The sequence below is a fragment of the Ascaphus truei genome, chromosome 3, assembly GCF_040206685.1.
Source record: "Ascaphus truei isolate aAscTru1 chromosome 3, aAscTru1.hap1, whole genome shotgun sequence".
NCBI lineage: Eukaryota > Metazoa > Chordata > Amphibia > Anura > Ascaphidae > Ascaphus > Ascaphus truei.
The window spans coordinates 175251028-175395206 of NC_134485.1; positions in this window are offsets into that span (position 1 = coordinate 175251028).

Sequence of the window (144179 nt, forward strand, 5' to 3'; positions counted from 1 at the left end):
CCTCGGGAAGAGTGAAAGACGCGCACGTTCATTTTCAGAGCTCCTAGACCTTCCTATAAGAAGTTAGCCAAAAAGTAGCTTCGAAAAACGCTTAGGTTAAGTTTCAGAGTTGCTTCTAATGTACCGAAGCTGGACTTAGACATAATTTCACTCTCACAACATTATGGCTGGTTGGAGACAGTCCGAACCACAAATACCGGGTCCATGGTTCTGGGCATATACTGGGGGGACGAGGACGACTCCCATTAACCCCTGACTATACCGGGGATACGCTTATCACAATGCCTTTCTGGTCTGTGCTGAAGCAGGGCATTCTGGCAGCCAAGTGGCTTGACCTTTATTAGTGAGCCTGGTTACCCCCTCTCGGAACTACAGACTTAGAAATCGCCAGCTCATATACAGTGCATAAAATATATTTATATACTGTATATACCCTTATACACCATTTTAATAAAAAATATCGCAAAATTCTTCTAAGTCCCTCGGGAAGAGTGAAAGACGCGCACGTTCATTTTCAGAGCTCCTAGACCTTCCTATAAGAAGTTAGCCAAAAAGTAGCTTCGAAAAACGCTTAGGTTAAGTTTCAGAGTTGCTTCTAATGTACCGAAGCTGGACTTAGACATAATTTCACTCTCACAACATTATGGCTGGTTGGAGACAGTCCGAACCACAAATACCGGGTCCATGGTTCTGGGCATATACTGGGGGGACGAGGACGACTCCCATTAACCCCTGACTATACCGGGGATACGCGTATCACAATGCCTTACTGGTCTGTGCTGAAGCAGGGCATTCTGGCAGCCAAGTGGCTTGACCTTTATTAGTGAGCCTGGTTACCCCCTCTCGGAACCACAGACTTAGAAATCGCCAGCTCATATACAGTGCATAAAATATATTTATATATGTACCCTTATACACCATTTTAATAAAAAATATCACAAAATTCTTCTAAGTACCTCGGGAAGAGTGAAAGATGCGCACGTTCATTTTCAGAGCTCCTAGACCTTCCTATAAGAAGTTAGCCAAAAAGTAGCTTCGAAAAACGCTTAGGTTAAGTTTCAGAGTTGCTTCTAATGTACCGAAGCTGGACTTAGACATAATTTCACTCTCACAACATTATGGCTGGTTGGAGACAGTCCGAACCACAAATACCGGGTCCATGGTTCTGGGCATATACTGGGGGGACGGGGACGACTCCCATTAACCCCTGACTATACCGGGGATACGCGTATCACAATGCCTTTCTGGTCTGTGCTGAAGCAGGGCATTCTGGCAGCCAAGTGGCTTGACCTTTATTAGTGAGCCTGGTTACCCCCTCTCGGAACCACAGACTTAGAAATCGCCAGCTCATACAGTATACAGTGCATAAAATATATTTATATACGTACCCTTATACACCATTTTAATAAAAAATATCACAAAATTCTTCTAAGTCCCTCGGGACCAGTGAAAGATGCGCACGTTCATTTTCAGAGCTCCTAGACCTTCCTATAAGAAGTTAGCCAAAAAGTAGCTTCGAAAAACGCTTAGGTTAAGTTTCAGAGTTGCTTCTAATGTACCGAAGCTGGACTTAGACATAATTTCACTCTCACAACATTATGGCTGGTTGGAGACAGTCCGAACCACAAATACCGGGTCCATGGTTCTGGGCATATACTGGGGGGACGAGGACGACTCCCATTAACCCCTGACTATACCGGGGATACGCGTATCACAATGCCTTACTGGTCTGTGCTGAAGCAGGGCATTCTGGCAGCCAAGTGGCTTGACCTTTATTACTGAGCGTGGTTACCCCCTCTCGGAACCACAGACGTAGAAATCGCCAGCTCATATACAGTGCATAAAATATATTTATATATGTACCCTTATACACCATTTTAATAAAAAATATCACATAAATTCTTCCAAGTCCCTCGGAACAAGTGAAAGATGCGCAAGTTCATTTTCAGAGCTCCTAGACCTTCCTATAAGAAGTTAGCCAGAAAGTAGCTTCGAAAAACGCTTAGGTTAAGTTTCAGAGTTGCTTCTAATGTACCGAAGCTGGACTTAGACATAATTTCACTCTCACAACATTATGGCTGGTTGGAGACAGTCCGAACCACACATACCGGGTCCATGGTTCTTGGCATATACTGGGGGGACGAGGACGACTCCCATTAACGCCTGACTATACCGGGGATACGCGTATCACAATGCCTTACTGGTCTGTGCTGAAGCAGGGCATTCTGGCAGCCAAGTGGCTTGACCTTTATTAGTGAGCCTGGTTACCCCCTCTCGGAACCACAGACTTAGAAATCGCCAGCTCATATACAGTGCATAAAATATATTTATATATGTACCCTTATACACCATTTTAATAAAAAATATCACAAAATTCTTCTAAGTCCCTCGGGACCAGTGAAAGATGCGCACGTTCATTTTCAGAGCTCCTAGACCTTCCTATAAGAAGTTAGCCAAAAAGTAGCTTCGAAAAACGCTTAGGTTAAGTTTCATAGTTGCTTCTAATGTACCGAAGCTGGACTTAGACATAATTTCACTCTCACAACATTATGGCTGGTTGGAGACAGTCCGAACCAAAAATACCGGGTCCATGGTTCTGGGCATATACTGGGGGGACGAGGACGACTCCCATTAACCCCTGACTATACCGGGGATACGCGTATCATAATGCCTTTCTGGTCTGTGCTGAAGCAGGGCATTCTGGCAGCCAAGTGACTTGAACTTTATTTGTGAGCCTGGTTACCCCCTCTCGGAACCACAGACTTAGAAATCGCCAGCTCATATACAGTGCATAAAATATATTTATATATGTACACTGGCGACACACTTTATTCGAGCTTGGCTAGTACCACGAATTCGGGTATACCCGGGTGTATTGAGGTTTGTGACTGTTTTCTGCCCGAGTGCATTGAGGTATTTTCCATGCAGGGATTTAAGCATTTTATTCCCACTGGCTGCAATACTGCACAGTATATATATATATACTGCATTACAATTCATGAATTTATGCCATCTGGTAGACACGCGAAGCATTGCAGCCTATTAAATCCTTATCATTATCATTTAACAGATTAGCCGCCCGTCAGCCAGGCATGAACCCAGGCTGGGAAGGCAAACGCAACGGGGCTTGTCAGAGGTGAGGAGCGGCGCATTCCAGGTATCTGCCAGGTACATACCGGGTATTTGCTCGAATAAAGTGTGTCGGTGCAGTACCCTTATACACCATTTTAATAAAAAATATCACAAAATTCTTCTAAGTCCCTCGGGAAGAGTGAAAGATGCGCAAGTTCATTTTCAGAGCTCCTAGACCTTCCTATAAGAAGTTAGCCAGAAAGTAGCTTCGAAAAACGCATAGGTTAAGTTTCAGAGTTGCTTCTAATGTACCGAAGCTGGACTTAGACATAATTTCACTCTCACAACATTATGGCTGGTTGGAGACAGTCCGAACCACAAATACCGGGTCCATGGTTCTGGGCATATACTGGGGGGACGAGGACGACTCCCATTAACCCCTGACTATACCGGGGATATGCGTATCACAATGCCTTACTGGTCTGTGCTGAAGCAGGGCATTCTGGCAGCCAAGTGGCTTGACCTTTATTAGTGAGCCTGGTTACCCCCTCTCGGAACCACAGACTTAGAAATCGCCAGCTCATATACAGTGCATAAAATATATTTATATATGTACTCTTATACACCATTTTAATAAAAAATATCACAAAATTCTTCTAAGTCCCTCGGGACCAGTGAAAGATGCGCACGTTTATTTTCAGAGCTCCTAGACCTTCCTATAAGAAGTTAGCCAAAATGTAGCTTCGAAAAACGCTTGGGTTAAGTTTCAGAGTTGCTTCTAATGTACCGAAGCTGGACTTAGACATAATTTCACTCTCACAACATTATGGCTGGTTGGACACAGTCCGAACCACAAATACCGGGTCCATGGTTCTGGGCATATACTGGGGGGACGGGGACGACTCCCATTAACCCCTGACTATACCGGGGATACGCGTATCACAATGCCTTACTGGTCTGTGCTGAAGCAGGGCATTCTGGCAGCCAAGTGGCTTGACCTTTATTAGTGAGCCTGGTTACCCCCTCTCGGAACCACAGACTTAGAAATCGCCAGCTCATACAGTATACAGTGCATAAAATATATTTATATATGTACCCTTATACACCATTTTAATAAAAAATATCACAAAATTCTTCTAAGTCCCTCGGGACCAGTGAAAGATGCGCACGTTCATTTTCAGAGCTCCTAGACCTTCCTATAAGAAGTTAGCCAAAAAGTAGCTTCGAAAAACGCTTAGGTTAAGTTTCAGAGTTGCTTCTAATGTACCGAAGCTGGACTTAGACATAATTTCACTCTCACAACATTATGGCTGGTTGGAGACAGTCCGAACCACAAATACCGGGTCCATGGTTCTGGGCATATACTGGGGGGACGGGGACGACTCCCATTAACCCCTGACTATACCGGGGATACGCGTATCACAATGCCTTACTGGTCTGTGCTGAAGCAGGGCATTCTGGCAGCCAAGTGGCTTGACCTTTATTAGTGAGCCTGGTTACCCCCTCTCGGAACCACAGACTTAGAAATCGCCAGCTCATACAGTATACAGTGCATAAAATATATTTATATATGTACCCTTATACACCATTTTAATAAAAAATATCACAAAATTCTTCTAAGTCCCTCGAGACCAGTGAAAGATGCGCACGTTCATTTTCAGAGCTCCTAGACCTTCCTATAAGAAGTTAGCCAAAAAGTAGCTTCGAAAAACGCTTAGGTAAAGTTTCAGAGTTGCTTCTAATGTACCGAAGCTGGACTTAGACATAATTTCACTCTCACAACATTATGGCTGGTTGGAGACAGTCCGAACCACAAATACCGGGTCCATGGTTCTGGGCATATACTGGGGGGACGGGGACGACTCCCATTAACCCCTGACTATACCGGGGATACGCGTATCACAATGCCTTTCTGGTCTGTGCTGAAGCAGGGCATTCTGGAAGCCAAGTGGCTTGACCTTTATTAGTGAGCCTGGTTACCCCCTCTCGGAACCACAGACTTAGAAATCGCCAGCTCATATACAGTGCATAAAATATATTTATATATGTACCCTTATACTGTACACCATTTTAATAAAAAATATCACAAAATTCTTCTAAGTCCCTCGGAACAAGTGAAAGATGCGCACGTTCATTTTCAGAGCTCCTAGACCTTCCTATAAGAAGTTAGCTAAAAAGTAGCTTCGAAAAACGCTTAGGTTAAGTTTCAGAGTTGCTTCTAATGTACCGAAGCTGGACTTAGACATAATTTCACTCTCACAACATTATGGCTGGTTGGAGACAGTCCGAACCACAAATACCGGGTCCATGGTTTTGGGCGTATACTGGGGGGACGAGGACGACTCCCATTAACCCCTGACTATACCGGGGATACGCGTATCACAATGCCTTACTGGTCTGTGCTGAAGCAGGGCATTCTGGCAGCCAAGTGGCTTGACCTTTATTAGTGAGCCTGGTTACCCCCTCTCGGAACCACAGACGTAGAAATCGCCAGCTCATATACAGTGCATAAAATATATTTATATATGTACCCTTATACACCATTTTAATAAAAAATATCACATAAATTCTTCCAAGTCCCTAAGAAAGAGTGAAAGATGCGCAAGTTCATTTTCAGAGCTCCTAGACCTTCCTATAAGAAGTTAGCCAGAAAGTATCTTCGAAAAACGCTTAGGTTAAGTTTCAGAGTTGCTTCTAATGTACCGAAGCTGGACTTAGACATAATTTCACTCTCACAACATTATGGCTGGTTGGAGACAGTCCGAACCACAAATACCGGGTCCATGGTTCTGGGCATATACTGGGGGGACGAGGACGACTCCCATTAACCCCTGACTATACCGGGGATATGCGTATCACAATGCCTTACTGGTCTGTGCTGAAGCAGGGCATTCTGGCAGCCAAGTGGCTTGACCTTTATTAGTGAGCCTGGTTACCCCCTCTCGGAACCACAGACTTAGAAATCGCCAGCTCATATACAGTGCATAAAATCTATTTATATATGTACCCTTATACACCATTTTAATAAAAAATATCACAAAATTCTTCTAAGTCCCTCGGGAAGAGTGAAAGATGCGCACGTTCATTTTCAGAGCTCCTAGACCTTCCTATAAGAAGTTAGCCAAAAAGTAGCTTCGAAAAACGCTTGGGTTAAGTTTCAGAGTTGCTTCTAATGTACCGAAGCTGGACTTAGACATAATTTCACTCTCACAACATTATGGCTGGTTGGAGACAGTCCGAACCACAAATACCGGGTCCATGGTTCTGGGCATATACTGGGGGGACGGGGACGACTCCCATTAACCCCTGACTATACCGGGGATACGTGTATCACAATGCCTTACTGGTCTGTGCTGAAGCAGGGCATTCTGGCAGCCAAGTGGCTTGACCTTTATTAGTGAGCCTGGTTACCCCCTCTCGGAACCACAGACGTAGAAATCGCCAGCTCATATACAGTGCATAAAATATATTTATATATGTACCCTTATACACCATTTTAATAAAAAATATCACAAAATTCTTCTAAGTCCCTCGGGAAGAGTGAAAGATGCGCACGTTCATTTTCAGAGCTCCTAGACCTTCCTATAAGAAGTTAGCCAAAAAGTAGCTTCGAAAAACGCTTGGGTTAAGTTTCAGAGTTGCTTCTAATGTACCGAAGCTGGACTTAGACATAATTTCACTCTCACAACATTATGGCTGGTTGGAGACAGTCCGAACCACAAATACCGGGTCCATGGTTCTGGGCATATACTGGGGGGACGGGGACGACTCCCATTAACCCCTGACTATACCGGGGATACGCGTATCACAATGCCTTACTGGTCTGTGCTGAAGCAGGGCATTCTGGCAGCCAAGTGGCTTGACCTTTATTAGTGAGCCTGGTTACCCCCTCTCGGAACCACAGACGTAGAAATCGCCAGCTCATATACAGTGCATAAAATATATTTATATATGTACCCTTATACACCATTTTAATAAAAAATATCACAAAATTCTTCTAAGTCCCTCGGGAAGAGTGAAAGATGCGCACGTTCATTTTCAGAGCTCCTAGACCTTCCTATAAGAAGTTAGCCAAAAAGTAGCTTCGAAAAACGATTGGGTTAAGTTTCAGAGTTGCTTCTAATGTACCGAAGCTGGACTTAGACATAATTTCACTCTCACAACATTATGGCTGGTTGGAGACAGTCCGAACCACAAATACCGGGTCCATGGTTCTGGGCATATACTGGGGGGACGGGGACGACTCCCATTAACCCCTGACTATACCGGGGATACGCGTATCACAATGCCTTACTGGTCTGTGCTGAAGCAGGGCATTCTGGCAGCCAAGTGGCTTGACCTTTATTAGTGAGCCTGGTTACCCCCTCTCGGAACCACAGACTTAGAAATCGCCAGCTCATACAGTATACAGTGCATAAAATATATTTATATATGTACCCTTATACACCATTTTAATAAAAAATATCACAAAATTCTTCTAAGTCCCTCGGGACCAGTGAAAGATGCGCACGTTCATTTTCAGAGCTCCTAGACCTTCCTATAAGAAGTTAGCCAAAAAGTAGCTTCGAAAAACGCTTAGGTTAAGTTTCAGAGTTGCTTCTAATGTACCGAAGCTGGACTTAGACATAATTTCACTCTCACAACATTATGGCTGGTTGGAGACAGTCCGAACCACAAATACCGGGTCCATGGTTCTGGGCATATACTGGGGGGACGGGGACGACTCCCATTAACCCCTGACTATACCGGGGATACGCGTATCACAATGCCTTACTGGTCTGTGCTGAAGCAGGGCATTCTGGCAGCCAAGTGGCTTGACCTTTATTAGTGAGCCTGGTTACCCCCTCTCGGAACCACAGACTTAGAAATCGCCAGCTCATACAGTATACAGTGCATAAAATATATTTATATATGTACCCTTATACACCATTTTAATAAAAAATATCACAAAATTCTTCTAAGTCCCTCGAGACCAGTGAAAGATGCGCACGTTCATTTTCAGAGCTCCTAGACCTTCCTATAAGAAGTTAGCCAAAAAGTAGCTTCGAAAAACGCTTAGGTAAAGTTTCAGAGTTGCTTCTAATGTACCGAAGCTGGACTTAGACATAATTTCACTCTCACAACATTATGGCTGGTTGGAGACAGTCCGAACCACAAATACCGGGTCCATGGTTCTGGGCATATACTGGGGGGACGGGGACGACTCCCATTAACCCCTGACTATACCGGGGATACGCGTATCACAATGCCTTTCTGGTCTGTGCTGAAGCAGGGCATTCTGGAAGCCAAGTGGCTTGACCTTTATTAGTGAGCCTGGTTACCCCCTCTCGGAACCACAGACTTAGAAATCGCCAGCTCATATACAGTGCATAAAATATATTTATATATGTACCCTTATACTGTACACCATTTTAATAAAAAATATCACAAAATTCTTCTAAGTCCCTCGGAACAAGTGAAAGATGCGCACGTTCATTTTCAGAGCTCCTAGACCTTCCTATAAGAAGTTAGCCAAAAAGTAGCTTCGAAAAACGCTTAGGTTAAGTTTCAGAGTTGCTTCTAATGTACCGAAGCTGGACTTAGACATAATTTCACTCTCACAACATTATGGCTGGTTGGAGACAGTCCGAACCACAAATACCGGGTCCATGGTTTTGGGCGTATACTGGGGGGACGAGGACGACTCCCATTAACCCCTGACTATACCGGGGATACGCGTATCACAATGCCTTACTGGTCTGTGCTGAAGCAGGGCATTCTGGCAGCCAAGTGGCTTGACCTTTATTAGTGAGCCTGGTTACCCCCTCTCGGAACCACAGACGTAGAAATCGCCAGCTCATATACAGTGCATAAAATATATTTATATATGTACCCTTATACACCATTTTAATAAAAAATATCACATAAATTCTTCCAAGTCCCTAAGAAAGAGTGAAAGATGCGCAAGTTCATTTTCAGAGCTCCTAGACCTTCCTATAAGAAGTTAGCCAGAAAGTATCTTCGAAAAACGCTTAGGTTAAGTTTCAGAGTTGCTTCTAATGTACCGAAGCTGGACTTAGACATAATTTCACTCTCACAACATTATGGCTGGTTGGAGACAGTCCGAACCACAAATACCGGGTCCATGGTTCTGGGCATATACTGGGGGGACGAGGACGACTCCCATTAACCCCTGACTATACCGGGGATATGCGTATCACAATGCCTTACTGGTCTGTGCTGAAGCAGGGCATTCTGGCAGCCAAGTGGCTTGACCTTTATTAGTGAGCCTGGTTACCCCCTCTCGGAACCACAGACTTAGAAATCGCCAGCTCATATACAGTGCATAAAATATATTTATATATGTACCCTTATACACCATTTTAATAAAAAATATCACAAAATTCTTCTAAGTCCCTCGGGAAGAGTGAAAGATGCGCACGTTCATTTTCAGAGCTCCTAGACCTTCCTATAAGAAGTTAGCCAAAAAGTAGCTTCGAAAAACGCTTGGGTTAAGTTTCAGAGTTGCTTCTAATGTACCGAAGCTGGACTTAGACATAATTTCACTCTCACAACATTATGGCTGGTTGGAGACAGTCCGAACCACAAATACCGGGTCCATGGTTCTGGGCGTATACTGGGGGGACGGGGACGACTCCCATTAACCCCTGACTATACCGGGGATACGCGTATCACAATGCCTTACTGGTCTGTGCTGAAGCAGGGCATTCTGGCAGCCAAGTGGCTTGACCTTTATTAGTGAGCCTGGTTACCCCCTCTCGGAACCACAGACGTAGAAATCGCCAGCTCATATACAGTGCATAAAATATATTTATATATGTACCCTTATACACCATTTTAATAAAAAATATCACAAAATTCTTCTAAGTCCCTCGGGAAGAGTGAAAGATGCGCACGTTCATTTTCAGAGCTCCTAGACCTTCCTATAAGAAGTTAGCCAAAAAGTAGCTTCGAAAAACGCTTGGGTTAAGTTTCAGAGTTGCTTCTAATGTACCGAAGCTGGACTTAGACATAATTTCACTCTCACAACATTATGGCTGGTTGGAGACAGTCCGAACCACAAATACCGGGTCCATGGTTTGGGCATATACTGGGGGGACGGGGACGACTCCCATTAACCCCTGACTATACCGGGGATACGCGTATCACAATGCCTTACTGGTCTGTGCTGAAGCAGGGCATTCTGGCAGCCAAGTGGCTTGACCTTTATTAGTGAGCCTGGTTACCCCCTCTCGGAACCACAGACTTAGAAATCGCCAGCTCATATACAGTGCATAAAATATATTTATATATGTACCCTTATACACCATTTTAATAAAAAATATCACAAAATTCTTCTAAGTCCCTCGGGAAGAGTGAAAGATGCGCACGTTCATTTTCAGAGCTCCTAGACCTTCCTATAAGAAGTTAGCCAAAAAGTAGCTTCGAAAAACGCTTGGGTTAAGTTTCAGAGTTGCTTCTAATGTACCGAAGCTGGACTTAGACATAATTTCACTCTCACAACATTATGGCTGGTTGGAGACAGTCCGAACCACAAATACCGGGTCCATGGTTCTGGGCATATACTGGGGGGACGGGGACGACTCCCATTAACCCCTGACTATACCGGGGATACGCGTATCACAATGCCTTACTGGTCTGTGCTGAAGCAGGGCATTCTGGCAGCCAAGTGGCTTGACCTTTATTAGTGAGCCTGGTTACCCCCTCTCGGAACCACAGACGTAGAAATCGCCAGCTCATATACAGTGCATAAAATATATTTATATATGTACCCTTATACACCATTTTAATAAAAAATATCACAAAATTCTTCTAAGTCCCTCGGGAAGAGTGAAAGATGCGCACGTTCATTTTCAGAGCTCCTAGACCTTCCTATAAGAAGTTAGCCAAAAAGTAGCTTCGAAAAACGCTTGGGTTAAGTTTCAGAGTTGCTTCTAATGTACCGAAGCTGGACTTAGACATAATTTCACTCTCACAACATTATGGCTGGTTGGAGACAGTCCGAACCACAAATACCGGGTCCATGGTTCTGGGCATATACTGGGGGGACGGGGACGACTCCCATTAACCCCTGACTATACCGGGGATACGCGTATCACAATGCCTTACTGGTCTGTGCTGAAGCAGGGCATTCTGGCAGCCAAGTGGCTTGACCTTTATTAGTGAGCCTGGTTACCCCCTCTCGGAACCACAGACTTAGAAATCGCCAGCTCATACAGTATACAGTGCATAAAATATATTTATATATGTACCCTTATACACCATTTTAATAAAAAATATCACAAAATTCTTCTAAGTCCCTCGGGACCAGTGAAAGATGCGCACGTTCATTTTCAGAGCTCCTAGACCTTCCTATAAGAAGTTAGCCAAAAAGTAGCTTCGAAAAACGCTTAGGTTAAGTTTCAGAGTTGCTTCTAATGTACCGAAGCTGGACTTAGACATAATTTCACTCTCACAACATTATGGCTGGTTGGAGACAGTCCGAACCACAAATACCGGGTCCATGGTTCTGGGCATATACTGGGGGGACGGGGACGACTCCCATTAACCCCTGACTATACCGGGGATACGCGTATCACAATGCCTTACTGGTCTGTGCTGAAGCAGGGCATTCTGGCAGCCAAGTGGCTTGACCTTTATTAGTGAGCCTGGTTACCCCCTCTCGGAACCACAGACTTAGAAATCGCCAGCTCATACAGTATACAGTGCATAAAATATATTTATATATGTACCCTTATACACCATTTTAATAAAAAATATCACAAAATTCTTCTAAGTCCCTCGAGACCAGTGAAAGATGCGCACGTTCATTTTCAGAGCTCCTAGACCTTCCTATAAGAAGTTAGCCAAAAAGTAGCTTCGAAAAACGCTTAGGTAAAGTTTCAGAGTTGCTTCTAATGTACCGAAGCTGGACTTAGACATAATTTCACTCTCACAACATTATGGCTGGTTGGAGACAGTCCGAACCACAAATACCGGGTCCATGGTTCTGGGCATATACTGGGGGGACGGGGACGACTCCCATTAACCCCTGACTATACCGGGGATACGCGTATCACAATGCCTATCTGGTCTGTGCTGAAGCAGGGCATTCTGGAAGCCAAGTGGCTTGACCTTTATTAGTGAGCCTGGTTACCCCCTCTCGGAACCACAGACTTAGAAATCGCCAGCTCATATACAGTGCATAAAATATATTTATATATGTACCCTTATACTGTACACCATTTTAATAAAAAATATCACAAAATTCTTCTAAGTCCCTCGGAACAAGTGAAAGATGCGCACGTTCATTTTCAGAGCTCCTAGACCTTCCTATAAGAAGTTAGCCAAAAAGTAGCTTCGAAAAACGCTTAGGTTAAGTTTCAGAGTTGCTTCTAATGTACCGAAGCTGGACTTAGACATAATTTCACTCTCACAACATTATGGCTGGTTGGAGACAGTCCGAACCACAAATACCGGGTCCATGGTTTTGGGCGTATACTGGGGGGACGAGGACGACTCCCATTAACCCCTGACTATACCGGGGATACGCGTATCACAATGCCTTACTGGTCTGTGCTGAAGCAGGGCATTCTGGCAGCCAAGTGGCTTGACCTTTATTAGTGAGCCTGGTTACCCCCTCTCGGAACCACAGACGTAGAAATCGCCAGCTCATATACAGTGCATAAAATATATTTATATATGTACCCTTATACACCATTTTAATAAAAAATATCACAAAATTCTTCTAAGTCCCTCGGGAAGAGTGAAAGATGCGCACGTTCATTTTCAGAGCTCCTAGACCTTCCTATAAGAAGTTAGCCAAAAAGTAGCTTCGAAAAACGCTTGGGTTAAGTTTCAGAGTTGCTTCTAATGTACCGAAGCTGGACTTAGACATAATTTCACTCTCACAACATTATGGCTGGTTGGAGACAGTCCGAACCACAAATACCGGGTCCATGGTTCTGGGCATATACTGGGGGGACGGGGACGACTCCCATTAACCCCTGACTATACCGGGGATACGCATATCACAATGCCTTACTGGTCTGTGCTGAAGCAGGGCATTCTGGCAGCCAAGTGGCTTGACCTTTATTAGTGAGCCTGGTTACCCCCTCTCGGAACCACAGACTTAGAAATCGCCAGCTCATACAGTATACAGTGCATAAAATATATTTATATATGTACCCTTATACACCATTTTAATAAAAAATATCACAAAATTCTTCTAAGTCCCTCGGGACCAGTGAAAGATGCGCACGTTCATTTTCAGAGCTCCTAGACCTTCCTAAAAGAAGTTAGCCAAAAAGTAGCTTCGAAAAACGCTTAGGTTAAGTTTCAGAGTTGCTTCTAATGTACCGAAGCTGGACTTAGACATAATTTCACTCTCACAACATTATGGCTGGTTGGAGACAGTCCGAACCACAAATACCGGGTCCATGGTTTTATGCGTATACTGGGGGGACGAGGACGACTCCCATTAACCCCTGACTATACCGGGGATATGCGTATCACAATGCCTTACTGGTCTGTGCTGAAGCAGGGCATTCTGGCAGCCAAGTGGCTTGACCTTTATTAGTGAGCCTGGTTACCCCCTCTCGGAACCACAGACTTAGAAATCGCCAGCTCATATACAGTGCATAAAATATATTTATATATGTACCCTTATACACCATTTTAATAAAAAATATCACAAAATTCTTCCAAGTCCCTCGGAAAGAGTGAAAGATGCGCACGTTCATTTTCAGAGCTCCTAGACCTTCCTATAAGAAGTTAGCCAAAAAGTAGCTTCGAAAAACGCTTAGGTTAAGTTTCAGAGTTGCTTCTAATGTACCGAAGCTGGACTTAGACATAATTTCACTCTCACAACATTATGGCTGGTTGGAGACAGTCCGAACCACAAATACCGGGTCCATGGTTTTGGGCGTATACTGGGGGGACGAGGACGACTCCCATTAACCCCTGACTATACCCGGGATATGCGTATCACAATGCCTTACTGGTCTGTGCTGAAGCAGGGCATTCTGGCAGCCAAGTGGCTTGACCTTTATTAGTGAGCCTGGTTACCCCCTCTCGGAACCACAGACTTAGAAATCGCCAGCTCATATACAGTGCATAAAATATATTTATATATGTACCCTTATACACAATTTTAATAAAAAATATCACAAAATTCTTCTAAGTCCCTCGGGAAGAGTGAAAGATGCGCACGTTCATTTTCAGCGCTCCTAGACCTTCCTATAAGAAGTTAGCCAAAAAGTAGCTTCGAAAAACGCTTAGGTTAAGTTTCAGAGTTGCTTCTAATGTACCGAAGCTGGACTTAGACATAATTTCACTCTCACAACATTATGGCTGGTTGGAGACAGTCCGAACCACAAATACCGGGTCCATGGTTCTGGGCATATACTGGGGGGACGAGGACGACTCCCATTAACCCCTGACTATACCGGGTATACGCGTATCACAATGCCTTTCTGGTCTGTGCTGAAGCAGGGCATTCTGGCAGCCATGTGACTTGAACTTTATTTGTGAGCCTGGTTACCCCCTCTCGGAACCACAGACTTAGAAATCGCCAGCTCATATACAGTGCATAAAATATATTTATATATGTACCCTTATACACCATTTTAATAAAAAATATCACAAAATTCTTCTAAGTCCCTCGGGAAGAGTGAAAGATGCGCACGTTCATTTTCAGAGCTCCTAGACAGTCCTATAAGAAGTTAGCCAAAAAGTAGCTTCGAAAAACGCTTAGGTTAAGTTTCAGAGTTGCTTCTAATGTACCGAAGCTGGACTTAGACATAATTTTACCTGGAATGCGCCACTCCTCACCTCTGACAAGCCCCGTTGCATTTGCCTTCCCAGCCTGGGTTCATACCTGGCTGATGGGCGGCTGATCTGTTAAATGATAATGATTAGGATTTAATAGGCTGCAATGCTTCGCGTGTCTACCAGATGGCATAAATTCATGAATTGTAATAAATGCTTCAATCCCTGCTTGGAAAATAACTCAATGCACTCGGGCAGAAAACAGTCACAAACCTCAATACACCCGGGTATACCCGAATTCGTGGGACTAGCCAAGCTCGAATAAAGTGTGTCGCCAGTGTAATTTCACTCTCACAACATTATGGCTGGTTGGAGACAGTCCGAACCACAAATACCGGGTCCATGGTTCTGGGCATATACTGGGGGGACGAGGACGACTCCCATTAACCCCTGACTATACCGGGGATACGCGTATCACAATGCCTTACTGGTCTGTGCTGAAGCAGGGCATTCTGGCAGCCAAGTGGCTTGACCTTTATTAGTGAGCCTGGTTACCCCCTCTCGGAACCACAGACTTAGAAATCGCCAGCTCATATACAGTGCATAAAATATATTTATATATGTACCCTTATACACCATTTTAATAAAAAATATCACAAAATTCTTCTAAGTCCCTCGGAATGAGTGAAAGATGCGCAAGTTCATTTTCAGAGCTCCTAGACCTTCCTATAAGAAGTTAGCCAAAAAGTAGCTTCGAAAAACGCTTGGGTTAAGTTTCAGAGTTGCTTCTAATGTACCGAAGCTGGACTTAGACATACTGCACCGACACACTTTATTCGAGCAAATACCCGGTATGTACCTGGCAGATACCTGGAATGCGCCACTCCTCACCTCTGACAAGCCCCGTTGCATTTGCCTTCCCAGCCTGGGTTCATACCTGGCTGATGGGCGGCTGATCTGTTAAATGATAATGATTAGGATTTAATAGGCTGCAATGCTTCGCGTGTCTACCAGATGGCATAAATTCATGAATTGTAATAAATGCTTCAATCCCTGCTTGGAATATAACTCAATGCACTCGGGCAGAAAACAGTCACAAACCTCAATACACCCGGGTATACCCGAATTCGTGGGACTAGCCAAGCTCGAATAAAGTGTGTCGCCAGTGTAATTTCACTCTCACAACATTATGGCTGGTTGGAGACAGTCCGAACCACAAATACCGGGTCCATGGTTCTGGGCATATACTGGGGGGACGAGGACGACTCCCATTAACGCCTGACTATACCGGGGATACGCGTATCACAATGCCTTACTGGTCTGTGCTGAAGCAGGGCATTCTGGAAGCCAAGTGGCTTGACCTTTATTAGTGAGCCTGGTTACCCCCTCTCGGAACCACAGACTTAGAAATCGCCAGCTCATATACAGTGCATAAAATATATTTATATATGTACCCTTATACACCATTTTAATAAAAAATATCACAAAATTCTTCTAAGTCCCTCGGAATGAGTGAAAGATGCGCAAGTTCATTTTCAGAGCTCCTAGACCTTCCTATAAGAAGTTAGCCAAAAAGTAGCTTCGAAAAACGCTTGGGTTAAGTTTCAGAGTTGCTTCTAATGTACCGAAACTGGACTTAGACATACTGCACCGACACACTTTATTCGAGCAAATACCCGGTATGTACCTGGCAGATACCTGGAATGCGCCACTCCTCACCTCTGACAAGCCCCGTTGCATTTGCCTTCCCAGCCTGGGTTCATACCTGGCTGATGGGCGGCTGATCTGTTAAATGATAATGATTAGGATTTAATAGGCTGCAATGCTTCGCGTGTCTACCAGATGGCATAAATTCATGAATTGTAATAAATGCTTCAATCCCTGCTTGGAAAATAACTCAATGCACTCGGGCAGAAAACAGTCACAAACCTCAATACACCCGGGTATACCCGAATTCGTGGGACTAGCCAAGCTCGAATAAAGTGTGTCGCCAGTGTAATTTCACTCTCACAACATTATGGCTGGTTGGAGACAGTCCGAACCACAAATACCGGGTCCATGGTTCTGGGCATATACTGGGGGGACGAGGACGACTCCCATTAATGCCTGACTATACCGGGGATACGCGTATCACAATGCCTTACTGGTCTGTGCTGAAGCAGGGCATTCTGGAAGCCAAGTGGCTTGACCTTTATTAGTGAGCCTGGTTACCCCCTCTCGGAACCACAGACTTAGAAATCGCCAGCTCATATACAGTGCATAAAATATATTTATATATGTACCCTTATACACCATTTTAATATAAAATATCACAAAATTCTTCCAAGTCCCTCGGAAAGAGTGAAAGATGCGCACGTTCATTTTCAGAGCTCCTAGACCTTCCTATAAGAAGTTAGCCAAAAAGTAGCTTCGAAAAACGCTTAGGTTAAGTTTCAGAGTTGCTTCTAATGTACCGAAGCTGGACTTAGACATCATTTCACTCTCACAACATTATGGCTGGTTGGAGACAGTCCGAACCACAAATACCGGGTCCATGGTTCTGGGCATATACTGGGGGGACAAGGACGACTCCCATTAACCCCTGACTATACCGGGGATACGCGTATCACAATGCCTTACTGGTCTGTGCTGAAGCAGGGCATTCTGGCAGCCAAGTGGCTTGACCTTTATTAGTGAGCCTGGTTACCCCCTCTCGGAACCACAGACTTAGAAATCGCCAGCTCATATACAGTGCATAAAATATATTTATATATGTACCCTTATACACCATTTTAATAAAAAATATCACAAAATTCTTCTAAGTCCCTCGGGAAGAGTGAAAGATGCGCACGTTCATTTTCAGAGCTCCTAGACCTTCCTATAAGAAGTTAGCCAAAAAGTAGCTTCGAAAAACGCTTGGGTTAAGTTTCAGAGTTGCTTCTAATGTACCGAAGCTGGACTTAGACATAATTTCACTCTCACAACATTATGGCTGGTTGGAGACAGTCCGAACCACAAATACCGGGTCCATGGTTCTGGGCATATACTGGGGGGACGGGGACGACTCCCATTAACCCCTGACTATACCGGGGATACGCGTATCACAATGCCTTACTGGTCTGTGCTGAAGCAGGGCATTCTGGCAGCCAAGTGGCTTGACCTTTATTAGTGAGCCTGGTTACCCCCTCTCGGAACCACAGACTTAGAAATCGCCAGCTCATACAGTATACAGTGCATAAAATATATTTATATATGTACCCTTATACACCATTTTAATAAAAAATATCACAAAATTCTTCTAAGTCCCTCGGGACCAGTGAAAGATGCGCACGTTCATTTTCAGAGCTCCTAGACCTTCCTAAAAGAAGTTAGCCAAAAAGTAGCTTCGAAAAACGCTTAGGTTAAGTTTCAGAGTTGCTTCTAATGTACCGAAGCTGGACTTAGACATAATTTCACTCTCACAACATTATGGCTGGTTGGAGACAGTCCGAACCACAAATACCGGGTCCATGGTTTTATGCGTATACTGGGGGGACGAGGACGACTCCCATTAACCCCTGACTATACCGGGGATATGCGTATCACAATGCCTTACTGGTCTGTGCTGAAGCAGGGCATTCTGGCAGCCAAGTGGCTTGACCTTTATTAGTGAGCCTGGTTACCCCCTCTCGGAACCACAGACTTAGAAATCGCCAGCTCATATACAGTGCATAAAATATATTTATATATGTACCCTTATACACAATTTTAATAAAAAATATCACAAAATTCTTCCAAGTCCCTCGGAAAGAGTGAAAGATGCGCACATTCATTTTCAGAGCTCCTAGACCTTCCTATAAGAAGTTAGCCAAAAAGTAGCTTCGAAAAACGCTTAGGTTAAGTTTCAGAGTTGCTTCTAATGTACCGAAGCTGGACTTAGACATAATTTCACTCTCACAACATTATGGCTGGTTGGAGACAGTCCGAACCACAAATACCGGGTCCATGGTTCTGGGCATATACTGGGGGGATGGGGACGACTCCCATTAACCCCTGACTATACCGGGGATACGCGTATCACAATGCCTTACTGGTCTGTGCTGAAGCAGGGCATTCTGGCAGCCAAGTGGCTTGACCTTTATTAGTGAGCCTGGTTACCCCCTCTCGGAACCACAGACTTAGAAATCGCCAGCTCATACAGTATACAGTGCATAAAATATATTTATATATGTACCCTTATACACCATTTTAATAAAAAATATCACAAAATTCTTCTAAGTCCCTCGGGACCAGTGAAAGATGCGCACGTTCATTTTCAGAGCTCCTAGACCTTCCTAAAAGAAGTTAGCCAAAAAGTAGCTTCGAAAAACGCTTAGGTTAAGTTTCAGAGTTGCTTCTAATGTACCGAAGCTGGACTTAGACATAATTTCACTCTCACAACATTATGGCTGGTTGGAGACAGTCCGAACCACACATACCGGGTCCATGGTTCTTGGCATATACTGGGGGGACGAGGACGACTCCCATTAACGCCTGACTATACCGGGGATACGCGTATCACAATGCCTTACTGGTCTGTGCTGAAGCAGGGCATTCTGGAAGCCAAGTGGCTTGACCTTTATTAGTGAGCCTGGTTACCCCCTCTCGGAACCACCGACTTAGAAATCGCCAGCTCATATACAGTGCATAAAATATATTTATATATGTACCCTTATACACCATTTTAATAAAATATATCACAAAATTCTTCTAAGTCCCTCGGAAAGAGTGAAAGATGCGCACGTTCATTTTCAGAGCTCCTAGACCTTCCTATAAGAAGTTAGCCAAAAAGTAGCTTCGAAAAACGCTTAGGTTAAGTTTCAGAGTTGCTTCTAATGTACCGAAGCTGGACTTAGACATAATTTCACTCTCACAACATTATGGCTGGTTGGAGACAGTCCGAACCACAAATACCGGGTCCATGGTTTTATGCGTATACTGGGGGGACGAGGACGACTCCCATTAACCCCTGACTATACCGGGGATATGCGTATCACAATGCCTTACTGGTCTGTGCTGAAGCAGGGCATTCTGGCAGCCAAGTGGCTTGACCTTTATTAGTGAGCCTGGTTACCCCCTCTCGGAACCACAGACTTAGAAATCGCCAGCTCATATACAGTGCATAAAATATATTTATATATGTACCCTTATACACAATTTTAATAAAAAATATCACAAAATTCTTCCAAGTCCCTCGGAAAGAGTGAAAGATGCGCACATTCATTTTCAGAGCTCCTAGACCTTCCTATAAGAAGTTAGCCAAAAAGTAGCTTCGAAAAACGCTTAGGTTAAGTTTCAGAGTTGCTTCTAATGTACCGAAGCTGGACTTAGACATAATTTCACTCTCACAACATTATGGCTGGTTGGAGACAGTCCGAACAACAAATACCGGGTCCATGGTTTTGGGCGTATACTGGGGGGACGAGGACGATTCCCATTAACCCCTGACTATACCGTGGATATGCGTATCACAATGCCTTACTGGTCTGTGCTGAAGCAGGGCATTCTGGCAGCCAAGTGGCTTGACCTTTATTAGTGAGCCTGGTTACCCCCTCTCGGAACCACAGACTTAGAAATCGCCAGCTCATATACAGTGCATAAAATATATTTATATATGTACCCTTATACACAATTTTAATAAAAAATATCACAAAATTCTTCTAAGTCCCTCGGGACCAGTGAAAGATGCGCACGTTCATTTTCAGAGCTCCTAGACCTTCCTATAAGAAGTTAGCCAAAAAGTAGCTTCGAAAAACGCTTAGGTTAAGTTTCAGAGTTGCTTCTAATGTACCGAAGCTGGACTTAGACATAATTTCACTCTCACAACATTATGGCTGGTTGGAGACAGTCCGAACCACAAATACCGGGTCCATGGTTTTATGCGTATACTGGGGGGACGAGGACGACTCCCATTAACCCCTGACTATACCGGGGATATGCGTATCACAATGCCTTACTGGTCTGTGCTGAAGCAGGGCATTCTGGCAGCCAAGTGGCTTGACCTTTATTAGTGAGCCTGGTTACCCCCTCTCGGAACCACAGACTTAGAAATCGCCAGCTCATATACAGTGCATAAAATATATTTATATATGTACCCTTATACACAATTTTAATAAAAAATATCACAAAATTCTTCCAAGTCCCTCGGAAAGAGTGAAAGATGCGCACATTCATTTTCAGAGCTCCTAGACCTTCCTATAAGAAGTTAGCCAAAAAGTAGCTTCGAAAAACGCTTAGGTTAAGTTTCAGAGTTGCTTCTAATGTACCGAAGCTGGACTTAGACATAATTTCACTCTCACAACATTATGGCTGGTTGGAGACAGTCCGAACCACAAATACCGGGTCCATGGTTCTGGGCATATACTGGGGGGATGGGGACGACTCCCATTAACCCCTGACTATACCGGGGATACGCGTATCACAATGCCTTACTGGTCTGTGCTGAAGCAGGGCATTCTGGCAGCCAAGTGGCTTGACCTTTATTAGTGAGCCTGGTTACCCCCTCTCGGAACCACAGACTTAGAAATCGCCAGCTCATACAGTATACAGTGCATAAAATATATTTATATATGTACCCTTATACACCATTTTAATAAAAAATATCACAAAATTCTTCTAAGTCCCTCGGGACCAGTGAAAGATGCGCACGTTCATTTTCAGAGCTCCTAGACCTTCCTAAAAGAAGTTAGCCAAAAAGTAGCTTCGAAAAACGCTTAGGTTAAGTTTCAGAGTTGCTTCTAATGTACCGAAGCTGGACTTAGACATAATTTCACTCTCACAACATTATGGCTGGTTGGAGACAGTCCGAACCACACATACCGGGTCCATGGTTCTTGGCATATACTGGGGGGACGAGGACGACTCCCATTAACGCCTGACTATACCGGGGATACGCGTATCACAATGCCTTACTGGTCTGTGCTGAAGCAGGGCATTCTGGAAGCCAAGTGGCTTGACCTTTATTAGTGAGCCTGGTTACCCCCTCTCGGAACCACCGACTTAGAAATCGCCAGCTCATATACAGTGCATAAAATATATTTATATATGTACCCTTATACACCATTTTAATAAAATATATCACAAAATTCTTCTAAGTCCCTCGGAAAGAGAGAAAGATGCGCACGTTCATTTTCAGAGCTCCTAGACCTTCCTATAAGAAGTTAGCCAAAAAGTAGCTTCGAAAAACGCTTAGGTTAAGTTTCAGAGTTGCTTCTAATGTACCGAAGCTGGACTTAGACATAATTTCACTCTCACAACATTATGGCTGGTTGGAGACAGTCCGAACCACAAATACCGGGTCCATGGTTTTATGCGTATACTGGGGGGACGAGGACGACTCCCATTAACCCCTGACTATACCGGGGATATGCGTATCACAATGCCTTACTGGTCTGTGCTGAAGCAGGGCATTCTGGCAGCCAAGTGGCTTGACCTTTATTAGTGAGCCTGGTTACCCCCTCTCGGAACCACAGACTTAGAAATCGCCAGCTCATATACAGTGCATAAAATATATTTATATATGTACCCTTATACACAATTTTAATAAAAAATATCACAAAATTCTTCCAAGTCCCTCGGAAAGAGTGAAAGATGCGCACATTCATTTTCAGAGCTCCTAGACCATCCTATAAGAAGTTAGCCAAAAAGTAGCTTCGAAAAACGCTTAGGTTAAGTTTCAGAGTTGCTTCTAATGTACCGAAGCTGGACTTAGACATAATTTCACTCTCACAACATTATGGCTGGTTGGAGACAGTCCGAACAACAAATACCGGGTCCATGGTTTTGGGCGTATACTGGGGGGACGAGGACGACTCCCATTAACCCCTGACTATACCGTGGATATGCGTATCACAATGCCTTACTGGTCTGTGCTGAAGCAGGGCATTCTGGCAGCCAAGTGGCTTGACCTTTATTAGTGAGCCTGGTTACCCCCTCTCGGAACCACAGACTTAGAAATCGCCAGCTCATATACAGTGCATAAAATATATTTATATATGTACCCTTATACACAATTTTAATAAAAAATATCACAAAATTCTTCTAAGTCCCTCGGGACCAGTGAAAGATGCGCACGTTCATTTTCAGAGCTCCTAGACCTTCCTAAAAGAAGTTAGCCAAAAAGTAGCTTCGAAAAACGCTTAGGTTAAGTTTCAGAGTTGCTTCTAATGTACCGAAGCTGGACTTAGACATAATTTCACTCTCACAACATTATGGCTGGTTGGAGACAGTCCGAACCACACATACCGGGTCCATGGTTCTTGGCATATACTAGGGGGACGAGGACGACTCCCATTAACGCCTGACTATACCGGGGATACGCGTATCACAATGCCTTACTGGTCTGTGCTGAAGCAGGGCATTCTGGAAGCCAAGTGGCTTGACCTTTATTAGTGAGCCTGGTTACCCCCTCTCGGAACCACAGACTTAGAAATCGCCAGCTCATATACAGTGCATAAAATATATTTATATATGTACCCTTATACACCATTTTAATAAAATATATCACAAAATTCTTCCAAGTCCCTCGGAAAGAGTGAAAGATGCGCACGTTCATTTTCAGAGCTCCTAGACCTTCCTATAAGAAGTTAGCCAAAAAATAGCTTCGAAAAACGCTTAGGTTAAGTTTCAGAGTTGCTTCTAATGTACCGAAGCTGGACTTAGACATAATTTCACTCTCACAACATTATGGCTGGTTGGAGACAGTCCGAACCACAAATACCGGGTCCATGGTTTTATGCGTATACTGGGGGGACGAGGACGACTCCCATTAACCCCTGACTATACCGGGGATATGCGTATCACAATGCCTTACTGGTCTGTGCTGAAGCAGGGCATTCTGGCAGCCAAGTGGCTTGACCTTTATTAGTGAGCCATGTTACCCCCTCTCGGAACCACAGACTTAGAAATCGCCAGCTCATATACAGTGCATAAAATATATTTATATATGTACCCTTATACACAATTTTAATAAAAAATATCACAAAATTCTTCCAAGTCCCTCGGAAAGAGTGAAAGATGCGCACGTTCATTTTCAGAGCTCCTAGACCTTCCTATAAGAAGTTAGCCAAAAAGTAGCTTCGAAAAACGCTTAGGTTAAGTTTCAGAGTTGCTTCTAATGTACCGAAGCTGGACTTAGACATAATTTCACTCTCACAACATTATGGCTGGTTGGAGACAGTCCGAACCACAAATACCGGGTCCATGGTTCTGGGCATATACTGGGGGGACGAGGACGACTCCCATTAACCCCTGACTATACCGGGGATATGCGTATCACAATGCCTTACTGGTCTGTGCTGAAGCAGGGCATTCTGGCAGCCAAGTGGCTTGACCTTTATTAGTGAGCCTGGTTACCCCCTCTCGGAACCACAGACTTAGAAATCGCCAGCTCATATACAGTGCATAAAATATATTTATATATGTACCCTTATACACAATTTTAATAAAAAATATCACAAAATTCTTCTAAGTCCCTCGGGAAGAGTGAAAGATGCGCACGTTCATTTTCAGCGCTCCTAGACCTTCCTATAAGAAGTTAGCCAAAAAGTAGCTTCGAAAAACGCTTAGGTTAAGTTTCAGAGTTGCTTCTAATGTACCGAAGCTGGACTTAGACATAATTTCACTCTCACAACATTATGGCTGGTTGGAGACAGTCCGAACCACAAATACCGGGTCCATGGTTCTGGGCATATACTGGGGGGACGAGGACGACTCCCATTAACCCCTGACTATACCGGGTATACGCGTATCACAATGCCTTTCTGGTCTGTGCTGAAGCAGGGCATTCTGGCAGCCAAGTGACTTGAACTTTATTTGTGAGCCTGGTTACCCCCTCTCGGAACCACAGACTTAGAAATCGCCAGCTCATATACAGTGCAAAAAATATATTTATATATGTACCCTTATACACCATTTTAATAAAAAATATCACAAAATTCTTCTAAGTCCCTCGGGAAGAGTGAAAGATGCGCACGTTCATTTTCAGAGCTCCTAGACCTTCCTATAAGAAGTTAGCCAAAAAGTAGCTTCGAAAAACGCTTAGGTTAAGTTTCAGAGTTGCTTCTAATGTACCGAAGCTGGACTTAGACATAATTTCACTCTCACAACATTATGGCTGGTTGGAGACAGTCCGAACCACACATACCGGGTCCATGGTTCTTGGCATATACTGGTTGGACGAGGACGACTCCCATTAATGCCTGACTATACCGGGGATACGCGTATCACAATGCCTTACTGGTCTGTGCTGAAGCAGGGCATTCTGGAAGCCAAGTGGCTTGACCTTTATTAGTGAGCCTGGTTACCCCCTCTCGGAACCACAGACTTAGAAATCGCCAGCTCATATACAGTGCATAAAATATATTTATATATGTACCCTTATACACCATTTTAATAAAAAATATCACAAAATTCTTCCAAGTCCCTCGGAAAGAGTGAAAGATGCGCACGTTCATTTTCAGAGCTCCTAGACCTTCCTATAAGAAGTTAGCCAAAAAGTAGCTTCGAAAAACACTTAGGTTAAGTTGCAGAGTTGCTTCTAATGTACCGAAGCTGGACTTAGACATAATTTCACTCTCACAACATTATGGCTGGTTGGAGACAGTCCGAACCACAAATACCGGGTCCATGGTTCTGGGCATATACTGGGGGGACGAGGACGACTCCCATTAACCCCTGACTATACCGGGGATACGCGTATCACAATGCCTTACTGGTCTGTGCTGAAGCAGGGCATTCTGGCAGCCAAGTGGCTTGACCTTTATTAGTGAGCCTGGTTACCCCCTCTCGGAACCACAGACTTAGAAATCGCCAGCTCATATACAGTGCATAAAATATATTTATATATGTACCCTTATACACCATTTTAATAAAAAATATCACAAAATTCTTCTAAGTCCCTCGGAATGAGTGAAAGATGCGCAAGTTCATTTTCAGAGCTCCTAGACCTTCCTATAAAAAGTTAGCCAAAAAGTAGCTTCGAAAAACGCTTGGGTTAAGTTTCAGAGTTGCTTCTAATGTACCGAAGCTGGACTTAGACATACTGTAATTTCACTCTCACAACATTATGGCTGGTTGGAGACAGTCCGAACCACAAATACCGGGTCCATGGTTCTGGGCATATACTGGGGGGACGAGGACGACTCCCATTAACCCCTGACTATACCGGGGATACGCGTATCACAATGCCTTTCTGGTCTGTGCTGAAGCAGGGCATTCTGGCAGCCAAGTGACTTGAACTTTATTTGTGAGCCTGGTTACCCCCTCTCGGAACCACAGACTTAGAAATCGCCAGCTCATATACAGTGCATAAAATATATTTATATATGTACCCTTATACACCATTTTAATAAAAAATATCACAAAATTCTTCTAAGTCCCTCGGGAAGAGTGAAAGACGCGTACGTTCATTTTCAGAGCTCCTAGACCTTCCTATAAGAAGTTAGCCAAAAAGTAGCTTCGAAAAACGCTTAGGTTAAGTTTCAGAGTTGCTTCTAATGTACCGAAGCTGGACTTAGACATAATTTCACTCTCACAACATTATGGCTGGTTGGAGACAGTCCGAACCACACATACCGGGTCCATGGTTCTTGGCATATACTGGGGGGACGAGGACGACTCCCATTAACGCCTGACTATACCGGGGATACGCGTATCACAATGCCTTACTGGTCTGTGCTGAAGCAGGGCATTCTGGAAGCCAAGTGGCTTGACCTTTATTAGTGAGCCTGGTTACCCCCTCTCGGAACCACAGACTTAGAAATCGCCAGCTCATATACAGTGCATAAAATATATTTATATATGTACCCTTATACACCATTTTAATAAAAAATATCACAAAATTCTTCTAAGTCCCTCGGGAAGAGTGAAAGACGCGTACGTTCATTTTCAGAGCTCCTAGACCTTCCTATAAGAAGTTAGCCAAAAAGTAGCTTCGAAAAACGCTTAGGTTAAGTTTCAGAGTTGCTTCTAATGTACCGAAGCTGGACTTAGACATAATTTCACTCTCACAACATTATGGCTGGTTGGAGACAGTCCGAACCACACATACCGGGTCCATGGTTCTTGGCATATACTGGGGGGACGAGGACGACTCCCATTAACGCCTGACTATACCGGGGATACGCGTATCACAATGCCTTACTGGTCTGTGCTGAAGCAGGGCATTCTGGAAGCCAAGTGGCTTGACCTTTATTAGTGAGCCTGGTTACCCCCTCTCGGAACCACAGACTTAGAAATCGCCAGCTCATATACAGTGCATAAAATATATTTATATATGTACCCTTATACACCATTTTAATAAAAAATATCACAAAATTCTTCCAAGTCCCTCGGAAAGAGTGAAAGATGCGCACGTTCATTTTCAGAGCTCCTAGACCTTCCTATAAGAAGTTAGCCAAAAAGTAGCTTCGAAAAACGCTTAGGTTAAGTTTCAGAGTTGCTTCTAATGTACCGAAGCTGGACTTAGACATCATTTCACTCTCACAACATTATGGCTGGTTGGAGACAGTCCGAACCACAAATACCGGGTCCATGGTTCTGGGCATATACTGGGGGGACAAGGACGACTCCCATTAACCCCTGACTATACCGGGGATACGCGTATCACAATGCCTTACTGGTCTGTGCTGAAGCAGGGCATTCTGGCAGCCAAGTGGCTTGACCTTTATTAGTGAGCCTGGTTACCCCCTCTCGGAACCACAGACTTAGAAATCGCCAGCTCATATACAGTGCATAAAATATATTTATATATGTACCCTTATACACCATTTTAATAAAAAATATCACAAAATTCTTCTAAGTCCCTCGGGAAGAGTGAAAGATGCGCACGTTCATTTTCAGAGCTCCTAGACCTTCCTATAAGAAGTTAGCCAAAAAGTAGCTTCGAAAAACGCTTGGGTTAAGTTTCAGAGTTGCTTCTAATGTACCGAAGCTGGACTTAGACATAATTTCACTCTCACAACATTATGGCTGGTTGGAGACAGTCCGAACCACAAATACCGGGTCCATGGTTCTGGGCATATACTGGGGGGACGGGGACGACTCCCATTAACCCCTGACTATACCGGGGATACGCGTATCACAATGCCTTACTGGTCTGTGCTGAAGCAGGGCATTCTGGCAGCCAAGTGGCTTGACCTTTATTAGTGAGCCTGGTTACCCCCTCTCGGAACCACAGACTTAGAAATCGCCAGCTCATACAGTATACAGTGCATAAAATATATTTATATATGTACCCTTATACACCATTTTAATAAAAAATATCACAAAATTCTTCTAAGTCCCTCGGGACCAGTGAAAGATGCGCACGTTCATTTTCAGAGCTCCTAGACCTTCCTAAAAGAAGTTAGCCAAAAAGTAGCTTCGAAAAACGCTTAGGTTAAGTTTCAGAGTTGCTTCTAATGTACCGAAGCTGGACTTAGACATAATTTCACTCTCACAACATTATGGCTGGTTGGAGACAGTCCGAACCACACATACCGGGTCCATGGTTCTTGGCATATACTGGGGGGACGAGGACGACTCCCATTAACGCCTGACTATACCGGGGATACGCGTATCACAATGCCTTACTGGTCTGTGCTGAAGCAGGGCATTCTGGAAGTCAAGTGGCTTGACCTTTATTAGTGAGCCTGGTTACCCCCTCTCGGAACCACAGACTTAGAAATCGCCAGCTCATATACAGTGCATAAAATATATTTATATATGTACCCTTATACACCATTTTAATAAAATATATCACAAAATTCTTCCAAGTCCCTCGGAAAGAGTGAAAGATGCGCACGTTCATTTTCAGAGCTCCTAGACCTTCCTATAAGAAGTTAGCCAAAAAGTAGCTTCGAAAAACGCTTAGGTTAAGTTTCAGAGTTGCTTCTAATGTACCGAAGCTGGACTTAGACATAATTTCACTCTCACAACATTATGGCTGGTTGGAGACAGTCCGAACCACAAATACCGGGTCCATGGTTTTGGGCGTATACTGGGGGGACGAGGACGACTCCCATTAACCCCTGACTATACCGGGGATATGCGTATCACAATGCCTTACTGGTCTGTGCTGAAGCAGGGCATTCTGGCAGCCAAGTGGCTTGACCTTTATTAGTGAGCCTGGTTACCCCCTCTCGGAACCACAGACTTAGAAATCGCCAGCTCATATACAGTGCATAAAATATATTTATATATGTACCCTTATACACAATTTTAATATAAAATATCACAAAATTCTTCCAAGTCCCTCGGAAAGAGTGAAAGATGCGCACGTTCATTTTCAGAGCTCCTAGACCTTCCTATAAGAAGTTAGCCAAAAAGTAGCTTCGAAAAACGCTTAGGTTAAGTTTCAGAGTTGCTTCTAATGTACCGAAGCTGGACTTAGACATAATTTCACTCTCACAACATTATGGCTGGTTGGAGACAGTCCGAACCACAAATACCGGGTCCATGGTTTTGGGCGTATACTGGGGGGACGAGGACGACTCCCATTAACCCCTGACTATACCGGGGATATGCATATCACAATGCCTTACTGGTCTGTGCTGAAGCAGGGCATTCTGGCAGCCAAGTGGCTTGACCTTTATTAGTGAGCCTGGTTACCCCCTCTCGGAACCACAGACTTAGAAATCGCCAGCTCATATACAGTGCATAAAATATATTTATATATGTACCCTTATACACAATTTTAATAAAAAATATCACAAAATTCTTCTAAGTCCCTCGGGAAGAGTGAGAGATGCGCACGTTCATTTTCAGCGCTCCTAGACCTTCCTATAAGAAGTTAGCCAAAAAGTAGCTTCGAAAAACGCTTAGGTTAAGTTTCAGAGTTGCTTCTAATGTACCGAAGCTGGACTTAGACATAATTTCACTCTCACAACATTATGGCTGGTTGGAGACAGTCCGAACCACAAATACCGGGTCCATAGTTCTGGGCATATACTGGGGGGACGAGGACGACTCCCATTAACCCCTGACTATACCGGGGATACGCGTATCACAATGCCTTTCTGGTCTGTGCTGAAGCAGGGCATTCTGGCAGCCAAGTGACTTGAACTTTATTTGTGAGCCTGGTTACCCCCTCTCGGAACCACAGACTTAGAAATCGCCAGCTCATATACAGTGCATAAAATATATTTATATATGTACCCTTATACACCATTTTAATAAAAAATATCACAAAATTCTTCTAAGTCCCTCGGGAAGAGTGAAAGATGCGCACGTTCATTTTCAGAGCTCCTAGACCTTCCTATAAGAAGTTAGCCAAAAAGTAGCTTCGAAAAACGCTTAGGTTAAGTTTCAGAGTTGCTTCTAATGTACCGAAGCTGGACTTAGACATAATTTCACTCTCACAACATTATGGCTGGTTGGAGACAGTCCGAACCACACATACCGGGTTCATGGTTCTTGGCATATACTGGGGGGACGAGGACGACTCCCATTAACGCCTGACTATACCGGGGATACGCGTATCACAATGCCTTACTGGTCTGTGCTGAAGCAGGGCATTCTGGAAGCCAAGTGGCTTGACCTTTATTAGTGAGCCTGGTTACCCCCTCTCGGAACCACAGACTTAGAAATCGCCAGCTCATATACAGTGCATAAAATATATTTATATATGTACCCTTATACACCATTTTAATAAAAAATATCACAAAATTCTTCCAAGTCCCTCGGAAAGAGTGAAAGATGCGCACGTTCATTTTCAGAGCTCCTAGACCTTCCTATAAGAAGTTAGCCAAAAAGTAGCTTCGAAAAACGCTTAGGTTAAGTTTCAGAGTTGCTTCTAATGTACCGAAGCTGGACTTAGACATAATTTCACTCTCACAACATTATGGCTGGTTGGAGACAGTCCGAACCACAAATACCGGGTCCATGGTTCTGGGCATATACTGGGGGGACGAGGACGACTCCCATTAACCCCTGACTATACCGGGGATACGCGTATCACAATGCCTTACTGGTCTGTGCTGAAGCAGGGCATTCTGGCAGCCAAGTGGCTTGACCTTTATTAGTGAGCCTGGTTACCCCCTCTCGGAACCACAGACTTAGAAATCGCCAGCTCATATACAGTGCATAAAATATATTTATATATGTACCCTTATACACCATTTTAATAAAAAATATCACAAAATTCTTCTAAGTCCCTCGGGAAGAGTGAAAGATGCGCACGTTCATTTTCAGAGCTCCTAGACCTTCCTATAAGAAGTTAGCCAAAAAGTAGCTTCGAAAAACGCTTAGGTTAAGTTTCAGAGTTGCTTCTAATGTACCGAAGCTGGACTTAGACATAATTTCACTCTCACAACATTATGGCTGGTTGGAGACAGTCCGAACCACACATACCGGGTCCATGGTTCTTGGCATATACTGGGGGGACGAGGACGACTCCCATTAACGCCTGACTATACCGGGGATACGCGTATCACAATGCCTTACTGGTGTGTGCTGAAGCAGGGCATTCTGGAAGCCAAGTGGCTTGACCTTTATTAGTGAGCCTGGTTACCCCCTCTCGGAACCACAGACTTAGAAATCGCCAGCTCACATACAGTGCATAAAATATATTTATATACAGTATGTACCCTTATACACCATTTTAATAAAAAAATATCACAAAATTCTTCCAAGTCCCTCGGAAAGAGTGAAAGACGCGCACGTTCATTTTCAGAGCTCCTAGACCTTCCTATAAGAAGTTAGCCAAAAAGTAGCTTCGAAAAACGCTTGGGTTAAGTTTCAGAGTTGCTTCTAATGTACCGAAGCTGGACTTAGACATAATTTCACTCTCACAACATTATGGCTGGTTGGAGACAGTCCGAACCACAAATACCGGGTCCATGGTTCTGGGCATATACTGGGGGGACGAGGACGACTCCCATTAACCCCTGACTATACCGGGGATACGCGTATCACAATGCCTTTCTGGTCTGTGCTGAAGCAGGGCATTCTGGCAGCCAAGTGACTTGAACTTTATTTGTGAGCCTGGTTACCCCCTCTCGGAACCACAGACTTAGAAATCGCCAGCTCAAATACAAGGCATAAAATATATTTATATATGTACCCTTATACACCATTTTAATAAAAAATATCACAAAATTCTTCTAAGTCCCTCGGGAAGAGTGAAAGATGCGCACGTTCATTTTCAGAGCTCCTAGACCTTCCTATAAGAAGTTAGCCAAAAAGTAGCTTCGAAAAACGCTTAGGTTAAGTTTCAGAGTTGCTTCTAATGTACCGAAGCTGGACTTAGACATAATTTCACTCTCACAACATTATGGCTGGTTGGAGACAGTCCGAACCACACATACCGGGTCCATGGTTCTTGGCATATACTGGGGGGACGAGGACGACTCCCATTAACGCCTGACTATACCGGGGATACGCGTATCACAATGCCTTACTGGTCTGTGCTGAAGCAGGGCATTCTGGAAGCCAAGTGGCTTGACCTTTATTAGTGAGCCTGGTTACCCCCTCTCGGAACCACAGACTTAGAAATCGCCAGCTCATATACAGTGCATAAAATATATTTATATATGTACCCTTATACACCATTTTAATAAAAAAAATCACAAAATTCTTCTAAGTCCCTCGGGAAGAGTGAAAGACGCGCACGTTCATTTTCAGAGCTCCTAGACCTTCCTATAAGAAGTTAGCCAAAAAGTAGCTTCGAAAAACGCTTAGGTTAAGTTTCAGAGTTGCTTCTAATGTACCAAAGCTGGACTTAGACATAATTTCACTCTCGCAACATTATGGCTGGTTGGAGACAGTCCGAACCACAAGTACCGGGTCCATGGTTCTGGGCATATACTGGGGGGACAAGGACGACTCCCATTAACCCCTGACTATACCGGGGATACGCTTATCACAATGCCTTTCTGGTCTGTGCTGAAGCAGGGCATTCTGGCAGCCAAGTGGCTTGACCTTTATTAGTGAGCCTGGTTACCCCCTCTCGGAACTACAGACTTAGAAAACGCCAGCTCATATACAGTGCATAAAATATATTTATATATATACCCTTATACACCATTTTAATAAAAAATATCACAAAATTCTTCTAAGTCCCTCGGGAAGAGTGAAAGACGCGCACGTTCATTTTCAGAGCTCCTAGACCTTCCTATAAGAAGTTAGCCAAAAAGTAGCTTCGAAAAACGCTTAGGTTAAGTTTCAGAGTTGCTTCTAATGTACCAAAGCTGGACTTAGACATAATTTCACTCTCACAACATTATGGCTGGTTGGAGACAGTCCGAACCACAAGTACCGGGTCCATGGTTCTGGGCGTTTACTGGGGGGACGGGGACGACTCCCATTAACCCCTGACTATACCGGGGATACGCTTATCACAATGCATTTCTGGTCTGTGCTGAAGCAGGGCATTCTGGCAGCCAAGTGGCTTGACCTTTATTAGTGAGCCTGGTTACCCCCTCTCGGAACTACAGACTTAGAAAACGCCAGCTCATATACAGTGCATAAAATATATTTATATATATACCCTTATACACCATTTTAATAAAAAATATCACAAAATTCTTCTAAGTCCCTCGGGAAGAGTAAAAGACGCGCACGTTCATTTTCAGAGCTCCTAGACCTTCCTATAAGAAGTCAGCCAAAAAGTAGCTTCGAAAAACGCTTAGGTTAAGTTTCAGAGTTGCTTCTAATATACCGAAGCTGGACTTAGACATAATTTCACTCTCACAACATTATGGCTGGTTGGAGACAGTCCGAACCACAAGTACCGGGTCCATGGTTCTGGGCATTACCTGGGGGGACGGGGACGACTCCCATTAACCCCTGACTATACCGGGGATACGCTTATCACAATGCTTTTCTGGTCAGTGCTGAAGCAGGGCATTCTGGCAGCAAAGTGGCTTGACCTTTATTAGTGAGCCTGGTTACCCCCTCTAGGAACCACAGACTTAGAAATCGCCAGCTCATATACAGTGTATAAAATATATTTATATATATACCCTTATACACCATTTTAATAAAAAATATCACAAAATTCCTCTAAGTCCCTCGAGAAGAGTGAAAGACGCGCACGTTCATTTTCAGAGCTCCTAGACCTTCCTATAAGAAGTTAGCCAAAAAGTAGCTTCGAAAAACGCTTAGGTTAAGTTTCAGAGTTGCTTCTAATGTACCAAAGCTGGACTTAGACATCATTTCACTCTCACAAAATTATGGCTGGTTGGAGACAGTCCGAACCACAAGTACCGGGTCCATGGTTCTGGGCGTATACTGGGGGGACGGGGACGACTCCCATTAACCCCTGACTATACCGGGGATACGCTTATCACAATGCCTTTCTGGTCTGTGCTGAAGCAGGGCATTCTGGCAGCAAAGTGGCTTGACCTTTATTAGTGAGCCTGGTTACCCCCTCTCGGAACCACAGACTTAGAAATCGCCAGCTCATATACAGTGTATAAAATATATTTATATATATACCCTTATACACCATTTTAATAAAAAATATCACAAAATTCTTCTAAGTCCCTCGGGAATAGTGAAAGACGCGCACGTTCATTTTCAGAGCTCCTAGACCTTCCTATAAGAAGTTAGCCAAAAAGTAGCTTCGAAAAACGCTTAGGTTAAGTTTCAGAGTTGCTTCTAATGTACCAAAGCTGGACTTAGACATAATTTCACTCTCACAACATTATGGCTGGTTGGAGACAGTCCGAACCACAAATACCGGGTCCATGGTTCTGGGCATATACTGGGGGGACAAGGACGACTCCCATTAACCCCTGACTATACCGGGGATACGCTTATCACAATGCCTTTCTGGTCTGTGCTGAAGCAGGGCATTCTGGCAGCAAAGTGGCTTGACCTTTATTAGTGAGCCTGGTTACCCCCTCTCGGAACCACAGACTTAGAAATCGCCAGCTCATATACAGTGCATAAAATATATTTATATATGTACCCTTATACACAATTTTAATAAAAAATATCACAAAATTCTTCCAAGTCCCTCGGAAAGAGTGAAAGATGCGCACGTTCATTTTCAGAGCTCCTAGACCTTCCTATAAGAAGTTAGCCAAAAAGTAGCTTCGAAAAACGCTTAGGTTAAGTTTCAGAGTTGCTTCTAATGTACCGAAGCTGGACTTAGACATAATTTCACTCTCACAACATTATGGCTGGTTGGAGACAGTCCGAACCACAAATACCGGGTCCATGGTTTTGGGCGTATACTGGGGGGACGAGGACGACTCCCATTAACCCCTGACTATACCGGGGATATGCGTATCACAATGCCTTACTGGTCTGTGCTGAAGCAGGGCATTCTGGCAGCCAAGTGGCTTGACCTTTATTAGTGAGCCTGGTTACCCCCTCTCGGAACCACAGACTTAGAAATCGCCAGCTCATATACAGTGCATAAAATATATTTATATATGTACCCTTATACACAATTTTAATAAAAAATATCACAAAATTCTTCTAAGTCCCTCGGGAAGAGTGAAAGATGCGCACGTTCATTTTCAGCGCTCCTAGACCTTCCTATAAGAAGTTAGCCAAAAAGTAGCTTCGAAAAACGCTTAGGTTAAGTTTCAGAGTTGCTTCTAATGTACCGAAGCTGGACTTAGACATAATTTCACTCTCACAACATTATGGCTGGTTGGAGACAGTCCGAACCACAAATACCGGGTCCATGGTTCTGGGCATATACTGGGGGGACGAGGACGACTCCCATTAACCCCTGACTATACCGGGTATACGCGTATCACAATGCCTTTCTGGTCTGTGCTGAAGCAGGGCATTCTGGCAGCCAAGTGACTTGAACTTTATTTGTGAGCCTGGTTACCCCCTCTCGGAACCACAGACTTAGAAATCGCCAGCTCATATACAGTGCATAAAATATATTTATATATGTACCCTTATACACCATTTTAATAAAAAATATCACAAAATTCTTCTAAGTCCCTCGGGAAGAGTGAAAGATGCGCACGTTCATTTTCAGAGCTCCTAGACCTTCCTATAAGAAGTTAGCCAAAAAGTAGCTTCGAAAAACGCTTAGGTTAAGTTTCAGAGTTGCTTCTAATGTACCGAAGCTGGACTTAGACATAATTTCACTCTCACAACATTATGGCTGGTTGGAGACAGTCCGAACCACACATACCGGGTCCATGGTTCTTGGCATATACTGGTTGGACGAGGACGACTCCCATTAACCCCTGACTATACCGGGGATACGCGTATCACAATGCCTTACTGGTCTGTGCTGAAGCAGGGCATTCTGGCAGCCAAGTGGCTTGACCTTTATTAGTGAGCCTGGTTACCCCCTCTCGGAACCACAGACTTAGAAATCGCCAGCTCATATACAGTGCATAAAATATATTTATATATGTACCCTTATACACCATTTTAATAAAAAATATCACAAAATTCTTCCAAGTCCCTCGGAAAGAGTGAAAGATGCGCACGTTCATTTTCAGAGCTCCTAGACCTTCCTATAAGAAGTTAGCCAAAAAGTAGCTTCGAAAAACACTTAGGTTAAGTTGCAGAGTTGCTTCTAATGTACCGAAGCTGGACTTAGACATAATTTCACTCTCACAACATTATGGCTGGTTGGAGACAGTCCGAACCACAAATACCGGGTCCATGGTTCTGGGCATATACTGGGGGGACGAGGACGACTCCCATTAACCCCTGACTATACCGGGGATACGCGTATCACAATGCCTTACTGGTCTGTGCTGAAGCAGGGCATTCTGGCAGCCAAGTGGCTTGACCTTTATTAGTGAGCCTGGTTACCCCCTCTCGGAACCACAGACTTAGAAATCGCCAGCTCATATACAGTGCATAAAATATATTTATATATGTACCCTTATACACCATTTTAATAAAAAATATCACAAAATTCTTCTAAGTCCCTCGGAATGAGTGAAAGATGCGCAAGTTCATTTTCAGAGCTCCTAGACCTTCCTATAAGAAGTTAGCCAAAAAGTAGCTTCGAAAAACGCTTGGGTTAAGTTTCAGAGTTGCTTCTAATGTACCGAAGCTGGACTTAGACATACTGCACCGACACACTTTATTCGAGCAAATACCCGGTATGTACCTGGCAGATACCTGGAATGCGCCACTCCTCACCTCTGACAAGCCCCGTTGCATTTGCCTTCCCAGCCTGGGTTCACACCTGGCTGATGGGCGGCTGATCTGTTAAATGATAATGATTAGGATTTAATAGGCTGCAATGCTTCGCGTGTCTACCAGATGGCATAAATTCATGAATTGTAATGCAGTATATATATATATATATACTGTGCAGTTTTGCAGCCAGCGGGAATAAAATGCTTCAATCCCTGCTTGGAAAATAACTCAATGCACTCGGGCAGAAAACAGTCACAAACCTCAATACACCCGGGTATACCCGAATTCGTGGGACTAGCCATGCTCGAATAAAGTGTGTCGCCAGTGTAATTTCACTCTCACAACATTATGGCTGGTTGGAGACAGTCCGAACCACAAATACCGGGTCCATGGTTCTGGGCATATACTGGGGGGACGAGGACGACTCCCATTAACCCCTGACTATACCGGGGATACGCGTATCACAATGCCTTTCTGGTCTGTGCTGAAGCAGGGCATTCTGGCAGCCAAGTGACTTGAACTTTATTTGTGAGCCTGGTTACCCCCTCTCGGAACCACAGACTTAGAAATCGCCAGCTCATATACAGTGCATAAAATATATTTATATATGTACCCTTATACACCATTTTAATAAAAAATATCACAAAATTCTTCTAAGTCCCTCGGGAAGAGTGAAAGACGCGTACGTTCATTTTCAGAGCTCCTAGACCTTCCTATAAGAAGTTAGCCAAAAAGTAGCTTCGAAAAACGCTTAGGTTAAGTTTCAGAGTTGCTTCTAATGTACCGAAGCTGGACTTAGACATAATTTCACTCTCACAACATTATGGCTGGTTGGAGACAGTCCGAACCACACATACCGGGTCCATGGTTCTTGGCATATACTGGGGGGACGAGGACGACTCCCATTAACGCCTGACTATACCGGGGATACGCGTATCACAATGCCTTACTGGTCTGTGCTGAAGCAGGGCATTCTGGAAGCCAAGTGGCTTGACCTTTATTAGTGAGCCTGGTTACCCCCTCTCGGAACCACAGACTTAGAAATCGCCAGCTCATATACAGTGCATAAAATATATTTATATATGTACCCTTATACACCATTTTAATAAAAAATATCACAAAATTCTTCTAAGTCCCTCGGGAAGAGTGAAAGACGCGTACGTTCATTTTCAGAGCTCCTAGACCTTCCTATAAGAAGTTAGCCAAAAAGTAGCTTCGAAAAACGCTTAGGTTAAGTTTCAGAGTTGCTTCTAATGTACCGAAGCTGGACTTAGACATAATTTCACTCTCACAACATTATGGCTGGTTGGAGACAGTCCGAACCACACATACCGGGTCCATGGTTCTTGGCATATACTGGGGGGACGAGGACGACTCCCATTAACGCCTGACTATACCGGGGATACGCGTATCACAATGCCTTACTGGTCTGTGCTGAAGCAGGGCATTCTGGAAGCCAAGTGGCTTGACCTTTATTAGTGAGCCTGGTTACCCCCTCTCGGAACCACAGACTTAGAAATCGCCAGCTCATATACAGTGCATAAAATATATTTATATATGTACCCTTATACACCATTTTAATAAAAAATATCACAAAATTCTTCTAAGTCCCTCGGGAAGAGTGAAAGACGCGTACGTTCATTTTCAGAGCTCCTAGACCTTCCTATAAGAAGTTAGCCAAAAAGTAGCTTCGAAAAACGCTTAGGTTAAGTTTCAGAGTTGCTTCTAATGTACCGAAGCTGGACTTAGACATAATTTCACTCTCACAACATTATGGCTGGTTGGAGACAGTCCGAACCACACATACCGGGTCCATGGTTCTTGGCATATACTGGGGGGACGAGGACGACTCCCATTAACGCCTGACTATACCGGGGATACGCGTATCACAATGCCTTACTGGTCTGTGCTGAAGCAGGGCATTCTGGAAGCCAAGTGGCTTGACCTTTATTAGTGAGCCTGGTTACCCCCTCTCGGAACCACAGACTTAGAAATCGCCAGCTCATATACAGTGCATAAAATATATTTATATATGTACCCTTATACACCATTTTAATAAAAAATATCACAAAATTCTTCTAAGTCCCTCGGGAAGAGTGAAAGACGCGTACGTTCATTTTCAGAGCTCCTAGACCTTCCTATAAGAAGTTAGCCAAAAAGTAGCTTCGAAAAACGCTTAGGTTAAGTTTCAGAGTTGCTTCTAATGTACCGAAGCTGGACTTAGACATAATTTCACTCTCACAACATTATGGCTGGTTGGAGACAGTCCGAACCACACATACCGGGTCCATGGTTCTTGGCATATACTGGGGGGACGAGGACGACTCCCATTAACGCCTGACTATACCGGGGATACGCGTATCACAATGCCTTACTGGTCTGTGCTGAAGCAGGGCATTCTGGAAGCCAAGTGGCTTGACCTTTATTAGTGAGCCTGGTTACCCCCTCTCGGAACCACAGACTTAGAAATCGCCAGCTCATATACAGTGCATAAAATATATTTATATATGTACCCTTATACACCATTTTAATAAAAAATATCACAAAATTCTTCTAAGTCCCTCGGGAAGAGTGAAAGACGCGTACGTTCATTTTCAGAGCTCCTAGACCTTCCTATAAGAAGTTAGCCAAAAAGTAGCTTCGAAAAACGCTTAGGTTAAGTTTCAGAGTTGCTTCTAATGTACCGAAGCTGGACTTAGACATAATTTCACTCTCACAACATTATGGCTGGTTGGAGACAGTCCGAACCACACATACCGGGTCCATGGTTCTTGGCATATACTGGGGGGACGAGGACGACTCCCATTAACGCCTGACTATACCGGGGATACGCGTATCACAATGCCTTACTGGTCTGTGCTGAAGCAGGGCATTCTGGAAGCCAAGTGGCTTGACCTTTATTAGTGAGCCTGGTTACCCCCTCTCGGAACCACAGACTTAGAAATCGCCAGCTCATATACAGTGCATAAAATATATTTATATATGTACCCTTATACACCATTTTAATAAAAAATATCACAAAATTCTTCCAAGTCCCTCGGAAAGAGTGAAAGATGCGCACGTTCATTTTCAGAGCTCCTAGACCTTCCTATAAGAAGTTAGCCAAAAAGTAGCTTCGAAAAACGCTTAGGTTAAGTTTCAGAGTTGCTTCTAATGTACCGAAGCTGGACTTAGACATCATTTCACTCTCACAACATTATGGCTGGTTGGAGACAGTCCGAACCACAAATACCGGGTCCATGGTTCTGGGCATATACTGGGGGGACAAGGACGACTCCCATTAACCCCTGACTATACCGGGGATACGCGTATCACAATGCCTTACTGGTCTGTGCTGAAGCAGGGCATTCTGGCAGCCAAGTGGCTTGACCTTTATTAGTGAGCCTGGTTACCCCCTCTCGGAACCACAGACTTAGAAATCGCCAGCTCATATACAGTGCATAAAATATATTTATATATGTACCCTTATACACCATTTTAATAAAAAATATCACAAAATTCTTCTAAGTCCCTCGGGAAGAGTGAAAGATGCGCACGTTCATTTTCAGAGCTCCTAGACCTTCCTATAAGAAGTTAGCCAAAAAGTAGCTTCGAAAAACGCTTGGGTTAAGTTTCAGAGTTGCTTCTAATGTACCGAAGCTGGACTTAGACATAATTTCACTCTCACAACATTATGGCTGGTTGGAGACAGTCCGAACCACAAATACCGGGTCCATGGTTCTGGGCATATACTGGGGGGACGGGGACGACTCCCATTAACCCCTGACTATACCGGGGATACGCGTATCACAATGCCTTACTGGTCTGTGCTGAAGCAGGGCATTCTGGCAGCCAAGTGGCTTGACCTTTATTAGTGAGCCTGGTTACCCCCTCTCGGAACCACAGACTTAGAAATCGCCAGCTCATACAGTATACAGTGCATAAAATATATTTATATATGTACCCTTATACACCATTTTAATAAAAAATATCACAAAATTCTTCTAAGTCCCTCGGGACCAGTGAAAGATGCGCACGTTCATTTTCAGAGCTCCTAGACCTTCCTAAAAGAAGTTAGCCAAAAAGTAGCTTCGAAAAACGCTTAGGTTAAGTTTCAGAGTTGCTTCTAATGTACCGAAGCTGGACTTAGACATAATTTCACTCTCACAACATTATGGCTGGTTGGAGACAGTCCGAACCACACATACCGGGTCCATGGTTCTTGGCATATACTGGGGGGACGAGGACGACTCCCATTAACGCCTGACTATACCGGGGATACGCGTATCACAATGCCTTACTGGTCTGTGCTGAAGCAGGGCATTCTGGAAGTCAAGTGGCTTGACCTTTATTAGTGAGCCTGGTTACCCCCTCTCGGAACCACAGACTTAGAAATCGCCAGCTCATATACAGTGCATAAAATATATTTATATATGTACCCTTATACACCATTTTAATAAAAAATATCACAAAATTCTTCCAAGTCCCTCGGAAAGAGTGAAAGATGCGCACGTTCATTTTCAGAGCTCCTAGACCTTCCTATAAGAAGTTAGCCAAAAAGTAGCTTCGAAAAACGCTTAGGTTAAGTTTCAGAGTTGCTTCTAATGTACCGAAGCTGGACTTAGACATCATTTCACTCTCACAACATTATGGCTGGTTGGAGACAGTCCGAACCACAAATACCAGGTCCATGGTTCTGGGCATATACTGGGGGGACAAGGACGACTCCCATTAACCCCTGACTATACCGGGGATACGCGTATCACAATGCCTTACTGGTCTGTGCTGAAGCAGGGCATTCTGGCAGCCAAGTGGCTTGACCTTTATTAGTGAGCCTGGTTACCCCCTCTCGGAACCACAGACTTAGAAATCGCCAGCTCATATACAGTGCATAAAATATATTTATATATGTACCCTTATACACCATTTTAATAAAAAATATCACAAAATTCTTCTAAGTCCCTCGGGAAGAGTGAAAGATGCGCACGTTCATTTTCAGAGCTCCTAGACCTTCCTATAAGAAGTTAGCCAAAAAGTAGCTTCGAAAAACGCTTGGGTTAAGTTTCAGAGTTGCTTCTAATGTACCGAAGCTGGACTTAGACATAATTTCACTCTCACAACATTATGGCTGGTTGGAGACAGTCCGAACCACAAATACCGGGTCCATGGTTCTGGGCATATACTGGGGGGACGGGGACGACTCCCATTAACCCCTGACTATACCGGGGATACGCGTATCACAATGCCTTACTGGTCTGTGCTGAAGCAGGGCATTCTGGCAGCCAAGTGGCTTGACCTTTATTAGTGAGCCTGGTTACCCCCTCTCGGAACCACAGACTTAGAAATCGCCAGCTCATACAGTATACAGTGCATAAAATATATTTATATATGTACCCTTATACACCATTTTAATAAAAAATATCACAAAATTCTTCTAAGTCCCTCGGGACCAGTGAAAGATGCGCACGTTCATTTTCAGAGCTCCTAGACCTTCCTAAAAGAAGTTAGCCAAAAAGTAGCTTCGAAAAACGCTTAGGTTAAGTTTCAGAGTTGCTTCTAATGTACCGAAGCTGGACTTAGACATAATTTCACTCTCACAACATTATGGCTGGTTGGAGACAGTCCGAACCACACATACCGGGTCCATGGTTCTTGGCATATACTGGGGGGACGAGGACGACTCCCATTAACGCCTGACTATACCGGGGATACGCGTATCACAATGCCTTACTGGTCTGTGCTGAAGCAGGGCATTCTGGAAGTCAAGTGGCTTGACCTTTATTAGTGAGCCTGGTTACCCCCTCTCGGAACCACAGACTTAGAAATCGCCAGCTCATATACAGTGCATAAAATATATTTATATATGTACCCTTATACACCATTTTAATAAAAAATATCACAAAATTCTTCCAAGTCCCTCGGAAAGAGTGAAAGATGCGCACGTTCATTTTCAGAGCTCCTAGACCTTCCTATAAGAAGTTAGCCAAAAAGTAGCTTCGAAAAACGCTTAGGTTAAGTTTCAGAGTTGCTTCTAATGTACCGAAGCTGGACTTAGACATCATTTCACTCTCACAACATTATGGCTGGTTGGAGACAGTCCGAACCACAAATACCGGGTCCATGGTTCTGGGCATATACTGGGGGGACAAGGACGACTCCCATTAACCCCTGACTATACCGGGGATACGCGTATCACAATGCCTTACTGGTCTGTGCTGAAGCAGGGCATTCTGGCAGCCAAGTGGCTTGACCTTTATTAGTGAGCCTGGTTACCCCCTCTCGGAACCACAGACTTAGAAATCGCCAGCTCATATACAGTGCATAAAATATATTTATATATGTACCCTTATACACCATTTTAATAAAAAATATCACAAAATTCTTCTAAGTCCCTCGGGAAGAGTGAAAGATGCGCACGTTCATTTTCAGAGCTCCTAGACCTTCCTATAAGAAGTTAGCCAAAAAGTAGCTTCGAAAAACGCTTGGGTTAAGTTTCAGAGTTGCTTCTAATGTACCGAAGCTGGACTTAGACATAATTTCACTCTCACAACATTATGGCTGGTTGGAGACAGTCCGAACCACAAATACCGGGTCCATGGTTCTGGGCATATACTGGGGGGACGGGGACGACTCCCATTAACCCCTGACTATACCGGGGATACGCGTATCACAATGCCTTACTGGTCTGTGCTGAAGCAGGGCATTCTGGCAGCCAAGTGGCTTGACCTTTATTAGTGAGCCTGGTTACCCCCTCTCGGAACCACAGACTTAGAAATCGCCAGCTCATACAGTATACAGTGCATAAAATATATTTATATATGTACCCTTATACACCATTTTAATAAAAAATATCACAAAATTCTTCTAAGTCCCTCGGGACCAGTGAAAGATGCGCACGTTCATTTTCAGAGCTCCTAGACCTTCCTAAAAGAAGTTAGCCAAAAAGTAGCTTCGAAAAACGCTTAGGTTAAGTTTCAGAGTTGCTTCTAATGTACCGAAGCTGGACTTAGACATAATTTCACTCTCACAACATTATGGCTGGTTGGAGACAGTCCGAACCACAAATACCGGGTCCATGGTTTTGGGCGTATACTGGGGGGACGAGGACGACTCCCATTAACCCCTGACTATACCGGGGATATGCATATCACAATGCCTTACTGGTCTGTGCTGAAGCAGGGCATTCTGGCAGCCAAGTGGCTTGACCTTTATTAGTGAGCCTGGTTACCCCCTCTCGGAACCACAGACTTAGAAATCGCCAGCTCATATACAGTGCATAAAATATATTTATATATGTACCCTTATACACAATTTTAATAAAAAATATCACAAAATTCTTCTAAGTCCCTCGGGAAGAGTGAGAGATGCGCACGTTCATTTTCAGCGCTCCTAGACCTTCCTATAAGAAGTTAGCCAAAAAGTAGCTTCGAAAAACGCTTAGGTTAAGTTTCAGAGTTGCTTCTAATGTACCGAAGCTGGACTTAGACATAATTTCACTCTCACAACATTATGGCTGGTTGGAGACAGTCCGAACCACAAATACCGGGTCCATAGTTCTGGGCATATACTGGGGGGACGAGGACGACTCCCATTAACCCCTGACTATACCGGGGATACGCGTATCACAATGCCTTTCTGGTCTGTGCTGAAGCAGGGCATTCTGGCAGCCAAGTGACTTGAACTTTATTTGTGAGCCTGGTTACCCCCTCTCGGAACCACAGACTTAGAAATCGCCAGCTCATATACAGTGCATAAAATATATTTATATATGTACCCTTATACACCATTTTAATAAAAAATATCACAAAATTCTTCTAAGTCCCTCGGGAAGAGTGAAAGATGCGCACGTTCATTTTCAGAGCTCCTAGACCTTCCTATAAGAAGTTAGCCAAAAAGTAGCTTCGAAAAACGCTTAGGTTAAGTTTCAGAGTTGCTTCTAATGTACCGAAGCTGGACTTAGACATAATTTCACTCTCACAACATTATGGCTGGTTGGAGACAGTCCGAACCACACATACCGGGTTCATGGTTCTTGGCATATACTGGGGGGACGAGGACGACTCCCATTAACGCCTGACTATACCGGGGATACGCGTATCACAATGCCTTACTGGTCTGTGCTGAAGCAGGGCATTCTGGAAGCCAAGTGGCTTGACCTTTATTAGTGAGCCTGGTTACCCCCTCTCGGAACCACAGACTTAGAAATCGCCAGCTCATATACAGTGCATAAAATATATTTATATATGTACCCTTATACACCATTTTAATAAAAAATATCACAAAATTCTTCCAAGTCCCTCGGAAAGAGTGAAAGATGCGCACGTTCATTTTCAGAGCTCCTAGACCTTCCTATAAGAAGTTAGCCAAAAAGTAGCTTCGAAAAACGCTTAGGTTAAGTTTCAGAGTTGCTTCTAATGTACCGAAGCTGGACTTAGACATAATTTCACTCTCACAACATTATGGCTGGTTGGAGACAGTCCGAACCACAAATACCGGGTCCATGGTTCTGGGCATATACTGGGGGGACGAGGACGACTCCCATTAACCCCTGACTATACCGGGGATACGCGTATCACAATGCCTTACTGGTCTGTGCTGAAGCAGGGCATTCTGGCAGCCAAGTGGCTTGACCTTTATTAGTGAGCCTGGTTACCCCCTCTCGGAACCACAGACTTAGAAATCGCCAGCTCATATACAGTGCATAAAATATATTTATATATGTACCCTTATACACCATTTTAATAAAAAATATCACAAAATTCTTCTAAGTCCCTCGGGAAGAGTGAAAGATGCGCACGTTCATTTTCAGAGCTCCTAGACCTTCCTATAAGAAGTTAGCCAAAAAGTAGCTTCGAAAAACGCTTAGGTTAAGTTTCAGAGTTGCTTCTAATGTACCGAAGCTGGACTTAGACATAATTTCACTCTCACAACATTATGGCTGGTTGGAGACAGTCCGAACCACACATACCGGGTCCATGGTTCTTGGCATATACTGGGGGGACGAGGACGACTCCCATTAACGCCTGACTATACCGGGGATACGCGTATCACAATGCCTTACTGGTGTGTGCTGAAGCAGGGCATTCTGGAAGCCAAGTGGCTTGACCTTTATTAGTGAGCCTGGTTACCCCCTCTCGGAACCACAGACTTAGAAATCGCCAGCTCACATACAGTGCATAAAATATATTTATATACAGTATGTACCCTTATACACCATTTTAATAAAAAAATATCACAAAATTCTTCCAAGTCCCTCGGAAAGAGTGAAAGACGCGCACGTTCATTTTCAGAGCTCCTAGACCTTCCTATAAGAAGTTAGCCAAAAAGTAGCTTCGAAAAACGCTTGGGTTAAGTTTCAGAGTTGCTTCTAATGTACCGAAGCTGGACTTAGACATAATTTCACTCTCACAACATTATGGCTGGTTGGAGACAGTCCGAACCACAAATACCGGGTCCATGGTTCTGGGCATATACTGGGGGGACGAGGACGACTCCCATTAACCCCTGACTATACCGGGGATACGCGTATCACAATGCCTTTCTGGTCTGTGCTGAAGCAGGGCATTCTGGCAGCCAAGTGACTTGAACTTTATTTGTGAGCCTGGTTACCCCCTCTCGGAACCACAGACTTAGAAATCGCCAGCTCAAATACAAGGCATAAAATATATTTATATATGTACCCTTATACACCATTTTAATAAAAAATATCACAAAATTCTTCTAAGTCCCTCGGGAAGAGTGAAAGATGCGCACGTTCATTTTCAGAGCTCCTAGACCTTCCTATAAGAAGTTAGCCAAAAAGTAGCTTCGAAAAACGCTTAGGTTAAGTTTCAGAGTTGCTTCTAATGTACCGAAGCTGGACTTAGACATAATTTCACTCTCACAACATTATGGCTGGTTGGAGACAGTCCGAACCACACATACCGGGTCCATGGTTCTTGGCATATACTGGGGGGACGAGGACGACTCCCATTAACGCCTGACTATACCGGGGATACGCGTATCACAATGCCTTACTGGTCTGTGCTGAAGCAGGGCATTCTGGAAGCCAAGTGGCTTGACCTTTATTAGTGAGCCTGGTTACCCCCTCTCGGAACCACAGACTTAGAAATCGCCAGCTCATATACAGTGCATAAAATATATTTATATATGTACCCTTATACACCATTTTAATAAAAAAAATCACAAAATTCTTCTAAGTCCCTCGGGAAGAGTGAAAGACGCGCACGTTCATTTTCAGAGCTCCTAGACCTTCCTATAAGAAGTTAGCCAAAAAGTAGCTTCGAAAAACGCTTAGGTTAAGTTTCAGAGTTGCTTCTAATGTACCAAAGCTGGACTTAGACATAATTTCACTCTCGCAACATTATGGCTGGTTGGAGACAGTCCGAACCACAAGTACCGGGTCCATGGTTCTGGGCATATACTGGGGGGACAAGGACGACTCCCATTAACCCCTGACTATACCGGGGATACGCTTATCACAATGCCTTTCTGGTCTGTGCTGAAGCAGGGCATTCTGGCAGCCAAGTGGCTTGACCTTTATTAGTGAGCCTGGTTACCCCCTCTCGGAACCACAGACTTAGAAATCGCCAGCTCATATACAGTGCATAAAATATATTTATATATATACCCTTATACACCATTTTAATAAAAAATATCACAAAATTCTTCTAAGTCCCTCGGGAAGAGTGAAAGACGCGCACGTTCATTTTCAGAGCTCCTAGACCTTCCTATAAGAAGTTAGCCAAAAAGTAGCTTCGAAAAACGCTTAGGTTAAGTTTCAGAGTTGCTTCTAATGTACCAAAGCTGGACTTAGACATAATTTCACTCTCACAACATTATGGCTGGTTGGAGACAGTCCGAACCACAAGTACCGGGTCCATGGTTCTGGGCGTTTACTGGGGGGACGGGGACGACTCCCATTAACCCCTGACTATACCGGGGATACGCTTATCACAATGCATTTCTGGTCTGTGCTGAAGCAGGGCATTCTGGCAGCCAAGTGGCTTGACCTTTATTAGTGAGCCTGGTTACCCCCTCTCGGAACTACAGACTTAGAAAACGCCAGCTCATATACAGTGCATAAAATATATTTATATATATACCCTTATACACCATTTTAATAAAAAATATCACAAAATTCTTCTAAGTCCCTCGGGAAGAGTAAAAGACGCGCACGTTCATTTTCAGAGCTCCTAGACCTTCCTATAAGAAGTCAGCCAAAAAGTAGCTTCGAAAAACGCTTAGGTTAAGTTTCAGAGTTGCTTCTAATATACCGAAGCTGGACTTAGACATAATTTCACTCTCACAACATTATGGCTGGTTGGAGACAGTCCGAACCACAAGTACCGGGTCCATGGTTCTGGGCATTACCTGGGGGGACGGGGACGACTCCCATTAACCCCTGACTATACCGGGGATACGCTTATCACAATGCTTTTCTGGTCAGTGCTGAAGCAGGGCATTCTGGCAGCAAAGTGGCTTGACCTTTATTAGTGAGCCTGGTTACCCCCTCTAGGAACCACAGACTTAGAAATCGCCAGCTCATATACAGTGTATAAAATATATTTATATATATACCCTTATACACCATTTTAATAAAAAATATCACAAAATTCCTCTAAGTCCCTCGAGAAGAGTGAAAGACGCGCACGTTCATTTTCAGAGCTCCTAGACCTTCCTATAAGAAGTTAGCCAAAAAGTAGCTTCGAAAAACGCTTAGGTTAAGTTTCAGAGTTGCTTCTAATGTACCAAAGCTGGACTTAGACATAATTTCACTCTCACAAAATTATGGCTGGTTGGAGACAGTCCGAACCACAAGTACCGGGTCCATGGTTCTGGGCGTATACTGGGGGGACGGGGGGGACTCCCATTAACCCCTGACTATACCGGGGATACGCTTATCACAATGCCTTTCTGGTCTGTGCTGAAGCAGGGCATTCTGGCAGCAAAGTGGCTTGACCTTTATTAGTGAGCCTGGTTACCCCCTCTCGGAACCACAGACTTAGAAATCGCCAGCTCATATACAGTGTATAAAATATATTTATATATATACCCTTATACACCATTTTAATAAAAAATATCACAAAATTCTTCTAAGTCCCTCGGGAATAGTGAAAGACGCGCACGTTCATTTTCAGAGCTCCTAGACCTTCCTATAAGAAGTTAGCCAAAAAGTAGCTTCGAAAAACGCTTAGGTTAAGTTTCAGAGTTGCTTCTAATGTACCAAAGCTGGACTTAGACATAATTTCACTCTCACAACATTATGGCTGGTTGGAGACAGTCCGAACCACAAGTACCGGGTCCATGGTTCTGGGCGTATACTGGGGGGACGGGGACGACTCCCATTAACCCCTGACTATACCGGGGATACGCTTATCACAATGCCTTTCTGGTCTGTGCTGAAGCAGGGCATTCTGGCAGCCAATTGGCTTGACCTTTATTAGTGAGCCTGGTTACCCCCTCTCGGAACCACAGACTTAGAAATCGCCAGCTCATATACAGTGCATAAAATATATTTATATATATACCCTTATACACCATTTTAATAAAAAATATCACAAAATTCTTCTAAGTCCCTCGGGAAGAGTGAAAGACGCGCACGTTCATTTTCAGAGCTCCTAGACCTTCCTATAAGAAGTTAGCCAAAAAGTAGCTTCGAAAAACGCTTAGGTTAAGTTTCAGAGTTGCTTCTAATGTACCAAAGCTGGACTTAGACATAATTTCACTCTCACAACATTATGGCTGGTTGGAGACAGTCCGAACCACAAGTACCGGGTCCATGGTTCTGGGCGTTTACTGGGGGGACGGGGACGACTCCCATTAACCCCTGACTATACCGGGGATACGCTTATCACAATGCATTTCTGGTCTGTGCTGAAGCAGGGCATTCTGGCAGCCAAGTGGCTTGACCTTTATTAGTGAGCCTGGTTACCCCCTCTCGGAACTACAGACTTAGAAAACGCCAGCTCATATACAGTGCATAAAATATATTTATATATATACCCTTATACACCATTTTAATAAAAAATATCACAAAATTCTTCTAAGTCCCTCGGGAAGAGTAAAAGACGCGCACGTTCATTTTCAGAGCTCCTAGACCTTCCTATAAAAAGTCAGCCAAAAAGTAGCTTCGAAAAACGCTTAGGTTAAGTTTCAGAGTTGCTTCTAATATACCGAAGCTGGACTTAGACATAATTTCACTCTCACAACATTATGGCTGGTTGGAGACAGTCCGAACCACAAGTACCGGGTCCATGGTTCTGGGCATTACCTGGGGGGACGGGGACGACTCCCATTAACCCCTGACTATACCGGGGATACGCTTATCACAATGCTTTTCTGGTCAGTGCTGAAGCAGGGCATTCTGGCAGCAAAGTGGCTTGACCTTTATTAGTGAGCCTGGTTACCCCCTCTAGGAACCACAGACTTAGAAATCGCCAGCTCATATACAGTGTATAAAATATATTTATATATATACCCTTATACACCATTTTAATAAAAAATATCACAAAATTCCTCTAAGTCCCTCGAGAAGAGTGAAAGACGCGCACGTTCATTTTCAGAGCTCCTAGACCTTCCTATAAGAAGTTAGCCAAAAAGTAGCTTCGAAAAACGCTTAGGTTAAGTTTCAGAGTTGCTTCTAATGTACCAAAGCTGGACTTAGACATAATTTCACTCTCACAAAATTATGGCTGGTTGGAGACAGTCCGAACCACAAGTACCGGGTCCATGGTTCTGGGCGTATACTGGGGGGACGGGGACGACTCCCATTAACCCCTGACTATACCGTGGATACGCTTATCACAATGTCTTTCTGGTCTGTGCTGAAGCAGGGCATTCTGGCAGCAAAGTGGCTTGACCTTTATTAGTGAGCCTGGTTACCCCCTCTCGGAACCACAGACTTAGAAATCGCCAGCTCATATACAGTGTATAAAATATATTTATATATATACCCTTATACACCATTTTAATAAAAAATATCACAAAATTCTTCTAAGTCCCTAGGGAATAGTGAAAGACGCGCACGTTCATTTTCAGAGCTCCTAGACCTTCCTATAAGAAGTTAGCCAAAAAGTAGCTTCGAAAAACGCTTAGGTTAAGTTTCAGAGTTGCTTCTAATGTACCAAAGCTGGACTTAGACATAATTTCACTCTCACAACATTATGGCTGGTTGGAGACAGTCCGAACCACACATACCGGGTCCATGGTTCTTGGCATATACTGGGGGGACGAGGACGACTCCCATTAACGCCTGACTATACCGGGGATACGCGTATCACAATGCCTTACTGGTCTGTGCTGAAGCAGGGCATTCTGGAAGCCAAGTGGCTTGACCTTTATTAGTGAGCCTGGTTACCCCCTCTCGGAACCACAGACTTAGAAATCGCCAGCTCATATACAGTGCATAAAATATATTTATATATGTACCCTTATACACCATTTTAATAAAAAAAATCACAAAATTCTTCTAAGTCCCTCGGGAAGAGTGAAAGACGCGCACGTTCATTTTCAGAGCTCCTAGACCTTCCTATAAGAAGTTAGCCAAAAAGTAGCTTCGAAAAACGCTTAGGTTAAGTTTCAGAGTTGCTTCTAATGTACCAAAGCTGGACTTAGACATAATTTCACTCTCGCAACATTATGGCTGGTTGGAGACAGTCCGAACCACAAGTACCGGGTCCATGGTTCTGGGCATATACTGGGGGGACAAGGACGACTCCCATTAACCCCTGACTATACCGGGGATACGCTTATCACAATGCCTTTCTGGTCTGTGCTGAAGCAGGGCATTCTGGCAGCCAAGTGGCTTGACCTTTATTAGTGAGCCTGGTTACCCCCTCTCGGAACTACAGACTTAGAAAACGCCAGCTCATATACAGTGCATAAAATATATTTATATATATACCCTTATACACCATTTTAATAAAAAATATCACAAAATTCTAATAAGTCCCTCGGGAAGAGTGAAAGACGCGCACGTTCATTTTCAGAGCTCCTAGACCTTCCTATAAGAAGTTAGCCAAAAAGTAGCTTCGAAAAACGCTTAGGTTAAGTTTCAGAGTTGCTTCTAATGTACCAAAGCTGGACTTAGACATAATTTCATTCTCACAACATTATGGCTGGTTGGAGACAGTCCGAACCACAAGTACCGGGTCCATGGTTCTGGGCGTTTACTGGGGGGACGGGGACGACTCCCATTAACCCCTGACTATACCGGGGATACGCTTATCACAATGCATTTCTGGTCTGTGCTGAAGCAGGGCATTCTGGCAGCCAAGTGGCTTGACCTTTATTAGTGAGCCTGGTTACCCCCTCTCGGAACTACAGACTTAGAAAACGCCAGCTCATATACAGTGCATAAAATATATTTATATATATACCCTTATACACCATTTTAATAAAAAATATCACAAAATTCTTCTAAGTCCCTCGGGAAGAGTAAAAGACGCGCACGTTCATTTTCAGAGCTCCTAGACCTTCCTATAAGAAGTCAGCCAAAAAGTAGCTTCGAAAAACGCTTAGGTTAAGTTTCAGAGTTGCTTCTAATATACCGAAGCTGGACTTAGACATAATTTCACTCTCACAACATTATGGCTGGTTGGAGACAGTCCGAACCACAAGTACCGGGTCCATGGTTCTGGGCATTACCTGGGGGGACGGGGACGACTCCCATTAACCCCTGACTATACCGGGGATACGCTTATCACAATGCTTTTCTGGTCAGTGCTGAAGCAGGGCATTCTGGCAGCAAAGTGGCTTGACCTTTATTAGTGAGCCTGGTTACCCCCTCTAGGAACCACAGACTTAGAAATCGCCAGCTCATATACAGTGTATAAAATATATTTATATATATACCCTTATACACCATTTTAATAAAAAATATCACAAAATTCCTCTAAGTCCCTCGAGAAGAGTGAAAGACGCGCACGTTCATTTTCAGAGCTCCTAGACCTTCCTATAAGAAGTTAGCCAAAAAGTAGCTTCGAAAAACGCTTAGGTTAAGTTTCAGAGTTGCTTCTAATGTACCAAAGCTGGACTTAGACATAATTTCACTCTCACAAAATTATGGCTGGTTGGAGACAGTCCGAACCACAAGTACCGGGTCCATGGTTCTGGGCGTATACTGGGGGGACGGGGACGACTCCCATTAACCCCTGACTATACCGGGGATACGCTTATCACAATGCCTTTCTGGTCTGTGCTGAAGCAGGGCATTCTGGCAGCAAAGTGGCTTGACCTTTATTAGTGAGCCTGGTTACCCCCTCTCGGAACCACAGACTTAGAAATCGCCAGCTCATATACAGTGTATAAAATATATTTATATATATACCCTTATACACCATTTTAATAAAAAATATCACAAAATTCTTCTAAGTCCCTCGGGAATAGTGAAAGACGCGCACGTTCATTTTCAGAGCTCCTAGACCTTCCTATAAGAAGTTAGCCAAAAAGTAGCTTCGAAAAACGCTTAGGTTAAGTTTCAGAGTTGCTTCTAATGTACCAAAGCTGGACTTAGACATAATTTCACTCTCACAACATTATGGCTGGTTGGAGACAGTCCGAACCACAAGTACCGGGTCCATGGTTCTGGGCGTATACTGGGGGGACGGGGACGACTCCCATTAACCCCTGACTATACCGGGGATACGCTTATCACAATGCCTTTCTGGTCTGTGCTGAAGCAGGGCATTCTGGCAGCCAATTGGCTTGACCTTTATTAGTGAGCCTGGTTACCCCCTCTCGGAACCACAGACTTAGAAATCGCCAGCTCATATACAGTGCATAAAATATATTTATATATATACCCTTATACACCATTTTAATAAAAAATATCACAAAATTCTTCTAAGTCCCTCGGGAAGAGTGAAAGACGCGCACGTTCATTTTCAGAGCTCCTAGACCTTCCTATAAGAAGTTAGCCAAAAAGTAGCTTCGAAAAACGCTTAGGTTAAGTTTCAGAGTTGCTTCTAATGTACCAAAGCTGGACTTAGACATAATTTCACTCTCACAACATTATGGCTGGTTGGAGACAGTCCGAACCACAAGTACCGGGTCCATGGTTCTGGGCGTTTACTGGGGGGACGGGGACGACTCCCATTAACCCCTGACTATACCGGGGATACGCTTATCACAATGCATTTCTGGTCTGTGCTGAAGCAGGGCATTCTGGCAGCCAAGTGGCTTGACCTTTATTAGTGAGCCTGGTTACCCCCTCTCGGAACTACAGACTTAGAAAACGCCAGCTCATATACAGTGCATAAAATATATTTATATATATACCCTTATACACCATTTTAATAAAAAATATCACAAAATTCTTCTAAGTCCCTCGGGAAGAGTAAAAGACGCGCACGTTCATTTTCAGAGCTCCTAGACCTTCCTATAAGAAGTCAGCCAAAAAGTAGCTTCGAAAAACGCTTAGGTTAAGTTTCAGAGTTGCTTCTAATATACCGAAGCTGGACTTAGACATAATTTCACTCTCACAACATTATGGCTGGTTGGAGACAGTCCGAACCACAAGTACCGGGTCCATGGTTCTGGGCATTACCTGGGGGGACGGGGACGACTCCCATTAACCCCTGACTATACCGGGGATACGCTTATCACAATGCTTTTCTGGTCAGTGCTGAAGCAGGGCATTCTGGCAGCAAAGTGGCTTGACCTTTATTAGTGAGCCTGGTTACCCCCTCTAGGAACCACAGACTTAGAAATCGCCAGCTCATATACAGTGTATAAAATATATTTATATATATACCCTTATACACCATTTTAATAAAAAATATCACAAAATTCCTCTAAGTCCCTCGAGAAGAGTGAAAGACGCGCACGTTCATTTTCAGAGCTCCTAGACCTTCCTATAAGAAGTTAGCCAAAAAGTAGCTTCGAAAAACGCTTAGGTTAAGTTTCAGAGTTGCTTCTAATGTACCAAAGCTGGACTTAGACATAATTTCACTCTCACAAAATTATGGCTGGTTGGAGACAGTCCGAACCACAAGTACCGGGTCCATGGTTCTGGGCGTATACTGGGGGGACGGGGACGACTCCCATTAACCCCTGACTATACCGTGGATACGCTTATCACAATGTCTTTCTGGTCTGTGCTGAAGCAGGGCATTCTGGCAGCAAAGTGGCTTGACCTTTATTAGTGAGCCTGGTTACCCCCTCTCGGAACCACAGACTTAGAAATCGCCAGCTCATATACAGTGTATAAAATATATTTATATATATACCCTTATACACCATTTTAATAAAAAATATCACAAAATTCTTCTAAGTCCCTAGGGAATAGTGAAAGACGCGCACGTTCATTTTCAGAGCTCCTAGACCTTCCTATAAGAAGTTAGCCAAAAAGTAGCTTCGAAAAACGCTTAGGTTAAGTTTCAGAGTTGCTTCTAATGTACCAAAGCTGGACTTAGACATAATTTCACTCTCACAACATTATGGCTGGTTGGAGACAGTCCGAACCACACATACCGGGTCCATGGTTCTTGGCATATACTGGGGGGACGAGGACGACTCCCATTAACGCCTGACTATACCGGGGATACGCGTATCACAATGCCTTACTGGTCTGTGCTGAAGCAGGGCATTCTGGAAGCCAAGTGGCTTGACCTTTATTAGTGAGCCTGGTTACCCCCTCTCGGAACCACAGACTTAGAAATCGCCAGCTCATATACAGTGCATAAAATATATTTATATATGTACCCTTATACACCATTTTAATAAAAAAAATCACAAAATTCTTCTAAGTCCCTCGGGAAGAGTGAAAGACGCGCACGTTCATTTTCAGAGCTCCTAGACCTTCCTATAAGAAGTTAGCCAAAAAGTAGCTTCGAAAAACGCTTAGGTTAAGTTTCAGAGTTGCTTCTAATGTACCAAAGCTGGACTTAGACATAATTTCACTCTCACAACATTATGGCTGGTTGGAGACAGTCCGAACCACAAGTACCGGGTCCATGGTTCTGGGCGTTTACTGGGGGGACGGGGACGACTCCCATTAACCCCTGACTATACCGGGGATACGCTTATCACAATGCTTTTCTGGTCAGTGCTGAAGCAGGGCATTCTGGCAGCAAAGTGGCTTGACCTTTATTAGTGAGCCTGGTTACCCCCTCTAGGAACCACAGACTTAGAAATCGCCAGCTCATATACAGTGTATAAAATATATTTATATATATACCCTTATACACCATTTTAATAAAAAATATCACAAAATTCCTCTAAGTCCCTCGAGAAGAGTGAAAGACGCGCACGTTCATTTTCAGAGCTCCTAGACCTTCCTATAAGAAGTTAGCCAAAAAGTAGCTTCGAAAAACGCTTAGGTTAAGTTTCAGAGTTGCTTCTAATGTACCAAAGCTGGACTTAGACATAATTTCACTCTCACAAAATTATGGCTGGTTGGAGACAGTCCGAACCACAAGTACCGGGTCCATGGTTCTGGGCGTATACTGGGGGGACGGGGACGACTCCCATTAACCCCTGACTATACCGTGGATACGCTTATCACAATGTCTTTCTGGTCTGTGCTGAAGCAGGGCATTCTGGCAGCAAAGTGGCTTGACCTTTATTAGTGAGCCTGGTTACCCCCTCTCGGAACCACAGACTTAGAAATCGCCAGCTCATATACAGTGTATAAAATATATTTATATATATACCCTTATACACCATTTTAATAAAAAATATCACAAAATTCTTCTAAGTCCCTAGGGAATAGTGAAAGACGCGCACGTTCATTTTCAGAGCTCCTAGACCTTCCTATAAGAAGTTAGCCAAAAAGTAGCTTCGAAAAACGCTTAGGTTAAGTTTCAGAGTTGCTTCTAATGTACCAAAGCTGGACTTAGACATAATTTCACTCTCACAACATTATGGCTGGTTGGAGACAGTCCGAACCACACATACCGGGTCCATGGTTCTTGGCATATACTGGGGGGACGAGGACGACTCCCATTAACGCCTGACTATACCGGGGATACGCGTATCACAATGCCTTACTGGTCTGTGCTGAAGCAGGGCATTCTGGAAGCCAAGTGGCTTGACCTTTATTAGTGAGCCTGGTTACCCCCTCTCGGAACCACAGACTTAGAAATCGCCAGCTCATATACAGTGCATAAAATATATTTATATATGTACCCTTATACACCATTTTAATAAAAAAAATCACAAAATTCTTCTAAGTCCCTCGGGAAGAGTGAAAGACGCGCACGTTCATTTTCAGAGCTCCTAGACCTTCCTATAAGAAGTTAGCCAAAAAGTAGCTTCGAAAAACGCTTAGGTTAAGTTTCAGAGTTGCTTCTAATGTACCAAAGCTGGACTTAGACATAATTTCACTCTCACAACATTATGGCTGGTTGGAGACAGTCCGAACCACAAGTACCGGGTCCATGGTTCTGGGCGTTTACTGGGGGGACGGGGACGACTCCCATTAACCCCTGACTATACCGGGGATACGCTTATCACAATGCATTTCTGGTCTGTGCTGAAGCAGGGCATTCTGGCAGCCAAGTGGCTTGACCTTTATTAGTGAGCCTGGTTACCCCCTCTCGGAACTACAGACTTAGAAAACGCCAGCTCATATACAGTGCATAAAATATATTTATATATATACCCTTATACACCATTTTAATAAAAAATATCACAAAATTCTTCTAAGTCCCTCGGGAAGAGTAAAAGACGCGCACGTTCATTTTCAGAGCTCCTAGACCTTCCTATAAGAAGTCAGCCAAAAAGTAGCTTCGAAAAACGCTTAGGTTAAGTTTCAGAGTTGCTTCTAATATACCGAAGCTGGACTTAGACATAATTTCACTCTCACAACATTATGGCTGGTTGGAGACAGTCCGAACCACAAGTACCGGGTCCATGGTTCTGGGCATTACCTGGGGGGACGGGGACGACTCCCATTAACCCCTGACTATACCGGGGATACGCTTATCACAATGCTTTTCTGGTCAGTGCTGAAGCAGGGCATTCTGGCAGCAAAGTGGCTTGACCTTTATTAGTGAGCCTGGTTACCCCCTCTAGGAACCACAGACTTAGAAATCGCCAGCTCATATACAGTGTATAAAATATATTTATATATATACCCTTATACACCATTTTAATAAAAAATATCACAAAATTCCTCTAAGTCCCTCGAGAAGAGTGAAAGACGCGCACGTTCATTTTCAGAGCTCCTAGACCTTCCTATAAGAAGTTAGCCAAAAAGTAGCTTCGAAAAACGCTTAGGTTAAGTTTCAGAGTTGCTTCTAATGTACCAAAGCTGGACTTAGACATAATTTCACTCTCACAAAATTATGGCTGGTTGGAGACAGTCCGAACCACAAGTACCGGGTCCATGGTTCTGGGCGTATACTGGGGGGACGGGGACGACTCCCATTAACCCCTGACTATACCGTGGATACGCTTATCACAATGTCTTTCTGGTCTGTGCTGAAGCAGGGCATTCTGGCAGCAAAGTGGCTTGACCTTTATTAGTGAGCCTGGTTACCCCCTCTCGGAACCACAGACTTAGAAATCGCCAGCTCATATACAGTGTATAAAATATATTTATATATATACCCTTATACACCATTTTAATAAAAAATATCACAAAATTCTTCTAAGTCCCTAGGGAATAGTGAAAGACGCGCACGTTCATTTTCAGAGCTCCTAGACCTTCCTATAAGAAGTTAGCCAAAAAGTAGCTTCGAAAAACGCTTAGGTTAAGTTTCAGAGTTGCTTCTAATGTACCAAAGCTGGACTTAGACATAATTTCACTCTCACAACATTATGGCTGGTTGGAGACAGTCCGAACCACAAGTACCGGGTCCATGGTTCTGGGCGTTTACTGGGGGGACGGGGACGACTCCCATTAACCCCTGACTATACCGGGGATACGCTTATCACAATGCATTTCTGGTCTGTGCTGAAGCAGGGCATTCTGGCAGCCAAGTGGCTTGACCTTTATTAGTGAGCCTGGTTACCCCCTCTCGGAACTACAGACTTAGAAAACGCCAGCTCATATACAGTGCATAAAATATATTTATATATATACCCTTATACACCATTTTAATAAAAAATATCACAAAATTCTTCTAAGTCCCTCGGGAAGAGTAAAAGACGCGCACGTTCATTTTCAGAGCTCCTAGACCTTCCTATAAGAAGTCAGCCAAAAAGTAGCTTCGAAAAACGCTTAGGTTAAGTTTCAGAGTTGCTTCTAATATACCGAAGCTGGACTTAGACATAATTTCACTCTCACAACATTATGGCTGGTTGGAGACAGTCCGAACCACAAGTACCGGGTCCATGGTTCTGGGCATTACCTGGGGGGACGGGGACGACTCCCATTAACCCCTGACTATACCGGGGATACGCTTATCACAATGCTTTTCTGGTCAGTGCTGAAGCAGGGCATTCTGGCAGCAAAGTGGCTTGACCTTTATTAGTGAGCCTGGTTACCCCCTCTAGGAACCACAGACTTAGAAATCGCCAGCTCATATACAGTGTATAAAATATATTTATATATATACCCTTATACACCATTTTAATAAAAAATATCACAAAATTCCTCTAAGTCCCTCGAGAAGAGTGAAAGACGCGCACGTTCATTTTCAGAGCTCCTAGACCTTCCTATAAGAAGTTAGCCAAAAAGTAGCTTCGAAAAACGCTTAGGTTAAGTTTCAGAGTTGCTTCTAATGTACCAAAGCTGGACTTAGACATAATTTCACTCTCACAAAATTATGGCTGGTTGGAGACAGTCCGAACCACAAGTACCGGGTCCATGGTTCTGGGCGTATACTGGGGGGACGGGGACGACTCCCATTAACCCCTGACTATACCGTGGATACGCTTATCACAATGTCTTTCTGGTCTGTGCTGAAGCAGGGCATTCTGGCAGCAAAGTGGCTTGACCTTTATTAGTGAGCCTGGTTACCCCCTCTCGGAACCACAGACTTAGAAATCGCCAGCTCATATACAGTGTATAAAATATATTTATATATATACCCTTATACACCATTTTAATAAAAAATATCACAAAATTCTTCTAAGTCCCTAGGGAATAGTGAAAGACGCGCACGTTCATTTTCAGAGCTCCTAGACCTTCCTATAAGAAGTTAGCCAAAAAGTAGCTTCGAAAAACGCTTAGGTTAAGTTTCAGAGTTGCTTCTAATGTACCAAAGCTGGACTTAGACATAATTTCACTCTCACAACATTATGGCTGGTTGGAGACAGTCCGAACCACACATACCGGGTCCATGGTTCTTGGCATATACTGGGGGGACGAGGACGACTCCCATTAACGCCTGACTATACCGGGGATACGCGTATCACAATGCCTTACTGGTCTGTGCTGAAGCAGGGCATTCTGGAAGCCAAGTGGCTTGACCTTTATTAGTGAGCCTGGTTACCCCCTCTCGGAACCACAGACTTAGAAATCGCCAGCTCATATACAGTGCATAAAATATATTTATATATGTACCCTTATACACCATTTTAATAAAAAAAATCACAAAATTCTTCTAAGTCCCTCGGGAAGAGTGAAAGACGCGCACGTTCATTTTCAGAGCTCCTAGACCTTCCTATAAGAAGTTAGCCAAAAAGTAGCTTCGAAAAACGCTTAGGTTAAGTTTCAGAGTTGCTTCTAATGTACCAAAGCTGGACTTAGACATAATTTCACTCTCGCAACATTATGGCTGGTTGGAGACAGTCCGAACCACAAGTACCGGGTCCATGGTTCTGGGCATATACTGGGGGGACAAGGACGACTCCCATTAACCCCTGACTATACCGGGGATACGCTTATCACAATGCCTTTCTGGTCTGTGCTGAAGCAGGGCATTCTGGCAGCCAAGTGGCTTGACCTTTATTAGTGAGCCTGGTTACCCCCTCTCGGAACTACAGACTTAGAAAACGCCAGCTCATATACAGTGCATAAAATATATTTATATATATACCCTTATACACCATTTTAATAAAAAATATCACAAAATTCTTCTAAGTCCCTCGGGAAGAGTGAAAGACGCGCACGTTCATTTTCAGAGCTCCTAGACCTTCCTATAAGAAGTTAGCCAAAAAGTAGCTTCGAAAAACGCTTAGGTTAAGTTTCAGAGTTGCTTCTAATGTACCAAAGCTGGACTTAGACATAATTTCACTCTCACAACATTATGGCTGGTTGGAGACAGTCCGAACCACAAGTACCGGGTCCATGGTTCTGGGCGTTTACTGGGGGGACGGGGACGACTCCCATTAACCCCTGACTATACCGGGGATACGCTTATCACAATGCATTTCTGGTCTGTGCTGAAGCAGGGCATTCTGGCAGCCAAGTGGCTTGACCTTTATTAGTGAGCCTGGTTACCCCCTCTCGGAACTACAGACTTAGAAAACGCCAGCTCATATACAGTGCATAAAATATATTTATATATATACCCTTATACACCATTTTAATAAAAAATATCACAAAATTCTTCTAAGTCCCTCGGGAAGAGTAAAAGACGCGCACGTTCATTTTCAGAGCTCCTAGACCTTCCTATAAGAAGTCAGCCAAAAAGTAGCTTCGAAAAACGCTTAGGTTAAGTTTCAGAGTTGCTTCTAATATACCGAAGCTGGACTTAGACATAATTTCACTCTCACAACATTATGGCTGGTTGGAGACAGTCCGAACCACAAGTACCGGGTCCATGGTTCTGGGCATTACCTGGGGGGACGGGGACGACTCCCATTAACCCCTGACTATACCGGGGATACGCTTATCACAATGCTTTTCTGGTCAGTGCTGAAGCAGGGCATTCTGGCAGCAAAGTGGCTTGACCTTTATTAGTGAGCCTGGTTACCCCCTCTAGGAACCACAGACTTAGAAATCGCCAGCTCATATACAGTGTATAAAATATATTTATATATATACCCTTATACACCATTTTAATAAAAAATATCACAAAATTCCTCTAAGTCCCTCGAGAAGAGTGAAAGACGCGCACGTTCATTTTCAGAGCTCCTAGACCTTCCTATAAGAAGTTAGCCAAAAAGTAGCTTCGAAAAACGCTTAGGTTAAGTTTCAGAGTTGCTTCTAATGTACCAAAGCTGGACTTAGACATAATTTCACTCTCACAAAATTATGGCTGGTTGGAGACAGTCCGAACCACAAGTACCGGGTCCATGGTTCTGGGCGTATACTGGGGGGACGGGGACGACTCCCATTAACCCCTGACTATACCGGGGATACGCTTATCACAATGCCTTTCTGGTCTGTGCTGAAGCAGGGCATTCTGGCAGCAAAGTGGCTTGACCTTTATTAGTGAGCCTGGTTACCCCCTCTCGGAACCACAGACTTAGAAATCGCCAGCTCATATACAGTGTATAAAATATATTTATATATATACCCTTATACACCATTTTAATAAAAAATATCACAAAATTCTTCTAAGTCCCTCGGGAATAGTGAAAGACGCGCACGTTCATTTTCAGAGCTCCTAGACCTTCCTATAAGAAGTTAGCCAAAAAGTAGCTTCGAAAAACGCTTAGGTTAAGTTTCAGAGTTGCTTCTAATGTACCAAAGCTGGACTTAGACATAATTTCACTCTCACAACATTATGGCTGGTTGGAGACAGTCCGAACCACAAGTACCGGGTCCATGGTTCTGGGCGTATACTGGGGGGACGGGGACGACTCCCATTAACCCCTGACTATACCGGGGATACGCTTATCACAATGCCTTTCTGGTCTGTGCTGAAGCAGGGCATTCTGGCAGCCAATTGGCTTGACCTTTATTAGTGAGCCTGGTTACCCCCTCTCGGAACCACAGACTTAGAAATCGCCAGCTCATATACAGTGCATAAAATATATTTATATATATACCCTTATACACCATTTTAATAAAAAATATCACAAAATTCTTCTAAGTCCCTCGGGAAGAGTGAAAGACACGCACGTTCATTTTCAGAGCTCCTAGACCTTCCTATAAGAAGTTAGCCAAAAAGTAGCTTCGAAAAACGCTTAGGTTAAGTTTCAGAGTTGCTTCTAATGTACCAAAGCTGGACTTAGACATAATTTCACTCTCACAACATTATGGCTGGTTGGAGACAGTCCGAACCACAAGTACCGGGTCCATGGTTCTGGGCGTATACTGGGGGGACGGGGACGACTCCCATTAACCCCTGACTATACCGGGGATACGCTTATCACAATGCATTTCTGGTCTGTGCTGAAGCAGGGCATTCTGGCAGCCAAGTGGCTTGACCTTTATTAGTGAGCCTGGTTACCCCCTCTCGGAACTACAGACTTAGAAAACGCCAGCTCATATACAGTGCATAAAATATATTTATATATATACCCTTATACACCATTTTAATAAAAAATATCACAAAATTCTTCTAAGTCCCTCGGGAAGAGTAAAAGACGCGCACGTTCATTTTCAGAGCTCCTAGACCTTCCTATAAGAAGTCAGCCAAAAAGTAGCTTCGAAAAACGCTTAGGTTAAGTTTCAGAGTTGCTTCTAATATACCGAAGCTGGACTTAGACATAATTTCACTCTCACAACATTATGGCTGGTTGGAGACAGTCCGAACCACAAGTACCGGGTCCATGGTTCTGGGCATTACCTGGGGGGACGGGGACGACTCCCATTAACCCCTGACTATACCGGGGATACGCTTATCACAATGCTTTTCTGGTCAGTGCTGAAGCAGGGCATTCTGGCAGCAAAGTGGCTTGACCTTTATTAGTGAGCCTGGTTACCCCCTCTAGGAACCACAGACTTAGAAATCGCCAGCTCATATACAGTGTATAAAATATATTTATATATATACCCTTATACACCATTTTAATAAAAAATATCACAAAATTCCTCTAAGTCCCTCGAGAAGAGTGAAAGACGCGCACGTTCATTTTCAGAGCTCCTAGACCTTCCTATAAGAAGTTAGCCAAAAAGTAGCTTCGAAAAACGCTTAGGTTAAGTTTCAGAGTTGCTTCTAATGTACCAAAGCTGGACTTAGACATAATTTCACTCTCACAAAATTATGGCTGGTTGGAGACAGTCCGAACCACAAGTACCGGGTCCATGGTTCTGGGCGTATACTGGGGGGACGGGGACGACTCCCATTAACCCCTGACTATACCGGGGATACGCTTATCACAATGCCTTTCTGGTCTGTGCTGAAGCAGGGCATTCTGGCAGCAAAGTGGCTTGACCTTTATTAGTGAGCCTGGTTACCCCCTCTCGGAACCACAGACTTAGAAATCGCCAGCTCATATACAGTGTATAAAATATATTTATATATATACCCTTATACACCATTTTAATAAAAAATATCACAAAATTCTTCTAAGTCCCTAGGGAATAGTGAAAGACGCGCACGTTCATTTTCAGAGCTCCTAGACCTTCCTATAAGAAGTTAGCCAAAAAGTAGCTTCGAAAAACGCTTAGGTTAAGTTTCAGAGTTGCTTCTAATGTACCAAAGCTGGACTTAGACATAATTTCACTCTCACAACATTATGGCTGGTTGGAGACAGTCCGAACCACAAGTACCGGGTCCATGGTTCTGGGCGTATACTGGGGGGACGGGGACGACTCCCATTAACCCCTGACTATACCGGGGATACGCTTATCACAATGCCTTTCTGGTCTGTGCTGAAGCAGGGCATTCTGGCAGCCAATTGGCTTGACCTTTATTAGTGAGCCTGGTTACCCCCTCTCGGAACCACAGACTTAGAAATCGCCAGCTCATATACAGTGCATAAAATATATTTATATATATACCCTTATACACCATTTTAATAAAAAATATCACAAAATTCTTCAAAGTACCTCGGGAAGAGTGAAAGACGCGCACGTTCATTTTCAGAGCTACTAGACCTTCCTATAAGAAGTTAGCCAAAAAGTAGCTTCGAAAAACGCTTAGGTTAAGTTTCAGAGTTGCTTCTAATGTACCAAAGCTGGACTTAGACATAATTTCACTCTCACAACATTATGGCTGGTTGGAGACAGTCCGAACCACAAGTACCGGGTCCATGGTTCTGGGCGTATACTGGGGGGACGGGGACGACTCCCATTAACCCCTGACTATACCGGGGATACGCTTATCACAATGCCTTTCTGGTCTGTGCTGAAGCAGGGCATTCTGGCAGCCAAGTGGCTTGACCTTTATTAGTGAGCCTGGTTACCCCCTCTCGGAACTACAGACTTAGAAAACGCCAGCTCATATACAGTGCATAAAATATATTTATATATAATGTATACCCTTATACACCATTTTAATAAAAAATATCACAAAATTCTTCTAAGTCCCTCGGGAAGAGTGAAAGACGCGCACGTTCATTTTCAGAGCTCCTAGACCTTCCTATAAGAAGTTAGCCAAAAAGTAGCTTTGAAAAACGCTTAGGTTAAGTTTCAGAGTTGCTTCTAATGTACCAAAGCTGGACTTACTGTAGACATAATTTCACTCTCACAACAGTATGGCTGGATGGAGACAGTAAGAACCACAAGTACCGAGTCCATGGTTCTGGGCGTATACTGGGGGGACGGGGACGACTCCCATTAACCCCTGACTATACCGGGGATACGCTTATCACAATGCCTTTCTGGTCTGTGCTGAAGCAGGGCATTCTGGCAGCCAAGTGGCTTGACCTTTATTAGTGAGCCTGGTTACCCCCTCTCGGAATTACAGACTTAGAAATCGCCAGCTCATATACAGTGCATAAAATATATTTATATATATACCCTTATACACCATTTTAATAAAAAATATAACAAAATTCTTCTAAGTCCCTCGAGAAGAGTGAAAGACGCGCACGTTCATTTTCAGAGCTCCTAGACCTTCCTATAAGAAGTTAGCCAAAAAGTAGCTTTGAAAAACGCTTAGGTTAAGTTTCAGAGTTGCTTCTAATGTACCAAAGCTGGACTTAGACATAATTTCACTCTCACAACATTATGGCTGGTTGGAGACAGTCCGAACCACAAGTACCGGGTCCATGGTTCTGGGCGTAAATAGTTGGGACGGGGACGACTCCCATTAACCCCTGACTATACCAGGGATACGCTTATCACAATGTCTTTCTGGTCTGTGCTGAAGCAGGGCATTCTGGCAGCCAAGTGGCTTGACCTTTATTAGTGAGCCTGGTTACCCCCTCTCGGAACTACATACTTAGAAATCGCCAGCTCATATACAGTGCATAAAATATATTTATATATATACCCTTATACACCATTTTAATAAAAAATATCACAAAATTCTTCAAAGTCCCTCGGGAAGAGTGAAAGACGCGCACGTTCATTTTCAGAGCTACTAGACCTTCCTATAAGAAGTTAGCCAAAAAGTAGCTTCGAAAAACGCTTAGGTTAAGTTTCAGAGTTGCTTCTAATGTACCAAAGCTGGACTTAGACATAATTTCACTCTCACAACATTATGGCTGGTTGGAGACAGTCCGAACCACAAGTACCGGGTCCATGGTTCTGGGCGTATACTGGGGGGACGGGGACGACTCCCATTAACCCCTGACTATACCGGGGATACGCTTATCACAATGCCTTTCTGGTCTGTGCTGAAGCAGGGCATTCTGGCAGCCAAGTGGCTTGACCTTTATTAGTGAGCCTGGTTACCCCCTCTCGGAACTACAGACTTAGAAAACGCCAGCTCATATACAGTGCATAAAATATATTTATATATAATGTATACCCTTATACACCATTTTAATAAAAAATATCACAAAATTCTTCTAAGTCCCTCGGGAAGAGTGAAAGACGCGCACGTTCATTTTCAGAGCTCCTAGACCTTCCTATAAGAAGTTAGCCAAAAAGTAGCTTTGAAAAACGCTTAGGTTAAGTTTCAGAGTTGCTTCTAATGTACCAAAGCTGGACTTACTGTAGACATAATTTCACTCTCACAACAGTATGGCTGGATGGAGACAGTAAGAACCACAAGTACCGAGTCCATGGTTCTGGGCGTATACTGGGGGGACGGGGACGACTCCCATTAACCCCTGACTATACCGGGGATACGCTTATCACAATGCCTTTCTGGTCTGTGCTGAAGCAGGGCATTCTGGCAGCCAAGTGGCTTGACCTTTATTAGTGAGCCTGGTTACCCCCTCTCGGAATTACAGACTTAGAAATCGCCAGCTCATATACAGTGCATAAAATATATTTATATATATACCCTTATACACCATTTTAATAAAAAATATAACAAAATTCTTCTAAGTCCCTCGAGAAGAGTGAAAGACGCGCACGTTCATTTTCAGAGCTCCTAGACCTTCCTATAAGAAGTTAGCCAAAAAGTAGCTTTGAAAAACGCTTAGGTTAAGTTTCAGAGTTGCTTCTAATGTACCAAAGCTGGACTTAGACATAATTTCACTCTCACAACATTATGGCTGGTTGGAGACAGTCCGAACCACAAGTACCGGGTCCATGGTTCTGGGCGTAAATAGTTGGGACGGGGACGACTCCCATTAACCCCTGACTATACCAGGGATACGCTTATCACAATGTCTTTCTGGTCTGTGCTGAAGCAGGGCATTCTGGCAGCCAAGTGGCTTGACCTTTATTAGTGAGCCTGGTTACCCCCTCTCGGAACTACATACTTAGAAATCGCCAGCTCATATACAGTGCATAAAATATATTTATATATATACCCTTATACACCATTTTAATAAAAAATATCACAAAATTCTTCTAAGTCCCTCGGGAAGAGTGAAAGACGCGCACGTTCATTTTCAGAGCTCCTAGACCTTCCTATAAGAAGTTAGCCAAAAAGTAGCTTCGAAAAACGCTTAGGTTAAGTTTCAGAGTTGGTTCTAATGTACCAATGCTGGACTTAGACATAATTTCACTCTCACAACATTATGGCTGGTTGGAGACAGTCCGAACCACAAGTACCGGGTCCATGGTTCTGGGCGTATACTGGGGGGACGGGGGGGACTCCAATTAACTCCTGACTATACCGGGGATACGCTTATCACAATGCCTTTCTGGTCTGTGCTGAAGCAGGGCATTCTGGCAGCCAAGTGGCTTGACCTTTATAAGTGAGCCTGGTTACCCCCTCTCGGAACCACAGACTTAGAAATCGCCAGCTCATATACAGTGCATAAAATATATTTATATATATACCCTTATACACCATTTTAATAAAAAATATCACAAAATTCTTCTAAGTCCCTCGGGAAGAGTGAAAGACGTGCACGTTCATTTTCAGAGCTCCTAGACCTTCCTATAAGAAGTTAGCCAAAACGTAGCTTTGAAAAACGCTTAGGTTAAGTTTCAGAGTTGCTTCTAATGTTCCAAAGCTGGACTTAGACATAATTTCACTCTCACAACAGTATGGCTGGTTGGAGACAGTCCGAACCACAAGTACCGGGTCCATGGTTCTGGGCGTATACTGGGGGGACGGGGACGACTCCCATTAACCCCTGACTATACCGGGGATACGCTTATCACAATGCCTTTCTGGTCTGTGCTGAAGCAGGGCATTCTGGCAGCCAAGTGGCTTGACCTTTATTAGTGAGCCTGGTTACCCCCTCTCGGAACTACAGACTTAGAAATCGCCAGCTTATATACAGTGCATAAAATATATTTATATATATACCCTTATACACCATTTTAATAAAAAATATCACAAAATTCTTCTAAGTCCCTCGGGAAGAGTGAAAGACGCGCACGTTCATTTTCAGAGCTCCTAGACCTTCCTATAAGAAGTTAGCCAAAAAGTAGCTTCGAAAAACGCTTAGGTTAAGTTTCAGAGTTGCTTCTAATGTACCAAAGCTGGACTTAGACATAATTTCACTCTCACAAAATTATGGCTGGTTGGAGACAGTCCGAACCACAAGTACCGGGTCCATGGTTCTGGGCGTATACTGGGGGGACGGGGACGACTCCCATTAACCCCTGACTATACCGGGGATACGCTTATCACAATGCCTTTCTGGTCTGTGCTGAAGCAGGGCATTCTGGCAGCCAAGTGGCTTGACCTTTTTTAGTGAGCCTGGTTACCACCTCTCGGAACTACAGACTTAGAAATCGCCAGCTCATATACAGTGCATAAAATATATTTATATATATACCCTTATACACCATTTTAATAAAAAATATCACAAAATTCTTCTAAGTCCCTCGGGAAGAGTGAAAGACGCGCACGTTCATTTTCAGAGCTCCTAGACCTTCCTATAAGAAGTTAGCCAAAAAGTAGCTTTGAAAAACGCTTAGGTTAAGTTTCAGAGTTGCTTCTAATGTACCAAAGCTGGACTTAGACATAATTTTACTCTCACAACATTATGGCTGGTTGGAGACAGTCCGAACCACAAGTACCGGGTCCATGGTTCTGGGCGTATACAGGGGGGACGGGGACGACTCCCATTAACCCCTGACTATACCAGGGATACGCTTATCACAATGTCTTTCTGGTCTGTGCTGAAGCAGGGCATTCTGGCAGCCAAGTGGCTTGACCTTTATTAGTGAGCCTGGTTACCCCCTCTCGGAACTACATACTTAGAAATCGCCAGCTCATATACAGTGCATAAAATATATTTATATATATACCCTTATACACCATTTTAATAAAAAATATCACAAAATTCTTCTAAGTCCCTCGGGAAGAGTGAAAGACGCGCACGTTCATTTTCAGAGCTCCTAGACCTTCCTATAAGAAGTTAGCCAAAAAGTAGCTTCGAAAAACGCTTAGGTTAAGTTTCAGAGTTGCTTCTAATGTACCAAAGCTGGACTTAGACATAATTTCACTCTCACAACAGTATGGCTGGTTGGAGACAGTCCGAACCACAAGTACCGGGTCCATGGTTCTGGGCGTATACTGGGGGGACGGGGACGACTCCCATTAACCCCTGACTATACCGGGGATACGCTTATCACAATGCCTTTCTGGTCTGTGCTGAAGCAGGGCATTCTGGCAGCCAAGTGGCTTGACCTTTATTAGTGAGCCTGGTTACCCCCTCTCGGAACTACAGACTTAGAAATCGCCAGCTTATATACAGTGCATAAAATATATTTATATATATACCCTTATACACCATTTTAATAAAAAATATCACAAAATTCTTCTAAGTCCCTCGGGAAGAGTGAAAGACGCGCACGTTCATTTTCAGAGCTCCTAGACCTTCCTATAAGAAGTTAGCCAAAAAGTAGCTTTGAAAAACGCTTAGGTTAAGTTTCAGAGTTGCTTCTAATGTACCAAAGCTGGACTTAGACATAATTTCACTCTCACAACAGTATGGCTGGTTGGAGACAGAAAGAACCACAAGTACCGGGTCCATCGTTCTGGGCGTATACTGGGGGGACGGGGACGACTCCCATTAACCCCTGACTATACCGGGGATACGCTTATCACAATGCCTTTCTGGTCTGTGCTGAAGCAGGGCATTCTGGCAGCCAAGTGGCTTGACCTTTTTTAGTGAGCCTGGTTACCACCTCTCGGAACTACAGACTTAGAAATCGCCAGCTCATATACAGTGCATAAAATATATTTATATATATACCCTTATACACCATTTTAATAAAAAATATCACAAAATTCTTCTAAGTCCCTCGGGAAGAGTGAAAGACGCGCAGGTTCATTTTCAGAGCTCCTAGACCTTCCTATAAGAAGTTAGCCAAAAAGTAGCTTTGAAAAACGCTTAGGTTAAGTTTCAGAGTTGCTTCTAATGTACCAAAGCTGGACTTAGACATCATTTCACTCTCACAACATTATGGCTGGTTGGAGACAGTCCGAACCACAAGTACCGGGTCCATGGTTCTGGGCGTATACAGGGGGGACGGGGACGACTCCCATTAACCCCTGACTATACCAGGGATACGCTTATCACAATGTCTTTCTGGTCTGTGCTGAAGCAGGGCATTCTGGCAGCCAAGTGGCTTGACCTTTATTAGTGAGCCTGGTTACCCCCTCTCGGAACTACATACTTAGAAATCGCCAGCTCATATACAGTGCATAAAATATATTTATATATATACCCTTATACACCATTTTAATAAAAAATATCACAAAATTCTTCTAAGTCCCTCGGGAAGAGAGAAAGACGCGCACGTTCATTTTCAGAGCTCCTAGACCTTCCTATAAGAAGTTAGCCAAAAAGTAGCTTCGAAAAACGCTTAGGTTAAGTTTCAGAGTTGGTTCTAATGTACCAATGCTGGACTTAGACATAATTTCACTCTCACAACATTATGGCTGGTTGGAGACAGTCCGAACCACAAGTACCGGGTCCATGGTTCTGGGCGTATACTGGGGGGACGGGGGGGACTCCAATTAACTCCTGACTATACCGGGGATACGCTTATCACAATGCCTTTCTGGTCTGTGCTGAAGCAGGGCATTCTGGCAGCCAAGTGGCTTGACCTTTATAAGTGAGCCTGGTTACCCCCTCTCGGAACCACAGACTTAGAAATCGCCAGCTCATATACAGTGCATAAAATATATTTATATATATACCCTTATACACCATTTTAATAAAAAATATCACAAAATTCTTCTAAGTCCCTCGGGAAGAGTGAAAGACGTGCACGTTCATTTTCAGAGCTCCTAGACCTTCCTATAAGAAGTTAGCCAAAACGTAGCTTTGAAAAACGCTTAGGTTAAGTTTCAGAGTTGCTTCTAATGTTCCAAAGCTGGACTTAGACATAATTTCACTCTCACAACAGTATGGCTGGTTGGAGACAGTCCGAACCACAAGTACCGGGTCCATGGTTCTGGGCGTATACTGGGGGGACGGGGACGACTCCCATTAACCCCTGACTATACCGGGGATACGCTTATCACAATGCCTTTCTGGTCTGTGCTGAAGCAGGGCATTCTGGCAGCCAAGTGGCTTGACCTTTATTAGTGAGCCTGGTTACCCCCTCTCGGAACTACAGACTTAGAAATCGCCAGCTTATATACAGTGCATAAAATATATTTATATATATACCCTTATACACCATTTTAATAAAAAATATCACAAAATTCTTCTAAGTCCCTCGGGAAGAGTGAAAGACGCGCACGTTCATTTTCAGAGCTCCTAGACCTTCCTATAAGAAGTTAGCCAAAAAGTAGCTTCGAAAAACGCTTAGGTTAAGTTTCAGAGTTGCTTCTAATGTACCAAAGCTGGACTTAGACATAATTTCACTCTCACAACATTATGGCTGGTTGGAGACAGTCCGAACCACAAGTACCGGGTCCATGGTTCTGGGCGTATACTGGGGGGACGGGGACGACTCCCATTAACCCCTGACTATACCGGGGATACGCTTATCACAATGCCTTTCTGGTCTGTGCTGAAGCAGGGCATTCTGGCAGCCAAGTGGCTTGACCTTTATTAGTGAGCCTGGTTACCCCCTCTCGGAACTACAGACTTAGAAAACGCCAGCTCATATACAGTGCATAAAATATATTTATATATATACCCTTATACACCATTTTAATAAAAAATATCACAAAATTCTTCTAAGTCCCTCGGGAAGAGTGAAAGACGCGCACGTTCATTTTCAGAGCTCCTAGACCTTCCTATAAGAAGTTAGCCAAAAAGTAGCTTTGAAAAACGCTTAGGTTAAGTTTCAGAGTTGCTTCTAATGTACCAAAGCTGGACTTAGACATAATTTCACTCTCACAACAGTATGGCTGGTTGGAGACAGAAAGAACCACAAGTACCGGGTCCATCGTTCTGGGCGTATACTGGGGGGACGGGGACGACTCCCATTAACCCCTGACTATACCGGGGATACGCTTATCACAATGCCTTTCTGGTCTGTGCTGAAGCAGGGCATTCTGGCAGCCAAGTGGCTTGACCTTTTTTAGTGAGCCTGGTTACCACCTCTCGGAACTACAGACTTAGAAATCGCCAGCTCATATACAGTGCATAAAATATATTTATATATATACCCTTATACACCATTTTAATAAAAAATATCACAAAATTCTTCTAAGTCCCTCGGGAAGAGTGAAAGACGCGCAGGTTCATTTTCAGAGCTCCTAGACCTTCCTATAAGAAGTTAGCCAAAAAGTAGCTTTGAAAAACGCTTAGGTTAAGTTTCAGAGTTGCTTCTAATGTACCAAAGCTGGACTTAGACATCATTTCACTCTCACAACATTATGGCTGGTTGGAGACAGTCCGAACCACAAGTACCGGGTCCATGGTTCTGGGCGTATACAGGGGGGACGGGGACGACTCCCATTAACCCCTGACTATACCAGGGATACGCTTATCACAATGTCTTTCTGGTCTGTGCTGAAGCAGGGCATTCTGGCAGCCAAGTGGCTTGACCTTTATTAGTGAGCCTGGTTACCCCCTCTCGGAACTACATACTTAGAAATCGCCAGCTCATATACAGTGCATAAAATATATTTATATATATACCCTTATACACCATTTTAATAAAAAATATCACAAAATTCTTCTAAGTCCCTCGGGAAGAGTGAAAGACGCGCACGTTCATTTTCAGAGCTCCTAGACCTTCCTATAAGAAGTTAGCCAAAAAGTAGCTTCGAAAAACGCTTAGGTTAAGTTTCAGAGTTGGTTCTAATGTACCAATGCTGGACTTAGACATAATTTCACTCTCACAACATTATGGCTGGTTGGAGACAGTCCGAACCACAAGTACCGGGTCCATGGTTCTGGGCGTATACTGGGGGGACGGGGACGACTCCCATTAACCCCTGACTATACCGGGGATACGCTTATCACAATGCCTTTCTGGTCTGTGCTGAAGCAGGGCATTCTGGCAGCCAAGTGGCTTGACCTTTATTAGTGAGCCTGGTTACCCCCTCTCGGAACTACAGACTTAGAAATCGCCAGCTTATATACAGTGCATAAAATATATTTATATATATACCCTTATACACCATTTTAATAAAAAATATCACAAAATTCTTCTAAGTCCCTCGGGAAGAGTGAAAGACGCGCACGTTCATTTTCAGAGCTCCTAGACCTTCCTATAAGAAGTTAGCCAAAAAGTAGCTTCGAAAAACGCTTAGGTTAAGTTTCAGAGTTGCTTCTAATGTACCAAAGCTGGACTTAGACATAATTTCACTCTCACAACATTATGGCTGGTTGGAGACAGTCCGAACCACAAGTACCGGGTCCATGGTTCTGGGCGTATACTGGGGGGACGGGGACGACTCCCATTAACCCCTGACTATACCGGGGATACGCTTATCACAATGCCTTTCTGGTCTGTGCTGAAGCAGGGCATTCTGGCAGCCAAGTGGCTTGACCTTTATTAGTGAGCCTGGTTACCCCCTCTCGGAACTACAGACTTAGAAAACGCCAGCTCATATACAGTGCATAAAATATATTTATATATACTGTATACCCTTATACACCATTTTAATAAAAAATATCACAAAATTCTTCTAAGTCCCTCGGGAAGAGTGAAAGACGCGCACGTTCATTTTCAGAGCTCCTAGACCTTCCTACAAGAAGTTAGCCAAAAAGTAGCTTTGAAAAACGCTTAGGTTAAGTTTCAGAGTTGCTTCTATTGTACCAAAGCAGGACTTAGACATAATTTCACTCTCACAACAGTATGGCTGGTTGGAGACAGTAAGAACCACAAGTACCGGGTCCATGGTTCTGGGCGTATACTGGGGGGACGGGGACGACTCCCATTAACCCCTGACTATACCGGGGATACGCTTATCACAATGTCTTTCTGGTCTGTGCTGAAGCAGGGCATTCTGGCAGCCAAGTGGCTTGACCTTTATTAGTGAGCCTGGTTACCCCCTCTCGGAACCACAGACTTAGAAATCGCCAGCTCATATACAGTGCATAAAATATATTTATATATATACCCTTATACACCATTTTAATAAAAAATATCACAAAATTCTTCTAAGTCCCTCGGGAAGAGTGAAAGACGTGCACGTTCATTTTCAGAGCTCCTAGACCTTCCTATAAGAAGTTAGCCAAAACGTAGCTTTGAAAAACGCTTAGGTTAAGTTTCAGAGTTGCTTCTAATGTTCCAAAGCTGGACTTAGACATAATTTCACTCTCACAACAGTATGGCTGGTTGGAGACAGTCCGAACCACAAGTACCGGGTCCATGGTTCTGGGCGTATACTGGGGGACGGGGACGACTCCCATTAACCCCTGACTAACCGGGGATACGCTTATCACAATGCCTTTCTGGTCTGTGCTGAAGCAGGGCATTCTGGCAGCCAAGTGGCTTGACCTTTATTAGTGAGCCTGGTTACCCCCTCTCGGAACCACAGACTTAGAAATCGCCAGCTCATATACAGTGCATAAAATATATTTATATATATACCCTTATACACCATTTTAATAAAAAATATCACAAAATTCTTCTAAGTCCCTCGGGAAGAATGAAAGACACGCACGTTCATTTTCAGAGCTCCTAGACCTTCCTATAAGAAGTTAGCCAAAAAGTAGCTTTGAAAAACGCTTAGGTTAAGTTTCAGAGTTGCTTCTAATGTACCAAAGCTGGACTTAGACATAATTTCACTCTCACAACATTATGGCTGGTTGGAGACAGTCCGAACCACAAGTACCGGGTCCATGGTTCTGGGCGTATACAGGGGGGACGGGGACGACCCCCATTAACCCCTGACTATACCAGGGATACGCTTATCACAATGTCTTTCTGGTCTGTGCTGAAGCAGGGCATTCTGGCAGCCAAGTGGCTTGACCTTTATTAGTGAGCCTGGTTACCCCCTCTCGGAACTACAGACTTAGAAATCGCAAGCTCATATACAGTGCATAAAATATATTTATATATATACCCTTATACACCATTTTAATAAAAAATATCACAAAATTCTTCTAAGTCCCTCGGGAAGAGTGAAAGACGTGCACGTTCATTTTCAGAGCTCCTAGACCTTCCTATAAGAAGTTAGCCAAAACGTAGCTTTGAAAAACGCTTAGGTTAAGTTTCAGAGTTGCTTCTAATGTTCCAAAGCTGGACTTAGACATAATTTCACTCTCACAACAGTATGGCTGGTTGGAGACAGTCCGAACCACAAGTACCGGGTCCATGGTTCTGGGCGTATACTGGGGGGACAGGGACGACTCCCATTAACCCCTGACTAACCGGGGATACGCTTATCACAATGCCTTTCTGGTCTGTGCTGAAGCAGGGCATTCTGGCAGCCAAGTGGCTTGACCTTTATTAGTGAGCCTGGTTACCCACTCTCGGAACCACAGACTTAGAAATCGCCAGCTCATATACAGTGCATAAAATATATTTATATATATATATACCCTTATACACCATTTTAATAAAAAATATCACAAAATTATTTTAAGGACCTCGGGAAGAGTGAAAGTCGCGCACGTTCTTTTTCAGAGCTCCTAGAACTTCCTATAAGAAGTTAGCCAAAAAGTATCTTCGAAAAACGCTTAGGTTAAGTTTCAGAGTTGCTACTAATGTACCAAAGCTGGACTTAGACATAATTTCACTCTCACAACATTATGGCTGGTTGGAGACAGTCCGAACCACAAGTACCGGGTCCATGGTTCTGGGCGTATACTGGGGGGACGGGGGGGACTCCCATTAACTCCTGACTATACCGGGGATACGCTTATCACAATGCCTTTCTGGTCTGTGCTGAAGCAGGGCATTCTGGCAGCCAAGTGGCTTGACCTTTATTAGTGAGCCTGGTTACCCCCTCTCGGAACCACAGACTTAGAAATCGCCAGCTCATATACAGTGCATAAAATATATTTATATATATACCCTTATACACCATTTTAATAAAAAATATCAAAAAATTCTTCTAAGTCCCTCGGGAAGAGTGAAAGACGTGCACGTTCATTTTCAGAGCTCCTAGACCTTCATATAAGAAGTTAGCCAAAACGTAGCTTTGAAAAACGCTTAGGTTAAGTTTCAGAGTTGCTTCTAATGTACCAAAGCTGGACTTAGACATAATTTCACTCTCACAACAGTATGGCTGGTTGGAGACAGTCCGAACCACAAGTACCGGGTCCATGGTTCTGGGCGTATACTGGGGGGACGGGGACGACTCCCATTAACCCCTGACTATACCGGGGATACGCTTATCACAATGCCTTTCTGGTCTGTGCTGAAGCAGGGCATTCTGGCAGCCAAGTGGCTTGACCTTTATTAGTGAGTCTGGTTACCCCCTCTCGGAACTACAGACTTAGAAATCGCCAGCTCATATACAGTGCATAAAATATATTTATATATATACCCTTATACACCATTTTAATAAAAAATATCACAAAATTCTTCTAAGTCCCTCGGGAAGAATGAAAGACGCGCACGTTCATTTTCAGAGCTCCTAGACCTTCCTATAAGAAGTTAGCCAAAAAGTAGCTTTGAAAAACGCTTAGGTTAAGTTTCAGAGTTGCTTCTAATGTACCAAAGCTGGACTTAGACATAATTTCACTCTCACAACATTATGGCTGGTTGGAGACAGTCCGAACCACAAGTACCGGGTCCATGGTTCTGGGCGTATACAGGGGGGACGGGGACGACTCCCATTAACCCCTGACTATACCAGGGATACGCTTATCACAATGTCTTTCTGGTCTGTGCTGAAGCAGGGCATTCTGGCAGCCAAGTGGCTTGACCTTTATTAGTGAGCCTGGTTACCCCCTCTCGGAACTACAGACTTAGAAATCGCAAGCTCATATACAGTGCATAAAATATATTTATATATATACCCTTATACACCATTTTAATAAAAAATATCACAAAATTCTTCTAAGTCCCTCGGGAAGAGTGAAAGACGCGCACGTTCATTTTCAGAGCTCCTAGACCTTCCTATAAGAAGTTAGCCAAAAAGTAGCTTCGAAAAACGCTTAGGTTAAGTTTCAGAGTTGCTTCTAATGTACCAATGCTGGACTTAGACATAATTTCACTCTCACAACATTATGGCTGGTTGGAGACAGTCCGAACCACAAGTACCGGGTCCATGGTTCTGGGCGTATACTGGGGGGACGGGGGGGACTCCCATTAACTCCTGACTATACCGGGGATACGCTTATAACAATGCCTTTCTGGTCTGTGCTGAAGCAGGGCATTCTGGCAGCCAAGTGGCTTGACCTTTATTAGTGAGCCTGGTTACCCCCTCTCGGAACCACAGACTTAGAAATCGCCAGCTCATATACAGTGCATAAAATATATTTATATATATACCCTTATACACCATTTTAATAAAAAATATCACAAAATTCTTCTAAGTCCCTCGGGAAGAGTGAAAGACGTGCACGTTCATTTTCAGAGCTCCTAGACCTTCCTATAAGAAGTTAGCCAAAACGTAGCTTTGAAAAACGCTTAGGTTAAGTTTCAGAGTTGCTTCTAATGTTCCAAAGCTGGACTTAGACATAATTTCACTCTCACAACAGTATGGCTGGTTGGAGACAGTCCGAACCACAAGTACCGGGTCCATGGTTCTGGGCGTATACTGGGGGGACGGGGACGACTCCCATTAACCCGTGACTAACCGGGGATACGCTTATCACAATGCCTTTCTGGTCTGTGCTGAAGCAGGGCATTCTGGCAGCCAAGTGGCTTGACCTTTATTAGTGAGCCTGGTTACCCCCTCTCGGAACCACAGACTTAGAAATCGCCAGCTCATATACAGTGCATAAAATATATTTATATATATATACCCTTATACACCATTTTAATAAAAAATATCACAAAATTATTTTAAGGACCTCGGGAAGAGTGAAAGTCGCGCACGTTCATTTTCAGAGCTCCTAGAACTTCCTATAAGAAGTTAGCCAAAAAGTATCTTCGAAAAACGCTTAGGTTAAGTTTCAGAGTTGCTACTAATGTACCAAAGCTGGACTTAGACATAATTTCACTCTCACAACATTATGGCTGGTTGGAGACAGTCCGAACCACAAGTACCGGGTCCATGGTTCTGGGCGTATACTGGGGGGACGGGGACGACTCCCATTAACCCCTGACTATACCAGGGATACGCTTATCACAATGTCTTTCTGGTCTGTGCTGAAGCAGGGCATTCTGGCAGCCAAGTGGCTTGACCTTTATTAGTGAGCCTGGTTACCCCCTCTCGGAACTACAGACTTAGAAATCGCAAGCTCATATACAGTGCATAAAATATATTTATATATATACCCTTATACACCATTTTAATAAAAAATATCACAAAATTCTTCTAAGTCCCTCGGGAAGAGTGAAAGACGCGCACGTTCATTTTCAGAGCTCCTAGACCTTCCTATAAGAAGTTAGCCAAAAAGTAGCTTCGAAAAACGCTTAGGTTAAGTTTCAGAGTTGCTTCTAATGTACCAATGCTGGACTTAGACATAATTTCACTCTCACAACATTATGGCTGGTTGGAGACAGTCCGAACCACAAGTACCGGGTCCATGGTTCTGGGCGTATACTGGGGGGACGGGGGGGACTCCCATTAACTCCTGACTATACCGGGGATACGCTTATAACAATGCCTTTCTGGTCTGTGCTGAAGCAGGGCATTCTGGCAGCCAAGTGGCTTGACCTTTATTAGTGAGCCTGGTTACCCCCTCTCGGAACCACAGACTTAGAAATCGCCAGCTCATATACAGTGCATAAAATATATTTATATATATACCCTTATACACCATTTTAATAAAAAATATCACAAAATTCTTCTAAGTCCCTCGGGAAGAGTGAAAGACGTGCACGTTCATTTTCAGAGCTCCTAGACCTTCCTATAAGAAGTTAGCCAAAACGTAGCTTTGAAAAACGCTTAGGTTAAGTTTCAGAGTTGCTTCTAATGTTCCAAAGCTGGACTTAGACATAATTTCACTCTCACAACAGTATGGCTGGTTGGAGACAGTCCGAACCACAAGTACCGGGTCCATGGTTCTGGGCGTATACTGGGGGGACGGGGACGACTCCCATTAACCCCTGACTAACCGGGGATACGCTTATCACAATGCCTTTCTGGTCTGTGCTGAAGCAGGGCATTCTGGCAGCCAAGTGGCTTGACCTTTATTAGTGAGCCTGGTTACCCCCTCTCGGAACCACAGACTTAGAAATCGCCAGCTCATATACAGTGCATAAAATATATTTATATATATATACCCTTATACACCATTTTAATAAAAAATATCACAAAATTATTTTAAGGACCTCGGGAAGAGTGAAAGTCGCGCACGTTCATTTTCAGAGCTCCTAGAACTTCCTATAAGAAGTTAGCCAAAAAGTATCTTCGAAAAACGCTTAGGTTAAGTTTCAGAGTTGCTACTAATGTACCAAAGCTGGACTTAGACATAATTTCACTCTCACAACATTATGGCTGGTTGGAGACAGTCCGAACCACAAGTACCGGGTCCATGGTTCTGGGCGTATACTGGGGGGACGGGGACGACTCCCATTAACCCCTGACTATACCGGGGATACGCTTATCACAATGCCTTTCTGGTCTGTGCTGAAGCAGGGCATTCTGGCAGCCAAGTGGCTTGACCTTTATTAGTGAGCCTGGTTACCCCCTCTCGGAACCACAGACTTAGAAATCGCCAGCTCATATACAGTGCATAAAATATATTTATATATATACCCTTATACAGTACACCATTTTAATAAAAAATATCACAAAATTCTTCTAAGTCCCTCGGGAAGAATGAAAGACACGCACGTTCATTTTCAGAGCTCCTAGACCTTCCTATAAGAAGTTAGCCAAAAAGTAGCTTCGAAAAACGCTTAGGTTAAGTTTCAGAGTTGCTTCTAATGTACCAAAGCTGGACTTAGACATAATTTCACTCTCACAACATTATGGCTGGTTGGAGACAGTCCGAACCACAAGTACCGGGTCCATGGTTCTGGGCGTATACAGGGGGGACGGGGACGACTCCCATTAACCCCTGACTATACCAGGGATACGCTTATCACAATGTCTTTCTGGTCTGTGCTGAAGCAGGGCATTCTGGCAGCCAAGTGGCTTGACCTTTATTAGTGAGCCTGGTTACCCCCTCTCGGAACCACAGACTTAGAAATCGCCAGCTCATATACAGTGCATAAAATATATTTATATATATACCCTTATACACCATTTTAATAAAAAATATCAAAAAATTCTTCTAAGTCCCTCGGGAAGAGTGAAAGACGTGCACGTTCATTTTCAGAGCTCCTAGACCTTCATATAAGAAGTTAGCCAAAACGTAGCTTTGAAAAACGCTTAGGTTAAGTTTCAGAGTTGCTTCTAATGTACCAAAGCTGGACTTAGACATAATTTCACTCTCACAACAGTATGGCTGGTTGGAGACAGTCCGAACCACAAGTACCGGGTCCATGGTTCTGGGCGTATACTGGGGGGACGGGGACGACTCCCATTAACCCCTGACTATACCGGGGATACGCTTATCACAATGCCTTTCTGGTCTGTGCTGAAGCAGGGCATTCTGGCAGCCAAGTGGCTTGACCTTTATTAGTGAGCCTGGTTACCCCCTCTCGGAACCACAGACTTAGAAATCGCCAGCTCATATACAGTGCATAAAATATATTTATATATATATACCCTATATACACCATTTTAATAAAAAATATCACAAAATTATTTTAAGGACCTCGGGAAGAGAGAAAGTCGCGCACGTTCATTTTCAGAGCTCCTAGAACTTCCTATAAGAAGTTAGCCAAAAAGTATCTTCGAAAAACGCTTAGGTTAAGTTTCAGAGTTGCTACTAATGTACCAAAGCTGGACTTAGACATAATTTCACTCTCACAACATTATGGCTGGTTGGAGACAGTCCGAACCACAAGTACCGGGTCCATGGTTCTGGGCGTATACTGGGGGGACGGGGGGGACTCCCATTAACTCCTGACTATACCGGGGATACGCTTATCACAATGCCTTTCTGGTCTGTGCTGAAGCAGGGCATTCTGGCAGCCAAGTGGCTTGACCTTTATTAGTGAGCCTGGTTACCCCCTCTCGGAACCACAGACTTAGAAATCGCCAGCTCATATACAGTGCATAAAATATATTTATATATATACCCTTATACACCATTTTAATAAAAAATATCACAAAATTCTTCTAAGTCCCTCGGGAAGAATGAAAGACACGCACGTTCATTTTCAGAGCTCCTAGACCTTCCTATAAGAAGTTAGCCAAAAAGTAGCTTTGAAAAACGCTTAGGTTAAGTTTCAGAGTTGCTTCTAATGTACCAAAGCTGGAATTAGACATAATTTCACTCTCACAACATTATGGCTGGTTGGAGACAGTCCGAACCACAAGTACCGGGTCCATGGTTCTGGGCGTATACAGGGGGGACGGGGACGACCCCCATTAACCCCTGACTATACCAGGTATACGCTTATCACAATGTCTTTCTGGTCTGTCCTGAAGCAGGGCATTCTGGCAGCCAAGTGGCTTGACCTTTATTAGTGAGCCTGGTTACCCCCTCTCGGAACTACAGACTTAGAAATCGCAAGCTCATATACAGTGCATAAAATATATTTATATATATACCCTTATACACCATTTTAATAAAAAATATCACAAAATTCTTCTAAGTCCCTCGGGAAGAGTGAAAGACGTGCACGTTCATTTTCAGAGCTCCTAGACCTTCCTATAAGAAGTTAGCCAAAACGTAGCTTTGAAAAACGCTTAGGTTAAGTTTCAGAGTTGCTTCTAATGTTCCAAAGCTGGACTTAGACATAATTTCACTCTCACAACAGTATGGCTGGTTGGAGACAGTCCGAACCACAAGTACCGGGTCCATGGTTCTGGGCGTATACTGGGGGGACAGGGACGACTCCCATTAACCCCTGACTAACCGGGGATACGCTTATCACAATGCCTTTCTGGTCTGTGCTGAAGCAGGGCATTCTGGCAGCCAAGTGGCTTGACCTTTATTAGTGAGCCTGGTTACCCCCTCTCGGAACCACAGACTTAGAAATCGCCAGCTCATATACAGTGCATAAAATATATTTATATATATATATACCCTTATACACCATTTTAATAAAAAATATCACAAAATTATTTTAAGGACCTCGGGAAGAGTGAAAGTCGCGCACGTTCATTTTCAGAGCTCCTAGAACTTCCTATAAGAAGTTAGCCAAAAAGTATCTTCGAAAAACGCTTAGGTTAAGTTTCAGAGTTGCTACTAATGTACCAAAGCTGGACTTAGACATAATTTCACTCTCACAACATTATGGCTGGTTGGAGACAGTCCGAACCACAAGTACCGGGTCCATGGTTCTGGGCGTATACTGGGGGGACGGGGGGGACTCCCATTAACTCCTGACTATACCGGGGATACGCTTATCACAATGCCTTTCTGGTCTGTGCTGAAGCAGGGCATTCTGGCAGCCAAGTGGCTTGACCTTTATTAGTGAGCCTGGTTACCCCCTCTCGGAACCACAGACTTAGAAATCGCCAGCTCATATACAGTGCATAAAATATATTTATATATATACCCTTATACACCATTTTAATAAAAAATATCAAAAAATTCTTCTAAGTCCCTCGGGAAGAGTGAAAGACGTGCACGTTCATTTTCAGAGCTCCTAGACCTTCATATAAGAAGTTAGCCAAAACGTAGCTTTGAAAAACGCTTAGGTTAAGTTTCAGAGTTGCTTCTAATGTACCAAAGCTGGACTTAGACATAATTTCACTCTCACAACAGTATGGCTGGTTGGAGACAGTCCGAACCACAAGTACCGGGTCCATGGTTCTGGGCGTATACTGGGGGGACGGGGACGACTCCCATTAACCCCTGACTATACCGGGGATACGCTTATCACAATGCCTTTCTGGTCTGTGCTGAAGCAGGGCATTCTGGCAGCCAAGTGGCTTGACCTTTATTAGTGAGCCTGGTTACCCCCTCTCGGAACCACAGACTTAGAAATCGCAAGCTCATATACAGTGCATAAAATATATTTATATATATACCCTTATACACCATTTTAATAAAAAATATCACAAAATTCTTCTAAGTCCCTCGGGAAGAGTGAAAGACGCGCACGTTCATTTTCAGAGCTCCTAGACCTTCCTATAAGAAGTTAGCCAAAAAGTAGCTTCGAAAAACGCTTAGGTTAAGTTTCAGAGTTGCTTCTAATGTACCAATGCTGGACTTAGACATAATTTCACTCTCACAACATTATGGCTGGTTGGAGACAGTCCGAACCACAAGTACCGGGTCCATGGTTCTGGGCGTATACTGGGGGGACGGGGGGGACTCCCATTAACTCCTGACTATACCGGGGATACGCTTATAACAATGCCTTTCTGGTCTGTGCTGAAGCAGGGCATTCTGGCAGCCAAGTGGCTTGACCTTTATTAGTGAGCCTGGTTACCCCCTCTCGGAACCACAGACTTAGAAATCGCCAGCTCATATACAGTGCATAAAATATATTTATATATATATACCCTTATACACCATTTTAATAAAAAATATCACAAAATTATTTTAAGGACCTCGGGAAGAGTGAAAGTCGCGCACGTTCATTTTCAGAGCTCCTAGAACTTCCTATAAGAAGTTAGCCAAAAAGTATCTTCGAAAAACGCTTAGGTTAAGTTTCAGAGTTGCTACTAATGTACCAAAGCTGGACTTAGACATAATTTCACTCTCACAACATTATGGCTGGTTGGAGACAGTCCGAACCACAAGTACCGGGTCCATGGTTCTGGGCGTATACTGGGGGGACGGGGACGACTCCCATTAACCCCTGACTATACCGGGGATACGCTTATCACAATGCCTTTCTGGTCTGTGCTGAAGCAGGGCATTCTGGCAGCCAAGTGGCTTGACCTTTATTAGTGAGCCTGGTTACCCCCTCTCGGAACCACAGACTTAGAAATCGCCAGCTCATATACAGTGCATAAAATATATTTATATATATACCCTTATACAGTACACCATTTTAATAAAAAATATCACAAAATTCTTCTAAGTCCCTCGGGAAGAATGAAAGACGCGCACGTTCATTTTCAGAGCTCCTAGACCTTCCTATAAGAAGTTAGCCAAAAAGTAGCTTCGAAAAACGCTTAGGTTAAGTTTCAGAGTTGCTTCTAATGTACCAAAGCTGGACTTAGACATAATTTCACTCTCACAACATTATGGCTGGTTGGAGACAGTCCGAACCACAAGTACCGGGTCCATGGTTCTGGGCGTATACAGGGGGGACGGGGACGACTCCCATTAACCCCTGACTATACCAGGGATACGCTTATCACAATGTCTTTCTGGTCTGTGCTGAAGCAGGGCATTCTGGCAGCCAAGTGGCTTGACCTTTATTAGTGAGCCTGGTTACCCCCTCTCGGAACCACAGACTTAGAAATCGCCAGCTCATATACAGTGCATAAAATATATTTATATATATACCCTTATACACCATTTTAATAAAAAATATCAAAAAATTCTTCTAAGTCCCTCGGGAAGAGTGAAAGACGTGCACGTTCATTTTCAGAGCTCCTAGACCTTCATATAAGAAGTTAGCCAAAACGTAGCTTTGAAAAACGCTTAGGTTAAGTTTCAGAGTTGCTTCTAATGTACCAAAGCTGGACTTAGACATAATTTCACTCTCACAACAGTATGGCTGGTTGGAGACAGTCCGAACCACAAGTACCGGGTCCATGGTTCTGGGCGTATACTGGGGGGACGGGGACGACTCCCATTAACCCCTGACTATACCGGGGATACGCTTATCACAATGCCTTTCTGGTCTGTGCTGAAGCAGGGCATTCTGGCAGCCAAGTTGCTTGACCTTTATTAGTGAGCCTGGTTACCCCCTCTCGGAACCACAGACTTAGAAATCGCCAGCTCATATACAGTGCATAAAATATATTTATATATATATACCCTTATACACCATTTTAATAAAAAATATCACAAAATTATTTTAAGGACCTCGGGAAGAGAGAAAGTCGCGCACGTTCATTTTCAGAGCTCCTAGAACTTCCTATAAGAAGTTAGCCAAAAAGTATCTTCGAAAAACGCTTAGGTTAAGTTTCAGAGTTGCTACTAATGTACCAAAGCTGGACTTAGACATAATTTCACTCTCACAACATTATGGCTGGTTGGAGACAGTCCGAACCACAAGTACCGGGTCCATGGTTCTGGGCGTATACTGGGGGGACGGGGGGGACTCCCATTAACTCCTGACTATACCGGGGATACGCTTATCACAATGCCTTTCTGGTCTGTGCTGAAGCAGGGCATTCTGGCAGCCAAGTGGCTTGACCTTTATTAGTGAGCCTGGTTACCCCCTCTCGGAACCACAGACTTAGAAATCGCCAGCTCATATACAGTGCATAAAATATATTTATATATATACCCTTATACACCATTTTAATAAAAAATATCACAAAATTCTTCTAAGTCCCTCGGGAAGAATGAAAGACACGCACGTTCATTTTCAGAGCTCCTAGACCTTCCTATAAGAAGTTAGCCAAAAAGTAGCTTTGAAATACGCTTAGGTTAAGTTTCAGAGTTGCTTCTAATGTACCAAAGCTGGAATTAGACATAATTTCACTCTCACAACATTATGGCTGGTTGGAGACAGTCCGAACCACAAGTACCGGGTCCATGGTTCTGGGCGTATACAGGGGGGACGGGGACGACCCCCATTAACCCCTGACTATACCAGGGATACGCTTATCACAATGTCTTTCTGGTCTGTCCTGAAGCAGGGCATTCTGGCAGCCAAGTGGCTTGACCTTTATTAGTGAGCCTGGTTACCCCCTCTCGGAACTACAGACTTAGAAATCGCAAGCTCATATACAGTGCATAAAATATATTTATATATATACCCTTATACACCATTTTAATAAAAAATATCACAAAATTCTTCTAAGTCCCTCGGGAAGAGTGAAAGACGTGCACGTTCATTTTCAGAGCTCCTAGACCTTCCTATAAGAAGTTAGCCAAAACGTAGCTTTGAAAAACGCTTAGGTTAAGTTTCAGAGTTGCTTCTAATGTTCCAAAGCTGGACTTAGACATAATTTCACTCTCACAACAGTATGGCTGGTTGGAGACAGTCCGAACCACAAGTACCGGGTCCATGGTTCTGGGCGTATACTGGGGGGACAGGGACGACTCCCATTAACCCCTGACTAACCGAGGATACGCTTATCACAATGCCTTTCTGGTCTGTGCTGAAGCAGGGCATTCTGGCAGCCAAGTGGCTTGACCTTTATTAGTGAGCCTGGTTACCCCCTCTCGGAACCACAGACTTAGAAATCGCCAGCTCATATACAGTGCATAAAATATATTTATATATATATATACCCTTATACACCATTTTAATAAAAAATATCACAAAATTATTTTAAGGACCTCGGGAAGAGTGAAAGTCGCGCACGTTCATTTTCAGAGGTCCTAGAACTTCCTATAAGAAGTTAGCCAAAAAGTATCTTCGAAAAACGCTTAGGTTAAGTTTCAGAGTTGCTACTAATGTACCAAAGCTGGACTTAGACATAATTTCACTCTCACAACATTATGGCTGGTTGGAGACAGTCCGAACCACAAGTACCGGGTCCATGGTTCTGGGCGTATACTGGGGGGACGGGGGGGACTCCCATTAACTCCTGACTATACCGGGGATACGCTTATCACAATGCCTTTCTGGTCTGTGCTGAAGCAGGGCATTCTGGCAGCCAAGTGGCTTGACCTTTATTAGTGAGCCTGGTTACCCCCTCTCGGAACCACAGACTTAGAAATCGCCAGCTCATATACAGTGCATAAAATATATTTATATATATACCCTTATACACCATTTTAATAAAAAATATCAAAAAATTCTTCTAAGTCCCTCGGGAAGAGTGAAAGACGTGCACGTTCATTTTCAGAGCTCCTAGACCTTCATATAAGAAGTTAGCCAAAACGTAGCTTTGAAAAACGCTTAGGTTAAGTTTCAGAGTTGCTTCTAATGTACCAAAGCTGGACTTAGACATAATTTCACTCTCACAACAGTATGGCTGGTTGGAGACAGTCCGAACCACAAGTACCGGGTCCATGGTTCTGGGCGTATACTGGGGGGACGGGGACGACTCCCATTAACCCCTGACTATACCGGGGATACGCTTATCACAATGCCTTTCTGGTCTGTGCTGAAGCAGGGCATTCTGGCAGCCAAGTGGCTTGACCTTTATTAGTGAGCCTGGTTACCCCCTCTCGGAACTACAGACTTAGAAATCGCCAGCTCATATACAGTGCATAAAATATATTTATATATATACCCTTATACACCATTTTAATAAAAAATATCACAAAATTCTTCTAAGTCCCTCGGGAAGAATGAAAGACGCGCACGTTCATTTTCAGAGCTCCTAGACCTTCCTATAAGAAGTTAGCCAAAAAGTAGCTTTGAAAAACGCTTAGGTTAAGTTTCAGAGTTGCTTCTAATGTACCGAAGCTGGACTTAGACATAATTTCACTCTCACAACATTATGGCTGGTTGGAGACAGTCCGAACCACAAGTACCGGGTCCATGGTTCTGGGCGTATACAGGGGGGACGGGGACGACCCCCATTAACCCCTGACTATACCAGGGATACGCTTATCACAATGTCTTTCTGGTCTGTGCTGAAGCAGGGCATTCTGGCAGCCAAGTGGCTTGACCTTTATTAGTGAGCCTGGTTACCCCCTCTCGGAACTACAGACTTAGAAATCGCAAGCTCATATACAGTGCATAAAATATATTTATATATATACCCTTATACACCATTTTAATAAAAAATATCACAAAATTCTTCTAAGTCCCTCGGGAAGAGTGAAAGACGTGCACGTTCATTTTCAGAGCTCCTAGACCTTCCTATAAGAAGTTAGCCAAAACGTAGCTTTGAAAAACGCTTAGGTTAAGTTTCAGAGTTGCTTCTAATGTTCCAAAGCTGGACTTAGACATAATTTCACTCTCACAACAGTATGGCTGGTTGGAGACAGTCCGAACCACAAGTACCGGGTCCATGGTTCTGGGCGTATACTGGGGGGACAGGGACGACTCCCATTAACCCCTGACTAACCGGGGATACGCTTATCACAATGCCTTTCTGGTCTGTGCTGAAGCAGGGCATTCTGGCAGCCAAGTGGCTTGACCTTTATTAGTGAGCCTGGTTACCCCCTCTCGGAACCACAGACTTAGAAATCGCCAGCTCATATACAGTGCATAAAATATATTTATATATATATATACCCTTATACACCATTTTAATAAAAAATATCACAAAATTATTTTAAGGACCTCGGGAAGAGTGAAAGTCGCGCACGTTCATTTTCAGAGCTCCTAGAACTTCCTATAAGAAGTTAGCCAAAAAGTATCTTCGAAAAACGCTTAGGTTAAGTTTCAGAGTTGCTACTAATGTACCAAGGCTGGACTTAGACATAATTTCACTCTCACAACATTATGGCTGGTTGGAGACAGTCCGAACCACAAGTACCGGGTCCATGGTTCTGGGCGTATACTGGGGGGACGGGGGGGACTCCCATTAACTCCTGACTATACCGGGGATACGCTTATCACAATGCCTTTCTGGTCTGTGCTGAAGCAGGGCATTCTGGCAGCCAAGTGGCTTGACCTTTATTAGTGAGCCTGGTTACCCCCTCTCGGAACCACAGACTTAGAAATCGCCAGCTCATATACAGTGCATAAAATATATTTATATATATATACCCTTATACACCATTTTAATAAAAAATATCAAAAAATTCTTCTAAGTCCCTCGGGAAGAGTGAAAGACGTGCACGTTCATTTTCAGAGCTCCTAGACCTTCATATAAGAAGTTAGCCAAAACGTAGCTTTGAAAAACGCTTAGGTTAAGTTTCAGAGTTGCTTCTAATGTACCAAAGCTGGACTTAGACATAATTTCACTCTCACAACAGTATGGCTGGTTGGAGACAGTCCGAACCACAAGTACCGGGTCCATGGTTCTGGGCGTATACTGGGGGGACGGGGACGACTCCCATTAACCCCTGACTATACCGGGGATACGCTTATCACAATGCCTTTCTGGTCTGTGCTGAAGCAGGGCATTCTGGCAGCCAAGTGGCTTGACCTTTATTAGTGAGCCTGGTTACCCCCTCTCGGAACTACAGACTTAGAAATCGCCAGCTCATATACAGTGCATAAAATATATTTATATATATACCCTTATACACCATTTTAATAAAAAATATCACAAAATTCTTCTAAGTCCCTCGGGAAGAATGAAAGACGCGCACGTTCATTTTCAGAGCTCCTAGACCTTCCTATAAGAAGTTAGCCAAAACGTAGCTTTGAAAAACGCTTAGGTTAAGTTTCAGAGTTGCTTCTAATGTACCAAAGCTGGACTTAGACATAATTTCACTCTCACAACAGTATGGCTGGTTGGAGACAGTCCGAACCACAAGTACCGGGTCCATGGTTCTGGGCGTATACTGGGGGGACAGGGACGACTCCCATTAACCCCTGACTAACCGGGGATACGCTTATCACAATGCCTTTCTGGTCTGTGCTGAAGCAGGGCATTCTGGCAGCCAAGTGGCTTGACCTTTATTAGTGAGCCTGGTTACCCCCTCTCGGAACCACAGACTTAGAAATCGCCAGCTCATATACAGTGCATAAAATATATTTATATATATATATACCCTTATACACCATTTTAATAAAAAATATCACAAAATTATTTTAAGGACCTCGGGAAGAGTGAAAGTCGCGCACGTTCATTTTCAGAGCTCCTAGAACTTCCTATAAGAAGTTAGCCAAAAAGTATCTTCGAAAAACGCTTAGGTTAAGTTTCAGAGTTGCTACTAATGTACCAAGGCTGGACTTAGACATAATTTCACTCTCACAACATTATGGCTGGTTGGAGACAGTCCGAACCACAAGTACCGGGTCCATGGTTCTGGGCGTATACTGGGGGGACGGGGGGGACTCCCATTAACTCCTGACTATACCGGGGATACGCTTATCACAATGCCTTTCTGGTCTGTGCTGAAGCAGGGCATTCTGGCAGCCAAGTGGCTTGACCTTTATTAGTGAGCCTGGTTACCCCCTCTCGGAACCACAGACTTAGAAATCGCCAGCTCATATACAGTGCATAAAATATATTTATATATATATACCCTTATACACCATTTTAATAAAAAATATCAAAAAATTCTTCTAAGTCCCTCGGGAAGAGTGAAAGACGTGCACGTTCATTTTCAGAGCTCCTAGACCTTCATATAAGAAGTTAGCCAAAACGTAGCTTTGAAAAACGCTTAGGTTAAGTTTCAGAGTTGCTTCTAATGTACCAAAGCTGGACTTAGACATAATTTCACTCTCACAACAGTATGGCTGGTTGGAGACAGTCCGAACCACAAGTACCGGGTCCATGGTTCTGGGCGTATACTGGGGGGACGGGGACGACTCCCATTAACCCCTGACTATACCGGGGATACGCTTATCACAATGCCTTTCTGGTCTGTGCTGAAGCAGGGCATTCTGGCAGCCAAGTGGCTTGACCTTTATTAGTGAGCCTGGTTACCCCCTCTCGGAACTACAGACTTAGAAATCGCCAGCTCATATACAGTGCATAAAATATATTTATATATACACTGTATACCCTTATACACCATTTTAATAAAAAATATCACAAAATTCTTCTAAGTCCCTCGGGAAGAGTGAAAGATGCGCACGTTCATTTTCAGAGCTCCTAGGCCTTCCTATAAGAAGTTAGCCAAAAAGTAGCTTCGAATAACGCTTAGGTTAAGTTTCAGAGTTGCTTCTAATGTACCAAAGCTGGACTTAGACATAATTTCACTCTCACAACATTATGACTGGTTGGAGACAGTCCGAACCACAAGTACCGGGTCCATGGTTCTGGGCGTATACTGGGGGGACGGGGACGACTCCCATTAACCCCTGACTATACCGGGGATACGCTTATCACAATGACTTTCTGGTCTGTGCTGAAGCAGGGCATTCTGGCAGCCAAGTGGCTTGACCTTTATTAGTGAGCTTGGTTACCCCCTCTCGGAACAACAGACTTAGAAAACGCCAGCTCATATACAGTGCATAAAATATATTTATATATACTGTATACCCTTATACACCATTTTAATAAAAAATATCACAAAATTCTTCTAAGTCCCTCGGGAAGAGTGAAAGACGCGCACGTTCATTTTCAGAGCTCCTAGACCTTCCTATAAGAAGTTAGCCAAAAAGTAGCTTTGAAAAACGCTTAGGTTAAGTTTCAGAGTTGCTTCTAATGTACCAAAGCTGGACTTAGACATAATTTCACTCTCACAACATTATGGCTGGTTGGAGACAGTCCGAACCACAAGTACCGGGTCCATGGTTCTGGGCGTATACTGGGGGGACGGGGGGGACTCCCATTAACTCCTGACTATACCGGGGATACGCTTATCACAATGCCTTTCTGGTCTGTGCTGAAGCAGGGCATTCTGGCAGCAAGTGGCTTGACCTTTATTAGTGAGCCTGGTTACCCCCTCTCGGAACTACAGACTTAGAAATCGCCAGCTCATATACAGTGCATAAAATATATTTATATATATACCCTTATACACCATTTTAATAAAAAATATCAAAAAATTCTTCTAAGTCCCTCGGGAAGAGTGAAAGACGTGCACGTTCATTTTCAGAGCTCCTAGACCTTCATATAAGAAGTTAGCCAAAACGTAGCTTTGAAAAACGCTTAGGTTAAGTTTCAGAGTTGCTTCTAATGTACCAAAGCTGGACTTAGACATAATTTCACTCTCACAACAGTATGGCTGGTTGGAGACAGTCCGAACCACAAGTACCGGGTCCATGGTTCTGGGCGTATACTGGTGGGACGGGGACGACTCCCATTAACCCCTGACTAACCGGGGATACGCTTATCACAATGCCTTTCTGGTCTGTGCTGAAGCAGGGCATTCTGGCAGCCAAGTGGCTTGACCTTTATTAGTGAGCCTGGTTACCCCCTCTCGGAACCACAGACTTAGAAATCGCCAGCTCATATACACTGCATAAAATATATTTATATATATATACCCTTATACACCATTTTAATAAAAAATATCACAAAATTATTTTAAGGACCTCGGGAAGAGTGAAAGTCGCGCACGTTCATTTTCAGAGCTCCTAGAACTTCCTATAAGAAGTTAGCCAAAAAGTATCTTCGAAAAACGCTTAGGTTAAGTTTCAGAGTTGCTACTAATGTACCAAAGCTGGACTTAGACATAATTTCACTCTCACAACATTATGGCTGGTTGGAGACAGTCCGAACCACAAGTACCGGGTCCATGGTTCTGGGCGTATACTGGGGGAACGGGGGGGACTCCCATTAACTCCTGACTATACCGGGGATACGCTTATCACAATGCCTTTCTGGTCTGTGCTGAAGCAGGGCATTCTGGCAGCCAAGTGGCTTGACCTTTATTAGTGAGCCTGGTTACCCCCTCTCGGAACCACAGACTTAGAAATCGCCAGCTCATATACAGTGCATAAAATATATTTATATATATACCCTTATACACCATTTTAATAAAAAATATCAAAAAATTCTTCTAAGTCCCTCGGGAAGAGTGAAAGACGTGCACGTTCATTTTCAGAGCTCCTAGACCTTCCTATAAGAAGTTAGCCAAAACGTAGCTTTGAAAAACGCTTAGGTTAAGTTTCAGAGTTGCTTCTAATGTTCCAAAGCTGGACTTAGACATAATTTCACTCTCACAACATTATGGCTGGTTGGAGACAGTCCGAACCACAAGTACCGGGTCCATGGTTCTGGGCGTATACTGGGGGGACGGGGACGACTCCCATTAACCCCTGACTATACCGGGGATACGCTTATCACAATGCCTTTCTGGTCTGTGCTGAAGCAGGGCATTCTGGCAGCCAAGTGGCTTGACCTTTATTAGTGAGCCTGGTTACCCCCTCTCGGAACCGCAGACTTAGAAATCGCCAGCTCATATACAGTGCATAAAATATATTTATATATATACCCTTATACACCATTTTAATAAAAAATATCACAAAATTCTTCTAAGTCCCTCGGGAAGAATGAAAGACGCGCACGTTCATTTTTAGAGCTCCTAGACCTTCCTATAAGAAGTTAGCCAAAAAGTAGCTTTGAAAAACGCTTAGGTTAAGTTTCAGAGTTGCTTCTAATGTACCAAAGCTGGACTTAGACATAATTTCACTCTCACAACATTATGGCTGGTTGGAGACAGTCCGAACCACAAGTACCGGGTCCATGGTTCTGGGCGTATACAGGGGGGACGGGGACGACTCCCATTAACCCCTGACTATACCAGGGATACGCTTATCACAATGTCTTTCTGGTCTGTGCTGAAGCAGGGCATTCTGGCAGCCAAGTGGCTTGACCTTTATTAGTGAGCCTGGTTACCCCCTCTCGGAACTACAGACTTAGAAATCGCAAGCTCATATACAGTGCATAAAATATATTTATATATATACCCTTATACACCATTTTAATAAAAAATATCACAAAATTCTTCTAAGTCCCTCGGGAAGAGTGAAAGACGTGCACGTTCATTTTCAGAGCTCCTAGACCTTCCTATAAGAAGTTAGCCAAAACGTAGCTTTGAAAAACGCTTAGGTTAAGTTTCAGAGTTGCTTCTAATGTTCCAAAGCTGGACTTAGACATAATTTCACTCTCACAACAGTATGGCTGGTTGGAGACAGTCCGAACCACAAGTACCGGGTCCATGGTTCTGGGCGTATACTGGGGGGACGGGGACGACTCCCATTAACCTCTGACTAACCAGGGATACGCTTATCACAATGCCTTTCTGGTCTGTGCTGAAGCAGGGCATTCTGGCAGCCAAGTGGCTTGACCTTTATTAGTGAGCCTGGTTACCCCCTCTCGGAACCACAGACTTAGAAATCGCCAGCTCATATACAGTGCATAAAATATATTTATATATATACCCTTATACACCATTTTAATAAAAAATATCAAAAAATTCTTCTAAGTCCCTCGGGAAGAGTGAAAGACGTGCACGTTCATTTTCAGAGCTCCTAGACCTTCATATAAGAAGTTAGCCAAAACGTAGCTTTGAAAAACGCTTAGGTTAAGTTTCAGAGTTGCTTCTAATGTACCAAAGCTGGACTTAGACATAATTTCACTCTCACAACAGTATGGCTGGTTGGAGACAGTCCGAACCACAAGTACCGGGTCCATGGTTCTGGGCGTATACTGGGGGGACGGGGACGACTCCCATTAACCCCTGACTATACCGGGGATACGCTTATCACAATGCCTTTCTGGTCTGTGCTGAAGCAGGGCATTCTGGCAGCCAAGTGGCTTGACCTTTATTAGTGAGCCTGGTTACCCCCTCTCGGAACCACAGACTTAGAAATCGCCAGCTCATATACAGTGCATAAAATATATTTATATATATACCCTTATACACCATTTTAATAAAAAATATCAAAAAATTCTTCTAAGTCCCTCGGGAAGAGTGAAAGACGTGCACGTTCATTTTCAGAGCTCCTAGACCTTCATATAAGAAGTTAGCCAAAACGTAGCTTTGAAAAACGCTTAGGTTAAGTTTCAGAGTTGCTTCTAATGTACCAAAGCTGGACTTAGACATAATTTCACTCTCACAACATTATGGCTGGTTGGAGACAGTCCGAACCACAAGTACCGGGTCCATGGTTCTGGGCGTATACTGGGGGAACGGGGGGGACTCCCATTAACTCCTGACTATACCGGGGATACGCTTATCACAATGCCTTTCTGGTCTGTGCTGAAGCAGGGCATTCTGGCAGCCAAGTGGCTTGACCTTTATTAGTGAGCCTGGTTACCCCCTCTCGGAACCACAGACTTAGAAATCGCCAGCTCATATACAGTGTATAAAATATATTTATATATATACCCTTATACACCATTTTAATAAAAAATATCAAAAAATTCTTCTAAGTCCCTCGGGAAGAGTGAAAGACGTGCACGTTCATTTTCAGAGCTCCTAGACCTTCATATAAGAAGTTAGCCAAAACGTAGCTTTGAAAAACGCTTAGGTTAAGTTTCAGAGTTGCTTCTAATGTTCCAAAGCTGGACTTAGACATAATTTCACTCTCACAACGTTATGGCTGGTTGGAGACAGTCCGAACCACAAGTACCGGGTCCATGGTTCTGGGCGTATACTGGGGGGACGGGGACGACTCCCATTAACCCCTGACTATACCGGGGATACGCTTATCACAATGCCTTTCTGGTCTGTGCTGAAGCAGGGCATTCTGGCAGCCAAGTGGCTTGACCTTTATTAGTGAGCCTGGTTACCCCCTCTCGGAACCGCAGACTTAGAAATCGCCAGCTCATATACAGTGCATAAAATATATTTATATATATACCCTTATACACCATTTTAATAAAAAATATCACAAAATTCTTCTAAGTCCCTCGGGAAGAATGAAAGACGCGCACGTTCATTTTTAGAGCTCCTAGACCTTCCTATAAGAAGTTAGCCAAAAAGTAGCTTTGAAAAACGCTTAGGTTAAGTTTCAGAGTTGCTTCTAATGTACCAAAGCTGGACTTAGACATAATTTCACTCTCACAACATTATGGCTGGTTGGAGACAGTCCGAACCACAAGTACCGGGTCCATGGTTCTGGGCGTATACAGGGGGGACGGGGACGACTCCCATTAACCCCTGACTATACCAGGGATACGCTTATCACAATGTCTTTCTGGTCTGTGCTGAAGCAGGGCATTCTGGCAGCCAAGTGGCTTGACCTTTATTAGTGAGCCTGGTTACCCCCTCTCGGAACTACAGACTTAGAAATCGCAAGCTCATATACAGTGCATAAAATATATTTATATATATACCCTTATACACCATTTTAATAAAAAATATCACAAAATTCTTCTAAGTCCCTCGGGAAGAGTGAAAGACGTGCACGTTCATTTTCAGAGCTCCTAGACCTTCCTATAAGAAGTTAGCCAAAACGTAGCTTTGAAAAACGCTTAGGTTAAGTTTCAGAGTTGCTTCTAATGTTCCAAAGCTGGACTTAGACATAATTTCACTCTCACAACAGTATGGCTGGTTGGAGACAGTCCGAACCACAAGTACCGGGTCCATGGTTCTGGGCGTATACTGGGGGGACGGGGACGACTCCCATTAACCTCTGACTAACCAGGGATACGCTTATCACAATGCCTTTCTGGTCTGTGCTGAAGCAGGGCATTCTGGCAGCCAAGTGGCTTGACCTTTATTAGTGAGCCTGGTTACCCCCTCTCGGAACCACAGACTTAGAAATCGCCAGCTCATATACAGTGCATAAAATATATTTATATATATACCCTTATACACCATTTTAATAAAAAATATCAAAAAATTCTTCTAAGTCCCTCGGGAAGAGTGAAAGACGTGCACGTTCATTTTCAGAGCTCCTAGACCTTCATATAAGAAGTTAGCCAAAACGTAGCTTTGAAAAACGCTTAGGTTAAGTTTCAGAGTTGCTTCTAATGTACCAAAGCTGGACTTAGACATAATTTCACTCTCACAACAGTATGGCTGGTTGGAGACAGTCCGAACCACAAGTACCGGGTCCATGGTTCTGGGCGTATACTGGGGGGACGGGGACGACTCCCATTAACCCCTGACTATACCGGGGATACGCTTATCACAATGCCTTTCTGGTCTGTGCTGAAGCAGGGCATTCTGGCAGCCAAGTGGCTTGACCTTTATTAGTGAGCCTGGTTACCCCCTCTCGGAACCACAGACTTAGAAATCGCCAGCTCATATACAGTGCATAAAATATATTTATATATATACCCTTATACACCATTTTAATAAAAAATATCAAAAAATTCTTCTAAGTCCCTCGGGAAGAGTGAAAGACGTGCACGTTCATTTTCAGAGCTCCTAGACCTTCATATAAGAAGTTAGCCAAAAAGTAGCTTCGAAAAATGCTTAGGTTAAGTTTCAGAGTTGCTTCTAATGTACCAATGCTGGACTTAGACATAATTTCACTCTCACAACATTATGGCTGGTTGGAGACAGTCCAAACCACAAGTACCGGGTCCATGGTTCTGGGCGTATACTGGGGGGACGGGGGGGACTCCCATTAACTCCTGACTATACCGGGGATACGCTTATCACAATGCCTTTCTGGTCTGTGCTGAAGCAGGGCATTCTGGCAGCCAAGTGGCTTGACCTTTATTAGTGAGCCTGGTTACCCCCTCTCGGAACCACAGACTTAGAAATCGCCAGCTCATATACAGTGCATAAAATATATTTATATATATACCCTTATACACCATTTTAATAAAAAATATCACAAAATTCTTCTAACTCCCTCGGGAAGAGTGAAAGACGTGCACGTTCATTTTCAGAGCTCCTAGACCTTCCTATAAGAAGTTAGCCAAAACGTAGCTTTGAAAAACGCTTAGGTTAAGTTTCAGAGTTGCTTCTAATGTTCCAAAGCTGGACTTAGACATAATTTCACTCTCACAACATTATGGCTGGTTGGAGACAGTCCGAACCACAAGTACCGGGTCCATGGTTCTGGGCGTATACTGGGGGGACGGGGGGGACTCCCATTAACCCCTGACTATACCGGGGATACGCTTATCACAATGCCTTTCTGGTCTGTGCTGAAGCAGGGCATTCTGGCAGCCAAGTGGCTTGACCTTTATTAGTGAGCCTGGTTACCCCCTCTCGGAACCACAGACTTAGAAATCGCCAGCTCATATACAGTGCATAAAATATATTTATATATATACCCTTATACACCATTTTAATAAAAAATATCACAAAATTCTTCTAAGTCCCTCGGCAAGAGTGAAAGACGCGCACGTTCATTTTCAGAGCTCCTAGACCTTCCTATAAGAAGTTAGCCAAAAAGTAGCTTCGAAAAACGCTTAGGTTAAGTTTCAGAGTTGCTTCTAATGTACTGTACCAATGCTGGACTTAGACATAATTTCACTCTCACAACATTATGGCTGGTTGGAGACAGTCCGAACCACAAGTACCGGGTCCATGGTTCTGGGCGTATACTGGGGGGACGGTGGGGACTCCCATTAACCCCTGACTATACCGGGGATACGCTTATCACAATGCCTTTCTGGTCTGTGCTGAAGCAGGGCATTCTGGCAGCCAAGTGGCTTGACCTTTATTAGTGAGCCTGGTTACCCCCTCTCGGAACCACAGACTTAGAAATCGCCAGCTCATATACAGTGCATAAAATATATTTATATATATATACCCTTATACACCATTTTAATAAAAAATATCACAAAATTATTTTAAGGACCTCGGGAAGAGTGAAATTCGCGCACGTTCATTTTCAGAGCTCCTAGAACTTCCTATAAGAAGTTAGCCAAAAAGTATCTTCGAAAAACGCTTAGGTTAAGTTTCAGAGTTGCTACTAATGTATCAAAGCTGGACTTAGACATAATTTCACTCTCACAACATTATGGCTGGTTGGAGACAGTCCGAACCACAAGTACCGGGTCCATGGTTCTCGGCGTATACTGGGGGGACGGGGGGGACGCCCATTAACTCCTGACTATACCGGGGATACGCTTATCACAATGCCTTTCTGGTCTGTGCTGAAGCAGGGCATTCTGGCAGCCAAGTGGCTTGACCTTTATTAGTGAGCCTGGTTACCCCCTCTCGGAACCACAGACTTATAAATCGCCAGCTCATATACAGTGCATAAAATATATTTATATATATACCCTTATACACCATTTTAATAAAAAATATCAAAAAATTCTTCTAAGTCCCTCGGGAAGAGTGAAAGACGTGCACGTTCATTTTCAGAGCTCCTAGACCTTCATATAAGAAGTTAGCCAAAACGTAGCTTTGAAAAACGCTTAGGTTAAGTTTCAGAGTTGCTTCTAATGTACCAAAGCTGGACTTAGACATAATTTCACTCTCACAACAGTATGGCTGGTTGGAGACAGTCCGAACCACAAGTACCGGGTCCATGGTTCTGGGCGTATACTGGGGGGACGGGGACGACTCCCATTAACCCCTGACTATACCAGGGATACGCTTATCACAATGCCTTTCTGGTCTGTGCTGAAGCAGGGCATTCTGGCAGCCAAGTGGCTTGACCTTTATTAGTGAGCCTGGTTACCCCCTCTCGGAACCACAGACTTAGAAATCGCCAGCTCATATACAGTGCATAAAATATATTTATATATATACCCTTATACACCATTTTAATAAAAAATATCACAAAATTCTTCTAAGTCCCTCGGGAAGAGTGAAAGACGCGCACGTTCATTTTCAGAGCTCCTAGACCTTCCTATAAGAAGTTAGCCAAAAAGTAGCTTCGAAAAACGCTTAGGTTAAGTTTCAGAGTTGCTTCTAATGTACCAAAGCTGGACTTAGACATAATTTCACTCTCACAACATTATGGCTGGTTGGAGACAGTCCGAACCACAAGTACCGGGTCCATGGTTCTGGGCGTATACAGGGGGGACGGGGACGACTCCCATTAACCCCTGACTATACCAGGGATACGCTTATCACAATGTCTTTCTGGTCTGTGCTGAAGCAGGGCATTCTGGCAGCCAAGTGGCTTGACCTTTATTAGTGAGCCTGGTTACCCCCTCTCGGAACTACAGACTTAGAAATCGCAAGCTCATATACAGTGCATAAAATATATTTATATATATACCCTTATACACCATTTTAATAAAAAATATCACAAAATTCTTCTAAGTCCCTCGGGAAGAGTGAAAGACGCGCACGTTCATTTTCAGAGCTCCTAGACCTTCCTATAAGAAGTTAGCCAAAAAGTAGCTTCGAAAAACGCTTAGGTTAAGTTTCAGAGTTGCTTCTAATGTACCAATGCTGGACTTAGACATAATTTCACTCTCACAACATTATGGCTGGTTGGAGACAGTCCGAACCACAAGTACCGGGTCCATGGTTCTGGGCGTATACTGGGGGGACGGGGGGGACTCCCATTAACTCCTGACTATACCGGGGATACGCTTATCACAATGCCTTTCTGGTCTGTGCTGAAGCAGGGCATTCTGGCAGCCAAGTGGCTTGACCTTTATTAGTGAGCCTGGTTACCCCCTCTCGGAACCACAGACTTAGAAATCGCCAGCTCATATACAGTGCATAAAATATATTTATATATATACCCTTATACACCATTTTAATAAAAAATATCACAAAATTCTTCTAAGTCCCTCGGGAAGAATTAAAGACGCGCACGTTCATTTTCAGAGCTCCTAGACCTTCCTATAAGAAGTTAGCCAAAAAGTAGCTTTGAAAAACGCTTAGGTTAAGTTTCAGAGTTGCTTCTAATGTACCAAAGCTGGACTTAGACATAATTTCACTCTCACAACATTATGGCTGGTTGGAGACAGTCCGAACCACAAGTACCAGGTCCATGGTTCTGGGCGTATACAGGGGGGACGGGGACGACTCCCATTAACCCCTGACTATACCAGGGATACGCTTATCACAATGTCTTTCTGGTCTGTGCTGAAGCAGGGCATTCTGGCAGCCAAGTGGCTTGACCTTTATTAGTGAGCCTGGTTACCCCCTCTCGGAACTACAGACTTAGAAATCGCAAGCTCATATACAGTGCATAAAATATATTTATATATATACCCTTATACACCATTTTAATAAAAAATATCACAAAATTCTTCTAAGTCCCTCGGGAAGAGTGAAAGACGCGCACGTTCATTTTCAGAGCTCCTAGACCTTCCTATAAGAAGTTAGCCAAAAAGTAGCTTCGAAAAACGCTTAGGTTAAGTTTCAGAGTTGCTTCTAATGTACCAATGCTGGACTTAGACATAATTTCACTCTCACAACATTATGGCTGGTTGGAGACAGTCCGAACCACAAGTACCGGGTCCATGGTTCTGGGCGTATACTGGGGGGACGGGGGGGACTCCCTTTAACTCCTGACTATACCGGGGATACGCTTATCACAATGCCTTTCTGGTCTGTGCTGAAGCAGGGCATTCTGGCAGCCAAGTGGCTTGACCTTTATTAGTGAGCCTGGTTACCCCCTCTCGGAACCACAGACTTAGAAATCGCCAGCTCATATACAGTGCATAAAATATATTTATATATATACCCTTATACACCATTTTAATAAAAAATATCACAAAATTCTTCTAAGTCCCTCGGGAAGAATTAAAGACGCGCACGTTCATTTTCTGAGCTCCTAGACCTTCCTATAAGAAGTTAGCCAAAAAGTAGCTTTGAAAAACGCTTAGGTTAAGTTTCAGAGTTGCTTCTAATGTACCAAAGCTGGACTTAGACATAATTTCACTCTCACAACATTATGGCTGGTTGGAGACAGTCCGAACCACAAGTACCGGGTCCATGGTTCTGGGCGTATACAGGGGGGACGGGGACGACTCCCATTAACCCCTGACTAACCGGGGATACGCTTATCACAATGCCTTTCTGGTCTGTGCTGAAGCAGGGCATTCTGGCAGCCAAGTGGCTTGACATTTATTAGTGAGCCTGGAACCCCCTCTCGGAAACACAGACATAGAAATCGCCAGCTCATATACAGTGCATAAAATATATTTATATATATATACCCTTATACACCATTTTAATAAAAAATATCACAAAATTATTTTAAGGACCTCGGGAAGAGTGAAAGTCGCGCACGTTCATTTTCAGAGCTCCTAGAACTTCCTATAAGAAGTTAGCCAAAAAGTATCTTCGAAAAACGCTTACTGTAGGTTAAGTTTCAGAGTTGCTACTAATGTACCAAAGCTGGACTTAGACATAATTTCACTCTCACAACATTATGGCTGGTTGGAGACAGTCCGAACCACAAGTACCGGGTCCATGGTTCTGGGCGTATACTGGGGGGACGGGGGGGACTCCCATTAACTCCTGACTATACCGGGGATACGCTTATGACAATGCCTTTCTGGTCTGTGCTGAAGCAGGGCATTCTGGCAGCCAAGTGGCTTGACCTTTATTAGTGAGCCTGGTTACCCCCTCTCGGAACCACAGACTTAGAAATCGCCAGCTCATATACAGTGCATAAAATATATTTATATATATACCCTTATACACCATTTTAATAAAAAATATCACAAAATTCTTCTAAGTCCCTCGGGAAGAGTGAAAGACGTGCACGTTCATTTTCAGAGCTCCTAGACCTTCATATAAGAAGTTAGCCAAAACGTAGCTTTGAAAAACGCTTAGGTTAAGTTTCAGAGTTGCTTCTAATGTTCCAAAGCTGGACTTAGACATAATTTCACTCACTCAACACAGTATGGCTGGTTGGAGACAGTCCGAACCACAAGTACCGGGTCCATGGTTCTGGGCGTATACTGGGGGGACGGGGACGACTCCCATTAACCCCTGACTAACCGGGGATACGCTTATCACAATGCCTTTCTGGTCTGTGCTGAAGCAGGGCATTCTGGCAGCCAAGTGGCTTGTCCTTTATTAGTGAGCCTGGTTACCCCCTCTCGGAACTACAGACTTAGAAATCGCCAGCTCATATACAGTGCATAAAATATATTTATATATACTGCACCGACACACTTTATTCGAGCAAATACCCAGTATGTACCTGGCAGATACCTGGAATGCGCCGCTCCTCACCTCTGACAAGCCCCGTTGCATTTGCCTTCCCAGCCTGGGTTCATGCCTGGCTGACGGGCGGCTGATCTGTTAAATGATAATGATTAGGATTTAATAGGCTGCAATGCTTCGCGTGTCTACCAGATGGCATAAATTCATGAATTGTAATGCAGTATATATATATATACTGTGCAGTATTGCAGCCAGCGGGAATAAAATGCTTCAATCCCTGCTTGGAAAATACCTCAATGCACTCGGGCAGAAAACAGTCACAAACCTCAATACACCCGGGTATACCCGAATTCGTGGGACTAGCCGAGCTCGAATAAAGTGTGTCACCAGTGTATACCCTTATACACTATTTTAATAAAAAATATCACAAAATTCTTCTAAGTCCCTCGAGAAGAGTGAAAGACGCGCACGTTCATTTTCAGAGCTCCTAGACCTTCCTATAAGAAGTTAGCCAAAAAGTAGCTTTGAAAAACGCTTAGGTTAAGTTTCAGAGTTGCTTCTAATGTACCAAAGCTGGACTTAGACATAATTTCACTCTCACAACAGTATGGCTGGTTGGAGACAGTCCGAACCACAAGTACCGGGTCCATGGTTCTGGGCGTATACTGGGGGGACGGGGACGACTCCCATTAACCCCTGACTATACCGGGGATACGCTTATCACAATGCCTTTCTGGTCTGTGCTGAAGCAGGGCATTCTGGCAGCCAAGTGGCTTGACCTTTATTAGTGAGCCTGGTTACCCCCTCTCGGAACTACAGACTTAGAAATCGCCAGCTTATATACAGTGCATAAAATATATTTATATATATACCCTTATACACCATTTTAATAAAAAATATCACAAAATTCTTCTAAGTCCCTCAGGAAGAGTGAAAGATGCGCACGTTCATTTTCAGAGCTCCTAGACCTTCCTATAAGAAGTTAGCCAAAAAGTAGCTTCGAAAAACGCTTAGGTTAAGTTTCAGAGTTGCTTCTAATGTACCAAAGCTGGACTTAGACATAATTTCACTCTCACAACATTATGACTGGTTGGAGACAGTCCGAACCACAAGTACCGGGTCCATGGTTCTGGGCGTATACTGGGGGGACGGGGGGGACTCCCATTAACCCCTGACTATACCGGGGATACGCTTATCACAATGCCTTTCTGGTCTGTGCTGAAGCAGGGCATTCTGGCAGCCAAGTGGCTTGACCTTTATTAGTGAGCTTGGTTACCCCCTCTCGGAACAACAGACTTAGAAAACGCCAGCTCATATACAGTGCATAAAATATATTTATATATACTGTATACCCTTATACACCATTTTAATAAAAAATATCACAAAATTCTTCTAAGTCCCTCGGGAAGAGTGAAAGACGCGCACGTTCATTTTCAGAGCTCCTAGACCTTCCTATAAGAAGTTAGCCAAAAACTAGCTTTGAAAAACGCTTAGGTTAAGTTTCAGAGTTGCTTCTAATGTACCAAAGCTGGACTTAGACATAATTTCACTCTCACAACATTATGGCTGGTTGGAGACAGTCCGAACCACAAGTACCGGGTCCATGGTTCTGGGCGTATACTGGGGGGACGGGGGGGACTCCCATTAACTCCTGACTATACCGGGGATACGCTTATCACAATGCCTTTCTGGTCTGTACTGAAGCAGGGCATTCTGGCAGCCAAGTGGATTGACCTTTATTAGTGAGCCTGGTTACCCCCTCTCGGAACCACAGACTTATAAATCGCCAGCTCATATACAGTGCATAAAATATATTTATATATATACCCTTATACACCATTTTAATAAAAAATATCACAAAATTCTTCTAAGTCCCTCGAGAAGAGTGAAAGACGCGCACGTTCATTTTCAGAGCTCCTAGACCTTCCTATAAGAAGTTAGCCAAAAAGTAGCTTTGAAAAACGCTTAGGTTAAATTTCAGAGTTGCTTCTAATGTACCAAAGCTGGACTTAGACATAATTTCACTCTCACAACAGTATGGCTGGTTGGAGACAGTCCGAACCACAAGTACCGGGTCCATGGTTCTGGGCGTATACTGGGGGGACGGGGACGACTCCCATTAACCCCTGACTATACCGGGGATACGCTTATCACAATGCCTTTCTGGTCTGTGCTGAAGCAGGGCATTCTGGCAGCAAGTGGCTTGACCTTTATTAGTGAGCCTGGTTACCCCCTCTTGGAACTACAGACTTAGAAATCGCCAGCTTATATACAGTGCATAAAATATATTTATATATATACCCTTATACACCATTTTAATAAAAAATATCACAAAATTCTTCTAAGTCCCTCGGGAAGAGTGAAAGATGCGCACGTTCATTTTCAGAGCTCCTAGGCCTTCCTATAAGAAGTTAGCCAAAAAGTAGCTTCGAAAAACGCTTAGGTTAAGTTTCAGAGTTGCTTCTAATGTACCAAAGCTGGACTTAGACATAATTTCACTCTCACAACATTATGACTGGTTGGAGACAGTCCGAACCACAAGTACCGGGTCCATGGTTCTGGGCGTATACTGGGGGGACGGGGACGACTCCCATTAACCCCTGACTATACCGGGGATACGCTTATAACAATGCCTTTCTGGTCTGTGCTGAAGCAGGGCATTCTGGCAGCCAAGTGGCTTGACCTTTATTAGTGAGCCTGGTTACCCCCTCTCGGAACCACAGACTTAGAAATCGCCAGCTCATATACAGTGCATAAAATATATTTATATATATACCCTTATACACCATTTTAATAAAAAATATCACAAAATTCTTCTAAGTCCCTCGGGAAGAGTGAAAGACGTGCACGTTCATTTTCAGAGCTCCTAGACCTTCCTATAAGAAGTTAGCCAAAAAGTAGCTTTGAAAAACGCTTAGGTTAAATTTCAGAGTTGCTTCTAATGTACCAAAGCTGGACTTAGACATAATTTCACTCTCACAACAGTATGGCTGGTTGGAGACAGTCCGAACCACAAGTACCGGGTCCATGGTTCTGGGCGTATACTGGGGGGACGGGGACGACTCCCATTAACCCCTGACTATACCGGGGATACGCTTATCACAATGCCTTTCTGGTCTGTGCTGAAGCAGGGCATTCTGGCAGCAAGTGGCTTGACCTTTATTAGTGAGCCTGGTTACCCCCTCTTGGAACTACAGACTTAGAAATCGCCAGCTTATATACAGTGCATAAAATATATTTATATATATACCCTTATACACCATTTTAATAAAAAATATCACAAAATTCTTCTAAGTCCCTCGGGAAGAGTGAAAGATGCGCACGTTCATTTTCAGAGCTCCTAGGCCTTCCTATAAGAAGTTAGCCAAAAAGTAGCTTCGAAAAACGCTTAGGTTAAGTTTCAGAGTTGCTTCTAATGTACCAAAGCTGGACTTAGACATAATTTCACTCTCACAACATTTTGACTGGTTGGAGACAGTCCGAACCACAAGTACCGGGTCCATGGTTCTGGGCGTATACTGGGGGGACGGGGACGACTCCCATTAACCCCTGACTATACCGGGGATACGCTTATCACAATGCCTTTCTGGTCTGTGCTGAAGCAGGGCATTCTGGCAGCCAAGTTGCTTGACCTTTATTAGTGAGGCTGGTTACCCCCTCTCGGAACTACAGACTTAGAAATCGCCAGCTCATATACAGTGCATAAAATATATTTATATATATACCCTTATACACCATTTTAATAAAAAATATCACAAAATTCTTCAAAGTCCCTCGAGAAGAGTGAAAGACGCGCACGTTCATTTTCAGAGCTCCTAGACCTTCCTATAAGAAGTTAGCCAAAAAGTAGCTTTGAAAAACGCTTAGGTTAAGTTTCAGAGTTGCTTCTAATGTACCAAAGCTGGACTTAGACATAATTTCACTCTCACAACATTATGGCTGGTTGGAGACAGTCCGAACCACAAGTACCGGGTCCATGGTTCTGGGCGTATACTGGGGGGACGGGGGGGACTCCCATTAACTCCTGACTATACCGGGGATACGCTTATCACAATGCCTTTCTGGTCTGTGCTGAAGCAGGGCATTCTGGCAGCCAAGTGGATTGACCTTTATTAGTGAGCCTGGTTACCCCCTCTCGGAACCACAGACTTAGAAATCGCCAGCTCATATACAGTGCATAAAATATATTTATATATATACCCTTATACACCATTTTAATAAAAAATATCACAAAATTCTTCTAAGTCCCTCGAGAAGAGTGAAAGACGCGCACGTTCATTTTCAGAGCTCCTAGACCTTCCTATAAGAAGTTAGCCAAAAAGTAGCTTTGAAAAACGCTTAGGTTAAATTTCAGAGTTGCTTCTAATGTACCAAAGCTGGACTTAGACATAATTTCACTCTCACAACAGTATGGCTGGTTGGAGACAGTCCGAACCACAAGTACCGGGTCCATGGTTCTGGGCGTATACTGGGGGGACGGGGACGACTCCCATTAACCCCTGACTATACCGGGGATACGCTTATCACAATGCCTTTCTGGTCTGTGCTGAAGCAGGGCATTCTGGCAGCAAGTGGCTTGACCTTTATTAGTGAGCCTGGTTACCCCCTCTTGGAACTACAGACTTAGAAATCGCCAGCTTATATACAGTGCATAAAATATATTTATATATATACCCTTATACACCATTTTAATAAAAAATATCACAAAATTCTTCTAAGTCCCTCGGGAAAAGTGAAAGATGCGCACGTTCATTTTCAGAGCTCCTAGGCCTTCCTATAAGAAGTTAGCCAAAAAGTAGCTTCGAAAAACGCTTAGGTTAAGTTTCAGAGTTGCTTCTAATGTACCAAAGCTGGACTTAGACATAATTTCACTCTCACAACATTTTGACTGGTTGGAGACAGTCCGAACCACAAGTACCGGGTCCATGGTTCTGGGCGTATACTGGGGGGACGGGGACGACTCCCATTAACCCCTGACTATACCGGGGATACGCTTATCACAATGCCTTTCTGGTCTGTGCTGAAGCAGGGCATTCTGGCAGCCAAGTTGCTTGACCTTTATTAGTGAGCCTGGTTACCCCCTCTCGGAACTACAGACTTAGAAATCGCCAGCTCATATACAGTGCATAAAATATATTTATATATATACCCTTATACACCATTTTAATAAAAAATATCACAAAATTCTTCTAAGTCCCTCGAGAAGAGTGAAAGACGCGCACGTTCATTTTCAGAGCTCCTAGACCTTCCTATAAGAAGTTAGCCAAAAAGTAGCTTTGAAAAACGATTAGGTTAAGTTTCAGAGTTGCTTCTAATGTACCAAAGCTGGACTTAGACATAATTTCACTCTCACAACATTATGGCTGGTTGGAGACAGTCCGAACCACAAGTACCGGGTCCATGGTTCTGGGCGTATACTGGGGGGACGGGGGGGACTCCCATTAACTCCTGACTATACCGGGGATACGCTTATCACAATGCCTTTCTGGTCTGTGCTGAAGCAGGGCATTCTGGCAGCCAAGTGGATTGACCTTTATTAGTGAGCCTGGTTACCCCCTCTCGGAACCACAGACTTATAAATCGCCAGCTCATATACAGTGCATAAAATATATTTATATATATACCCTTATACACCATTTTAATAAAAAATATCACAAAATTCTTCTAAGTCCCTCGAGAAGAGTGAAAGACGCGCACGTTCATTTTCAGAGCTCCTAGACCTTCCTATAAGAAGTTAGCCAAAAAGTAGCTTTGAAAAACGCTTAGGTTAAATTTCAGAGTTGCTTCTAATGTACCAAAGCTGGACTTAGACATAATTTCACTCTCACAACAGTATGGCTGGTTGGAGACAGTCCGAACCACAAGTACCGGGTCCATGGTTCTGGGCGTATACTGGGGGGACGGGGACGACTCCCATTAACCCCTGACTATACCGGGGATACGCTTATCACAATGCCTTTCTGGTCTGTGCTGAAGCAGGGCATTCTGGCAGCAAGTGGCTTGACCTTTATTAGTGAGCCTGGTTACCCCCTCTTGGAACTACAGACTTACTGTAGAAATCGCCAGCTTATATACAGTGCATAAAATATATTTATATATATACCCTTATACACCATTTTAATAAAAAATATCACAAAATTCTTCTAAGTCCCTCGGGAAGAGTGAAAGATGCGCACGTTCATTTTCAGAGCTCCTACAGTAGGCCTTCCTATAAGAAGTTAGCCAAAAAGTAGCTTCGAAAAACGCTTAGGTTAAGTTTCAGAGTTGCTTCTAATGTACCAAAGCTGGACTTAGACATAATTTCACTCTCACAACATTATGGCTGGTTGGAGACAGTCCGAACCACAAGTACCGGGTCCATGGTTCTGGGCGTATACTGGGGGGACGGGGGGGACTCCCATTAACTCCTGACTATACCGGGGATACGCTTATCACAATGCCTTTCTGGTCTGTGCTGAAGCAGGGCATTCTGGCAGCCAAGTGGATTGACCTTTATTAGTGAGCCTGGTTACCCCCTCTCGGAACCACAGACTTAGAAATCGCCAGCTCATATACAGTGCATAAAATATATTTATATATATACCCTTATACACCATTTTAATAAAAAATATCACAAAATTCTTCTAAGTCCCTCGAGAAGAGTGAAAGACGCGCACGTTCATTTTCAGAGCTCCTAGACCTTCCTATAAGAAGTTAGCCAAAAAGTAGCTTTGAAAAACGCTTAGGTTAAATTTCAGAGTTGCTTCTAATGTACCAAAGCTGGACTTAGACATAATTTCACTCTCACAACAGTATGGCTGGTTGGAGACAGTCCGAACCACAAGTACCGGGTCCATGGTTCTGGGCGTATACTGGGGGGACGGGGACGACTCCCATTATCCCCTGACTATACCGGGGATACGCTTATCACAATGCCTTTCTGGTCTGTGCTGAAGCAGGGCATTCTGGCAGCAAGTGGCTTGACCTTTATTAGTGAGCCTGGTTACCCCCTCTTGGAACTACAGACTTAGAAATCGCCAGCTTATATACAGTGCATAAAATATATTTATATATATACCCTTATACACCATTTTAATAAAAAATATCACAAAATTCTTCTAAGTCCCTCGGGAAGAGTGAAAGATGCGCACGTTCATTTTCAGAGCTCCTAGGCCTTCCAAAAAGAAGTTAGCCAAAAAGTAGCTTCGAAAAACGCTTAGGTTAAGTTTCAGAGTTGCTTCTAATGTACCAAAGCTGGACTTAGACATAATTTCACTCTCACAACATTTTGACTGGTTGGAGACAGTCCGAACCACAAGTACCGGGTCCATGGTTCTGGGCGTATACTGGGGGGACGGGGACGACTCCCATTAACCCCTGACTATACCGGGGATACGCTTATCACAATGCCTTTCTGGTCTGTGCTGAAGCAGGGCATTCTGGCAGCCAAGTTGCTTGACCTTTATTAGTGAGCCTGGTTACCCCCTCTCGGAACTACAGACTTAGAAATCGCCAGCTCATATACAGTGCATAAAATATATTTATATATATACCCTTATACACCATTTTAATAAAAAATATCACAAAATTCTTCTAAGTCCCTCGAGAAGAGTGAAAGACGCGCACGTTCATTTTCAGAGCTCCTAGACCTTCCTATAAGAAGTTAGCCAAAAAGTAGCTTTGAAAAACGCTTAGGTTAAGTTTCAGAGTTGCTTCTAATGTACCAAAGCTGGACTTAGACATAATTTCACTCTCACAACAGTATGGCTGGTTGGAGACAGTCCGAACCACAAGTACCGGGTCCATGGTTCTGGGCGTATACTGGGGGGACGGGGACGACTCCCATTAACCCCTGACTATACCGGGGATATGCTTATCACAATGCCTTTCTGGTCTGTGCTGAAGCAGGGCATTCTGGCAGCCAAGTGGCTTGACCTTTATTAGTGAGCTTGGTTACCCCCTCTCGGAACAACAGACTTAGAAAACGCCAGCTCATATACAGTGCATAAAATATATTTATATATACTGTATACCCTTATACACCATTTTAATAAAAAATATCACAAAATTCTTATAAGTCCCTCGGGAAGTGTGAAAGACGCGCACGTTCATTTTCAGAGCTCCTAGACCTTCCTATAAGAAGTTAGCCAAAAAGTAGCTTCGAAAAACGCTTAGGTTAAGTTTCAGAGTTGCTTCTAATGTACCAATGCTGGACTTAGACATAATTTCACTCTCACAGCATTATGGCTGGTTGGAGACATTCCGAACCACAAGTACCGGGTCCATGGTTCTGGGCGTATACTGGGGGGACGGGGGGGACTCCCATTAACTCCTGACTATACCGGGGATACGCTTATCACAATGCCTTTCTGGTCTGTGCTGAAGCAGGGCATTCTGGCAGCCAAGTGGCTTGACCTTTATTAGTGAGCCTGGTTACCCCCTCTCGGAACTACAGACTTAGAAATCGCAAGCTCATATACAGTGCATAAAATATATTTATATATATACCCTTATACACCATTTTAATAAAAAATATCACAAAATTCTTCTAAGTCCCTCGGGAAGAGTGAAAGACGTGCACGTTCATTTTCAGAGCTCCTAGACCTTCCTATAAGAAGTTAGCCAAAACGTAGCTTTGAAAAACGCTTAGGTTAAGTTTCAGAGTTGCTTCTAATGTACCAAAGCTGGACTTAGACATAATTTCACTCTCACAACATTATGGCTGGTTGGAGACAGTCCGAACCACAAGTACCGGGTCCATGGTTCTGGGCGTATACAGGGGGGACGGGGACGACTCCCATTAACCCCTGACTATACCAGGGATACGCTTATCACAATGCCTTTCTGGTCTGTGCTGAAGCAGGGCATTCTGGCAGCAAGTGGCTTGACCTTTATTAGTGAGCCTGGTTACCCCCTCTCGGAACCACAGACTTAGAAATCGCCAGCTTATATACAGTGCATAAAATATATTTATATATATACCCTTATACACCATTTTAATAAAAAATATCACAAAATTCTTCTAAGTCCCTCGGGAAGAGTGAAAGACGCGCACGTTCATTTTCAGAGCTCCTAGACCTTCCTATAAGAAGTTAGCCAAAAAGTAGCTTTGAAAAACGCTTAGGTTAAGTTTCAGAGTTGCTTCTAATGTACCAAAGCTGGACTTAGACATAATTTCACTCTCACAACATTATGGCTGGTTGGAGACAGTCCGAACCACAAGTACCGGGTCCATGGTTCTGGGCGTATACTGGGGGGACGGGGGGGACTCCCATTAACTCCTGACTATACCGGGGATACGCTTATCACAATGCCTTTCTGGTCTGTGCTGAAGCAGGGCATTCTGGCAGCCAAGTGGCTTGACCTTTATTAGTGAGCCTGGTTACCCCCTCTCGGAACTACAGACTTAGAAATCGCAAGCTCATATACAGTGCATAAAATATATTTATATATATACCCTTATACACCATTTTAATAAAAAATATCACAAAATTCTTATAAGTCCCTCGGGAAGTGTGAAAGACGCGCACGTTCATTTTCAGAGCTCCTAGACCTTCCTATAAGAAGTTAGCCAAAAAGTAGCTTCGAAAAACGCTTAGGTTAAGTTTCAGAGTTGCTTCTAATGTACCAATGCTGGACTTAGACATAATTTCACTCTCACAGCATTATGGCTGGTTGGAGACATTCCGAACCACAAGTACCGGGTCCATGGTTCTGGGCGTATACTGGGGGGACGGGGGGGACTCCCATTAACTCCTGACTATACCGGGGATACGCTTATCACAATGCCTTTCTGGTCTGTGCTGAAGCAGGGCATTCTGGCAGCCAAGTGGCTTGACCTTTATTAGTGAGCCTGGTTACCCCCTCTCGGAACTACAGACTTAGAAATCGCAAGCTCATATACAGTGCATAAAATATATTTATATATATACCCTTATACACCATTTTAATAAAAAATATCACAAAATTCTTATAAGTCCCTCGGGAAGTGTGAAAGACGCGCACGTTCATTTTCAGAGCTCCTAGACCTTCCTATAAGAAGTTAGCCAAAAAGTAGCTTCGAAAAACGCTTAGGTTAAGTTTCAGAGTTGCTTCTAATGTACCAATGCTGGACTTAGACATAATTTCACTCTCACAGCATTATGGCTGGTTGGAGACATTCCGAACCACAAGTACCGGGTCCATGGTTCTGGGCGTATACTGGGGGGACGGGGGGGACTCCCATTAACTCCTGACTATACCGGGGATACGCTTATCACAATGCCTTTCTGGTCTGTGCTGAAGCAGGGCATTCTGGCAGCCAAGTGGCTTGACCTTTATTAGTGAGCCTGGTTACCCCCTCTCGGAACTACAGACTTAGAAATCGCAAGCTCATATACAGTGCATAAAATATATTTATATATATACCCTTATACACCATTTTAATAAAAAATATCACAAAATTATTTTAAGTCCCTCGGGAAGAGTGAAAGACGTGCACGTTCATTTTCAGAGCTCCTAGACCTTCCTATAAGAAGTTAGCCAAAACGTAGCTTTGAAAAACGCTTAGGTTAAGTTTCAGAGTTGCTTCTAATGTTCCAAAGCTGGACTTAGACATAATTTCACTCTCACAACAGTATGGCTGGTTGGAGACAGTCCGAACCACAAGTACCGGGTCCATGGTTCTGGGCGTATACTGGGGGGACGGGGACGACTCCCATTAACCCCTGACTATACCGGGGATACGCTTATCACAATGCCTTTCTGGTCTGTGCTGAAGCAGGGCATTCTGGCAGCCAAGTGGCTTGACCTTTATTAGTGAGCTTGGTTACCCCCTCTCGGAACAACAGACTTAGAAAACGCCAGCTCATATACAGTGCATAAAATATATTTATATATACTGTATACCCTTATACACCATTTTAATAAAAAATATCACAAAATTCTTCTAAGTCCCTCGGGAAGAGTGAAAGACGCGCACGTTCATTTTCAGAGCTCCTAGACCTTCCTATAAGAAGTTAGCCAAAAAGTAGCTTCGAAAAACGCTTAGGTTAAGTTTCAGAGTTGCTTCTAATGTACCAATGCTGGACTTAGACATAATTTCACTCTCACAGCATTATGGCTGGTTGGAGACATTCCGAACCACAAGTACCGGGTCCATGGTTCTGGGCGTATACTGGGGGGACGGGGGGGACTCCCATTAACTCCTGACTATACCGGGGATACGCTTATCACAATGCCTTTCTGGTCTGTGCTGAAGCAGGGCATTCTGGCAGCCAAGTGGCTTGACCTTTATTAGTGAGCCTGGTTACCCCCTCTCGGAACTACAGACTTAGAAATCGCAAGCTCATATACAGTGCATAAAATATATTTATATATATACCCTTATACACCATTTTAATAAAAAATATCACAAAATTATTTTAAGTCCCTCGGGAAGAGTGAAAGACGTGCACGTTCATTTTCAGAGCTCCTAGACCTTCCTATAAGAAGTTAGCCAAAACGTAGCTTTGAAAAACGCTTAGGTTAAGTTTCAGAGTTGCTTCTAATGTTCCAAAGCTGGACTTAGACATAATTTCACTCTCACAACAGTATGGCTGGTTGGAGACAGTCCGAACCACAAGTACCGGGTCCATGGTTCTGGGCGTATACTGGGGGGACGGGGACGACTCCCATTAACCCCTGACTATACCGGGGATACGCTTATCACAATGCCTTTCTGGTCTGTGCTGAAGCAGGGCATTCTGGCAGCCAAGTGGCTTGACCTTTATTAGTGAGCTTGGTTACCCCCTCTCGGAACAACAGACTTAGAAAACGCCAGCTCATATACAGTGCATAAAATATATTTATATATATACCCTTATACACCATTTTAATAAAAAATATCACAAAATTCTTCTAAGTCCCTCGGGAAGAGTGAAAGATGCGCACGTTCATTTTCAGAGCTCCTAGGCCTTCCAAAAAGAAGTTAGCCAAAAAGTAGCTTCGAAAAACGCTTAGGTTAAGTTTCAGAGTTGCTTCTAATGTACCAAAGCTGGACTTAGACATAATTTCACTCTCACAACATTTTGACTGGTTGGAGACAGTCCGAACCACAAGTACCGGGTCCATGGTTCTGGGCGTATACTGGGGGGACGGGGACGACTCCCATTAACCCCTGACTATACCGGGGATACGCTTATCACAATGCCTTTCTGGTCTGTGCTGAAGCAGGGCATTCTGGCTGCCAAGTTGCTTGACCTTTATTAGTGAGCCTGGTTACCCCCTCTCGGAACTACAGACTTAGAAATCGCCAGCTCATATACAGTGCATAAAATATATTTATATATATATACCCTTATACACCATTTTAATAAAAAATATCACAAAATTCTTCTAAGTCCCTCGAGAAGAGTGAAAGACGCGCACGTTCATTTTCAGAGCTCCTAGACCTTCCTATAAGAAGTTAGCCAAAAAGTAGCTTTGAAAAACGCTTAGGTTAAGTTTCAGAGTTGCTTCTAATGTACCAAAGCTGGACTTAGACATAATTTCACTCTCACAACAGTATGGCTGGTTGGAGACAGTCCGAACCACAAGTACCGGGTCCATGGTTCTGGGCGTATACTGGGGGGACGGGGACGACTCCCATTAACCCCTGACTATACCGGGGATATGCTTATCACAATGCCTTTCTGGTCTGTGCTGAAGCAGGGCATTCTGGCAGCAAGTGGCTTGACCTTTATTAGTGAGCCTGGTTACCCCCTCTCGGAACTACAGACTTAGAAATCGCCAGCTTATATACAGTGCATAAAATATATTTATATATATACCCTTATACACCATTTTAATAAAAAATATCACAAAATTCTTCTAAGTCCCTCGGGAAGAGTGAAAGATGCGCACGTTCATTTTGAGAGCTCCTAGGCCTTCCTATAAGAAGTTAGCCAAAAAGTAGCTTCGAAAAACGCTTAGGTTAAGTTTCAGAGTTGCTTCTAATGTACCAAAGCTGGACTTAGACATAATTTCACTCTCACAACATTATGACTGGTTGGAGACAGTCCGAACCACAAGTACCGGGTCCATGGTTCTGGGCGTATACTGGGGGGACGGGGACGACTCCCATTAACCCCTGACTATACCGGGGATACGCTTATCACAATGCCTTTCTGGTCTGTGCTGAAGCAGGGCATTCTGGCAGCCAAGTGGCTTGACCTTTATTAGTGAGATGGTTACCCCCTCTCGGAACAACAGACTTAGAAAACGCCAGCTCATATACAGTGCATAAAATATATTTATATATACTGTATACCCTTATACACCATTTTAATAAAAAATATCACAAAATTCTTCTAAGTCCCTCGGGAAGAGTGAAAGACGCGCACGTTCATTTTCATTGTTCCTAGACCTTCCTATAAGAAGTTAGCCAAAAAGTAGCTTTGAAAAACGCTTAGGTTAAGTTTCAGAGTTGCTTCTAATGTACCAAAGCTGGACTTAGACATAATTTCACTCTCACAACATTATGGCTGGTTGGAGACAGTCCGAACCACAAGTACCGGGTCCATGGTTCTGGGCGTATACTGGGGGGACGGGGGGGACTCCCATTAACTCCTGACTATACCGGGGATACGCTTATCACAATGCCTTTCTGGTCTGTGCTGAAGCAGGGCATTCTGGCAGCCAAGTGGATTGACCTTTATTAGTGAGCCTGGTTACCCCCTCTCGGAACCACAGACTTAGAAATCGCCAGCTCATATACAGTGCATAAAATATATTTATATATATACCCTTATACACCATTTTAATAAAAAATATCACAAAATTCTTCTAAGTCCCTCGGGAAGAGTGAAAGACGTGCACGTTCATTTTCAGAGCTCCTAGACCTTCCTATAAGAAGTTAGCCAAAACGTAGCTTTGAAAAACGCTTAGGTTAAGTTTCAGAGTTGCTTCTAATGTACCAAAGCTGGACTTAGACATAATTTCACTCTCACAACATTATGGCTGGTTGGAGACAGTCCGAACCACAAGTACCGGGTCCATGGTTCTGGGCGTATACAGGGGGGACGGGGACGACTCCCATTAACCCCTGACTATACCAGGGATACGCTTATCACAATGCCTTTCTGGTCTGTGCTGAAGCAGGGCATTCTGGCAGCAAGTGGCTTGACCTTTATTAGTGAGCCTGGTTACCCCCTCTCGGAACCACAAACTTAGAAATCGCCAGCTTATATACAGTGCATAAAATATATTTATATATATACCCTTATACACCATTTTAATAAAAAATATCACAAAATTCTTCTAAGTCCCTCGGGAAGAGTGAAAGATGCGCACGTTCATTTTCAGAGCTCCTAGGCCTTCCTATAAGAAGTTAGCCAAAAAGTAGCTTCGAAAAACGCTTAGGTTAAGTTTCAGAGTTGCTTCTAATGTACTGTACCAAAGCTGGACTTAGACATAATTTCACTCTCACAACATTATGACTGGTTGGAGACATTCCGAACCACAAGTACCGGGTCCATGGTTCTGGGCGTATACTGGGGGGACGGGGACGACTCCCATTAAACCCTGACTATACCGGGGATACGCTTATCACAATGCCTTTCTGGTCTGTGCTGAAGCAGGGCATTCTGGCAGCCAAGTGGCTTGACCTTTATTAGTGAGCTTGGTTACCCCCTCTCGGAACAACAGACTTAGAAAACGCCAGCTCATATACAGTGCATAAAATATATTTATATATACTGTATACCCTTATACACCATTTTAATAAAAAATATCACAAAATTCTTCTAAGTCCCTCGGGAAGAGTGAAAGACGCGCACGTTCATTTTCAGAGCTCCTAGACCTTCCTATAAGAAGTTAGCCAAAAAGTAGCTTTGAAAAACGCTTAGGTTAAGTTTCAGAGTTGCTTCTAATGTACCAAAGCTGGACTTAGACATAATTTCACTCTCACAACATTATGGCTGGTTGGAGACAGTCCGAACCACAAGTACCGGGTCCATGGTTCTGGGCGTATACTGGGGGGACGGGGGGGACTCCCATTAACTCCTGACTATACCGGGGATACGCTTATCACAATGCCTTTCTGGTCTGTGCTGAAGCAGGGCATTCTGGCAGCCAAGTGGATTGACCTTTATTAGTGAGCCTGGTTACCCCCTCTCGGAACTACAGACTTAGAAATCGCCAGCTCATATACAGTGCATAAAATATATTTATATACAGTATATACCCTTATACACCATTTTAATAAAAAATATCACAAAATTCTTCTAAGTCCCTCGGGAAGAGTGAAAGACGCGCACGTTCATTTTCAGAGCTCCTAGACCTTCCTATAAGAAGTTAGCCAAAAAGTAGCTTTGAAAAACGCTTAGGTTAAGTTTCAGAGTTGCTTCTAATGTACCAAAGCTGGACTTAGACATAATTTCACTCTCACAACATTATGGCTGGTTGGAGACAGTCCGAACCACAAGTACCGGGTCCATGGTTCTGGGCGTATACTGGGGGGACGGGGGGGATTCCCATTAACTCCTGACTATACCGGGGATACGCTTATCACAATGCCTTTCTGGTCTGTGCTGAAGCAGGGCATTCTGGCAGCCAAGTGGCTTGACCTTTATTAGTGAGCCTGGTTACCCCCTCTCGGAACTACAGACTTAGAAATCGCAAGCTCATATACAGTGCATAAAATATATTTATATATATACCCTTATACACCATTTTAATAAAAAATATCACAAAATTCTTATAAGTCCCTCGGGAAGTGTGAAAGACGCGCACGTTCATTTTCAGAGCTCCTAGACCTTCCTATAAGAAGTTAGCCAAAAAGTAGCTTCGAAAAACGCTTAGGTTAAGTTTCAGAGTTGCTTCTAATGTACCAATGCTGGACTTAGACATAATTTCACTCTCACAGCATTATGGCTGGTTGGAGACATTCCGAACCACAAGTACCGGGTCCATGGTTCTGGGCGTATACTGGGGGGACGGGGGGGACTCCCATTAACTCCTGACTATACCGGGGATACGCTTATCACAATGCCTTTCTGGTCTGTGCTGAAGCAGGGCATTCTGGCAGCCAAGTGGCTTGACCTTTATTAGTGAGCCTGGTTACCCCCTCTCGGAACCACAGACTTATAAATCGCCAGCTCATATACAGTGCATAAAATATATTTATATATATACCCTTATACACCATTTTAATAAAAAATATCACAAAATTATTTTAAGTCCCTCGGGAAGAGTGAAAGACGTGCACGTTCATTTTCAGAGCTCCTAGACCTTCCTATAAGAAGTTAGCCAAAACGTAGCTTTGAAAAACGCTTAGGTTAAGTTTCAGAGTTGCTTCTAATGTTCCAAAGCTGGACTTAGACATAATTTCACTCTCACAACAGTATGGCTGGTTGGAGACAGTCCGAACCACAAGTACCGGGTCCATGGTTCTGGGCGTATACTGGGGGGACGGGGACGACTCCCATTAACCCCTGACTAACCGGGGATACGCTTATCACAATGCCTTTCTGGTCTGTGCTGAAGCAGGGCATTCTGGCAGCCAAGTGGCTTGACCTTTATTAGTGAGCCTGGTTACCCCCTCTCGGAACCACAAACTTAGAAATCGCCAGCTCATATACAGTGCATAAAATATATTTATATATATATACCCTTATACACCATATTAATAAAAAATATCACAAAATTATTTTAAGGACCTCGGGAAGAGTGAAAGTCGCGCACGTTCATTTTCAGAGCTCCTAGAAATTCCTATAAGAAGTTAGCCAAAAAGTATCTTCGAAAAACGCTTACTGTAGGTTAAGTTTCAGAGTTGCTACTAATGTACCAAAGCTGGACTTAGACATAATTTCACTCTCACAACATTATGGCTGGTTGGAGACAGTCCGAACCACAAGTACCGGGTCCATGGTTCTGGGCATATACTGGGGGGACGGGGACGACTCCCATTAACCCCTGACTAACCGGGGATACGCTTATCACAATGCCTTTCTGGTCTGTGCTGAAGCAGGGCATTCTGGCAGCCAAGTGGCTTGACCTTTATTAGTGAGCCTGGTTACCCCCTCTCGGAACTACAGACTTAGAAATCGCCAGCTCATATACAGTGCATAAAATATATTTATATATATACCCTTATACACCATTTTAATAAAAAATATCACAAAATTCTTCTAAGTCCCTCGAGAAGAGTGAAAGACGCGCACGTTCATTTTCAGAGCTCCTAGACCTTCCTATAAGAAGTTAGCCAAAAAGTAGCTTTGAAAAACGCTTAGGTTAAGTTTCAGAGTTGCTTCTAATGTACCAAAGCTGGACTTAGACATAATTTCACTCTCACAACATTATGGCTGGTTGGAGACAGTCCGAACCACAAGTACCGGGTCCATGGTTCTGGGCGTATACTGGGGGGACGGGGGGGACTCCCATTAACTCCTGACTATACCGGGGATACGCTTATCACAATGCCTTTCTGGTCTGTGCTGAAGCAGGGCATTCTGGCAGCCAAGTGGATTGACCTTTATTAGTGAGCCTGGTTACCCCCTCTCGGAACCACAGACTTATAAATCGCCAGCTCATATACAGTGCATAAAATATATTTATATATATACCCTTATACACCATTTTAATAAAAAATATCACAAAATTCTTCTAAGTCCCTCGAGAAGAGTGAAAGACGCGCACGTTCATTTTCAGAGCTCCTAGACCTTCCTATAAGAAGTTAGCCAAAAAGTAGCTTTGAAAAACGCTTAGGTTAAATTTCAGAGTTGCTTCTAATGTACCAAAGCTGGACTTAGACATAATTTCACTCTCACAACAGTATGGCTGGTTGGAGACAGTCCGAACCACAAGTACCGGGTCCATGGTTCTGGGCGTATACTGGGGGGACGGGGACGACTCCCATTAACCCCTGACTATACCGGGGATACGCTTATCACAATGCCTTTCTGGTCTGTGCTGAAGCAGGGCATTCTGGCAGCAAGTGGCTTGACCTTTATTAGTGAGCCTGGTTACCCCCTCTTGGAACTACAGACTTAGAAATCGCCAGCTTATATACAGTGCATAAAATATATTTATATATATACCCTTATACACCATTTTAATAAAAAATATCACAAAATTCTTCTAAGTCCCTCGGGAAGAGTGAAAGATGCGCACGTTCATTTTCAGAGCTCCTAGGCCTTCCTATAAGAAGTTAGCCAAAAAGTAGCTTCGAAAAACGCTTAGGTTAAGTTTCAGAGTTGCTTCTAATGTACCAAAGCTGGACTTAGACATAATTTCACTCTCACAACATTATGACTGGTTGGAGACAGTCCGAACCACAAGTACCGGGTCCATGGTTCTGGGCGTATACTGGGGGGACGGGGACGACTCCCATTAACCCCTGACTATACCGGGGATACGCTTATCACAATGCCTTTCTGGTCTGTGCTGAAGCAGGGCATTCTGGCAGCCAAGTGGCTTGACCTTTATTAGTGAGCTTGGTTACCCCCTCTCGGAACAACAGACTTAGAAAACGCCAGCTCATATACAGTGCATAAAATATATTTATATATACTGTATACCCTTATACACCATTTTAATAAAAAATATCACAAAATTCTTCTAAGTCCCTCGGGAAGAGTGAAAGACGCGCACGTTCATTTTCAGAGCTCCTAGACCTTCCTATAAGAAGTTAGCCAAAAAGTAGCTTTGAAAAACGCTTAGGTTAAGTTTCAGAGTTGCTTCTAATGTACCAAAGCTGGACTTAGACATAATTTCACTCTCACAACATTATGGCTGGTTGGAGACAGTCCGAACCACAAGTACCGGGTCCATGGTTCTGGGCGTATACTGGGGGGACGGGGGGGACTCCCATTAACTCCTGACTATACCGGGGATACGCTTATCACAATGCCTTTCTGGTCTGTGCTGAAGCAGGGCATTCTGGCAGCCAAGTGGATTGACCTTTATTAGTGAGCCTGGTTACCCCCTCTCGGAACCACAGACTTAGAAATCGCCAGCTCATATACAGTGCATAAAATATATTTATATATATACCCTTATACACCATTTTAATAAAAAATATCACAAAATTCTTCTAAGTCCCTCGAGAAGAGTGAAAGACGCGCACGTTCATTTTCAGATCTCCTAGACCTTCCTATAAGAAGTTAGCCAAAAAGTAGCTTTGAAAAACGCTTAGGTTAAATTTCAGAGTTGCTTCTAATGTACCAAAGCTGGACTTAGACATAATTTCACTCTCACAACAGTATGGCTGGTTGGAGACAGTCCGAACCACAAGTACCGGGTCCATGGTTCTGGGCGTATACTGGGGGGACGGGGACGACTCCCATTAACCCCTGACTATACCGGGGATACGCTTATCACAATGCCTTTCTGGTCTGTGCTGAAGCAGGGCATTCTGGCAGCAAGTGGCTTGACCTTTATTAGTGAGCCTGGTTACCCCCTCTTGGAACTACAGACTTAGAAATCGCCAGCTTATATACAGTGCATAAAATATATTTATATATATACCCTTATACACCATTTTAATAAAAAATATCACAAAATTCTTCTAAGTCCCTCGGGAAGAGTGAAAGATGCGCACGTTCATTTTCAGAGCTCCTAGGCCTTCCTATAAGAAGTTAGCCAAAAAGTAGCTTCGAAAAACGCTTAGGTTAAGTTTCAGAGTTGCTTCTAATGTACCAAAGCTGGACTTAGACATAATTTCACTCTCACAACATTTTGACTGGTTGGAGACAGTCCGAACCACAAGTACCGGGTCCATGGTTCTGGGCGTATACTGGGGGGACGGGGACGACTCCCATTAACCCCTGACTATACCGGGGATACGCTTATCACAATGCCTTTCTGGTCTGTGCTGAAGCAGGGCATTCTGGCAGCCAAGTTGCTTGACCTTTATTAGTGAGCCTGGTTACCCCCTCTCGGAACTACAGACTTAGAAATCGCCAGCTCATATACAGTGCATAAAATATATTTATATATATACCCTTATACACCATTTTAATAAAAAATATCACAAAATTCTTCAAAGTCCCTAGAGAAGAGTGAAAGACGCGCACGTTCATTTTCAGAGCTCCTAGACCTTCCTATAAGAAGTTAGCCAAAAAGTAGCTTTGAAAAACGCTTAGGTTAAGTTTCAGAGTTGCTTCTAATGTACCAAAGCTGGACTTAGACATAATTTCACTCTCACAACATTATGGCTGGTTGGAGACAGTCCGAACCACAAGTACCGGGTCCATGGTTCTGGGCGTATACTGGGGGGACGGGGGGGACTCCCATTAACTCCTGACTATACCGGGGATACGCTTATCACAATGCCTTTCTGGTCTGTGCTGAAGCAGGGCATTCTGGCAGCCAAGTGGATTGACCTTTATTAGTGAGCCTGGTTACCCCCTCTCGGAACCACAGACTTATAAATCGCCAGCTCATATACAGTGCATAAAATATATTTATATATATACCCTTATACACCATTTTAATAAAAAATATCACAAAATTCTTCTAAGTCCCTCGAGAAGAGTGAAAGACGCGCACGTTCATTTTCAGAGCTCCTAGACCTTCCTATAAGAAGTTAGCCAAAAAGTAGCTTTGAAAAACGCTTAGGTTAAATTTCAGAGTTGCTTCTAATGTACCAAAGCTGGACTTAGACATAATTTCACTCTCACAACAGTATGGCTGGTTGGAGACAGTCCGAACCACAAGTACCGGGTCCATGGTTCTGGGCGTATACTGGGGGGACGGGGACGACTCCCATTAACCCCTGACTATACCGGGGATACGCTTATCACAATGCCTTTCTGGTCTGTGCTGAAGCAGGGCATTCTGGCAGCAAGTGGCTTGACCTTTATTAGTGAGCCTGGTTACCCCCTCTTGGAACTACAGACTTAGAAATCGCCAGCTTATATACAGTGCATAAAATATATTTATATATATACCCTTATACACCATTTTAATAAAAAATATCACAAAATTCTTCTAAGTCCCTCGGGAAGAGTGAAAGATGCGCACGTTCATTTTCAGAGCTCCTAGGCCTTCCTATAAGAAGTTAGCCAAAAAGTAGCTTCGAAAAACGCTTAGGTTAAGTTTAAGAGTTGCTTCTAATGTACCAAAGCTGGACTTAGACATAATTTCACTCTCACAACATTTTGACTGGTTGGAGACAGTCCGAACCACAAGTACCGGGTCCATGGTTCTGGGCGTATACTGGGGGGACGGGGACGACTCCCATTAACCCCTGACTATACCGGGGATACGCTTATCACAATGCCTTTCTGGTCTGTGCTGAAGCAGGGCATTCTGGCAGCCAAGTTGCTTGACCTTTATTAGTGAGCCTGGTTACCCCCTCTCGGAACTACAGACTTAGAAATCGCCAGCTCATATACAGTGCATAAAATATATTTATATATATACCCTTATACACCATTTTAATAAAAAATATCACAAAATTCTTCTAAGTCCCTCGAGAAGAGTGAAAGACGCGCACGTTCATTTTCAGAGCTCCTAGACCTTCCTATAAGAAGTTAGCCAAAAAGTAGCTTTGAAAAACGCTTAGGTTAAGTTTCAGAGTTGCTTCTAATGTACCAAAGCTGGACTTAGACATAATTTCACTCTCACAACATTATGGCTGGTTGGAGACAGTCCGAACCACAAGTACCGGGTCCATGGTTCTGGGCGTATACTGGGGGGACGGGGGGGACTCCCATTAACTCCTGACTATACCGGGGATACGCTTATCACAATGCCTTTCTGGTCTGTGCTGAAGCAGGGCATTCTGGCAGCCAAGTGGATTGACCTTTATTAGTGAGCCTGGTTACCCCCTCTCGGAACCACAGACTTATAAATCGCCAGCTCATATACAGTGCATAAAATATATTTATATATATACCCTTATACACCATTTTAATAAAAAATATCACAAAATTCTTCTAAGTCCCTCGAGAAGAGTGAAAGACGCGCACGTTCATTTTCAGAGCTCCTAGACCTTCCTATAAGAAGTTAGCCAAAAAGTAGCTTTGAAAAACGCTTAGGTTAAATTTCAGAGTTGCTTCTAATGTACCAAAGCTGGACTTAGACATAATTTCACTCTCACAACAGTATGGCTGGTTGGAGACAGTCCGAACCACAAGTACCGGGTCCATGGTTCTGGGCGTATACTGGGGGGACGGGGACGACTCCCATTAACCCCTGACTATACCGGGGATACGCTTATCACAATGCCTTTCTGGTCTGTGCTGAAGCAGGGCATTCTGGCAGCAAGTGGCTTGACCTTTATTAGTGAGCCTGGTTACCCCCTCTTGGAACTACAGACTTAGAAATCGCCAGCTTATATACAGTGCATAAAATATATTTATATATATACCCTTATACACCATTTTAATAAAAAATATCACAAAATTCTTCTAAGTCCCTCGGGAAGAGTGAAAGATGCGCACGTTCATTTTCAGAGCTCCTAGGCCTTCCTATAAGAAGTTAGCCAAAAAGTAGCTTCGAAAAACGCTTAGGTTAAGTTTCAGAGTTGCTTCTAATGTACCAAAGCTGGACTTAGACATAATTTCACTCTCACAACATTTTGACTGGTTGGAGACAGTCCGAACCACAAGTACCGGGTCCATGGTTCTGGGCGTATACTGGGGGGACGGGGACGACTCCCATTAACCCCTGACTATACCGGGGATACGCTTATCACAATGCCTTTCTGGTCTGTGCTGAAGCAGGGCATTCTGGCAGCCAAGTTGCTTGACCTTTATTAGTGAGCCTGGTTACCCCCTCTCGGAACTACAGACTTAGAAATCGCCAGCTCATATACAGTGCATAAAATATATTTATATATATACCCTTATACACCATTTTAATAAAAAATATCACAAAATTCTTCTAAGTCCCTCGAGAAGAGTGAAAGACGCGCACGTTCATTTTCAGAGCTCCTAGACCTTCCTATAAGAAGTTAGCCAAAAAGTAGCTTTGAAAAACGATTAGGTTAAGTTTCAGAGTTGCTTCTAATGTACCAAAGCTGGACTTAGACATAATTTCACTCTCACAACATTATGGCTGGTTGGAGACAGTCCGAACCACAAGTACCGGGTCCATGGTTCTGGGCGTATACTGGGGGGACGGGGGGGACTCCCATTAACTCCTGACTATACCGGGGATACGCTTATCACAATGCCTTTCTGGTCTGTGCTGAAGCAGGGCATTCTGGCAGCCAAGTGGATTGACCTTTATTAGTGAGCCTGGTTACCCCCTCTCGGAACCACAGACTTATAAATCGCCAGCTCATATACAGTGCATAAAATATATTTATATATATACCCTTATACACCATTTTAATAAAAAATATCACAAAATTCTTCTAAGTCCCTCGAGAAGAGTGAAAGACGCGCACGTTCATTTTCAGAGCTCCTAGACCTTCCTATAAGAAGTTAGCCAAAAAGTAGCTTTGAAAAACGCTTAGGTTAAATTTCAGAGTTGATTCTAATGTACCAAAGCTGGACTTAGACATAATTTCACTCTCACAACAGTATGGCTGGTTGGAGACAGTCCGAACCACAAGTACCGGGTCCATGGTTCTGGGCGTATACTGGGGGGACGGGGACGACTCCCATTAACCCCTGACTATACCGGGGATACGCTTATCACAATGCCTTTCTGGTCTGTGCTGAAGCAGGGCATTCTGGCAGCAAGTGGCTTGACCTTTATTAGTGAGCCTGGTTACCCCCTCTTGGAACTACAGACTTACTGTAGAAATCGCCAGCTTATATACAGTGCATAAAATATATTTATATATATACCCTTATACACCATTTTAATAAAAAATATCACAAAATTCTTCTAAGTCCCTCGGGAAGAGTGAAAGATGCGCACGTTCATTTTCAGAGCTCCTAGGCCTTCCTATAAGAAGTTAGCCAAAAAGTAGCTTCGAAAAACGCTTAGGTTAAGTTTCAGAGTTGCTTCTAATGTACCAAAGCTGGACTTAGACATAATTTCACTCTCACAACATTATGGCTGGTTGGAGACAGTCCGAACCACAAGTACCGGGTCCATGGTTCTGGGCGTATACTGGGGGGACGGGGGGGACTCCCATTAACTCCTGACTATACCGGGGATACGCTTATCACAATGCCTTTCTGGTCTGTGCTGAAGCAGGGCATTCTGGCAGCCAAGTGGATTGACCTTTATTAGTGAGCCTGGTTACCCCCTCTCGGAACCACAGACTTAGAAATCGCCAGCTCATATACAGTGCATAAAATATATTTATATATATACCCTTATACACCATTTTAATAAAAAATATCACAAAATTCTTCTAAGTCCCTCGAGAAGAGTGAAAGACGCGCACGTTCATTTTCAGAGCTCCTAGACCTTCCTATAAGAAGTTAGCCAAAAAGTAGCTTTGAAAAACGCTTAGGTTAAATTTCAGAGTTGCTTCTAATGTACCAAAGCTGGACTTAGACATAATTTCACTCTCACAACAGTATGGCTGGTTGGAGACAGTCCGAACCACAAGTACCGGGTCCATGGTTCTGGGCGTATACTGGGGGGACGGGGACGACTCCCATTATCCCCTGACTATACCGGGGATACGCTTATCACAATGCCTTTCTGGTCTGTGCTGAAGCAGGGCATTCTGGCAGCAAGTGGCTTGACCTTTATTAGTGAGCCTGGTTACCCCCTCTTGGAACTACAGACTTAGAAATCGCCAGCTTATATACAGTGCATAAAATATATTTATATATATACCCTTATACACCATTTTAATAAAAAATATCACAAAATTCTTCTAAGTCCCTCGGGAAGAGTGAAAGATGCGCACGTTCATTTTCAGAGCTCCTAGGCCTTCCAAAAAGAAGTTAGCCAAAAAGTAGCTTCGAAAAACGCTTAGGTTAAGTTTCAGAGTTGCTTCTAATGTACCAAAGCTGGACTTAGACATAATTTCACTCTCACAACATTTTGACTGGTTGGAGACAGTCCGAACCACAAGTACCGGGTCCATGGTTCTGGGCGTATACTGGGGGGACGGGGACGACTCCCATTAACCCCTGACTATACCGGGGATACGCTTATCACAATGCCTTTCTGGTCTGTGCTGAAGCAGGGCATTCTGGCAGCCAAGTTGCTTGACCTTTATTAGTGAGCCTGGTTACCCCCTCTCGGAACTACAGACTTAGAAATCGCCAGCTCATATACAGTGCATAAAATATATTTATATATATATACCCTTATACACCATTTTAATAAAAAATATCACAAAATTCTTCTAAGTCCCTCGAGAAGAGTGAAAGACGCGCACGTTCATTTTCAGAGCTCCTAGACCTTCCTATAAGAAGTTAGCCAAAAAGTAGCTTTGAAAAACGCTTAGGTTAAGTTTCAGAGTTGCTTCTAATGTACCAAAGCTGGACTTAGACATAATTTCACTCTCACAACAGTATGGCTGGTTGGAGACAGTCCGAACCACAAGTACCGGGTCCATGGTTCTGGGCGTATACTGGGGGGACGGGGACGACTCCCATTAACCCCTGACTATACCGGGGATATGCTTATCACAATGCCTTTCTGGTCTGTGCTGAAGCAGGGCATTCTGGCAGCCAAGTGGCTTGACCTTTATTAGTGAGCTTGGTTACCCCCTCTCGGAACAACAGACTTAGAAAACGCCAGCTCATATACAGTGCATAAAATATATTTATATATACTGTATACCCTTATACACCATTTTAATAAAAAATATCACAAAATTCTTCTAAGTCCCTCGGGAAGAGTGAAAGACGCGCACGTTCATTTTCAGAGTTCCTAGACCTTCCTATAAGAAGTTAGCCAAAAAGTAGCTTTGAAAAACGCTTAGGTTAAGTTTCAGAGTTGCTTCTAATGTACCAAAGCTGGACTTAGACATAATTTCACTCTCACAACATTATGGCTGGTTGGAGACAGTCCGAACCACAAGTACCGGGTCCATGGTTCTGGGCGTATACTGGGGGGACGGGGGGGACTCCCATTAACTCCTGACTATACCGGGGATACGCTTATCACAATGCCTTTCTGGTCTGTGCTGAAGCAGGGCATTCTGGCAGCCAAGTGGATTGACCTTTATTAGTGAGCCTGGTTACCCCCTCTCGGAACCACAGACTTAGAAATCGCCAGCTCATATACAGTGCATAAAATATATTTATATATATACCCTTATACACCATTTTAATAAAAAATATCACAAAATTCTTCTAAGTCCCTCGGGAAGAGTGAAAGACGCGCACGTTCATTTTCAGAGTTCCTAGACCTTCCTATAAGAAGTTAGCCAAAAAGTAGCTTTGAAAAACGCTTAGGTTAAGTTTCAGAGTTGCTTCTAATGTACCAAAGCTGGACTTAGACATAATTTCACTCTCACAACATTATGGCTGGTTGGAGACAGTCCGAACCACAAGTACCGGGTCCATGGTTCTGGGCGTATACTGGGGGGACGGGGGGGACTCCCATTAACTCCTGACTATACCGGGGATACGCTTATCACAATGCCTTTCTGGTCTGTGCTGAAGCAGGGCATTCTGGCAGCCAAGTGGATTGACCTTTATTAGTGAGCCTGGTTACCCCCTCTCGGAACCACAGACTTAGAAATCGCCAGCTCATATACAGTGCATAAAATATATTTATATATATACCCTTATACACCATTTTAATAAAAAATATCACAAAATTCTTCTAAGTCCCTCGGGAAGAGTGAAAGACGTGCACGTTCATTTTCAGAGCTCCTAGACCTTCCTATAAGAAGTTAGCCAAAACGTAGCTTTGAAAAACGCTTAGGTTAAGTTTCAGAGTTGCTTCTAATGTACCAAAGCTGGACTTAGACATAATTTCACTCTCACAACATTATGGCTGGTTGGAGACAGTCCGAACCACAAGTACCGGGTCCATGGTTCTGGGCGTATACAGGGGGGACGGGGACGACTCCCATTAACCCCTGACTATACCAGGGATACGCTTATCACAATGCCTTTCTGGTCTGTGCTGAAGCAGGGCATTCTGGCAGCAAGTGGCTTGACCTTTATTAGTGAGCCTGGTTACCCCCTCTCGGAACCACAGACTTAGAAATCGCCAGCTTATATACAGTGCATAAAATATATTTATATATATACCCTTATACACCATTTTAATAAAAAATATCACAAAATTCTTCTAAGTCCCTCGGGAAGAGTGAAAGATGCGCACGTTCATTTTCAGAGCTCCTAGGCCTTCCTATAAGAAGTTAGCCAAAAAGTAGCTTCGAAAAACGCTTAGGTTAAGTTTCAGAGTTGCTTCTAATGTACTGTACCAAAGCTGGACTTAGACATAATTTCACTCTCACAACATTATGACTGGTTGGAGACATTCCGAACCACAAGTACCGGGTCCATGGTTCTGGGCGTATACTGGGGGGACGGGGACGACTCCCATTAACCCCTGACTATACCGGGGATACGCTTATCACAATGCCTTTCTGGTCTGTGCTGAAGCAGGGCATTCTGGCAGCCAAGTGGCTTGACCTTTATTAGTGAGCTTGGTTACCCCCTCTCGGAACAACAGACTTAGAAAACGCCAGCTCATATACAGTGCATAAAATATATTTATATATACTGTATACCCTTATACACCATTTTAATAAAAAATATCACAAAATTCTTCTAAGTCCCTCGGGAAGAGTGAAAGACGCGCACGTTCATTTTCAGAGCTCCTAGACCTTCCTATAAGAAGTTAGCCAAAAAGTAGCTTTGAAAAACGCTTAGGTTAAGTTTCAGAGTTGCTTCTAATGTACCAAAGCTGGACTTAGACATAATTTCACTCTCACAACATTATGGCTGGTTGGAGACAGTCCGAACCACAAGTACCGGGTCCATGGTTCTGGGCGTATACTGGGGGGACGGGGGGGACTCCCATTAACTCCTGACTATACCGGGGATACGCTTATCACAATGCCTTTCTGGTCTGTGCTGAAGCAGGGCATTCTGGCAGCCAAGTGGATTGACCTTTATTAGTGAGCCTGGTTACCCCCTCTCGGAACTACAGACTTAGAAATCGCCAGCTCATATACAGTGCATAAAATATATTTATATACAGTATATACCCTTATACACCATTTTAATAAAAAATATCACAAAATTCTTCTAAGTCCCTCGGGAAGAGTGAAAGACGCGCACGTTCATTTTCAGAGCTCCTAGACCTTCCTATAAGAAGTTAGCCAAAAAGTAGCTTTGAAAAACGCTTAGGTTAAGTTTCAGAGTTGCTTCTAATGTACCAAAGCTGGACTTAGACATAATTTCACTCTCACAACATTATGGCTGGTTGGAGACAGTCCGAACCACAAGTACCGGGTCCATGGTTCTGGGCGTATACTGGGGGGACGGGGGGGACTCCCATTAACTCCTGACTATACCGGGGATACGCTTATCACAATGCCTTTCTGGTCTGTGCTGAAGCAGGGCATTCTGGCAGCCAAGTGGCTTGACCTTTATTAGTGAGCCTGGTTACCCCCTCTCGGAACTACAGACTTAGAAATCGCAAGCTCATATACAGTGCATAAAATATATTTATATATATACCCTTATACACCATTTTAATAAAAAATATCACAAAATTCTTATAAGTCCCTCGGGAAGTGTGAAAGACGCGCACGTTCATTTTCAGAGCTCCTAGACCTTCCTATAAGAAGTTAGCCAAAAAGTAGCTTCGAAAAACGCTTAGGTTAAGTTTCAGAGTTGCTTCTAATGTACCAATGCTGGACTTAGACATAATTTCACTCTCACAGCATTATGGCTGGTTGGAGACATTCCGAACCACAAGTACCGGGTCCATGGTTCTGGGCGTATACTGGGGGGACGGGGGGGACTCCCATTAACTCCTGACTATACCGGGGATACGCTTATCACAATGCCTTTCTGGTCTGTGCTGAAGCAGGGCATTCTGGCAGCCAAGTGGCTTGACCTTTATTAGTGAGCCTGGTTACCCCCTCTCGGAACTACAGACTTAGAAATCGCAAGCTCATATACAGTGCATAAAATATATTTATATATATACCCTTATACACCATTTTAATAAAAAATATCACAAAATTCTTATAAGTCCTCGGGAAGTGTGAAAGACGCGCACGTTCATTTTCAGAGCTCCTAGACCTTCCTATAAGAAGTTAGCCAAAAAGTAGCTTCGAAAAACGCTTAGGTTAAGTTTCAGAGTTGCTTCTAATGTACCAATGCTGGACTTAGACATAATTTCACTCTCACAGCATTATGGCTGGTTGGAGACATTCCGAACCACAAGTACCGGGTCCATGGTTCTGGGCGTATACTGGGGGGACGGGGGGGACTCCCATTAACTCCTGACTATACCGGGGATACGCTTATCACAATGCCTTTCTGGTCTGTGCTGAAGCAGGGCATTCTGGCAGCCAAGTGGCTTGACCTTTATTAGTGAGCCTGGTTACCCCCTCTCGGAACTACAGACTTAGAAATCGCAAGCTCATATACAGTGCATAAAATATATTTATATATATACCCTTATACACCATTTTAATAAAAAATATCACAAAATTCTTATAAGTCCCTCGGGAAGTGTGAAAGACGCGCACGTTCATTTTCAGAGCTCCTAGACCTTCCTATAAGAAGTTAGCCAAAAAGTAGCTTCGAAAAACGCTTAGGTTAAGTTTCAGAGTTGCTTCTAATGTACCAATGCTGGACTTAGACATAATTTCACTCTCACAGCATTATGGCTGGTTGGAGACATTCCGAACCACAAGTACCGGGTCCATGGTTCTGGGCGTATACTGGGGGGACGGGGGGGACTCCCATTAACTCCTGACTATACCGGGGATACGCTTATCACAATGCCTTTCTGGTCTGTGCTGAAGCAGGGCATTCTGGCAGCCAAGTGGCTTGACCTTTATTAGTGAGCCTGGTTACCCCCTCTCGGAACCACAGACTTATAAATCGCCAGCTCATATACAGTGCATAAAATATATTTATATATATACCCTTATACACCATTTTAATAAAAAATATCACAAAATTATTTTAAGTCCCTCGGGAAGAGTGAAAGACGTGCACGTTCATTTTCAGAGCTCCTAGACCTTCCTATAAGAAGTTAGCCAAAACGTAGCTTTGAAAAACGCTTAGGTTAAGTTTCAGAGTTGCTTCTAATGTTCCAAAGCTGGACTTAGACATAATTTCACTCTCACAACAGTATGGCTGGTTGGAGACAGTCCGAACCACAAGTACCGGGTCCATGGTTCTGGGCGTATACTGGGGGGACGGGGACGACTCCCATTAACCCCTGACTATACCGGGGATACGCTTATCACAATGCCTTTCTGGTCTGTGCTGAAGCAGGGCATTCTGGCAGCCAAGTGGCTTGACCTTTATTAGTGAGCTTGGTTACCCCCTCTCGGAACAACAGACTTAGAAAACGCCAGCTCATATACAGTGCATAAAATATATTTATATATACTGTATACCCTTATACACCATTTTAATAAAAAATATCACAAAATTCTTCTAAGTCCCTCGGGAAGAGTGAAAGACGCGCACGTTCATTTTCAGAGCTCCTAGACCTTCCTATAAGAAGTTAGCCAAAAAGTAGCTTTGAAAAACGCTTAGGTTAAGTTTCAGAGTTGCTTCTAATGTACCAAAGCTGGACTTAGACATAATTTCACTCTCACAACATTATGGCTGGTTGGAGACAGTCCGAACCACAAGTACCGGGTCCATGGTTCTGGGCGTATACTGGGGGGACGGGGGGGACTCCCATTAACTCCTGACTATACCGGGGATACGCTTATCACAATGCCTTTCTGGTCTGTGCTGAAGCAGGGCATTCTGGCAGCAAGTGGCTTGACCTTTATTAGTGAGCCTGGTTACCCCCTCTTGGAACTACAGACTTAGAAATCGCCAGCTTATATACAGTGCATAAAATATATTTATATATATACCCTTATACACCATTTTAATAAAAAATATCACAAAATTCTTCTAAGTCCCTCGGGAAGAGTGAAAGATGCGCACGTTCATTTTCAGAGCTCCTAGGCCTTCCAAAAAGAAGTTAGCCAAAAAGTAGCTTTGAAAAACGCTTAGGTTAAGTTTCAGAGTTGCTTCTAATGTACCAAAGCTGGACTTAGACATAATTTCACTCTCACAACAGTATGGCTGGTTGGAGACAGTCCGAACCACAAGTACCGGGTCCATGGTTCTGGGCGTATACTGGGGGGACGGGGACGACTCCCATTAACCCCTGACTATACCGGGGATATGCTTATCACAATGCCTTTCTGGTCTGTGCTGAAGCAGGGCATTCTGGCAGCAAGTTGCTTGACCTTTATTAGTGAGCCTGGTTACCCCCTCTCGGAACTACAGACTTAGAAATCGCCAGCTCATATACAGTGCATAAAATATATTTATATATATATACCCTTATACACCATTTTAATAAAAAATATCACAAAATTCTTCTAAGTCCCTCGAGAAGAGTGAAAGACGCGCACGTTCATTTTCAGAGCTCCTAGACCTTCCTATAAGAAGTTAGCCAAAAAGTAGCTTTGAAAAACGCTTAGGTTAAGTTTCAGAGTTGCTTCTAATGTACCAAAGCTGGACTTAGACATAATTTCACTCTCACAACAGTATGGCTGGTTGGAGACAGTCCGAACCACAAGTACCGGGTCCATGGTTCTGGGCGTATACTGGGGGGACGGGGACGACTCCCATTAACCCCTGACTATACCGGGGATATGCTTATCACAATGCCTTTCTGGTCTGTGCTGAAGCAGGGCATTCTGGCAGCCAAGTGGCTTGACCTTTATTAGTGAGCTTGGTTACCCCCTCTCGGAACAACAGACTTAGAAAACGCCAGCTCATATACAGTGCATAAAATATATTTATATATACTGTATACCCTTATACACCATTTTAATAAAAAATATCACAAAATTCTTCTAAGTCCCTCGGGAAGAGTGAAAGACGCGCACGTTCATTTTCAGAGCTCCTAGACCTTCCTATAAGAAGTTAGCCAAAAAGTAGCTTTGAAAAACGCTTAGGTTAAGTTTCAGAGTTGCTTCTAATGTACCAAAGCTGGACTTAGACATAATTTCACTCTCACAACATTATGGCTGGTTGGAGACAGTCCGAACCACAAGTACCGGGTCCATGGTTCTGGGCGTATACTGGGGGGACGGGGGGGACTCCCATTAACTCCTGACTATACCGGGGATACGCTTATCACAATGCCTTTCTGGTCTGTGCTGAAGCAGGGCATTCTGGCAGCCAAGTGGATTGACCTTTATTAGTGAGCCTGGTTACCCCCTCTCGGAACCACAGACTTAGAAATCGCCAGCTCATATACAGTGCATAAAATATATTTATATATATACCCTTATACACCATTTTAATAAAAAATATCACAAAATTCTTCTAAGTCCCTCGGGAAGAGTGAAAGACGTGCACGTTCATTTTCAGAGCTCCTAGACCTTCCTATAAGAAGTTAGCCAAAACGTAGCTTTGAAAAACGCTTAGGTTAAGTTTCAGAGTTGCTTCTAATGTACCAAAGCTGGACTTAGACATAATTTCACTCTCACAACATTATGGCTGGTTGGAGACAGTCCGAACCACAAGTACCGGGTCCATGGTTCTGGGCGTATACAGGGGGGACGGGGACGACTCCCATTAACCCCTGACTATACCAGGGATACGCTTATCACAATGCCTTTCTGGTCTGTGCTGAAGCAGGGCATTCTGGCAGCAAGTGGCTTGACCTTTATTAGTGAGCCTGGTTACCCCCTCTCGGAACCACAGACTTAGAAATCGCCAGCTTATATACAGTGCATAAAATATATTTATATATATACCCTTATACACCATTTTAATAAAAAATATCACAAAATTCTTCTAAGTCCCTCGGGAAGAGTGAAAGATGCGCACGTTCATTTTCAGAGCTCCTAGGCCTTCCTATAAGAAGTTAGCCAAAAAGTAGCTTCGAAAAACGCTTAGGTTAAGTTTCAGAGTTGCTTCTAATGTACTGTACCAAAGCTGGACTTAGACATAATTTCACTCTCACAACATTATGACTGGTTGGAGACATTCCGAACCACAAGTACCGGGTCCATGGTTCTGGGCGTATACTGGGGGGACGGGGACGACTCCCATTAACCCCTGACTATACCGGGGATACGCTTATCACAATGCCTTTCTGGTCTGTGCTGAAGCAGGGCATTCTGGCAGCCAAGTGGCTTGACCTTTATTAGTGAGCTTGGTTACCCCCTCTCGGAACAACAGACTTAGAAAACGCCAGCTCATATACAGTGCATAAAATATATTTATATATACTGTATACCCTTATACACCATTTTAATAAAAAATATCACAAAATTCTTCTAAGTCCCTCGGGAAGAGTGAAAGACGCGCACGTTCATTTTCAGAGCTCCTAGACCTTCCTATAAGAAGTTAGCCAAAAAGTAGCTTTGAAAAACGCTTAGGTTAAGTTTCAGAGTTGCTTCTAATGTACCAAAGCTGGACTTAGACATAATTTCACTCTCACAACATTATGGCTGGTTGGAGACAGTCCGAACCACAAGTACCGGGTCCATGGTTCTGGGCGTATACTGGGGGGACGGGGGGGACTCCCATTAACTCCTGACTATACCGGGGATACGCTTATCACAATGCCTTTCTGGTCTGTGCTGAAGCAGGGCATTCTGGCAGCCAAGTGGCTTGACCTTTATTAGTGAGCCTGGTTACCCCCTCTCGGAACTACAGACTTAGAAATCGCAAGCTCATATACAGTGCATAAAATATATTTATATATATACCCTTATACACCATTTTAATAAAAAATATCACAAAATTCTTATAAGTCCCTCGGGAAGTGTGAAAGACGCGCACGTTCATTTTCAGAGCTCCTAGACCTTCCTATAAGAAGTTAGCCAAAAAGTAGCTTTGAAAAACGCTTAGGTTAAGTTTCAGAGTTGCTTCTAATGTACCAAAGCTGGACTTAGACATAATTTCACTCTCACAACAGTATGGCTGGTTGGAGACAGTCCGAACCACAAGTACCGGGTCCATGGTTCTGGGCGTATACTGGGGGGACGGGGACGACTCCCATTAACCCCTGACTATACCGGGGATATGCTTATCACAATGCCTTTCTGGTCTGTGCTGAAGCAGGGCATTCTGGCAGCAAGTTGCTTGACCTTTATTAGTGAGCCTGGTTACCCCCTCTCGGAACTACAGACTTAGAAATCGCCAGCTCATATACAGTGCATAAAATATATTTATATATATATACCCTTATACACCATTTTAATAAAAAATATCACAAAATTCTTCTAAGTCCCTCGAGAAGAGTGAAAGACGCGCACGTTCATTTTCAGAGCTCCTAGACCTTCCTATAAGAAGTTAGCCAAAAAGTAGCTTTGAAAAACGCTTAGGTTAAGTTTCAGAGTTGCTTCTAATGTACCAAAGCTGGACTTAGACATAATTTCACTCTCACAACAGTATGGCTGGTTGGAGACAGTCCGAACCACAAGTACCGGGTCCATGGTTCTGGGCGTATACTGGGGGGACGGGGACGACTCCCATTAACCCCTGACTATACCGGGGATATGCTTATCACAATGCCTTTCTGGTCTGTGCTGAAGCAGGGCATTCTGGCAGCAAGTGGCTTGACCTTTATTAGTGAGCCTGGTTACCCCCTCTCGGAACTACAGACTTAGAAATCGCCAGCTTATATACAGTGCATAAAATATATTTATATATATACCCTTATACACCATTTTAATAAAAAATATCACAAAATTCTTCTAAGTCCCTCGGGAAGAGTGAAAGATGCGCACGTTCATTTTGAGAGCTCCTAGGCCTTCCTATAAGAAGTTAGCCAAAAAGTAGCTTCGAAAAACGCTTAGGTTAAGTTTCAGAGTTGCTTCTAATGTACCAAAGCTGGACTTAGACATAATTTCACTCTCACAACATTATGACTGGTTGGAGACAGTCCGAACCACAAGTACCGGGTCCATGGTTCTGGGCGTATACTGGGGGGACGGGGACGACTCCCATTAACCCCTGACTATACCGGGGATACGCTTATCACAATGCCTTTCTGGTCTGTGCTGAAGCAGGGCATTCTGGCAGCCAAGTGGCTTGACCTTTATTAGTGAGCTTGGTTACCCCCTCTCGGAACAACAGACTTAGAAAACGCCAGCTCATATACAGTGCATAAAATATATTTATATATACTGTATACCCTTATACACCATTTTAATAAAAAATATCACAAAATTCTTCTAAGTCCCTCGGGAAGAGTGAAAGACGCGCACGTTCATTTTCAGAGTTCCTAGACCTTCCTATAAGAAGTTAGCCAAAAAGTAGCTTTGAAAAACGCTTAGGTTAAGTTTCAGAGTTGCTTCTAATGTACCAAAGCTGGACTTAGACATAATTTCACTCTCACAACATTATGGCTGGTTGGAGACAGTCCGAACCACAAGTACCGGGTCCATGGTTCTGGGCGTATACTGGGGGGACGGGGGGGACTCCCATTAACTCCTGACTATACCGGGGATACGCTTATCACAATGCCTTTCTGGTCTGTGCTGAAGCAGGGCATTCTGGCAGCCAAGTGGATTGACCTTTATTAGTGAGCCTGGTTACCCCCTCTCGGAACCACAGACTTAGAAATCGCCAGCTCATATACAGTGCATAAAATATATTTATATATATACCCTTATACACCATTTTAATAAAAAATATCACAAAATTCTTCTAAGTCCCTCGGGAAGAGTGAAAGACGTGCACGTTCATTTTCAGAGCTCCTAGACCTTCCTATAAGAAGTTAGCCAAAACGTAGCTTTGAAAAACGCTTAGGTTAAGTTTCAGAGTTGCATCTAATGTACCAAAGCTGGACTTAGACATAATTTCACTCTCACAACATTATGGCTGGTTGGAGACAGTCCGAACCACAAGTACCGGGTCCATGGTTCTGGGCGTATACAGGGGGGACGGGGACGACTCCCATTAACCCCTGACTATACCAGGGATACGCTTATCACAATGCCTTTCTGGTCTGTGCTGAAGCAGGGCATTCTGGCAGCAAGTGGCTTGACCTTTATTAGTGAGCCTGGTTACCCCCTCTCGGAACCACAGACTTAGAAATCGCCAGCTTATATACAGTGCATAAAATATATTTATATATATACCCTTATACACCATTTTAATAAAAAATATCACAAAATTCTTCTAAGTCCCTCGGGAAGAGTGACAGATGCGCACGTTCATTTTCAGAGCTCCTAGGCCTTCCTATAAGAAGTTAGCCAAAAAGTAGCTTCGAAAAACGCTTAGGTTAAGTTTCAGAGTTGCTTCTAATGTACTGTACCAAAGCTGGACTTAGACATAATTTCACTCTCACAACATTATGACTGGTTGGAGACATTCCGAACCACAAGTACCGGGTCCATGGTTCTGGGCGTATACTGGGGGGACGGGGACGACTCCCATTAACCCCTGACTACACCGGGGATACGCTTATCACAATGCCTTTCTGGTCTGTGCTGAAGCAGGGCATTCTGGCAGCCAAGTGGCTTGACCTTTATTAGTGAGCTTGGTTACCCCCTCTCGGAACAACAGACTTAGAAAACGCCAGCTCATATACAGTGCATAAAATATATTTATATATACTGTATACCCTTATACACCATTTTAATAAAAAATATCACAAAATTCTTCTAAGTCCCTCGGGAAGAGTGAAAGACGCGCACGTTCATTTTCAGAGCTCCTAGACCTTCCTATAAGAAGTTAGCCAAAAAGTAGCTTTGAAAAACGCTTAGGTTAAGTTTCAGAGTTGCTTCTAATGTACCAAAGCTGGACTTAGACATAATTTCACTCTCACAACATTATGGCTGGTTGGAGACAGTCCGAACCACAAGTACCGGGTCCATGGTTCTGGGCGTATACTGGGGGGACGGGGGGGACTCCCATTAACTCCTGACTATACCGGGGATACGCTTATCACAATGCCTTTCTGGTCTGTGCTGAAGCAGGGCATTCTGGCAGCCAAGTGGCTTGACCTTTATTAGTGAGCCTGGTTACCCCCTCTCGGAACTACAGACTTAGAAATCGCAAGCTCATATACAGTGCATAAAATATATTTATATATATACCCTTATACACCATTTTAATAAAAAATATCACAAAATTCTTATAAGTCCCTCGGGAAGTGTGAAAGACGCGCACGTTCATTTTCAGAGCTCCTAGACCTTCCTATAAGAAGTTAGCCAAAAAGTAGCTTCGAAAAACGCTTAGGTTAAGTTTCAGAGTTGCTTCTAATGTACCAATGCTGGACTTAGACATAATTTCACTCTCACAGCATTATGGCTGGTTGGAGACATTCCGAACCACAAGTACCGGGTCCATGGTTCTGGGCGTATACTGGGGGGACGGGGGGGACTCCCATTAACTCCTGACTATACCGGGGATACGCTTATCACAATGCCTTTCTGGTCTGTGCTGAAGCAGGGCATTCTGGCAGCCAAGTGGCTTGACCTTTATTAGTGAGCCTGGTTACCCCCTCTCGGAACCACAGACTTATAAATCGCCAGCTCATATACAGTGCATAAAATATATTTATATATATACCCTTATACACCATTTTAATAAAAAATATCACAAAATTATTTTAAGTCCCTCGGGAAGAGTGAAAGACGCGCACGTTCATTTTCAGAGTTCCTAGACCTTCCTATAAGAAGTTAGCCAAAAAGTAGCTTTGAAAAACGCTTAGGTTAAGTTTCAGAGTTGCTTCTAATGTACCAAAGCTGGACTTAGACATAATTTCACTCTCACAACATTATGGCTGGTTGGAGACAGTCCGAACCACAAGTACCGGGTCCATGGTTCTGGGCGTATACTGGGGGGACGGGGGGGACTCCCATTAACTCCTGACTATACCGGGGATACGCTTATCACAATGCCTTTCTGGTCTGTGCTGAAGCAGGGCATTCTGGCAGCCAAGTGGATTGACCTTTATTAGTGAGCCTGGTTACCCCCTCTCGGAACCACAGACTTAGAAATCGCCAGCTCATATACAGTGCATAAAATATATTTATATATATACCCTTATACACCATTTTAATAAAAAATATCACAAAATTCTTCTAAGTCCCTCGGGAAGAGTGAAAGACGTGCACGTTCATTTTCAGAGCTCCTAGACCTTCCTATAAGAAGTTAGCCAAAACGTAGCTTTGAAAAACGCTTAGGTTAAGTTTCAGAGTTGCTTCTAATGTACCAAAGCTGGACTTAGACATAATTTCACTCTCACAACATTATGGCTGGTTGGAGACAGTCCGAACCACAAGTACCGGGTCCATGGTTCTGGGCGTATACAGGGGGGACGGGGACGACTCCCATTAACCCCTGACTATACCAGGGATACGCTTATCACAATGCCTTTCTGGTCTGTGCTGAAGCAGGGCATTCTGGCAGCAAGTGGCTTGACCTTTATTAGTGAGCCTGGTTACCCCCTCTCGGAACCACAGACTTAGAAATCGCCAGCTTATATACAGTGCATAAAATATATTTATATATATACCCTTATACACCATTTTAATAAAAAATATCACAAAATTCTTCTAAGTCCCTCGGGAAGAGTGAAAGATGCGCACGTTCATTTTCAGAGCTCCTAGGCCTTCCTATAAGAAGTTAGCCAAAAAGTAGCTTCGAAAAACGCTTAGGTTAAGTTTCAGAGTTGCTTCTAATGTACTGTACCAAAGCTGGACTTAGACATAATTTCACTCTCACAACATTATGACTGGTTGGAGACATTCCGAACCACAAGTACCGGGTCCATGGTTCTGGGCGTATACTGGGGGGACGGGGACGACTCCCATTAACCCCTGACTATACCGGGGATACGCTTATCACAATGCCTTTCTGGTCTGTGCTGAAGCAGGGCATTCTGGCAGCCAAGTGGCTTGACCTTTATTAGTGAGCTTGGTTACCCCCTCTCGGAACAACAGACTTAGAAAACGCCAGCTCATATACAGTGCATAAAATATATTTATATATACTGTATACCCTTATACACCATTTTAATAAAAAATATCACAAAATTCTTCTAAGTCCCTCGGGAAGAGTGAAAGACGCGCACGTTCATTTTCAGAGCTCCTAGACCTTCCTATAAGAAGTTAGCCAAAAAGTAGCTTTGAAAAACGCTTAGGTTAAGTTTCAGAGTTGCTTCTAATGTACCAAAGCTGGACTTAGACATAATTTCACTCTCACAACATTATGGCTGGTTGGAGACAGTCCGAACCACAAGTACCGGGTCCATGGTTCTGGGCGTATACTGGGGGGACGGGGGGGACTCCCATTAACTCCTGACTATACCGGGGATACGCTTATCACAATGCCTTTCTGGTCTGTGCTGAAGCAGGGCATTCTGGCAGCCAAGTGGCTTGACCTTTATTAGTGAGCCTGGTTACCCCCTCTCGGAACTACAGACTTAGAAATCGCAAGCTCATATACAGTGCATAAAATATATTTATATATATACCCTTATACACCATTTTAATAAAAAATATCACAAAATTCTTATAAGTCCCTCGGGAAGTGTGAAAGACGCGCACGTTCATTTTCAGAGCTCCTAGACCTTCCTATAAGAAGTTAGCCAAAAAGTAGCTTCGAAAAACGCTTAGGTTAAGTTTCAGAGTTGCTTCTAATGTACCAATGCTGGACTTAGACATAATTTCACTCTCACAGCATTATGGCTGGTTGGAGACATTCCGAACCACAAGTACCGGGTCCATGGTTCTGGGCGTATACTGGGGGGACGGGGGGGACTCCCATTAACTCCTGACTATACCGGGGATACGCTTATCACAATGCCTTTCTGGTCTGTGCTGAAGCAGGGCATTCTGGCAGCCAAGTGGCTTGACCTTTATTAGTGAGCCTGGTTACCCCCTCTCGGAACCACAGACTTATAAATCGCCAGCTCATATACAGTGCATAAAATATATTTATATATATACCCTTATACACCATTTTAATAAAAAATATCACAAAATTATTTTAAGTCCCTCGGGAAGAGTGAAAGACGCGCACGTTCATTTTCAGAGTTCCTAGACCTTCCTATAAGAAGTTAGCCAAAAAGTAGCTTTGAAAAACGCTTAGGTTAAGTTTCAGAGTTGCTTCTAATGTACCAAAGCTGGACTTAGACATAATTTCACTCTCACAACATTATGGCTGGTTGGAGACAGTCCGAACCACAAGTACCGGGTCCATGGTTCTGGGCGTATACTGGGGGGACGGGGGGGACTCCCATTAACTCCTGACTATACCGGGGATACGCTTATCACAATGCCTTTCTGGTCTGTGCTGAAGCAGGGCATTCTGGCAGCCAAGTGGATTGACCTTTATTAGTGAGCCTGGTTACCCCCTCTCGGAACCACAGACTTAGAAATCGCCAGCTCATATACAGTGCATAAAATATATTTATATATATACCCTTATACACCATTTTAATAAAAAATATCACAAAATTCTTCTAAGTCCCTCGGGAAGAGTGAAAGACGTGCACGTTCATTTTCAGAGCTCCTAGACCTTCCTATAAGAAGTTAGCCAAAACGTAGCTTTGAAAAACGCTTAGGTTAAGTTTCAGAGTTGCTTCTAATGTACCAAAGCTGGACTTAGACATAATTTCACTCTCACAACATTATGGCTGGTTGGAGACAGTCCGAACCACAAGTACCGGGTCCATGGTTCTGGGCGTATACTGGGGGGACGGGGGGGACTCCCATTAACTCCTGACTATACCGGGGATACGCTTATCACAATGCCTTTCTGGTCTGTGCTGAAGCAGGGCATTCTGGCAGCCAAGTGGCTTGACCTTTATTAGTGAGCCTGGTTACCCCCTCTCGGAACCACAGACTTAGAAATCGCCAGCTCATATACAGTGCATAAAATATATTTATATATATACCCTTATACACCATTTTAATAAAAAATATCACAAAATTCTTCTAAGTCCCTCGGGAAGAATGAAAGACACGCACGTTCATTTTCAGAGCTCCTAGACCTTCCTATAAGAAGTTAGCCAAAAAGTAGCTTTGAAAAACGCTTAGGTTAAGTTTCAGA